Genomic DNA, 126,221 nt, shown 5'->3' on the forward strand with positions numbered 1-126,221 from the left:
TAAAAGATAAACAGATGTTTAGAAAAATAAGCAAAATCTACAGAAATATAGCATCCTATTATTTACACAGTAAGTCAATTGAATTATATATTTTTTTTTATTTGGGTCATAATGCAATTCAACATGCAGAAAGCCTCTGTGAATCACAAGCTACATTACAGGCAACTGTTAGTTACCAAATATATTTTACAGTGGACTTAAAATGTTCTGTTTGGATGCTACAGTAATTCAAGTGGCAATACCGTGCCTGATATGACAAGGTAATGAATGTTCTAAAACACTTTTAGGAATATCATCATGTAACTTATCAAAATAAATACATAAATGAATATGCTAAGAGTTCAGATGCAAAAACTTCTAACATTTTCTTGTAAACTGAGCTCTTTCTGCAGGCTCCTGTTTGTAGGTTCACTTTTACAGCAAAAATTTGTTATTTTCATTGCTTTTAAAATGAAATAACTTAAAGTGTCACGAAACACCAAACACATTTTTAGAGCTGTTGACAGTCATATGTGTGTCCCATGCTGCTAAAAACACTATTTGGACACATATATTTCACTAAAAAGTGAAAATTGGTTGTTTTTGCGTTATTTCGAACAAATTCGTACTTCCGGTTTGAAACGAATTTTTGAAGCTGCGTCACGTCCATGAGATTTTAGCATGCATTCCAGCGTGTAGACTGGACGCCTGTACCTGAGAGTGCCTAATTACGTCTCTGAGTGCCGCATTGATGCGTGAGTAAGACTCGGTTAAAACCAATCAGTGCGCTCTAATGTGCAACTTCATTAATATTCATTAATGTTACAGTGTTTAGACGGCAGAGACGCCACGTTGTGTTGCCAAAACAAGCGTGCAGTGTTGCTTTTATAATTTGCTGCAGTGAAGGTTTTGTTTTCATTTTCTCTCTATGAGAGCGCAGCTGGACTCACGTGTGGGTTACAGCGCACGCGACACGCGACAACAATAAGTGTCTAAGGAACATTGTTTACCCGAGAGCTTTTCTCATCTGGAAATGGTGAGGTCCCGATTTGATGCTTGTCTCCTCTTAATAAAGACACGGCTCTAGTTGGTATTGATTGTTCTGTCTCTATAGATTTGGTGGATGAGTAAACAGTTGTCTTTGTTTATTCAGATGGCAAAGTTAGTTCGTATCGAACTAACTATTACACCAAGTGTAAACATGTTAGCCTACCGTCCTGTAGGATTTTTGCTGCATTTTGTGACAGGAATAACACACACAGCTTTCTGACGCTACCTGCCGATTGCATCTAAGTTACCGAGAAATGCAGAGGTTTTTTCTCTCATTCACTCTGCGGTATCAAACATTGCTTGAAAAATACACGCTTAGAGCAGTTCCTCGAATCAAATATCTCGTTTGTCACGAGAGACATGAATGGATTTCTTGAATGAAAGAGCCAAACTGCAGTTAAAGTCCACCATTTAATAATTTGACAAATAATTTGATTACTGATGTCCATGTAAACATAGTCAGTGTTTCTTCCCTGGGTGTGTGTGTGTGCATGTGTGTGTGTGTAAGACACTCCCCCTTAAACAGAGCTGGACACGCCCACTTTCCTGACTTTTTCCAAAGTAGAGTTGAGAAAAAACCATGCTGGAACAAGGAAGGGGGGGGGGGGGGGGGCATGGCCCTTTAACATAAACATGAGAGGCTGAGAGAAAATGCTAATATCAGATCAGAATTTGATACTTTTGCATCTGAACTCTTCATGTAAAACAATATTAGAATGTCAGAATTTTTCTCATGGAACAAACTATAGTTTGAAGTAACTGAAATGGGTGTAATTGGGTACAAATATGCCATTTCACAGTTTAGCCAGCATTTGTTGTTCTGAACTGGTTCATTGCTTTTGTCTACAAGACAAAGATCATGTCACCATGACAACTTTAGACAACAGCTTGTGTTTACTTCAGCTGCAAAAGAGAGGACCTCGTATGAGGATTGTGAGTAGAGTTTTCTTCTGTATGTTTTACAAATTGTTTAAAATGTGCAGCACATGTTGCATATTCAATGTGTGTTTAGTTGTATAATATAGATGAGCTTGTCTGTTTATCCATGTAGATAAAGCTTTCAAGAATCTTTGCAAAAAATAGAAAACTGGTTCACTGAGATAGTAACTGTTTTAGTTCACTTTCATGACCTAAAAAAATTAATAACTAGCAAACTATTTATAGAATTTCACATGTAGGTGTCTATACACATTTAAAGGCAAATTCATCCAAAAAGTAAAACGACATCTTCATTTACTCTCCCTTATGTGGTTTTTAAACCTTTACAACTTTTTTTCTCTGATAAACACAAAAAAAAAAATAACTTAAAAATTTGTTGTTTGCCGGCATCCATTGACTTTATAAGATTGTGTATATTATGGAATTCAATGGGTGACCATGGTTTTTAAAAATATCTTCTTTTGTGTTCAAATAATGGCAGAATATATATTTTTTGGTGAACTACCCTTTTAAATGACACGGAATTAAACAATGTTGTAATTTTTTTTCAAGATTTTTTTTTTAAAGGTAGAATAGAAAATTGATTACATTGTCGTTGTTGTTTGTTTGTTCTTTAGGATACTGTATGATGATAGTAAGTACTATAAAATCAACTTGTCAGTGAAATATGTAGTATATATATTTGCCCATAAAAAAAAAAAAAAAAAAAAACATGTTTACTTTAACAATTACTCTACAACCAATAATGCTAAATGGAACTAAAATTGTTTTTTTTTTTTTGGCTCGTAATCATAAGGGAAACATGGTGCAATGTAGCAACCTAACAACCCTAAAAAAGCAACCATTACTGGTGCTATATACACTAATTTATCCATAATATCCATAATTTAGCAATTTTCCATACATCATGATTCATGTTTTTATCTTTTAAAAATTTGGCATTATGGGACCTTGATCTTTCTTCCAACAAATTTTAACCCTAAAAAGTTTTTAAAAAGTGACTTTTATTAACATTTTAATAGTTTAAAGTGATGTATTGTTGGGGTTTTGTGTTGTATATTACGATACAAAAATCTTAATAACCTTGTAATAAACTGCCAGTACATTTTCTGTTTACTTATTTTTCTATTTTTTATTTCTTACACATAATATTACCTCAAATTACTCAAATTTCAAAAAAGTCACTTTGTTTAACTATAAAGTTGAATGTTCAACACCAAATGTCGACAGATCAGAGATCAGGCTCCCATAATGCTATTCACAACCGTAAATAAACAGAAAACACTCGTGAATCACAAAATACAGGATTTTTTTTTTTTTTTTTTACAGTTGTTTCCTCAATGATTACAAGCCAAAAAACCCCTTAGCAGTACAAAATAGCACCTCAAATACCTGACGTAGTATGAAACAATATTATGCTCTTGTCTTGATTTGGATAGTGAACGATGGCAGGACGCAGATCTAGGAACAGTATTTCTGTGAAGATGTGCCCTCAGCAGAGAGCTCGACATGAGGCCTACAGCGAGCCGTCTAAAGAAGCGCAGAGATGGATGGCAGTGGCAAGACAGCGTGTGTGTGCACAACTAAATAATCAACAATCCCAGCAGGTCTGCAACTCCACCGCTGCTGCTGAGCGCCAAAATCAGCTCACAGCACAATTAAAGGCCTCTGAGGCCAGGAGTCGTATCCGACAACAGAGACTTCGCTATCAAGAGCTAAAGGCAGGGAACTTTTTTAAATGATACTTTATTTTAATATAGGGTGTAGACAAACTCTTTATTATGGAATCTTACACTGCATAATACAAACTTGAAATTAAAAGTAGTTGCAGCTTTTTATCTTAGTCTCATTTCTTAACACAATACAGTAGGTTGTTATCACATGACATCATTGATGACGTGCGAAACTCAGATGGGGGCAGGAAGTGATTTTTCTACATAGGAATATATATAAATATATGTGCAATATCACACTAGTAGCAGTGCGATATGGCTGTATATCGACACTGGTGGGAGGCGTGCCTTAGTGCCCCCACCAGTGCCGATATACAGCCATATCGCACTGCTACGAGTGTGATATTGCGTTTATACAACAGTTTGACGGCATAATTGTGTATATAAAAACTAAATCAAACATGGAGAGTTTCAAAAACCTTTTTTTATGTAGAACTACTTTCTTCCACATTGGATTCAAATCATAAGCTGACAGTTAAACAGTTGAGCATGCATCTTTTAAACTTTAGATCTGTAGTGTTTGCTTTTTGCTGGCTGTATGTGTGCGGAGTAATACACAAAGGGTAAAGAGGCTGTAGGAGTTCTGATATTGCAGAATATTGCACGGCTATCAGCCAATCAGATTTGAGAACCAGACAGAACTGTTGTATAAATGAGCAATATCACACGAGTAGCAGTGCGATAAGGCTGTATATCGGTACTGGTGGGAGGCGTGTGTTGGCACAAGGCCACAGGCAGAGTGCCTTAGTGCCCCCACCAGTGCCAATATACAGCCATATCGCACTGCTAAGAGTGAGATATTGCATTTATACAACAGTTTGACGGCATAAATGTGTATATAAAAACAAAATCAAACATGGAGAGTCTCAAAAACCCTTTTGTAAAAGGAACTACTTTCTTCCGCTTTTGATTCAAATCATAAGCTGACAGTTAAACAGTTGAGCTAGCATCTTTTAAACTTTAGATCTGTAGTGTCTGCTTTTTGCTGGCTGTATGTGTGCGGAGTAATACACAAAGGGTAAAGAGGCTGTAGGAGTTCTGATATTGCAGAATATCGCACGGCTATCAGCCAATCAGATTTGAGAACCAGACAGAACTGTTGTACAAATATATATATATATATATATATATATATATATATATATATATATATATATATATATATATATATATATATATATATATATGACTCTTCGACACAATTAATAGTAGTCAGTGTAAAGTGTTTATAGCAGTGTAAAATTATTGTCCTCCCAAAATAACTACAAATACAGCCAATAATAGCTGAACCCCTGGCAACAAAAGTGAGTACATCCCTAAGTGAAATGTCAAAATTGAGCACAATTATTAATTTTTCTTTCCCTCTGTCATGTAACTCATAAGTCTCGGGTATCCACAGATAGCAGGTGAGTTAAATTTGGTATAAAAGCTCTTCCACTCTCTCAACCAGGCCACTGAAAGTTCAACATTGCACCTCATGGCAAACAACTCTTAGAAAACCTAAAAAACAAATTGTTGTCATACATAAAGATGGCCTAGGCTCTAAACGATAGCCAACACTCTGAAACTGTGCTGCAGCACAGTGGCCCAGACCATTCAGTGCTTTAAGAGGACAGGTTCTTCCCAGAACAGGCCTTGCCATGGTCGGCCAAAGAAGCTGAGTGCACGTTCTCAGCATCACATCCAAAGATTGTCTTTGAAAAACAGACGGATGAGTGCTTCCAGCATTGCTGCAGAGATTGAAAATATGGGAGGTCAGCCTGTCAGTGCTCAGATCGTACGCCGCACACTGCATCAAATTAGTCTGCATGATTGTGGTCCTAGAAGGAAACCTCTTCTAAAGACGATGCAAGAAAGCTCGCAAACTATTTGCTGCAGACATGCAAACTAAGGACCAGGATTACTGGAACCATGTCCTGTGGTCTCAGACCAAGATAAACCCATTTGGTTTAGATGGTGTCAAGTATGTGTGGCAGCAACCAGGTGCGGAGAACAAAGACAAGTGTGTCTTGTCTACTATTAAACATGATGGTCGTAGTGCATTGGGGAGCTTTGGCATTGGGGAGCTACATTTCATTAAGGGAAACATGAATTCTAACATGTACTGTGACATACTGAAGCAGTTCTCTCAGGAAACTGGACTGCAGAGCAGTGTTCCAGTGTGATAATGACCCCAAACACACCTCCAGGATGACCTCTGGCTTGCTAAAGAGGCTGAGGGTAAAGGTGATGGACTGGCCAAGCATGTCTCCAGACATAAACCCCACAGAACACCTCTGGGGCATTCTGAAAAAGAAGGTGGAGGAGCATAAGGTGTCAAATTTTCACCACCACCATGATGTTGTGATGGAGGAGTGGAAGAGAATTTCAAGTAACTTTCAAGAAACGTTCAAGAAATTGGCTGAAAAACAGAAGAAAATTCAGCATGCAATGCACATTTTTTTTTAATACATCCATGTGTAAAAACCATTTTAAACCCGATCATTTGTTTAACAGCACCAATGAAGATTATATACAGGCCTGTGTATAAATATGTTCATGTGGTATATAAAAATTAGATGCTAGCACTACCACACTTAGGCCCAATCCCAGTACTACCCCTTAGCCCTTCCCCTTACCCCTACCCCTTGTTTTGCGCGTGCTCATGAAGGGGTAGTGGTGTCACAATTCTCTTTAGCTTGAAGGCGAAGGGCTAAAGGCAAGGGGTATACACCCCTTCAAACAAAGATTTGCCCCTTCAGGACCACACTCGAAACCAAGGGGTCCGTGCTGAAAAATCCAGCTTAAACCAGACCAGGCTGGTTTTAGAGGGGTTTTGGCCATTTCCAGGCTGGTTTCCAGCCATTTCCAGCCTGGTTTAAACTAAACATAGATGGTTTTGGCTGGTCAAGCTGGTTTTAGCTGTTCATCTCCCAGCCTGACCAAAGAATTTTTACTTTATTCAAGAAGGTCACAGCTAAAACTGTGAACTGTGTTTATTAATCTTTTTCTTTAAAAACTTAAAATGACCTTATCATTTGCAAGAGTGCTTGTTTGCTTGCACCCATTGACTCTGCAAATCTTATTTTGTTTTCCACAGAAAAAAGATACTCAAATAGGTTTTGACCAAAGTAATGATGACATAATTATTATTTTTTTAGGGGGTGAACTATCCCTTTAATATTTTTTATAGTACAGATTTTTATTTTAGAACATTTTCACTCAGTCAAAAAATAAAATATAAAACATTTCCTCAGAAAAAAAACTCCCTCGGCCAGCGTGAAGATGTTGATATAAATCTCACCCAATTCATTAGAAGAAGAATACACACAGTAGAGCATTTGCCTCCTTGAAGCTTTTCCTAAAAGTCTAATCTCTCCTTTTTCCCAATTTGTTTTTTTTTTCAGGAGAAGGAAATTAAGTTAATGATTTCGTGCCAGTCTAACGTGCAAAGAGCTGTTCGCCTCGAGCGTTTACTCTCTGTGAGAGAGCGAAAGATTAACCACACCGACTGCATGGACCAATTACAGGTTGATATTTATGCTTAAAACTTGTCAAAATTCAAAGATTTTTTTTTATGTCATGCTGCAACCCAGGATAAAATCCAAAAGTCAGAAAGAACCTGAAACGTTGTATAACTATTTCAGTTTTCCCACTGCTGTAATGTGATACATTGTACAGCGATACAATATTAGCATGATACTTGTGCTGCAATACAATATAACTACAACATAAAATATTCTGTGATATACTGCAATTTATTACCTTTGTCCAGCTTCACATGATGACTGAATTGTTTTTATGAATTTAAGTAGATAGAACATACAATATTTAAGTTACAAAAAACTAAAAAAACTTGAGATGTTTAGATTTAGCTCATTTTAAATATGTAGTTTGAACAATCAGCAACAATATTTTTGAGTGTAGTTTAATTTTAAAAATTACCTTTTTAATTTACAATTTCCTTTACAATTTTTACTTCAAATATTTGATAATACTGCTGAATAAAAGTCATTGTTTTGGACTCCAAGACATCCAAGACTTGCAGCAATTCCACCTAAATCATTTATCAAAATTCATCAAAAAGAAAGCTATGCAACCCAGGCTCATTCTGATAATGTACACATTGTATACATTTCTGGAAAGTGCCAAATTTGTCCTAGAAGCTACTTTTTTTTTTTTTTTTTTCCAGTTTTTGTTTTCCACCAGAGGTGGCTGAGTATGCTTTTTCAGATCAAAAATTTCTCTCACAAGTGCCATTTGCACCTGCTCTTCTCATGTGTGACTGATCGACTGACCTACCCTCCTCCTTCCCTAAACCCAACCAATAGTGTTTACAAAAGCACAGATTGACCCGCCCACCCACTTCCCCAAACCCTACTGACAGTTTTAAAAAGCAATCCGGAAAAAGAAAAGTCATTACTTAATTTTTTACCACATTTTCAGATTTTACCACATTCTCACCTTGCCGTTTACTGTTCATTTTATTTTTTGGCTTCTGTTTTTGTCTTACCCAATTTCTGAATCTGTACCAGACTCGAACCCTGTCGTCTACAGATCCTACAGTCCACAGATGTACATCGTTAGCGAGCTAACTAGACAAACTGGTAACAGCGGGAAAGCCGTCCAAACGAAGGTAAGCAGTCAGCTGAAACTAAACATAGAGTTTGTTTTAACGACAAATTGCAGCTATACGTACTTCTAGCTAAATAAAAATGAATGTCCAAAAATGTATATAGGGCAACGTTTTCAGAATAAGTCTGTGTTGGAGTTATACATATATGGACCGACATGAGGGTAAATGAAGACAGACGTTTTGTCTTGGGAGAAATTATGTATTTAGTTCAGCTGCTCAAGAAATGTTTATGCTGTAGTGTTTCTCTTTGGATAAAGTGTCTGTTACGTGAATAGATTTGATTGAAATTAATTTAGTTTTTAAGAACTTAGTTTTTAAGTTATACAAAAAAAAAAAAAACCTTCAGCATTTCCCATTGCTTACATATTTTTTTCTGAACTCTATTTTAGACCAGAAGAGTTGAAAAGATCCTGGATGATAAGGATCTGACCCTCAACTGCAGATGACTGAAGACAAAAAAAAAAAAATAAACTATACATTTTCTGATTGCTCTGAGAGTTAAAATGAAGATAACACTGTGCACATTGAGGCCTCATGTGTCAAATCTCTATTACTGGATTTGTAAGTTTATGTTTAAGTTAAAGTTAAGGTTTGTATTCAAAAATATTTTAAAATGGATGTTATATTATATATGGATATTATATCATTTGTCAATCTAGTGCTTCAACTAAATTGGTATTCAACCTAGGCTCATTCTGAAATGAGCATCTGAAAATGCACTGCTATATACATTTCTGGAGAGCGCCAAATACATCCCAGGTGCTACATTTTTTATTTTTTTTGCAATTCCACCAAAGGGCACTGTATAAGCTTTTTGAGATCTCAAATTTCTCTTGCAAGTGCCATTCAAGCCTGCTTTTCTCGTGTAGAGCTGTCCATATGGAGGTAAGCGGTCAGCTGGTATGTGTGAAAAGGAACAGATCATGCCACCCCATTGTGTTTGTTTTAAAGATGAAATGCAGCCATACTGTATGTACTTCTGGTGATCTACATAAATGTATATAGGGTTACGTTTTCAGAATGAGTCTAGCCTCTTTCATACAGTGATACTGGTAAATACAACCCAGGCTCATTTCGGAAACGTAGCCAAGCGGACGTTTCTGGAGACCGCGAAATACGTCCCAGGAGGCACGTATTTGTGCAGTTTTTGTTTAAGCGAATCCACGAGCGACGTTCGCACCTGCGCTGTTCTCGCGTAAAGCCGCCGGGGGCCACTGTCGAGTGAACGTCTGTCTGACTGACTAAATGACCGAATGATTGACTGGGTGACCGGCCAATCGGCCGACCCACCCACCTCCTTTTCCTTCCCAAAATCCAAGCAACGATTAACAAAAGCCATCTCGTAAAATAAAAGCCCTCGTCTGGTTTTGACCACGTTTTTGGATTTCACCACGTTCTCACCCTCTCATGAACTCATTCACTTTATTTTTTAGATTCTTTTTATGTCTTACCAGATTTCTGGAACCGCTTTTTCCCAGACACTAACCCGGTCATCGCGGCCAGCTACCCTCTGGCTCTTCACTCCGCCGACGTACACGACGAGCTAACCGGACAAACTGGTTGCGGCCGGAAAGCCCTCCACAAAGAGGTAAGCTGTCAGCCGGCGAGAGCGAAGAGGAGCAGCGTCACACCGCCCCGTAGCGTTCGCTAAAAAAAAACGAAATGCAGCCATACTTACCTCCGGCCACGTAAATCGCAGTCTCCAGAATTGTTCGCAGGGCTACGTTTTCAGAATAAGCTTGGGTTGGGTAAATAGACAGAAAATCCCCGGAATGACTTTACCAGTAAATTCAAAAAAGCACTGTTCACACAGACAAGGATGTTGTGGGAATTTACTGGAAAAAACCATTCAGACATCCATTCCAAAATACCGTTAAATTCTGACATCATTAACCAGAAATGACCTCTACATGGCTGCGCTTGTATCTGTAAACATATAAAGGCTCAGGCTTTTGTTAATGGTTTCACTTTTATTTAAAGCTTTAGCATTCATGCATCTGCTTTGTCCAAAACATCCAAAGGCAGAAGAGCTACCTGTTAAATGTTTACACAATTGACGATATTACAAATTCTGTGGATGGATAAGTACTGTGAACAACCTAGATAAAAACATCTGGGGGAACACTTTCGCAAGTCGAGATGTACATAAAATGTGTGTGCTAGCGCTCACCAGCAGCTTCACGTGCACACGCATCAAGCATCTGAAGCCGAACTTGAAAGTAATAAAAACAGCGGTTTATCATAAACATTTTACCGATAATTCACAGGCATTAAGAAGGATCTTAACATAGAATATTTATCTGTATAACGACGGGGTGACACTCACAACAGAAGGTAAGATCCAACATGCAGGTTTATTCAATGTCAGGCAAGCAGTGGTCATCAGGTGCAAACGGGTATGTATAGACCAGGCCCGGATTGGCTAATCGGGAGGATCGGAAGAATTCCCGGTGGGCCGGTCTGTTTTTTGGCCGCGAGGGCCGGTGTCCCTAGCTGCCTGCACTCTCAGCAGTCACACTTTTTTTCTTCTATTTATTTTTTTGTCCATAGCTTTACTCTTTTAATCATTATTTTACCGTAGTGCCGCTCTTTTTATTTATTTTCTCGCAGCCCCGTGAGAAAAATGCAGCCTGCAGGTTAACTAACGTTAATGATGATGATGTAATGCAACTATCGACCCCAAACAGCGGCACCTTAGTGAATATAAGAATTCGAATAAAATGAATAAAACACCTGCTCAATGAAAATCAAATGATTCACTATATTAATAAATCTGACATAACTTGATCAGAAATCTAAAAATAGGAGAAAAAGATTGAGCCATCAAAAATAGAAAGTAGTGCTGTGTCTTAAGGGTTGCAAGTCATTAGTTATTTTTTACTCTCACTGTAATAGCGCCAATGTGGTCCAGTGGTAAGCACATTGCATTTCAATGTCGCAGACCTGTGATCGAATCTCCTATGACAAATCTGTTTTTTTTTTTTTTTTTTCGATTTTATTGTTAAGACATAAATTACTGTTAGGGCTGTTGACCATTTGAATTTCTAAAGCAGCAGTTTTCTTGAAAAAGACAAGATAGTGCCATTAGTAACTGAATTGGAATCAGTCGTGAACTGAGGTGGGCCGGTCTGGCTTGAAACTCCAGGGCTGAAAATGAGTCCCACTCCAGCCCTGGTATAGACAGTCCAAAATCGTAGTCGATATAAACAGGCAACAGGTCAAAAGGCAGGCGCCTAAACTAGAGAACAAGGTTGACAAGGCTTAGGTCTAACACGGAGAAAACAAGACAGGGAAACGCGTTGTAATGTCACAAAGATGCAAACAAGACTCGGCAAACTGGAAGGGTGAAAGAGTGGCTTATGAATGGAGTGATATCAGTCTGTGACAAGGTTCAGCAGGTGATTGCAATCAGGATAGATGAATGAACAGGCGTGCGTGTTTGGGAGCAGTGCATGTATGAAAATGTAGTCCTGGGAAATGCGGAAATGTAGTTTTGAGAGTTCGTGTGAGAACCAGCGATCTCTGGAAAGCGATCGCTGGTTGTGTGACAATCTGACTAACATCTAGCAGCTAAATGTGTCTGGAAAAATATTCAAAGGCTTTTATTTTCATAAACGTAGATGTGAATGCATCTGAATGTTCTGATTGGCTGGACGTCTTTCATCAGTGTTTTCTAAACGCTGATGTAACACAATCTTTCTGGCAATTTTCCTTCTGCGTTCACACAGAGCAGCATTCCGGCACATTACCGATAATGTTACAACTTCTCTTCCTGAAAAAAATTGCGGGAACAAAATAACAAAAACTGCACCAATATATCTCAAATACACTCTGTATCCTGAATTCAATCTATTTTTAGACATTCTCGTTCACTTTTAAGCATTATCAGTTTAGAGGTCTAGAACTGATATACAAAATCCATTGTCCCGCAATTGCAATAACCCAAGAGCTAAACCTCTGATCTTATTATATCATATTATATCTCATAGTTTCTGCTATGTCTCCAAACTGGGTTTTCAAAGGAAAGGATGTCAAAGTGGAGACTGGATGTTCAGTAATCCCATCTCGGCAGATTATGATCGAGAGCAGAAACCATCTAGACAAAATGAAAGTTCGCGCACACACACACACACACACACACACACGCACGCACGCACGCACGCACGCACGCACGCACGCACGCACGCACGCACGCACGCACATGTACACGGAAAAAAGGCCAGAGTGATGGCAGAGAATAGATGTTATAGTAGCGAGCAGGGCAGCTTGCCATTTCAGTCAGTCACAGATTGTGGCAGCAAGAAGACTTTTGGTGTGTGAAGTATCTGTGAAGCATCAGGGGTGAGACTGATGATGGGGGATCAGACTGTGACCGGATAAGGAGTCTGGAAGGTTTGTGTTTAGTGGCAAATTAATAGGCCTCTGATCACTTTGAAGTTGAAATTATGATGTTATCATCAAAATGCTTTAACCTATTAAGTATCAACTTTTCTGAGCACATCCTTCCCCTTGAAAGATGCCATTTTTTGTCTGTATATGTAGTTAACAGTATTGATGTGAAAAAGTAGATGTAAAAATGGACTGGAATAATAATAATAATAATAATAATAATAATTATTATTATTATTATTATTATTATTATTATTATAAATATTATATAATAAATATAAAAAATAATAATGATAATAATAATAATATAAATTGTTGGAAGATTAAAGTAATATAAACTGTAACCAAGTTGTGTTCCAATTATTAAGCAAATTTCATTAAATTGTTTTTTAGGATTAGCAGCTGTACCTATTTCTGTAATATGGAAAAAAAAGAGTGTAACTTACATTTAACTACCCAGCTATAATAATCATTAACATAACTTACATTGGCGACACCTTCAATTAATTATTTAATTAATTTAATTACAGTGGCAGATTTAGTGTGTCAAAGGAACACTTCCCTTTTTTTTTTAATTAGGCTCATTTTACAACTCGGCACACCATTTTTGAGTCTATCTCCATGTCTGGCGGTAGCACTTTTATCTTAATTTAGCATAGCTTATTGAATCAAAATAGTAGCATCTAGCTTAAAATGAGTTTCAATAACCTTTCTATTTAAAGATTGGGTCCCACTTAATACTAGGTGGCCTTAACTACTATGTATACTTGCATCAAAAATAAATACTTACAGTGTTCATGGTGTATTGCAGAACACTTCTAGTGTTCTTGAGGTGGAATACGGGTAAACTAAGGGACAGGTTTGGTGGTATGGGTAGGTTTAAGGGTGAGTTAAGGTGTAAGAAATGGATCAACAGTGTAATTACAAATGTATTAACAGAAATTAATTACCGATGTAGTTACATGTAAAAACGTGTGTTTACTCAATAAGTACATAGTAACAAATAATTAATTGTAAGTGAAATTAAGTGTAAGTGCATATTAGTTATACTATATAAGTCCAACCAATATAAAATGGAAAAAAAGCTTAATGATTCTGTAGTTCCATCTTGTACTAAAATCATTGGAATAAATAGATTCTAGACCGATATGGGAACTATACTGTCATTCCAATCAAGGAATGTTGCTGCCGTACCATCGCTGCACCAGACACAAGAATATATACAGCACCTAAAAATATTGGGTAACTTTCATGTATTCAAGTTCAAATAGATACGGTTTAGGACAAGGGTGGGCAAACTTGGTCCTGGAGGGCCGGTGTTCTGCACAGTTTAGCTCCAACCCTAATCAAACACACCTGCTTATAGATTTATTGTGATCTTAAAGACACTGATTAGCATGTTCAGGTGTGTTTGACTAGTGTTGGAACAAAACTCTGCAGGGACACCGGCCCTCGAGGATCAAGTTTGCCCATCCCTGGTTTAGGATCTGACCCAAAGTAAGTATGTTCTGAATCCTCTCTCATAGTCTCCATGGTTGCAAGGCATGCTCCCTGTGAAAGCAGGTGGTTATTTTGACACACATGTTGTACATCCTTGGTATGGCAGCAAATTTCCCTGATTATTTCATCAGAAAGAGTATCGTTCCTAGTCATGTTAACCTAAAAAACAGCAACTTTGTCAATTTCCACTGGTTTTAATGACATTATTAAAAATGAACATTATTAAAAACTCTTTGGTAAATTTTGAGCAAGATGTTATTGGTCTTATCTGATTTAATGTTTTAACCTAAGCTAAATGTGCTTCTACTGAGATCAGCTGAATAGATTCAAAAATAGTAAAACTTAATTGTTTTACTCTAAAAAAGTTATAAAATTTGCCTATTTTCAAAATACAGTAAGTGGAGTGTTCCTTTACGCAATAGCAATGGACTTTGGTCTTTTTTCAGATCTAAAACAAGATGATTTAGTCATTTGGGACAAATCTTGAAAATCGTAAAAGATCCCTTGACTATAATCTGTGGTCTTTGAATGTTGGTTTTACATTGTCACTTTTGGTCAATTGATGGCTGTTGCGTTAAAAAATCCTCTAATGAAATTCTTTCAGTTTCAGACAACAATATGAAGCTGCAGGCCCCGAGACAGAACGGCATGCTCAGACCAGCACTTTCAGAGCTATCGTTAGGGTTAGGGTCACTTGTAGAGATATATAAAGTACTAGAGACCCAGACTAGACTAGACCCAGAGTAAAAGTACAAGTGCTCTATCAAAAAGTGACTTGAGAAGAAGTTGAAGTGCTCTTTAAGCACCATACTTAAGTGGAAGTACTAAAGTATTCAACATTTTTTGTACTTAAGTATTGCAAGTAGTTTATTACAAAATTTATTACTCAAGTGTAACTTGTAAAATACAAGTATTGTGTAATGTAGTTATTAAAGAAAGCAGTCAAAAGATCAAATCGTTTTGTTTATTTTAAATATCTATTTTGGGGCATGTGATTAAGCAGAAAAAAAGAAACATGGCTTATGATACTGTTTTTCTCTCAAGCTTGAACCACAGATCTGACAGATTATAACAGCTTTAATACACAACTTTCAAAGGTGTGTATCACAAAAAACACTCTGTAATCCACTCAAAACGCTATTGAAGCCCATTTTCAAATCGCAAATTACCGGTTGTAAACGCTGTAAATAGAAGTTCTAAATATTCTACCTGAAGACCCTGGTCACTATGGGCCCTCCATGCAGCAGCCAAGAAAAATGTCTATAATTATAACGAGTAGGGGTGTGAACCTACACTGGTCTAACGATTTGGTTCGGTTACGATTATCATGCCATCAATTCGGTTCAATTCGATATCTCAGTGCATTAACCAGGCCCGGATTATTTATTTGACCATAGCCTCACTCTTTTTATTCATTATTTTGTCTCAGAGCCATAGAGCAAAATGCAGCCTGCAGGGTAATGATGATATAACTATCATTCCGGCCACACAGCACAAGCACGTTATGTTACGACGTCGCCGATCCGTGTTCGATCCTCACCTGAGTAATTCTTTTTTATTTTTTTTATTTTATTGTTAAGACATATAAAACTGTAAGGTTGTTGAACATTTGAAGTTCTAAAGCAGCTGTTTTCTTGAAAAAGACGTGAAAGTGTAATTAAAAACTGAAATGGAAATAACCTTATTTTAATATACTCAGTTGTGAACTGAGGTGGGCCGGTCTAATGCTTGAAACTCCAGGGCTGAATAGGAATCCCACTTCGGCCCTGGCATTAACGATGCTTTCCATACATAATTAGATTTTTTCAACACAAGAATTTTTTATTAAAATCTTTAAATGTATTTATATTTATATATTATTTGTAATACAAGCTTGTTCTTTAATACAGCAGTAAAATATATGAACTATACCCTTAATTTGACCTGCTCAGAGAAAACACTCTTTCTCAATGCATCAAACAAAACTCTAACAAATGCACAGAAGACAGCATGAGCATTTATAGCAAATAAACTCATGTAAATAATATTGAGTGCTGACAGGTGAGGTCTTACATTCCTATGATTGGTTATTGTCTTCACCTGCGGTTGATGAACAGCCACGGTTACAGTCTGTATGCGCATAATACGTGGTTATCACAGGTTATCCAAAATAGATACAGTGGAGAAAACTTGCACCTCAGGTACGCTCTTGTCTGGATCCACAATTATTGCTTTAACAGGCAAGAGGAGAGGAAAAGACAAACAGACCAGCGAGTCAAATGTCCAAAGTGAGAGAGAGAGAGAGGCGGAGATGGAGTTTTACAGCATTTCTCCGTATTAGTCAAATAGCGGCTGGTGTGCTGTGCCGCCTTCATTGTAGTAAGAGTGTTATTTACTCGCCCCCGCCTCCTTCGCCATAGTATTCTACTGCGACATTGTGCATAGGAGATGAATGACGTTAGTTTGTAATAACCGGTTAAGATCTATTACTGAAGCGATATCAATCATTTTGACACCCCTAGTAACGAGCAACTATGACATAAAAAATCTATTAGAGTAAAAGTATTAAACTCATCGAAAATATGTACTGAAGTAAAAGTGGAAGTAGGAGAAAAGTCAATACTCCAGTAGAGTACAGATACAGACTTTTAGTACTTAAGTACAGTAGTGAAGTAGTTCTATGTTACTATACAACTCTGATCAATTGTGCTTTGTTGCTACTTGCTAGAAAATGCCAAGATGTCCTCGCTTCAGTCTGTAATCATGATGACGTACTGGACTAGGTCCAATATGTGGCGGACATTGTACCGCCCACTAAGGTACACCCATACTACTGTTATGGTTGGGTTTAGGGTAGGGGGAGGTGTAGACGATCATCCATTACGTAGTGTACCTGGTCCAGTATGTCATCAAGCTGCGGGCTGTAGCGAGGACTTTCTCGAAAGTGCTGGTTGGGCGTGCAGTTGGGTCTCTGAACCTGCTGCTTCACCCTACCCAACAGTAGGTGGCACTGTCTGAGAAAATGATAGGTCTGAATGTGCTGGTGTGAGAGTGTGGGTCTCCAGGCCTGCAGCTTTACCCTACTCGTTTGAGAAGATTTGAGATACTTTTCTGCAGTGTGACTTTTCTTATGACCACCGTCAAACCACAAACAGATATGAGCAACAAACCTGATGTTGTAATCAGCGCGACAACTTAAAACAAGCAAATCAGGTGAAGAGTACAACAGGAAGAGCAACTTATTGAGTAATGTAGACTAACCATATTCCGTTCACAACGATGTTCTGTACAGATTACCATTTAACGCTTATCTCTGAAAAAATACTTATGGGTCGTAGGCAAGCTCACTCTTTCAACCCCAAGCACAACAGATACCTTCCTACTATATGTTTCCAAGTAAATTCAGTAAGTTGGCTACGTCCACCTAATGCGCTGAAAATAGACAGTGCTAGGCAAGCGTAAAGTGCTAGTGTCGCCTCGTAGGGGAGACATTAAAAGCCACGACAATATGCTTTTGCATTTAATTTATGCATCACAAAGTATTACAGTCTTTATGAAGTGAATATTACATTATCACAAATTGTTAAATAAATTATCTTTTGTTAAATAAATGCTTTATAATGGGGATATTTAAATGTCAGTTGTGGGTGATGACCGCATGGCACAACTCTCCGCCAGAGAGAGCCTGAGAGACAGGCTGCAAATGCTGTTTGGATACTCTTTGTGCAGTGATGATGTTTATATTTATAAAAGGTCAGTCAAGTTAGCCTTAATTTGCATGAATTTAATGTTTTATTATTTTAAATTGTCATGCTGTAATAAAATAACCATGATATAAAAATTTACATTTAGTCATTTAGCAGATGCTTTTATCCAAAGCGACTTACAAATGAGGACAAGGAAGCAATTTACACAACTATAAGAGCAACAATGAATAAGTGCTGTAGGCAAGTTTAAGGTATGTAAAGTCTAAGAAGGAGAGCATTAGTAATGGAATTTTTTTATTTTTATTTTTTTTATTTTTTTGAGTACAGTTAGTGGTATATACAGAGAGGCGATTGCAAAGTAGGAAGTGAAGTGGAGACTAAATAGTTGAGTTTTTAGTCGTTTCTTGAAAACAGCGAGTGACTCTGCCGTTCTGATGCAGTTAGGGAGTTCATTCCACCAACTGGGCAGATTGAATGCGAGAGTTCGGGAAAGTGATTTCTTCCCTCTTTGGGATGGAACCACGAGGCGACGTTCATTCACAGAACGCAAGTTTCTGGAGGGCACATAAATCTGCAGAAGTGAAGGCAGGTAAGAAGGAGCAAAGCCAGAGGTCGCTTTGTAGGCAAACATAAGAGCTTTGAATTTGATGCGAGCAGCAACCGGCAGTCAGTGCAAATGGATGAGCAGCGGAGTGACATGTGCTCTTTCAGGTTCATTAAAGACCACTCGTGCTGCTGCGTTCTGTATTAAATTAAATGATTGTGAAGCTATTTCATTTCAAACTTTCATAAAAGAGTTATTAAATATATCATTAACTTTAAGTTAAACACAATAATGGTATATTCTGACATAAGATTTTAATAAGACTTTAATTAACACCGTTAATACCTATCATCTTCCGTACACATGCGAAGGCGGTACTTTTCCCATCTTTTCTCAAAAACTACTGTTTCAAAAGACATCAATCAAGATTTGGATTGTGCAATAAGTATTCTCCCAGAGAATGAACACACAAGCATGCTTATCTGGCTTTCAGTGACGGAGGAGTGGTCGTTTGAGTGCGTTGAATAGCAAAAAGTGCACGGAGCATGGTTAGTCTACGTTAGTTAAAATCCAGTGCTCTTGTCCATCCTTACTGCATTGGCTGAGGTGAATCCCTCAGGTCCTTCCGGGTTTGAAAAAAAGCATTTTTTATCTGCAAAATATAAAATGTAAATATGACATGGGGATCATGTTTGAAGAGTTTGACACGTTTGAAAAGCTATAATCATAAAGGATTAAATTACACGATGTAAGCTCAGTTTAAGATGCATTTCTTGTTGCATGATGTTGCCTTCAAGTGGCCAAGACTTCAAGTGGGTATTTTGGACATGCCCTTTGTATTGACCTTTCTGGATGCAGATGTGTGCATGGTCAGGTTGTTTCATTACAAAATGACATCGCCACCTATTGGCCTGGCATGCTCAATACAGCAGCTTAAATATTGTTGTTTGGGTCATTTTGATGTTTTTGTTTGTGTGTGATTTTTTTTTAAAAGCACAAATGAAAGAAACGTCCTTTTTAGTACATGGTTGCTATGTAATAGTTCCATTAGATCTTTTCAATTATAGGTTTTAACAGGATCAGCAAAAAAAAGTTGATTATAATAGAGCAGCAAATTTAGTCAAATTTCATAAAATCTCCACTAGAGAGCAGAGTTCACTAATGGTTTTGAGTATCATTTGGTAAAGCAACGTCGAAAAACCCACCCCGTATTGATAAAAGGTCCAGAATTTGTCAAATACATGAGCTCATTTGTCTTGTTTTGACTGCTATGGTGTCATTAATTGGGAAGGCATCAAAGAAGTCTTCCAATAAATGCAAATAATTATAGTCTACATCCAGTTGTGCAAAAAATAAAAAATAAATAAATAAAATAAAAATAAAAACAAACATAGAATCTGACGTAAGTAAAGCCATGTTTGACTACAAGTAACTTTTATTTTGAATTTTAAAGATTATTATTTTAAGAAAACAAAATAACTATAAAAAAGGTTTAAAGCACCTAAAGCAGCCAATATTATAATATACGAATTAGGCTATTTTTTTGTTATCCATGAATGTTCAAAATGTACTTTTTTAAATGCATTATTAACATTATTAATATTAATGTGTCATGTGCTGACCAGTTTGTTATTTGCAAAGGTTTGTGGTGATTTTCCTTTAAGCTATAGACATGTTATTTTGGGGTTTTATATTAAAACAAGGAAAACAATTCCTTAATTCTACTTTTTGCATAAACCTCATTTTATTTATTGGAAAGTTTTTTTTTTTATACACAAATGCAAATATATTCATTGTAAGCCTAATTTTTTTATTTTTTAAACGAGAACTAGATCTTATTTAAAAACCATCGTAGACTCTCACAACAAGAAAGCTATTAAAACTTATGAAACATGCTCTTTATTTAATATTCTGCAATAATTTGTTTTAGCTTTGTCATGTCCCGTCATTTATTTTTTTTGTTTCTTTCTTTCTCTCTCTCATTGTCTTTATTTTATTTTACCTATATTATGTTTGTTCTAAATTTGTTACATTTAACTTATTTCAAAAAAGTTATATTCCTATTGATTGTACTATACTTCTTTCAGTTTTGTATCTCTATTTGTTGTAATGTACTGTTGTTATTGCAATAAAAAAATAATAAATGAATAAAAGTTTGTTATTTGCCCAGTAAATGACAACAGACTACAGTGTTTTTTTATTTAAAACTTCAACAGACTCCTTTTTTTCCTAATGCTATATGATGTAATAAATGTATATTCTTGACCATCCGGCAAGCTAATCCAGCTAAAAAAATAGTGCTTAAAATGTCTCAAAAAGCTGTATTTAAACCTCATAAATAGAAAATGAGGTGAATATCTGCAAAAATGTCCACTTTTTGAGAAAAAAATAATAATAATAACCGCCCCTTTTACCAGGCAACGGGACTGAAGGTTGTAACTTTTTGGATTCTGGTTGACCTGTGAAGTGTCGAAACTTGGTCCTGGAGGACCGATGTCCTACATATTTTAGTTCCAACCCCAATTAAACACACCTGAACCAGCTAATCAAGCTGTTTCTAGGTATACTAGAAACTACCAGGCAGGTGTGTTGAGGCAAGCTGGAGCAAAACTATGCAGGACACCGGCCCTCCAAGACCGAGTTTGGACATCCTTGCTCTAGTGCATGGCAACCACAAATCAACTATGGCTTTGCTAAACCAACTATCATTATTTTTTTTGTAAAAGCAGTTATACAATTTGTTATCAGACATATGCCATAATAAGGACACGACCAATTCTTATAAGGGCTGCTATAAGGTCCCTGACAGATTCTTTGCTCTGCTGTTTCTCAACATCAGAGACAAGTAAACAAAGCCAGAATTCAGCCTAATTATTGCTTAAAGTATTATGTCAGCATTATAATTAGAAAGGAGGGAGGCAAGGTGAAAGATTGGTCAATTTCACATCTCCTAAGATTAAAATGGCGGTGAAGCCAAAGATGACAGGAAGCAGATAACACAATTAGCCGAGCTGCTACTTAAAGGTGGAGAAAGAAAATTGCCTGTAGCCTAACAACATAGATGATCATTAATTATGCCTAAAAGGAATTTAACAACCAAATGCTTTTTCAAAGACATTCTTATAGCTCCCACTAACTAAATGCTCAGCAAAATAAGTGCTTTTAGGAGGGATATGCATTTAATCATATGATAAATCAAACTGCGGGCTTCTTAATTGAGTGTGAGGGAGGGGGGTTGAGCCCTGCGATGAGGCAGAGAACTTTACTGACACCAAGTGGTGGAAACACAAGTGTCCCATCAAAATAACCCTCAGCCTTCCCCAAATGGTCGTTCTGCAGCTGCTTGAGGTTTATCATGCAGCAGAGATACTGTGCTTCTTATGGCTCACAGAACTCTGTCAACTAAATCATAGAGAACGTTGCATGAAAATTAATGCGGATGATTAAAAGTAATGCAACTTACATTTTAAGCAGAAATGGTTTGCATTACTATGATACTGAACATTTGTGTCTGCAAGAATCTTGCTGTTGAAGGATTTTTGTAGCTCGTTGTTCTTCTTAGTGCTTGGCTCCCCCTGCTGGATATTTACAAGATTTGTATGGAGACTTGATTGTGATCTATAAAAAACAATGATGTTTAGATTAACACAAATTGTTTATTATATAAACCATTATTTGTTATATTTGTGGTATGTATATACAGTTATTTAAAGGAAAAAATAGTAAAAGGCTGGATAAAACATATCTTAATATTAGGGATATTCAGATAAGATCAATTTAATGAAATAAAGAGAATTTATTTTCAATGGCTAGACAGCATGGAAGTCTTATAAGGCCTAGTTAGTCTTATTCCATGAGTGGCACCCCAAATGTTAATTAAGCCACAAAGGGGGCTCGTTATGCAGTGTTATCATATTATGTCAATCAACATATTGTGTGGCACTTACTTCAGCCGCCTGATTATAATATGATCAACTTTTAAAGTTCTCCTGGAAATGACAATTACCGAGGAAGTCCTTCGTCAATCGACTGAGTAGAACTGTCTAAATCAGCGCATGCGCAATTCATCCCCAGCCTGCCTCCGTGAGGGTGTCGATTCTCAAGCTGGAACATTGGAGGAAAAAAAAGATACTGTATTTTACACACTAAACAGGCAAAAAACAAACGGATGTGCTTCAGAAAACGAAACGGCTACCGCCCTCCTGATCATTTTAATGCCAAAATTGTAAGTATTGTCATCGTCGGCGTTTTTAACAGCTTAAACGTTGAGTTTGCCAGTGGATGGTTGGTTCTTTCCCGTTTTTTTTTCTCCCGGAGAATGGGTCGTCCTCCCTAATCCCAATCTTCTGTCTTTACATTTGTTTTTTGTGCAGTATAAAGGGCAAGAACTTACTTCTGCGGTTTAGCTGGAGCGAAGCTTTCTAGAAACTGAGAGGTTGAATGTCTTCGACTGCTTATTCGCAGTCGAAGAGGGAATACCGCTTATTTTCGCGTCTCTGTTACTGGCCGTTCCGCTTCACCAGGATGAGATAGATATGAGGTCGGAGAGCTAGACGGAGTTGTCTTCTGCTGTAAAAGGCATTTGTGAGCCCCATTCAGTAGTCGTGCTCCGGGAGAGATGTGTTTTTGGTGTACAGTTATTACAGGAAGACCGAGAGCGCCCGGTGTGAGTGAGTGTGTGTGTGTGTGTGTGTGTGTGTGTCACGGGCATTACGGGTTTAATTTACCTTTAAAAAAACATTTGCATAACACAGTCGATGATTTAAATCTCTCTCCGTAAAACGGTCTGAGCTGATACAATGTCGGTTTGGGGAATTTCGGTACATCTGAAAGCTAATGCACGGATTATAGCGTTGTATGAGGGGTATATTTTCAAATCAAACATCAAGGAAGTGGGGGAGGATAAGGCTCTGGTTAACTTGTGTTATTTTATATATATAAACCGCATATTTTTGTCGAGCAGTGAGAATAAAAACCCGCAAGCTTTTTCGTGCCGAAAGATGTTCTTTTCCCTTTCACTGGCTGTGTAGTAAAGCGCGTTCGCGATGCACGCGCGGGACCTTCGGGTGAATGAATTCTGTGTGCGCGTACTCGTCGCGTTGGGGGCGGGGCTCGTGGTGTCGCGTGGCGGCGCAGAGCTTTGAACGCGTTCGCGCGTGTCGCTGCGGAAACGGAGGGGAGACACTAGCGCGCGTGTAGCGCTGACGTCAGAGAGAGAATTCCCGAGGTTAAGAGATATTTATGTCCAGTCAATGATTATACGTGACCTTTTGCTTTCCCGACGAAGCCAAGGCTTGATTTCTGTGTACTGACCGCATCAAAGGCCCTGTGTGTTGCTTGACGGAATTAAATAATCATCACGGTGTCAGTATGTAGCCTTCTTAGTTTGTGATGACAACAACGAGGGCTATATTTAGCCAAAAGAATGACATGTTTTGAAATACCAAGTAAGCTTCCACGTGGGCATGCCAGTCAACTCTCAGCTGCTTTGATATCTGCAGCATCTCTCTGCTGTACCAGGAATCGGCTTTAGTGAGATAATACCTCATTTGGACCACAGAGTCACACACTTTTGAGTTCTTAAAGGTCATTGTGTTTGTATCGTCTTGTAATTATGCATTGGGCATGAATCAGATCAGATGTCTCCTGAAAATATGAAGTGACAGAGGGCCTGTACCAGCTTTTTTCTATTTTAAGAAACGCCTAACAAGTCAGGAAATAAAGAACTAGCAATTAACTAGAACTAGACCTAACATTTAAATCAGCAACTGAGACCTAGATGTTATTGTGATTATTGGACCCTCTTTCGTTTTGAAGAAAAAAAAGAGGTTTCATTAAGCTAATTAAGTGGGCTTAAATAATCAGTTGACTTTAAAGGGGTTGTTCACCCAGAATTGAAAATTCATTGATCATTTATCGCAAACCTTTTTGAGTTTTTGTCCTATGTTGAACACAGAAGAAAGTATTCTGAAAAACGCTGAAAAGATGTAACCATTCATTTCCATATTTACTATAGTAGTGAACGCGGTTTTCAAAATATCTTCCTTTGTGTTCAACAGAAAAAGAAACTCACAAAGGTTTCCACTAGAGTTAATGAATTAAATAGCGAGTGAATTTAAAATGTTCAGTTTCTGTTTTATTGAAAATGTTTTTTTTTTTTTTGCATTCAGAGTCTGTTTGTCTGTTTGTTAGAATCATTGTTTAATAAACAGATACAACTTATTATTTATTTAGATTTAAACATAGTATTTCCTGTAAACATTTTGCCATTATTAAGTAAATGTGAAAAAAAAAGTTTTGAGTGCACACTGTTATTATCACACTGACCCATTTTTTGATTAAATACATAGATTCAAACTTGCAAATGAAATAAACTACAGGACAAACACAAGTACAGTGCTCAGAATAATTGAGTACACCACATTTTAAAAATTATTATTTTTTTAGCAATTTCTAAGTGAATATAGGCAAGGTATTTTGGTGCTTTTAAACAAAAAAGATTTATTAAACAGATATATTTATTAGAACAATATTTTAGTCACCAAACATATTTAGAAATTGAAAGATAATACAATTAAATTTAAGCAAAATATTGCAAAAATAAATTACAACCTACAAAATTTTAACTAAATCTTTTCATTTGTTTTGCTTCTGTTGATTTTTCTTTTTAAAATTTGGGTGTATTAGTTTTTGGACCGTTATCGTAAGGTTTTTTGATAGATAAGCTTCAGATTTGGCTTCAGTACTGTCTAATCTAATGTATGCACAAATACAGTTGAAGTCAGACTTATTAGCCCCCCTGATTTATTAGACCGCTTGTTTATTTTTTCCCCAATTTCTGTTTAATGGAGAGAAGATTTTTCTGACACATTTCTAAACATAATAGTTTTAATAACTCATCTCTAATAACTGATTTATTTTATCTTTGCCATTATGACAGTAAATAATATTTTTACTAAATATTTTTCAAGACACTTCTATAGAGCTTAAAGTGACTTTTAAAGGCTTAACTAGGTTAATAAGGTTAAATAGGCAGGTTAGAGTAATTAGGCAAGTTATTGTATAACGATGGTTTGTTCTGTAGATTTTCGAGAAAAATGGAGCTTAAAGGGGCAAATAATGTTGTCCCTAAAATGGTGTTTAAAAAATTAAAAAAACTGCTTTTATTCTAGCCGAAATAAAACAAATAAGACTTTCTCCAGAAGAAAAAATATTATCAGACACACTGTGAAAATGGTCTTGCTCTGTTAAACATCATTTGGAAAATATTTTAAAAAGAAGAAAAAGATTTGAAGGGGGCTTATAAATATGACTTCAACTGTATAATAGCTTTCTATTAAAATATGAATTTAAAACACATATTTGTGAGGGGTGTACTTATATATGCCAAGCACTGTACATAAAAAGAAAACTATATATTTTGTTATATAGTTTGATTTGCATTTGTCTTAATGTATAAATTCTGGCAATTTATGTCTATCATAAGAGAAATCAACATAAATATTTTTCCAATTAAAAAACAAAAAAAAAAAAACATTAAATATGGTGTGGTGGGGAAATGGCAAAAAACGTTTTACAGATGTTTTTAACGTTCATATAACTTAATAAACAAATAGAGTTTTTAGACACCAACTTGTATTTAAAATTACCAAAACAAAATCATAAAGCAGTTATAATCTGTTGTTTTTAGCCTTGCTAAACTTTTATGTATTCTCTCTGGGTCAAAATGGATGTAATAGCTTTATAAGGGTTAAAAAAAATCATTATGAGAGGCGTTGGTTCATGAGTGAGACTACTCTAGTCATGGTTGTTTGGGTGTGTGTAGTTGTGTAAGAGAACATATATAAATATATAGTTTTACCTTAATTTCACATTGCACAGTATTTTCATCTTATACGTGTTTTTATCACATTCAAATCAGACTTCAAGCATAAAAATTAATGCAGGAAACTTTGTACTAAAGTAGAACTTTGTAAAATAAGCTATAAAATAAATAAATAAAAATAAATAAATAAATAAATAATAAATAAATAAATAAATAGATTATTTATAAAATAAGATAGTTTATTAAATAAATAAATTAATTAATTAATTCATTAATTAATAAATAGTTTATTCATAAAATAAGATAGCTTTGCAGTTTATAAACATGTAGTAAAGGCAACTAATCTAAAATATAGATTACACAAAATTGCACTTCTTTTTTTGATGTGGTAAAGCTTCCGTAATTTTTTATTTGCAAAAACAGGACGTCATGCTTTTTTTAATTTTATTTTTTTTGCGTTTGTTATTTACAGTATATATTTAATACTTAGTTTATCTTTTAATTTTGCACTAACTCATCAATTTTAAACAAACATCTGTCATTTTATCATAGTTTTCAGTAACTCAAGACAGAGATTAACAATAAAAAAGCATGCATATTTTTTATCAAAAAAAGAAGTTTCCATCAGTACGGTATGCAGAGATAGTTATCATAAACCACATCCTACTGCAAGAAAAAAAGACTCACTCATTTTGTCTGCAGTATAGGCATTATTAAACAGCAGCTCCTGAATGAACAAAACCAGAGAAAATAGAAAATCAATGTGACCAGTCACTGGGGCAGAATCCTGAATAAATGATTCCCTTATTCATGGCCTTCAGGGTTGTGCAGGGTTCATAAGGGGCTAGTCGTCCTCTCTGAAGCCCTAATTCAATCAGAACACCGCTTAGCTGCTTTAAAAAGAAAAGTCTTTCACCAGTGCATGTTGCAAATGCACCTTTTTACATTGTATAGTCAGTACGTTAAAGTTAAAGACTTTAAAAGTTTCATGATACACGATCTTCTGTGAGTTGCCTTTATTGTTACAGTTTGAACAGCTCAAGTCTAGAATGCTTTATTTGATTTATTTATCTATGTAAATATTTGTTGATGGTATTAGAGGATAGAGCATTTTAATTTTGGATGAAAACTGTGTCATGCACAATGTGCAGCAAGAATGATCATCAGCAATTTTTTGCTCAGAACAAAAAGATTGTACATTTCAATGTCTAAAAGCAAGTTACAGAATTCAGCCTATGCTGAATGGCTCCACTGAGACCTGAATGTGTTACAGTTTGCTCATTTTTCATTCAAATATGCTGTTGGCGGGGGGCATTGCAGTGGCGCAGTATATAGTGCTGTTGCCTCACAGCATGAAGGTCGCTGGTTCGAGCCTTGGCTGGGTCAGTTGGCATTTCTGTGTGGAGTTTGCATGTTCTCCCTGCGTTCGTGTGGGTTTCCTTCAGGTGCTCCAGTTTCCTCCACAGTACAATGACATGCGGTACTGGTGAATTGGGTAGGCTAAATTGCCCGTAGTGTATGAGTGTTAATGAGTGTGTATGAGTGTTTCCCAGAGATGGGTTGCAGCTGGAAGGGCATCCGCTGCATGAAACATTTGGTAAATATGTTGGCGGTTCATTTCGCTGTGGCGACCCCAGATTAATAAATGGACTAAACCGAAAAGAAAATGAATGAATGCTGTTGACGGGACTGCTCATTAAATAAAGTGACTGTGTGAATTAGGGCTGCACAATATATCGTTTCAGCATCAATATAGCAACATTTGTATGTATCCACAATAGTCAAATCACAAAGATATGCAATGTTGAGTTGACTTTGCAATGTAGTTTTTACATTTATATAATCAAAACCATAATGCATGTTCTGTTTGTTTCACTTTTGTCTTTGCGTTGTTGCATGTATATACACTGTAAAAAAATCTGTTATTTTACTTTTTTGTCCGGGAGCTTGGGTGCTGGAAAAAAATGTAAAAAAATGGCCGTTAAGTTACAAACATTTACCTTAAAATAATGGTTGTTTAACTACAGAAATTTCCTTAAATTTTACATTTACGGTACATTTCTGTAATTTACATCTGTTATTTTATCCCAGATGTCTGTAATTCAATAACAATTATTTTAAAAACAAATTTGCAGCACCCCAGCTGCCAGAAAAAAAACTTGAAATAACATATATATATATATATATATATATAAATATATATATTTTTACAGTGTTGTAGTTTATTACAGGTTATGCATGATTAATTTCCCTACAGAATCATCCAATCAATCAAGATTAATACATTTGGCACACTTTAGGGGCCAGTTCTCAATATTATCTATTGAGATTAATATGTATGTTATTGAAAATGCTTATTAATACTTACTGTATGAATTAATTAATTCGTTTATTTTCTTTTCGGCTTAATCCCTTTATTAAAATGGGATCGCCACAGCGGAATGAACCACCAACTTATCCAGCACGTTTTTACGCAGCGGATGCCCTTCCAGCCGCAACCCATCTCACACACACATTCATCCACACATGCACACTACAGACAATTTAGCTTACCCAATTCAGTTGTCCTGCATGCCTTTGGACTGTGGAGGAAACCCACACAAACGCAGGGAGAACATGCAAACTCCACACAGAAATGCTAACTGACCCAGCCGAGGTTTAAAGGTTCAGGACACCCCGGAGAACTTTTTTTTTATATTAACAGATGTGTGTGTTGAGCATCAGTTAAGACAATGTTAGCACCTTTAATTGTGGGTGAAACTGGATAATTTTGAGCTTTTGTCAGCTAATTTCAGCTTCCGGGTTTAAAATGATTTTTGGGGCGGGATCAAAATCAGCGACGTAGCACAGAACTGCAAGTGCAATGATGACGCGTCGGTTTCTCATTATTATTCATAGCGGAGTTTTCTTATCCTATGAGAAGAGCCAGCTGCTTAATTATTCATGAGACCTGCCAGACCTGCCAGTGTCAAGGCCGAGCTGAGAGACACGGAAACCACGGCACAGTATTTAGCCGTTCATGTAGGCTCATATGCGTTTGTTTCCATGATCCACGGGGTTTGTTGCATTTTCCCCCGCGATCTTGTCAGGGCCGATCATACAGCAAAGCTGTGTGTGTGCTGCTAGCTTTTTTGTAGGGAGAGCAGCACGAGAATTAGAGAATGGCGGACGCTGTCTTTTATCAGGAGTTCGTTCAGATTCTGACACATCGCCATGCTGCTGTGTTTGCCTAAATCCTCCAGATTACCAGCAGGGTTAATGGTTAAAATGAACAGGTCAGGAGACCTGCTGCACTGAGTCTGCTGGATACGGGGATTGAGGGAGAAGTCTTCATTTATAGTGTTTACATGAACACACATCTTTATAATGATATAAATTGTGGTTTTCTGTTTATGAAATTATGAATAACAAATGTAGCAGGGCATTAAATCACTGTTCATTTCTTTGCATTTTAACTTTGTAAACTATAAACTCATGCGTCTCCTCACGGTTTGTCTCATTTTGTGAGCTAACTGACAACAGCAGTTATTCGCTCACCTTCTCCCCTGCTGGCTACGCCCATTCCTGCCTGATGCTCGAGGAGCTCCGCCCATTAATCATGCATCTTTTGAAAAAATTCTGAAGTAGACTTAAACCGAAAGTGGGGGGTGTCATGGCCCTTTAAACCAGTCACCTTCTTGCTGTGAGGCGACAGCACTACCTACTGCGCCATTGCCTCGCCCCTATCTGAAGCATATATCCTGTATAATCTTATATTCATAATCCTACCCAATACCTAAACTACCTTAATAACTATTTATAAGGAGCAAATTAGAAGCTGATTGAAGCTAATTTCAAAATAGTTTGCTAAGAGCAAGAATTGAACCTTAAAATAAAGTGTGACCAACAAATCAAAGCATATAACCAAGTATATCACAATATATATTGCAGAAAAGCAAAACATCGCAATATCAGATTTTTCCAATATCTTGCAGCCCTAGTGTGAAGTGAACATATCTTTTCATTGCATCTGCTATATCAGCATCTTTGCAGCCGGTTATGGTTTCTAAATTCTCCTCATCATAACTGGTGAATATTGACCTCATTTTTATTTTTGTGATAAAGTATATAGTCACAGCAATGCTGCATGTTATTGTTTTATTTGAGAATCACATAAATAACCACAACAAACATTGATTTTACAATGACCATTTAAAAGGCTTTAAATAGGGTTTTTGCTATCCATATTAGAGTAACGCTATCTATATTAACTTACACTGTTTGTTCAGTCTACTTGTTCAAAATGAGTTAAAACAACACAATTCTTGAGTTGAACTTACTTGTTTTATGTTTAATCCACTTAAATTTGTAAAAACTTTTTTAATTTCTTCATGTTGTCCAAACACATATCAATAGACTGATTTTATGCGGCCGCCATTTTAAAAGCGAAATTGCGGCTGCATTGGGAAGAAACCCGGATGTATCATTGGGAGTTACATAGGAATGTTGCGTATTTGGCTGTATATCTTATCAGCAAATAGAAAGTGACACAAATTTATCATTTCACCGCCTTGCGAGTGACCCGAAGGTCCGTTCTGAACGAATGGTGAACATAAAAAGGGATATCAGAGCTCATTTTCAGCAAAGTTAAGGGAAATGGAACTAGTTGGCTAATGTTTACCAAACACACGTTTTAGATGCTATTTGTCAAACTCGAGTTAAAGAAATTATTCTTTCTCTGTATTTGACTTGTCACGATACTGAATCAAAAGAAAAAAAACATCAATTTCCCGCTAACACTTAAAGGGCACCTAGGTTACCCCTTTTTTCAGATTTAATATAAGTCTTTTGCGTCTCTAGAATGTTTATATAAAATTTCAGATCAAAATACCCATCAGATTTTTCATTATGGGGGCAACGCGGTGAAATTATCACAAATTGAGGAGCGGGGAAGGAAGGCGGGGTGGAGCTACAATGCGGGGAAGCCTTCACAAACTGAGGAGCGATCACAAACTTAGAAGCGATCACAAACTAAGGAGCGGGAAAGGGGGCGGGGTGGAGTGACAACGCAGGGAAGCCTTCACAAACTGAGGAGCGATCACAAACTGAAAGCGGCGAGAGCATCAAAGTAGCCAGAAGTCATTCATTTTCAATGAGAACCGGCGGCGAGGAACATCGCGGTGCGTCTTCTTCTGTGTGAGCGTCGAGGAGAGTTAAAATCAAGTCAACTTTATGATATGAGCTATAACCGGGCTTGACGTGGTTTGGCGGCAAGCAATCACAATGAAGTAGTCCACCGCTTGAGAGGAGTTCAGAGAACACAGACCGGTGAACTTTGGTTCTGACCACAGTTGTTCTCAAGAGTTTGATTATTGCGGTTGCCGGATTTTTCGCGACAACGTTGGGCCCCCTAATCACGCAGGGCTTCTGGTTAAAGTTAATGTTAGTGCTGGTCCTATACTTCCGGGTTTCTTCCCACTGCAGCCTCGCTTTGGTTCTTTAAAATGGCGGCTGATTGAATTAAGCGTATTGTGTGGAACCCAAGATTATTACAGCGTACTAAAGGGAGGGATGTACCGGTGAAGAAACTGCTTCTGTGATGGAATGTTCTGGTACGCAGTGCTCTGTAGCGTCGACCAAAAGGTAAAAGTTCAAAGAGGCAGTGTGCTGGGTGTGAGCTGTCCAGGGTGATTCTGGCAGCCCTTCTGCTCACTCTGACTAAGTACAATTTTTGTAGAGTCGGGAGAGATGTACCTGTGATTCGCTCAGCAGTCCAAAACTATTCGGCGTAGTCTTTGAAGGTCAGATTTGGTAGCTAAGCTAAACCAGAGAGTTATTGAAGTGCAGAGGACTGATTAGTTGGTTATAACACTCAGTAGAGTTGTCAAAAGTTGCGACTCTGGTACCAATCAGTACTGCAATTTTAAAACGTCAATTTACCGCTAACATCTGAGCACCGTTGGGCATGTTCTTAAACATCGCTGATGTGTTTTTGAGGAGATATATGGGTCAGCTGATAGACGTAGCTTTCAAACAGTCCAGTGTCCGTGTATCTGTGTTTGTGTTCACAGCAGTTTGTAACTTTTTCATTTAGTCACTATTAATTCTTATGCATTTATATGATGTCATTCATTTGGTGTCTCCCCAAGTAGTTCTTTTTGATATTTGGTGACAGTTCACTAGAAAGTGATGATATTGTTGTCCTCGACTCAATTTAAAGAAACAGGGCTCTATTTACAAATTCAATTCCATTAATGTTTATTTCTATAGCGCTTTTGCAATATAGATTGCGTCAAAACAGCTTAACGTAGAAGTTCTAGTAAAATGAAACTGTGTCAGTCCAGTTTTCAGAGTTGAAGTTCAGTTTAGATCAGTTCAGTGTGGTTTAATTTTCACTGTTAAAAGTCCAAACGCTGAAGAGCAAATCCATCAATGTGCAGTCCCAAACCAAGCAAGCCAGTAGCAAGGAACAAACTTCAAATGTTTTGCATGATATTCCAGCTTTGCAAGTTTAATTAGCTTCTTTGGATGGAAACATAGCTTTTGTAATTGCTTATATCCTTCCCCAGCTTCTCTGTAGGTTTTGAAACTGTGTGGCAAACAGGGGTTGCACATTATCAGTCACACCACCAGCCTCACTCCACTCCTACAGCTCTTGGCCACACCCCTTAGTTGTCAGTACATGCAATAGAGATGTTTTCCTGTGAGATTGGCTGGATTATTGACTGAAACTAATCTCTGGTTGATTGATGGAAGCCTCTCTAATTTCCTTTGCTGGCTGCATGCAAAAATAACACACAATGTGTCAAAATCTGTGATGCAAATTATAAAGATCCAACAGTTTAGTGGATTTGTCAGTGAATGTTCTGATGGGCTCTGTGTTGACCTTTGAGGGGGTGTGCTAAAGCGTTATAGGGTCAAATTTCACACAAATAATCACTATTGTGCTTTTGGTTTGTATTGGAAGACTGTCTTTGTAATATGTTTTTAATAAAAGTGCCAGTTAAATGATGAATTTATTAGCTTACAGTAAAAGTATTTTATTGGGATTATTGACAAGCATTACATGCAAAACTGTGATTAGCGATCAGTAAAGATATGGGTAAAAAACGGAAGGACTGGGTTGTTAACTTGTCAGAATGTTGATAAAGGGACTAATGCTGTCCAGGAACGAGCAAGAGGTTTTTTTTTTTTCATGATGCTGCTTGTTTTTCTTGATGAAACACAATACCGGGGACATTGCTCGGAAAACCAAGCCCTGACTTGAATGACTTTCATGTCAAAATAATTCAGAGAGGCATTGTGTTCGCAGCATATTCTGGAGTGGAATGCTGGGAAAGTGATGTCAGATAAGCCACTTGAACTATCTGGTGAACAAATAGTTTGAGCTTGACTTTTTAGGCGGCCTAAAAGTTCAAGCTGTTTTGCAGATTTTCAGTCAGTTTGATAGCGCTGAATAGTTTTATCGTTGTTTCAAAGATGTGCTCACATCGAGCAACTTTTGACTCAGAAGTTTGACATTAGTAAAAGAAAACATACGATTTATACAAAAAACATAATTGATTTTGTTTGTTGGGTGCTAAGATTATGAGCTTAAAAAGTATGTCTAATATCATATGGGGAGTCCAAGCTTGCATTCTGCCACCACGTGCAATACACATCTCAAAATCTAATAAAAAAATAAAAATCAAAAATCAAAGTATAGAACCAAATCCCCATCCTACCAAGGGCTCTATTTTGACGGTCCATGCGCATAACGCAAAACGCAGGGCGCAAACGCTTTCAGGGTGTGTCAGAACACATTTTTGCTAATTTAAGGACGAGAACATCTGCTGTGCGTCATGGCGCATGGTCTAAAAGGGTTGAGTTTATTTTCTTATTGAGTTATAGGTGTGTTTTGAGAATAAACCAATTAGAGTCATATCTCCCATTCCCTTTAAGAGCCAGCTGCGTCGCGCCATAAGCGCATTCGCTATTTACAGGACGTAAAGTAAGTCTAAGTGAAAAAAATGAGCATTTCACAAGCAAACAGTTAACAGTTTTTTTAACAGAAAACTGTTAAACAGAGCATCTACTGCGTGAGAATGAGAGATAATGGATCACTTTTATTTTCGCTCTTGGATAGGGAAACCTTTACGCACAGACATCAATTAGTCTATAAATAAATACTTTTGTTTGTTAAGCGCAAATATTAGTTTCAAAACTATTTCTAAATTCAGTTCTAATTTTCAGCTAACGAATAAATGAACAATAATAACAAAATGTGCTCAAAAACCTGAGTTATATCCTAAAACACATGCTGTGCCCCATATGGTCTAAATCTTGACAGGTGCACAAATCTAAGCTTGTTTTTAATAAAACAAATATAAATATGGATATAATAAATAATACTGCTAATAATAATAACATTATACAAAAGCAAATTGTTATGAATGAACTGAAAAAGCCTCCTGAGATGAACAAGACATAAAAGCAGTGATTTTTCATATTTATGTAGGCTAGAAAATAGTATGTTTTGTAATATTTTAATCCTTTATATTTATATCCTATATCTATTCTTATTATATCCTATATATATCCTTAATATTTAATTTTTTTCATATGTAAAGATATTTGCCTATTGCTCTCTTGTGCGTATTAAGCAGTGTGTAAGCGAGGCACAACTCTGCGCCGGAGTGTAGACCGGGTTTGTTTTGGTCTAATGAAAAATCAATTTTAGTTTCTCAAAATAGCAACGCGCCAGCAGTGCGCCTAAGAACGCCTTCCTTTTTAGACCAGAACACCTATGGGCGCACATCTGAGCGCAAATGCATTTGCTATTTAAACAGCGTAGCGCAGTGCCTCAAAGCGACTCTTGCGCCAAGCTGAAACTACCAAACAAGTATTGCGCCGCGCCTTGCGCCACACTGCGCCAGGTGTATAATAGGGCAATAAATGTCTTGTCGTTCAAGTTTTAGGAACAATAAATAATAACTTGTCTTCTAGTTGATTATTTGGCATAAACAAAGACCACTAGATTATGCTTATTTGATCAAAGTAAAATATAATCCATGGTTTCCGCTACATTCATTCCTCCGTGGCGAGGCACCACACCAAAATTTATCCCGCCACGGCTACATTACAGCTTCTTATTCAAAATATTCGATCGTTTTTTAAATAGCGGGTTAAAATCGCACCGAAAATGTATTAAAAGGTAAGTGAATTATAACAGCGCAAACTTTTCTGTGACCATAGTAGTGCTGTGCGTTCTGTTTAACCCTTCAAGGTGACGTGCTGACTGACAGACTGACAGGTGCGTGATGCGTGAGACCAGCAAACACGGCATAGCTTTGAGTTATGATGAACACAGTTTCCATAATTATACTTTATTTATAGATAAAGGTCTGTGGCTCTGCATATAATGACTTTACCTTGCAGGAGTATTTAGCCGTTTCACTTTACTTCAGGATGCATTAATGCCGCGGTCCGCTCCGCAAGTCTATCTGAGACATTCAGAAATATTTCCAGCAAATCTAATAAATGTTGGAGACATACTCGGTACATAAACGCACTAAATCACACTTCAGCCGCGTTTATGTGAGGGCGTGCTAAAAAATTTGCAATTGAGCAGTGTATACTTGATGGCGCGCAAGAAGTTTGCGCACGAACAGAGGAAATCGGCGCTCGAGTAGAGATTGACATGCTCGTAGGCTATTACATTAATGCGATCTCGACTAAATACTGCACCCACGACATTCGTCAATGAAATAACGCCACATGTAGTGGTAGATCTGTATAAAATGCCCAACAGTCTGCCACCATAAATGGAAATATCCTAAAGGAAACACTGTAATCATGCCTTAATTTAATTATTTAATTTTGACAGTAAGGTCTAACTTTGCTTAGGCAAAAGTCTTGTCACTTAGCAGAAATAAAGTACAGTATAGAATATAAAGTCATGGTGCAGTGGACAAAGAATTAATATTGTGTATGACTCACAATAAAGTCATCTGGAATGGCAAAGACTTTCAGGACTCCCAGAGTTCATCAAGATTCTTTGGATTCAGCTTCAATGCCTCCTCCTTCATCTCATCCCAGACATGCTCAATAATGTTCATGTCTGGTGACTGGGCTGGCCAATCCTGGAGCACCTTGACCTTCTTTGCTTTCAGGAACTTTGATATGGAGGCTGAAGTATGAGAAGGAGCGCTATCCTGCTGAAGAATTTGCCCTCTCCTGTGGTTTGTAATGTAATGGGCAGCACAAATGTCTTGATACCTCAGGCTGTTGATGTCATCCACTCTGCAGATCTCTCGCAGACCCCAATGCTGAATGTAACCCCAAACCAGGATTTTTTTCTTTACTAAACTTGACAGATTTTGTGAGAATCTTGGGTCCATACGGGTTCCAATAGATCTTCAGCAGTATTTGTGAGGATTGGGATGCAGTACAACAGATGATTCATCAGAAAAAGCTACATTCTGCCACTTTTCCAAATATTCAACTAGAAGTCAAGTTATTGTTTCTCTTAAATTGGCGATCGACGACAAGACTTTTGTCAGGAAGTCTAATTATGTATGCTTGTACTCATATCAAAATTTGGAAGAAACTATTTTTTGCTGCTTTTTTATTTTTTAAACACTATTAACATAAAATTGTCCTAAAATGTCAATATTTTCATCAGCATTTAGAAGAGCAAATAACAAAAGGCATCACAAAGCATATTATTTTCGTTCAAGTGCTGTAATGTTTCACTATTCACATTCGTAACGTTTATGTCCCTGCTGTTTGTAAGCTGTTAAAAACAGATCTTGTTTTTGGGGTCACGACCCAACGTGTTGAACAGAAGAATTCAAGTAAGTGTAAACAACTTGTTTGAGCAAAAGTTTATTGCGCCACTGTTGTTTTGTGGGACTTCATGTTTTGGTTTGATGGAAAAGGCTGGAGCGCAAGTCCCTAACAGATTAGCCTGGTGTCGCTGTAAGAAAAAACACATTTTAAAGAGGAAGCGTGAGTCACTCGTGTCATTCTAGAGCCATTTTGCTCCTTTGCTCTTTTCTTACACAAAATATACAAACAATTTTCAGACTTCATTACTTCATAACGGTACAATAAAGTGGTGCATACAAGTCTTGTGTAATCTTTCAAGCTTTTTGAAGTTATGATTTCTATGTAAGAAACAGACACTATTCACAACACTATTTAATTCTGTTTGCAAAAATGTAATGATATAATGATTGTTATGAATTAAAACGAATGTGCAGCTCACAGATTTAGTTGCAGTTGCTATCAGTTAACAGTTCACTCTAGAGCAGGGGTGCCCAAATTTTTCCTTATGAAGGGCCAAAAAACTTTGAGGCTAGTGGGCCGAAGGTAAATATAGTTGGGTAATTTTCTCTGTTATTTAATGTTTAGAAATGAGTAGAAAACATTGCTTTATATTAACTAATACAGGATTTTTTTTTACATTTAATAATTCACTCATTCATTCATTTTCTTGTCAGCTTAGTCCCTTTAATAATCTGGGGTCGCCACAGCGGAATGAACCGCCAACTTATCCAGCACGTTTTTATGCAGCAGATGCCCTTCCAGCCGCAACCCATCTCTGGGAAACATCCACCCACACACACACACACTCATACACTAGAGACAATTTAGCCTACCCAATTCACCTGCACTGCATGTCTTTGGACTGTAGGGGAAACCGGAGCACCCGGAGGAAACCCACGCGAACGCAGGGAGAACATGCAAACTCCACACAGAAACGCCAACTGAGCCTAGGTTCGAATCAGTGACCAAACGACCTTCTTGCTGTGAGGCGACAGCGCTACCTACTGTGCCACTTCGATGCCTTTATAATGCACTTGTTCGAGTAAAACAAAAACAATCAAATTTATAATTGCACTAGATTTTGCTTTGATTTGCTTCTGCATAGTCCTCTATCTGTCGAGTGACAGTATTTACATTTTTAAAAATCTGACTCATTTACTTTTTATTTGAAAATGTTCATTTCAGTTTGCTTTTATTGTAGCTCGGCAATAAAACAAACATAAAAGGTTACGTCAAATTAGAAATTACGATCTCTGTTTTAAAGGGGTTCGTCCCAACCTTCTCCATTATACTTACTTCTCCGCTCAGATGGGATGGTGGGCCAAATCAAAAGTTAAAATGGCCAACTTTGGCATGCGGGCTCTACTTTGGGCATCTCTGCTCTAGAGGAACATTCTTTTTCATTCATTCATTTGTTCATTTTCCTTCAGTTTAGTCTCCATGTTAGAGATTGCTACAGCCGAATGAACCACCAATTATTCCAGCTTATATTTTACGCAGCAGATGCAGTTCCAGCCACAACCCAGTACTGGGAAACATCCATACACACTTATTCACACACACTCTCATACACTACGAGTAATTTATTTGAGTTAATTCAACCCACGCCAACACAGGAAGAACATGCAAACTCCACACAGAAATGGCAACTGGCCGGGACTCGAACCAGCAAGCTTCTTGCTGTAAATCGACAGTGCTAACCACTGAGCCATCTATTTGATCTCTTCAGAAACCTTGAATTAGCTTCGTTTATAGCCGTTTTATGTTGTTTTTCAGAATTGCTTACTTATTACTACTTATTACTTATTTTTCATCATACATAATTGCAAGGAAAAGACCGACCAGCAAAATATCTTTTTTTTAATCTTTCACACTGTAAATCCCACAGTTGTCATTAATAAAGAAATTAAGTTGATATAACTTTACATTACGTAAAATATCAAGTTTTGGCATCAAAACCATCATTAGCTAACTAAGGTCACAAGTTTCATTGTTACAAACATAGTTTGTTGATTTGGTTTCCCATATCCATCGTTCAAATGAACATTTGCAAACTGCATCGCAAACTTGTACACTTGCAACTACACATCTAGAGCTGTAGTTAGAAGCATAGTTCCTGGTTGTGTTCAATTCCCCATTATCCACCCTATGGTCTATTCATTTAGAACGTTCTAACATTTAAAGTTGGGATGATAAAAAAAAAAAAAAAAATTTAAACTCATCTCTCTTAGGTGTAATTTGCTTTCAGAGTATTTTTACAGTTCAGTTTTAGCAATCTTCATATTGACAATTGCGCTCCTTTCGTAGTGCACTTTAAAAACATTCATGCCATTTTGAACACAGCCATGGCTCATGACGAAAGCTGTAGGTGACCTAATATTATTTTTGCCATGATGGCAGTAAATAATATTTTACTAGATATTTTTCAGGACACTTCTATACAGCCTAAAGTGACATTTAAAGGCTTAATTAGGTTAATTAGGATAACGAGGCAGGTTAGGGTAATTAGGCAAGTTAGACAAGTTAGGCAAGTTGTATAACGAATGTTTGTTCTGTAGACAGTCGAAAAAATTATAGCTTAAAGGGGCTCATAATTTTGTCCTTATAATGGTGTTTAAAAAAATTAAAAACTGCTTTTATTCTAGCCAAAATAAAACAAGTAAGACTTTCTCCAAAAGAAAAAATATTATCAGAGATACTGTGAACATTTCCTTGCTCTGTCAAACATAATTTGGAAAATATTTAAAAAAGAAAAAAAATTCAAGGAGGGCTAATAATTCTGACTTCAGCTTTTATATATATATATATATATATATATATATATATATATATATATATATATATATATATATATATATATATATATATATATATAATTTATAAATTGTATATTTATGTATTATATATATCTACGTTATATGACATGGGCCTGTTGGTTAAAACATTTCTGCAGTGGTTTAGTGGTTTGAATGTGTCAAATTGTAGACCTTAAAAAAAATTGATTAAATAATTTATTAAAAATTACCAACTTCATACTTTATAATAATAATTATCATTATTATTAAGCCCCTTTTTTATTTTTTAATAAATAGCCTACTGTAAATTAGGCCTACAGCCATTAACAATTTTTATATGATCTATATATAAGATCAGAATCATGTTAACTAAGTGATTTTATATAGAATATTCTAAATAATATTTGTAATGAAAAATAAATAGGTCCATATGTGTTGTTTACATATATTTCAATTATTATGGAAAACGAGTGTATGTTTTTACCAAAACTAATATTGGATTTTTCAAAGTGCATGTTTGTGTAATACATTAATTTGCAATATTAGAGTTTTTTTCTTAAGACTCTACCTCATTTAGTGTAGTTTTGGATGTTTTACTATATAAATAATGTGGTTCAAACGATGGATCTGCAACAGAGGAACTACGGTTTTGGTAAATACTCGTCAATACATTGTTCTTTTACCAAACAATGCATTGAACTATGATAGTTTGGCTGTGAGTTATGTCGTTGTTTGGTATACGCACCCCAGATCGGTCGATATATGTTATATGACACAACGTGGTCAATTTGCTTGTGATGCTAAATTTTGCAGAAGCAGCAGCAGGACAAAGGCACTACCTGAACCTATTTGTCAAAACAAAGAGAAAAGTTCTAACTTATTAGGCTTTACAGTGCACACTGGCAGTGAAAGAAGTTCATTAGGGTTAAGTTAGAAAAAAATTCTGGGCCAAACAGTTAAAACCTTATCTACTATATAGCAATTTGGTCAGTTCATTTTTATTTTTCAAAAGCAATTACGTAATATCATATTGTAATCAAAGAGAGACCTCTTCCAATTTAAAGCATTCATGTTTTTGTCTTTTTCTTGCGCGTGTCGTCCTCGCCAGTGTCCTCTTTTCTTCCCCGGTCTTCTGTTGACCGTTTCCTCTTTTCGTACAGCTCCCCTTCCTCCTCTCTCCTTCACAGAGTTAAAAGGGAAGTAGGAGATTTTGGCCGTAGCGGACTCAGCAGTGCCTTTAGTTCCCCACGTTGTTACAAACTGTCTTCGGGAGATCTAGTAGGTTAGCTGACGGTCCAGAGATATTTATCTACCCCACAAAACCTGCAGTCATGTAAGTATCTGATCTACAGCGATATTAAAAGGGAAATATCATTATATTCGTGCTCCTTATTAACAGAAGTGTTTCAAGCGCTGTTTTAAGCAGAGCGTTTTCAAGCTTGATCATGCAGTTGTTCATTGGGTCATGGACCGATTGACCTTTTTAGCTCACATCTGTGTGCATCTGAGGGGTGGCACCGGATCGTGGCAGCTGGCGGAACATCTGGTGCTGATTTTTATCTTAATATGTTGTTGTTTCTTAACAGATCTGTATTTAATGTGAGAGGACAGGATGCAAGTTTAGAGAAGTGATGCGTGTGATGTAGTAGAGCTCGATGTAGAGTTTTTAAACGTATTATTTTACTCAAAAAATAACATTTGCTGCTTGTTTAAAGTACTTATGAAATATGAGTTAAACCAACACAGATCTTAGGTTTATTTAATTAAACTCATTTGTTGTATTTTGTCCACCTAAATTTGTAAAAACTATTAAACCCCCAGTCAGATAACACTAATTTGTCATGATATCTGCACGATTTCCTTTCATTTTGAATCATTTCTTCTAACGTAATGTGGCATAGTTCATGACAACCGATACCATGCCAGCAACGCCTCATGACACCATCGTAAAAAGTCTGGCGTGTTTAATTTTTTTCTCGTTCTTTACTGTGCAATTGTAGCACATCATTTATATCAGTAGGTGCTTCCCTTAAGGCACCGGTCAGGTAATCAAAAAATAGGCTGCATATTTATTTATGGGTGGGTCAGGGGTAGATAAGATCAATCATTGGTTATGCAAACTTTAACTATCATTTCTAAAATATTAAGGTGTTTTAAGCAGTTTTATCTGACAGACTGGCACAAATATGCACACATCTCCATTCTCATAATAAGTTTCTGAGTTCTCTCAGCCTTTCAAAAGAATTTGTTCTTCTGAGGTAATCTGGGAACATGTTCAGTGCTGCGAATACATTGGAAAAGCATTTCCTGCTTATTTAAATTTGTAATTTATAGTGTAAACTATTTGATATAGGCTTCTCTAAAACTGTGAATATTTCACTTTAGTTTTATTTAGGCTGGATTATTATTTTATTTAACAAACCAACACAACCAGTTTGTGTTTTGATGCATATAGCGGACTTGTTTTGAAGCACTTCACCTCAAATGTTAATTGTTTTTCTTGTTTATGGATAACTGACTAACAAAAGATACATAATAAATTAGGATAAAACTTATGCCAAACGAAATTAGTTTCATTTTTTTTTTCCAAGAAAAATACACGAATTATATTTTTGTTTGTGCCCCTCCAATATTCAACTATACGGATGGATGCTTTGTTTAGCTCTGAGGAAAATAAGTATTTAGTGAATGCCTAACTGTGATTATATCACAAATCTCAGTTATGTATTTGCTAATTTTAAAATATGAGCATTTGATTTTTTCTCACTGCTGCTTATTTTCATTTTCTCTGTCTCACTCGTGGCAAGTTTAGGCAAGGGAGTGTTTAATAACAATCCATGGCAGGAAAATATACATTTATATTTTAAAGAAAATATGTTAACATTAAAAAGAAATTATAAGTTTGATCCTCTGTGATCTCCTAGAGACACTTACATGGGTCGTCTACATTGTTATCATTACCAAACACATGTTTGTGCTGTCCGGAAAAAAAACAGAAGCTGTTGCTGAATGAAAGTGAAGCTGTTGAAAAAATATTAGCCAAAAATGACATGATTACATACATTTTTATTATTTTTTTAAGTTCAATTTGTGGAATGGAGTTTGATTCTTGTGGTAAATTGTACAGGGAAGAAGCCAGTCAGTAGAGTTTACAGCTAAATATTTAGCAGTGTTTGCATGCCCTTATAGCGTTATTCATTAAAATAAATGTGAAATAACATTCATTACAAGTTGATTTAAAAAAGCACCTGAATTGTTTTACATTTTGTGATTTTTCTTCTTAGATAGATTCTCTATCTATTTTTCATTCATATATTAGCAAATATTTACTAATATTTAAAATGATATATATAAACACTATTTTCTATTCATGTATTAGCAAAATATTTTGCAGTGTGGGCGACGCAGTGACGCAGTAGGTAGTGCTGCCGCCTCACAGCAAGAAGGTCATTGGTTTGAACCTCGGCTGGGTCAGTTAGCGTTTCTGTATTGTTTGAATGTTCTCCCTTCATTAACAAAGGTTTCCTCCGGGTGCTCCGGTTTCCTCTGGGTGCTCCGGTTTCCCCCACAAGTCCAAAGACATGCGGTACAGGTGAACTGCGTAGGCTAAATTGTCCGTAGTGAATGAGTGTGAACGAGTATAGATTTTTCCCAGAGATGTGTTGCAGCTGGAAGGGCATCCGCTGTGTAAAACATATGCTGAATAAGTTAGTGGTTTATTCCACTGTGATGAGCCCAGATTAACAAAGGGACTAAGCCCAAAAGAGAATGAATGAATGAAGTTAGATCCTATTCATGTTGTATGGAATGCCCCTAAATAATGTAGTTATACGTTATCTGCAGGCATTCGTATTATTGAGATTGAAAACAAAAAACAAAAAAACATTTCATTAAGATAAGATATTTCGTTATAGCAACACTTGGGACTGCTTTGGGAAATAACGTTTGTCGTAGACATAAAGCGACGACTGCTCGTGAAGGAACGTGTAGTGTAGCACATTTGTTACCCACGACAAGTCAAGATTTTATCAAGAAAGAAAGAAATCGAATAATCTGACATCGTGACTTTCGTAACTGACTATAAAAATCGTGTGATCTGACCGGTGCTTAAGAGAGCTTAATTGATTTGTGTTGCGACAACATGAAGGATTTTTTAGTGTATGACTTAAGGGTTAAGCGGATTTGATCTCATGTCACTTGTTTGATATTTTGGGTTTATTGTGGGTCAGAGCGGGCACCGTGTTTGATTTGATGTGAACGGAGATTGAAATATGCTTTACCAGTGCTCTCCAGAAGTTCCAGTTGATGGAAAACTCTTGAAAACATTGGTTGTGAAAACAGACCCGACCTTTGACATTAAGATACAACCTTCTGAACAGAATGTACTTTATCCCTTGGGTTCCCACGGAGTTGGGAAAACCTGGAAATGCCAGGGAATTTCAAACATGTCATTTTCACGTCTGGAAATGTTAACTTACATTAGTTGGATTGTTTTAAAGATCAGGTTCGGTTTTGAGGAATGGATCTATTTCAGTGTCTTTTAAGTTCCTCATATAGTTGTCATTCCCTTAAAGAAATGAACAGATTCACTGTTGAGACAAGTTGTGTTAAGCTAAGTATGATGAGCTAAATGCTATTGTAAGCTAAGTACTTGTTTCACAATGAATATGAGGAAGCTGGATGACGTGACAATCACAACAAATGAGAACATATTTGATGCTTACTATGCAGTTATTATACACTACAGCTGAAAGTTTTGCAGACAGTAAGATTTTATTTTATTTTTTTTGAGAATTGAATAGATGTATTGAGCAAGTGTGCATTAATCAATGAATTGTGATGTTATTACACAATATTTATTTATTTATTTTAAGTATGTGTTGTTATTTTGAACATATTTTACTAATATAATTCCAATATGTTTCTGTCATGTATCTAGGTATATCTAGTGTCTAGATAACACTTTGATGATGAAATCATCTGTTAAGATGACAGTACCAGAAAATGTGTATGGTCACACAGGGCTCGAAATTAAACTTTTTTTCTTGGTAGGACTGGTGCTTCTAACTTAAAAAATGTAGGTGCACCAGACAAAATTTAGTCTCACCCACCAAAAATGATCAGCACCATTACTACACGTTTTATATTAACAGATTCTATTATATATTAACACTCTAAAACCAACTAACAAACACAAATCTGCATGCGCTCACCGGTCTTACAAACGCTGCTTGACATGAATGAGATGAACTGAATTAGCAATATTAACCATGCTGTTCTCATGGGTGGTGTCTGATATTGCACAGATGATATTGACATTCATTCATTAATTTTCTTGTCGGCTTAGTTCCTTTTATTAATCCGGAGTCGCCACAGCGGAATGAACCGCCAACTTATCCAGCACGTTTTTACGCAGCGGATGCCCTTCTCTGGGAAACTTACATATACACTCATTCACACACTCATACACTACTGACAGTCTTTGGACTGTGGGGGAAACCCACGCGAATGCAGGGCGTATATGCAAACTCCGCACAGAAACTCCAGCTGAGCCGAGGTTTGAACCAGCAAACTTCTTGCTGTGATGCAACAGCACTACCTACTGCGCCACTGCATCGCCCTGATATCAACATATAAATTATTAAAGTTTAATATATTTGTATGCGTCATCTTAATAGCAATAACGCACTTTTCATGAGCTGCAATATAGTTTTATCTCAGTGAATGCATTCTCTTTAGCGATAGTGAACGTGGTGTCAGTTGCATGACTGACAGCATTGTGACGATTAAATGAAGGATTAAATAACGTTAGAACATCTCATACTTAAAATGTGTAGATTCAGTGGAAAACACTGTTACCAGAAAACTCCGTCCCACCGGTTTTACGGTGAATGCTTTAGTCATTTGTATAGCGGACTTAAACCACTGGACGTCTTTTATCCACTCTTCAAAAAGTGTAAATGCTGTATTGACATTTAGCACATGATCACTGATCAGATGTGCCATTATTTGTAACTTTAGGTGGCTTCTAAAACTAAATCTGTCAGTGTTGTTTTCATTCTCTCGGATCCAGGCCTTTACATTTTCGCGGCTGCAGCTCCATGTCATCGGAACTGAGTGATTGACAGCTGATATTAACCAATCCATTCGCATTCTGTTCTAGCGCAGTGGGTTAATAAGAAGAGCTTGAAGACGGGGCAGGCATTGCAGGCTTTGTTTACTGCAGCAAGTTTACACGCAACTGTTTTAAACCATACCTGAGCGCTGCGTTTGGTGTTTTTAGGTGCAAATATGCTTAATGCGTGAATGCCTCCTAATTCTGCGCATGTGGTGAACATGTTGCTGTGAAAACTGGTCACACCACATCAATTTTATGCACTCGCACAAACGCTCCCAAATATATTTTGAGGTCGCAAAAATAAAATTTTGGGCGCATATGCGACCAAAACGGTTGCAATTTCGCACCCTAATGACTAAACTAACCAATTATATTAGATCTGTCCTGAACTAATGTAGACATCCTAATTTTTCATCTTATGTAAATATGTGCTTCATAATAAGAGTTTTTTTAACACAACATAAAAATATGCAAAAAATTATCATGATTACTGTAAAACTATACAGCAGCAGCCCTTTAGCCCAAATAAAAACAGCCTTGCATAGCATAAGAAACTTGTTTATAATATTTTCAACCCAAAACATTCCAAATTTTTGTCGAGTAGTGCAAATGTAAAGTTCAGACCAATGATATTAAATGCTAGGGGAATCTAAACTTGTTGCTTATTGTATCATATTTAGGCCTGTTATACAAATAGTTTTATTTTCTCTCTGATCTTTTTTCCATCTTATCAATTCATTATTTTTTTTTTGTTTGTGTTGTGACTGTGTGAAAGCAGAAATTAAACCATACTATTTTCAATGTTTAATGTTTCTTTAATGCAGCAAGAAGAAAGTAAATGACAAGACCTAGGGCACTGTTTTAACAATCTACTGTAGGCGCAGAGTCTAAAGCGCATGGCGCAAAAGCTTTAGGGGGGTCTGAATCCACTTTTCAAAACTGAATGCTTTACTAGCAAGAAAAGTGTTAAACAGCATCTGCAGTGTGAGGACAAAGAAGAGCATCCTCCATTTAGCCTCTTTACTTTACTTTTACTCTTTACTCCTTTACTTTTGTTGAGTAAGAAAACAATGGAAACTCACTTCACTGAAGACATCCATTAGCATACAGATTTAATCATGTTTTTGAAGCGCAAAGATTTGTTTCAAAACTATTTCTAAATTCAGTTCTTATTTCCAGCAAATAATAAATGAACAATATTAATGAAGTGTGGTCAAAAAACTGAGCTATATCCAAACACATGTCCTATTCCTATACCCCATAATGATGCATACGTGCCTAAAACCCGACAGGTGGACAAATGTTTTTATTAAAACAAATACAAATATACATATAATAAATAAAAAATAAATAAATAAATAAAAAATAAATAAATAAATAAATAAATAAATAAATTACACTGCTAATAATAATATTATACCAAAGCATACTGTCATGAATAAACTGAAAAAAGCCCTGTGAGAAGAAGGCATGGTAGTTGTCGTTTTTTATACTTATGTAGGAAATAATAATTTTAAAACATTTTATTCCTTTAATTTTTATCTTATGTAAAGATATTTGTGTATTGCTGTGCATCATGTGTGTATTAAGCAATGTGTATTTCAGTTCTTTAAAATAGCAACGTGCCAACAATGCACCTTAACACCCCATTCACACGGGGCTTCAGTGTCAACGCTTGACTGAAGTCGTGTCTGAAGTTGGGGTCAACGCGATCGTCATAGCAGCGTCAGCCAATGAAATTCAGTCTACAATAGGCCACTGTCTAGCTGGTGTATTTCCATACAGTGATCTGATTGGCTGACGCTTCTGTCGGCGCTTGAAAAGTTGAGCTAGTCCAAACTTCTGCAGTGAGAAACGCCTCTGAAGCGGCGCAGACAGATCCACATTGCAGTTCGGCAATGCCTGACGTCACCCATTCAAAGTTAATGCTTCCCGTTGAAGCCCTGTGTGAATGGGGCGTAACTAACCTCTATTTTAGACCAGCACTTGAGTTCACAAAGTGGCGCAAATGGATTTGCTATTTAAACAATGTGTTGCAAAAAGTGAAAATTAAGGTTGCACTGGTCTGAAAATAGCAACAAACACATCTTGCGCCTTATTGCGTTGGGTGTATCATAGGGTCCCTAAAGTACTAAAGATATCAAACTACACTCCAAAGTTAGAAAACTGTTGCCGATTTCAGGTATTCTTTGATCAAAAAACCTGCATGTCCATCTTATTATAGAGTATATTTGAACCTTTCACAACAAAAACTGCACATATGAACAAGATAGCTAATTTTTCAATGTGTTTCCTCTTTTATAGCTACACAGTTGTAATTTTAGTGTTATTTTCACATGTATAGTCTGAGTAGAGCTGCACAATTAATCGTTAAAAAATCGCAATCTCGATTCGACCCCCTATCTGATCTTAATCCAGCATTTCTACGATTCTGCCAATCATATTTTCAAGTGCAGGAGAGAAGAAAAGCCGGCTGCACGAGTCTTTTCATTGTTTTACACACATTGCTCAGTGACATTGACACCTTCAAATGATGTTGAATGAGTCACATACTGTATTTATAAGGTATAATTCACCTAAAAATGCAATTTTTGTCTTAATATAATGATGTTTTTGCGATCGGGAAATCACACGTGACGTATGAAGTATGAACAAGCACTTAGCAGTCAAAATGAAACCGAAAGTGTGCACTACATTCAAATGATCGTATCGCATTTTAGAGTTATGAATGTGACAAGCATTTGATATGTTTTTTTTTTCTTTTATAGCGAACCCACAGTTGTGCATGAAAATAAATGTTTACAATGTTAGTATAACTACTCTAGCCTATATATTGTTGAATATAATCTGATAATGGCAAATGTCTGATTTTACCAGTGAATAAATTTGTCTAATATGACAGATTGCAAGCATATATCTCAAACATATTAATTCAACATCAGAATTATTATAAGTAGAATAGAATTATTTATAGAAACCAGTAGACCTACACATAATATTATTATCGATGTTGTGCCATATGTTTGTTTTTACCATACCGTTATTTTACATCTACAGAATCGTGAGAAAATCGTGATCTTTATTTTAAGCAAAAAAAAAACGCGATTCTCATTTTAGCCAGAATCGTGCAGCTCTAAGTCTGAGTGACTCAGGTTATAGCTTGTGAATTGGATTTTGTAATGTGATCGCAAAAAGGGTGATATTTGGATTTATATGGCATTTTATTAACAAGAATAGTTAGCGTTGGTATTTAAGAGAAATATTTAAAATGCCGCATGAATACATTTACGTGGGACAAACGTACATTGTTTTAGTTAGCATGACTGTTAACAGTTAAACCATGATTTGTACTTACATATAACAGTCAGTGATGGACTGGCCATCCGTTCGGGGAGTTTTTAGCATTTTCACTTTTAAAAAAGGATGGATGACCGTGTAGAATAATCTGTATAAGGATTATGTTATTTGCTGATGGTTTTTATTTTAATCTCTCTAACTTAACAAAATTAAAAACAACTTAATGCACCATATTCTGCTCATGTAAGTAGATGATTAAACTTAACATGCTTGACTAAATTAGCCAAAGTCATACATTTAATTGTGAGCATTTGCTTGATGTGACTAATATAGTCTTTCTCTCTTTTTCTCCCTCACCGTTCCCTCTCCTTTTTTGTATGTCCATGTGTGTTGCCCTGTTTGTGTGTTTTTTGTGCTTTCCGGCCTGTGCTATATGTGTTTGTGTGTGAAGGAGAGGTCCGCGGCCTGCGGGGGGATGACATGCATGTGTCCAGGCAATTAACATCATTGAGGATTTTAAGACTAGTAGGCTGCCCTCCGCCAAGCCATGATGGACATTCTGGTAACTGGCCCTTTTTTCCTCATTGCTGTTTGTGTTTGGGGTGTCTTTGTGATGGTTTATATTTGTGTTAGAGGATTCAAGGGTCTTATGATGCGATTGGGTTTCGTCAAGTGATGTCCTGAGAGATACTGTTTAGCACTGTTTGGAGAATCCTGGACCAGATGGAATAACTTAAAAATAAAGGTTCCAAAAGAGTTTCTTTTTCATTGAAGCCATTGAAAGACTTTTAGTGATCTTCAGTTCTTAGCAAAGCTTTTTCTGCTTAGTGTGAATAGCCCTTTTACAGTCTACAGAAACTTTTTTCTCCCCTAAACATTCTGTTGTCCAATGTAAAAGTTCCAAATGTTTACATTTTTGCAGCAATGCCATAGAACCCAGTGTGTAATTCTTATGTTGTGTTCACACCAGATGCGGAACGCGCGGATAAATTGCACTTTTCATGCGTAAATAGCAGCGTGAATATTTGAGTTTACTCGCTTCATTTGCGCATAAAACCCTGCTTCATTTGTGCGTCAAATCCGCTTAATTTCGGCATCAAATTCACTTCAGAACAGATGCGGATTCGCGTGATGGGCATGGTTTCTGTCTGCCCGGTGACTAGCTTCATTACTAAATGGCTAACATTAATTTTTTTAAATAACATTGATTATGTGCTTTATGAAGGCTGAAAAAACAGCGTCAATACGTTTAGGGCCGTGTCTGAGTCCACTAGTTCCTTTTAGAGGTGCATCCAGCTCTGTGAGCTCATAAACTCCACCAGAAACTTAACCTGGATCATGGAGGCTTCTTCTAAACTACTTCTTTTGACATTTTTCAGTTTTCACAGAGATAACGTTAGTCCTGGTTTGAATCTGCCGCTATGCTGACACATAGGCATTTGTTGCTCTGCCTTCTTTTGAAAATAGCATTCGCATTTGAGTTTAAAGAGTCACCAAAATGTCACACTTAGATCAAAGCCTTAAAGGGGCAAATTTAAGGAGTTATACAAAATATTTGTGGGGTATTTTGAGCTGACATTTTACAAACACACACTATAGACATAAAAAACTGGGCATGATATGTCCCAGTTAAACACATTCAGGATTTCTTTCTTCAAAGATCAGATCAAAAAATGTGGAGCATCTGCAAATTCTGTTTGGCAACAGTGTGTGTGTATATATATATATATATATATATATATATATATATATATATATATATATATATATACAGTTGAAGTCAAAATTATTAGCCCCCCCTTGAATTATTAACCCCTGTTTATTTTTCCCCATTTTCTGTTTAACAGAGAGCAGATTTCTTCAACACATTTCCAAACATAATAGTTTTAATAACTCATTTCTTATAACTGGTTTATTTTATCTTTGCCATGATGACAGTAAATAATATTTTACTCGATATTTTTCAAGACACTTCTATACAGCTTAAAGTGACATTTAAAGGCTTAACTAGGTTAATTAGGTTAACTAGGCAGGTAAGGGTATTTAGGCAAGTTATTGTATAATGATGGTTTGTTCTGTAGACTATCGAGAAAAAAATAGCTTAAAAGGGCTAATAATTTTGACCTTAAAATGGTGTTTAAAAAATTAAAAACTGCGTTTATTTTAGCCAAAATAAAACAAATGAGACTTTCTCCAGAAGAAAAAATATTATCAGACATACTGTGAAAATGTTTTTGCTCTGTTAAACATCATTTGGGAAGTATTTAAAAAAGAAAAAAATTCAAATGAGGGCTAATAATTCTGACTTCAACTGTATATACACTTTAAGTCAGAATTTTTAGCCCCCTTTTGATTTTTTTTTATATTTATTTATTTATTTATTTATTCATTTATTCATTCATTCATTCATTTTCTTTTCGGTTTTGTCACTTTAATGATCAGGGGTCTCCACAGCATAATGAACAGCCGTGTAAATATATAAATAAAATTTATAAATTATATTTTTTAGAATCCCACTTAAATAAAAAAAAGTGTGCAGAAACACTTTGATTGACATTCTCTTATTTGTACTTGTCATGAAAAGCCTCTATTAGTGAGAATCTCTCCCTCATTAGCATAGACAGCCCTAAGTGAGAAGCAGAAGGTAATTTAAGAGAATAGGAGGATTATAAATTTCCACCCTCGTTTGAAAATAGCAAAGTCTCATTTGAATTTGAAGCGACAGTCACCAAAACGGCACATTTTAGATCGAAACCTTAAAGGGGCAGTTTTAAAGAGTTCTAAAAGAGTATTTATGTAGTATTTTGAGCTGGAACTTCACAAACACACTAGAGACTTGCTTTATATCTTGTAAAAGAGGTATACTAGGTCTACTTTAACAACATTTAAGATGTTTTACCTCAAAGATCAGATAAGAGAATGTGGAGCATATGCAGATTCGGTCTGGTCTTGGTTATACCAGTATATCAGCAGTTCTCCTGATGTTTATCGTTATTTGTGTGTTGTCTTCTTTTCTGTAATAGAGCTTGTTATGTTTGATTCTTGAGAAATGATGTATACTGGTCTTTCCTGGAGTTGGTTACAGCATGTGAACTGTCTACTGTCTTCAAGTCTCTTCTTTTTTTTTTCCTCAGCCTTGTTCTCTCGACTCTCCCTATTCCTCACATACAAACACACACTAATCCAAGACAGTCACCAATTTTAAATTAGCCCAAACTAAGCTAATTATAACTAAGATCCTAAAGACATCTTTTGACATTTTGATTTATTCTCTGTAGACAGCATCTGTCTTCGTTGTATTGTCAAGACGCTTATACTACACTTCTGAGATTTTCACACGCACACAAATTTCACCAAAGCTCACAAATGAGCGCGCATGGACAAAGAGCATAAGATGTTCATCAAGATGCGTTGACTGCTGGAAAGCCAGAAATAAAGAGAGCCGAGAGACAGAAAGAAGTCAGCAGAAGGAGGGAGTGATAAGTCACATGATTCATGGCCTGTTCACCATGGCATCTGGATAAAGTTAGCGGAAAGCTAGATTTAGATCTAAAAACAGACAAGCAGACAGACATCCATTCTGTATGTGTGTAAGAGAGTTTCCCTCTCATCTTTAATAGCGCAGAGCAGCTTACTCATATCTCCAGCTGTTGATTTAGGTGCACGTCTTTCCGCAATGCTCCTCCCAGTGCTATAGCCTAAAGTTTGACTCGTATATTTATATATGAAGCTGAACATTGGTGCACATTCTCTCTCGTTCTCCCTCCCCCTCTGCTGGGTTAAGTTTCTTGCCCTCGGGAGATCCCTGACTTTCTCACGCTTGATGCCAGGTTGGGGGAGCTCTGTGCGAGTGCTCTCAAGCCTGTTGGTTTTGTTACTCATTTTAGAAGTGGCTACATCTTTTGAAAAGGGATGGAGGTGGCATAGCCTAGCGGATCTGGGCTGCTTTCCAGAAAGCTGCAGGATCCAGTCTTACAAGGGTTGATTCATGGTCACCACGGCTGGAGTGTTGTAGTGATCACGCATGAACACTGCGGAAACATAGGCTTTGTTTGGACAAAAATGCTAATGTATTGTGATATTTGCATTGTTTAGTGATATATATATATATATATATATATTTAGATCAATCCATATTTAGACCAGCAATTTTTACATATTTTTTATTTAGTTTTAATCTTAAGGCTCGCATTTTCCGTCGACGTTTAACGCCTCGTGACTAAATAAACGGCGCTAATGTGATTGTGCAAACCAACGCGCAAAACGGCAGTAAAAAAAACGTAATTTTTTTCTTGTGTGGTGTTCGTATTTTTGTTACTAAGCCAGTGTTCATGGGTCTGGTGGACCTGTTAGAGTTTTGGCTTTCCAAATGAACACTATCAAATATGTTTATGTTAAATTACTTAATCCCAATTACAAGCCATATGAACAGCAAACTTGGTTAATTTTTCCCCTTTATCTTTGTTAGATCATATTGATGAATTAATGTGCTTCTCGTTTTTATATATATATACAGTTGAAGTCAGAATTATTAGCCCCGTTTTTATTTTTTTCTTCTTTTTTAAATATTTCCCAAATGAAGTTTGACAGAGCAAGGAAATTTTCACAGTGTGTCTGATAATATTTTTTCTTCTAGAAAAAGTCTTATTTGTTTTATTTTGGCTAGAATAAAAGCAGTTTTGAATTTTTTAAAAAGTATTTTTGGGACAAAATTATTAGCCCCTTTAAGCTAGTTTTTTTCCGAGAGTCTACAGAACAAACCATCGTTATACAATAACTTGGCTAATTACCCTAACCTGCCTAGTTCACCTTATTAACCTAGTTAAGCCTTTAAATGTCACTTTAAGCTGTATAGAAGTGTCTTAAAAATATCAAGTAAAATATTATTTACTGTCATCATGACAAAGATAAAATAAATCAGTTATTAGAAATAGGTTTTTAAAACTATTATGCTTAGAAATGTGCTGAAACAATCTGCCCTCCATTAAACAGAAATTGGGGAAAAAAATAAACAGCAGCGCTACTAATTCAGGGGGGCTAATAATTCTGACTTCAACTGTATATATATATATATATATATATATATATATATATATATATATATATATATATATATATATATATATATATATATGTTATGAAAGAAATAAAACCCACAGATTAGTTTTTTCGTATTTTTCCCACCATTGTCATTGACATCATCATCAGAAGCTCCTCTCTCTTTCACAATCAATTGCAAGGCCTTCGCAGCAGATAATCTTTTGGCCGTCTTGATCAGTTGTGATAAGAAGGCAGTCTTATATATAGTACTATGCCCCTAGTTCGCAGTTGGGACAGGGTCTGAGAAAATAAAGCTTGAAAATAAAACTCTTCCACCAGAAAAGAGGAAGACGGAGTGTAGGAACACTGGACCTACACTTTCAAGACTTTTATTAGACCTGGGTCTAGTGGACCCGAACACCTTGTATGTAATGTAAATGTGTGGGGGGAGGTTCATTATGCGGTCATTGTAAATTTGTTCGGATTTATGTTCTTCACAGAAAATAAGCCAAAGCCAATGAATTTCAGGTTAAAAAACATTATTCATTGTTTAATTTTTCTTTTGAAAAAAACTGAAAACGGGTCTCACAGACCTGAACACCATACAAGGGTTAAAGAAAGGCCTCATGCTCGTTTTTTTGTTTTGACGCACGGTGTCAAAAGCTTCTCCTCCAATCAGATTGCCACCTTTGTTTACGTGCACAGAGCTGCGAAAGTTACAGTAAATGACACTTGGAGGCGCTCACACGCAAAACTGTGAATGTGAGCGCACATTGAAGAAGATGCCCAGAGGCGTTATGAACATGGAGCTGCTTATTGCTATTGTGAACAATAATCATTTCTTCATCGCTAGAGCTGGAGCTGCTACTTGAACCATCTTATTCGAATCACCAGTAACTTTAACAACAAGCGTGTGAACTTCCTCTCTTCCTCTTCTTCTGTGTTATAAGTAAAGTGTCAGAAGCTTAAAGTTGTGTATCGCCACCTAACATTAAGGAGTGATTTTGCATACTCTTCTGCTTGACGCCAGTGAAAATCGCTTGGGTTTGAATCCGGAAAAACTTCTCGTAAAACGCTGACGTTAAACGCAAATGAAAAGCGTCCCGGTGTGTACGAGCCTTAAGTCTTCAAAAATTCCATTTAAGTTTTAGTCTAGTTTAAGTCAGCCAAATTTCATCCTCTAGATTTAGTTGACTAAAATATATTTGGTTTAACTTAAGTAAACTACTGGATACATAAATTCATACAAAACATTCCAATTTAAAATGAAATAAAACAGTCTCTTATAAAAAATCGACTGTAGCCTTTCCGTAGAAAACCAAAAAGAAGATCTGCATTGTTTATAGCTTGCATATGATGTTCTTTATTCTTAAAAGCAATTGTGCAACTCCAATATACTGAGGAGAAACAATTTGGCATGAATGCCATTGCAAATACTGTTTAACCTGAATAAATTACAAGAATCAACAGTTTATTTATAATAAGGAATATGTGACATAATCCACTTTTAATAACAGCATTTGAAAGAGCATAACTTCATTAAGCAAACCCTTTATTTTCATGTGATAAACTATCAGTCCGTCGACCAGCGCATCAATCAGTATATAGTGAAAAGTGGACAAGCTCAAAGCTCAATTTTAGACTGTTTACAACTGTGTTAAATGTTAATGTTAAATGTCCACTTGTGTTCTGACTGACTTATGGTGCTTTCAAACCTACACTTTTGTTTCGGTACCTGTCTCGTTTGCCCAGTTAGCGCGGTTCATTTGGCATATGTGAACAGGATAAACGGCTGAGTGAGGTGGTCTCGGCTCAGTTAAAACGCACCCTTGAGCGGTTCGATTGCAGTGAGAAAGCGATCCGATCTGAGCGCAGTTATATCACAGTGTTTTATGGATATGTAAAAGGAATACGGCTATATCAGAGGTCAGCAACCCAAAATGTGGAAAGAGCCATATTGGACGAAAAAAAACTAAAAACAAATATGTCTGGAGCCGCAAAAAATGTAAAGCCTTATATAAGCCTTATAATGAAGGAAACACATGCTGTATGTATCTATAGTAGCTATATTAGCCTACTATAAAAATGACTAAGTTGGCTACAAATACATAATGAGCCTTCATGATTAAATAGCCACTGAAATCAGGTGGTTGGTGTTTATTTTGTTGTCATTTAAACACTGCAGAACAGCCTCTGGTCTTTCAGTGGTATTAAATTGATCATTTCTTCTTGCGGCCCATCAGAGTTCACATACCTGCATAAAAGCGCATTGAATATCGGTCACATCACAGGCAATTGAGTATGCTGGCACTGAAATAATGTCCTTGGTTTGCTGATCGGTGATGTTACCTGCCATTTTAATAGCCCTTTCCTTCACTGTCTTAGCGGAGAGAGGTATATCTTTAATTTTTTGTATTATCTTGGTTTTGTTTTTGAAGTCTGCAAATAGGTGTTCTAATATGTTGATGAATGACTCCTTCATGTAGTCACCATCTGTGAACGGTTTTCCATGCTTTATTATCTCCCGGTTTGTTTACAACAGCCACCTGCCTGGCATCCCGCCCTGCTGATAGAAACCTGTGTCGCAGGCTATGACGCAAATCTTCGTTGACAGAAATGTTGAAATTAAATATTAATTCTACATACTTTTACAGCATTTGAAAACGTAAAAAATTGTTGTCTTCCTATAGAAATCATATTAAAACAAAAATATATCCTAACCTTCCCCATCTTTTTGAACATTTTTGAAAAAGCTCCAGGGAGCCACAAGGGTAGCGCTAAAGAGCTGCATGCGGCTCTAGAGCCGCGGGTTGCTGACCCCTGGGCTATATGAAGAGAGAATTATGAGTAGAGCGGGAAGTTTCGCGCGTCTCCGGATGCCCGCAAACGAGTGATGATCTCCCGGTAATCTCGGAGAAGATGATCTCCCGGTCCTCAAATAGGCATCGTCGCGCACCCTTCTCACCCCTCCCCACCGCGTCTCTCCTCAGACACGTCGCACGCGCGCACCCTGTCAATCACCACCAAACCACCACCTCTCCTGACAGCTGAGCGGACGCTGCAAAATAAACCCTGACACTCTGACCAATGTGAGGAGAGTTTACTCACACGTGACTTGTTTAAGCTCTTTTGGTCCGATTAGAAACTTTGCAGTGTGAAAGCGAAGAGCAAAGAGCAACAATGTAACATTTGTAATCTCTGTTTCGGAACAACTGAATCGATTCACAGGTGTGAAAGCACCCTAAAACCAAACCATGCAGCATTTAGTTGGTCGATGAACAGATTGAACAGAATATATATGAGAATAAATCATTTGTTCTTATGTAAAAAACCAAATCGCATGGATTCCAATAGAACTGACTAGATTTAGCCTGTTGAAACCTACAAACAGTGGTAAATGTGATCCAGCATAGCTTTCAATATGTTAAAAAGCACTTATTTACTGTTTACTTGAAGAAACATGAAATCGTGTGGAGCCCAGCATTTGTTTACATTGTATTATGTGTTATATATTATGTTTGTCTTTTGTAGTAAGATGTTGTTATAAATAATATAAACTCTAAAAAATGTTTTGTTGTTTGTCATTTAAAATGAGTTGAAACAACACAATTCTTCAGAATCAATCCACTTAAATTAGTCAAAACTAATCATTTAACTTAATTCCTTATGCTAATAAATAATAAATTGGCATTATCATAGTTACCAAATACTGAAACACTCCACATGTTGCCAAATTCAGCAGTAAAATGTAGTTAAGTAGTTATGTCATGATATATATGTTTAATAATTCCAGCCGCTATTTAACTTTTGTTAATGTTTTATTAATACAAGGCTAATCTGAACACTCGCCTAGATACATTGCAGTTTAATCTAGATAGTGATTATGGTAACTACAATGTGACACCTTTGGCTCTTATGTTATTTATTCATATGAAATCTGTGTATACTAGCAGCTAATCACTAAAAATACAGTTAAACATTTAAAAAATGATCTTAAATCAAGTTGAAGAATGGACTGATGTCACAGCATTTGTATTCGGATGGCGCATTTGCAGTGTGAGAACTTCTGCTGAGCCTCATGCCGTAACATCCAAACAAATGTGATACTTCAGTCATGTGACAGAGTGGAAGAGAAGCTACAAATACTGCTCTGTGTTACTTTCAAGGGCTGTTATGTGTGTTTGCAGTGATTTAAGAGCAAAGCGTTTCCAGTTCCTGGTGGGCCACTGCTTTGCTGTGGTTGCTCTTCAGCAAAACCACTTCCTTTTCTCATTGTTTCTTTGAGCTCCCTCTATTTTCTACTCTTACTTTCATAGACCACTAATCCTTTTTTTCTGTTTCCTTTGCTGTATTTTAAGCATCTTAAATCCTTGTCTTTGATTCGCCTGCTAAACATGAAGTGGTTTACTGCTGCTGAAATGAAATTTGGTCCTGGTCACATGTTGATCCTACTGTAAATATTGAGAGTTTGCTGTAGGCATGGGCGATAACTGGTTTCAAGGTTTACCGCGGTTTGGAAAAGTCAAGGTTTTAATACCGATAAAATGTTCTGTTATACCGTTCCCAAAGTATATGGAAGGATTTTTAATGTCTTTTTTATTTGTTGTAAAAAAAAAATATTTTCGAAGAGAGCAGAAATTATTTAACTTAATTATTTAGCCTGATATGTTTACTGTTCCAAAATATTATACATGTTTCTTAAAATAAAATAGTGTTCAATGGGAAAAAAAGTTAATTTTTTTTAGCCAGGCATTTAAAATAAACTTTTTAATCTGTAAGAAAAGACGCGGATAAACTATGATGAAAACACTTTTAACAAACAAATTCCAGTATTCGCATTTAAAAAAGTCTTAAGAGCATTTAAAAAGAGATCTTGTGATGATAAAAATGTGTGTGAATGGACAAACCAGCAGGCTGAGCACATTGTAAAAGATCTGAAATGTTGTTTTCTTCATTCTAAAACACCTTAACCTTCTCGGTATTAGTGTTATTATATTATTAATGACCTCCAGAACTGTTTAGGGTGTTTGTGCTCCGCCTCTCATACCTTCAAACACCACCTAGCATTCATTGCATGTCGGCATTATCTTCTGAGGGGCAAGTAATTCATTAAACATGTAAAGATTTGCGTAGCTTCTCATACGAACTGATTTGTGTAGCTTCTCCTATACAAACTTTTGTTCTCCTCTACTCATTGGATTGAAACAGTGCTTTATTCGCACGTTTATGCGATATTCCGATCTCTGGCCGATACAGTAATGTAATTGTCAAATTACATTAGGCATCGTATGATATGGTATTGGTACATTAGACATTGGTATGATAGGTACCTATGGCCGATACCGATCTTTGGCTGATACCGATCTCTGGCTGATACTGATCTCTGGCCGATACCGATCTGTGACCGATACCAATCTCTGGCCGATATCGATCTCTGGCCGATACCGATCTCTGGCCGATACCGATCTCTGGCTGATACCGATCTCTGGCCGATACCGATCTCTGGCTGATACCGATCTCTGGCCGATACCGATCTCTGGCTGATACCGATCTCTGGCCAATCGATTGGAGCTTTCCTTAGTGTTTTGTTTAATGTTTTGGCTAAATGTTACACCAACTGTAATAGTTAAGAAAATTAAGACATATGCATATTTAATATACAGTATTATGATTTACTAGACTGGTTAGATTTTAAACTAGACTAAAGCTACAATGTATGCTGAAGACCAAAATATGACTGAAGTTAAATGGTGTTTTAGTCAAAAGAGCAAGACTAATGTTGACTGCAAGTAAATGCTAAAGTAATTTTTTATGACATTTTTGCATAAAAAACATGTATATGTATATAAAAAATAAATATGACCTCAAGTTATGTAAAATGCATTTACATACTCCCTCCGAAACTTTTGTCTGTCATAAAAATTTCTATTTTATTTTTTCTTTCTTCATTTTTTACAATTGTAGAAAGCATGTTGACATACAAACCTATATATTTTTATGCAGTAATATTTATAGTTGTCAATAGAAAACTCAGTGAGACATCAAAACTTCAGTTAATGATGGTTAAAATCACACGATGATCATAGGATGGCATGTGAGCCGTCAGATTTCCCAACTCCAATCGGAGTTTCCCAGCAGGAAGTTTGAAACAGTGTCAGTCTTGTTCAACATTTGTGGATGTGGCCTATTTAGTTTTAGAGAACCTTTCCTAACCTAATAAAAATGATTTGTAAAATAAGTTGCCTGCTCAGACTTGTTGTAACTACAGTTGCAGTTGACTCCTGCTCTGTTGTCTCTTTGGGTCATGACCTTCTGATCCCCATAAGCTGCATTGAGAGGGTCTGTTTTAACTCACAGAGGAAGCTGGCACGTGATGCAGGCTGCTTCTGCTTTTTAATGCCAGCTCCTGAGGTGCCACATGTTAGCTCAGAAGTCACTCAAGTGTCATGTGTCAATGTTATTAGCAAACACTGGCACGACAGAAACCTCAGCTTCTCGTCATGTATTAGCTTGAGTAAACCGTGGCAAGTTCCTCAAACCTTTCATTTATACCATCAAATAAAATGGTTCTATTTGCAGTTCTGTTGAAAAAAATATTTATAAAAAAGTTTAAAAGTCTGAGGTGAGATTTTAAAATGAATTAAATGTAGTTTTTTATTATTATAGTAAAGAATTAAGAATTAAAATAATAATTTGATCAAAGTGAAGAAAAAGACAAATTGTCTTTCAAATAATGACTGTTCTTTTGAACATTTTATTCATCAAAGAAATCATAAAAATGTAGCACAGTTCCCACAAAACTATAAATCGACACAACTATTAACATCAAAAATACATATTTTTCACAATTTTTGCATATGATTTATGAAGAGACATGTAATGCTTAAGACACTAAAGAAATTGATGACTGCTAAATTAATTCTTAACAAAATCATATTGTAAAACAATTTAATATAATAGTAAAATAATAAATATTATATACATGGTGGTAAAATATGTAAATATTTGAAAACATTAAGTTATAATAATATCATTCATTCATTTTACTTTGGCTTAGTTACTTTATTTATTAGGGTAGCCACAGCGGAATGAACCACCAACTTATCCAGCATATGTTTTACACAGCGGATGCCCTTCCAGTTGCAATACAGTACTGGGAAACACCCATACACTCTCACATTTACACACACACTCATACACTATGGCCAATTTTGTTTAAAGAAATGCCAACTGATCCAGCCGGGCCTCGGACCAGGGGCCTTCTTGCTAACCACTGAGCCACCGTGTTGCCCCAATTATAATAATATTTCACTGTGAAATAAGTGACTGTGTTTTATATATATATATATATATATATATATATATATATATATATATATATATATATATATATATATATATATATATATATATATATAATGTATTAAAAACTTTTTATTTAAAATTTTTCAACATATTTTTTTCAGAACAACACCTTCCCCAACAATTTAACTCTTTAGAGATGAGGGAATACATAAAACATTTATGATATTATAAAAAATAATAATAATAATAAATAAAAATTAATAAAAATAAATAAATAAGCACATAAATAAAAAAATATCCCCTTTTTCAGGGGATCTATTTGTACATCGTTGCATTGTTACATTGTAGTTACAAAAAATACACATTTATAAAACTACTCATAAATTACAATTTCTGTGTATTAAAACATACTGTGTATTGTGTAAAATGAGACTTAAATGATTCTAATGTTTTAAAAGTGGCATGTTTATGTATAATCTTACTGAATTTCAATTATATTTCAATGTATTTCTGAATGAAAATGCCAGTTTTTTTTTCTTATTTCTCTCACAGTACTTGCTGAAACAACCAAATCTGCATCTTCAGGCTGCTCTACATTAAATAGGACGAACAAATAGCTGAAATAAGTCATTGGTCTATGTGTGTGTGCGTGCATGTTATCTGATGAAGAGGGCATGTGGGCCTGTATGCGGATGTTAGCATAAGTTAGTTGTGGTTTTGTGGACTCATTGTTTGTCTGGATATCTGGTTTGATCTGGTGAGGTGAGCATGTAGAAAGAGGAAGAAGCGGTGGCTGACTCAATAGATTTCAAGCTCCGTGTGCCACTTACAACATCTGAAGAGTTACAACACTTCCTCTCCTCTCTTGTCTCTTTATCTGACGGCTTCTTAAACTGTTAGCACGCTGTCACACTGTACATTGTTTCACACTGTAAATGTTTCAATCCTGGTTTGGTCGTTTGATTTATTTATTTTTTGTTTGTTTGTTTGTTTATTTGTTTGTTTATTCATACATTCATTTTCTTTTCGGCTTAGTCCCGTTACCAATCTGGGGTTGCCACAGAGGAATGAACCGCCAGCCTATCCAACACGTTTTTACGCAGCGAATGCCCTTCCAGCCACAACCCATCACTGGGAAACATCCACACACACTTATTCACACTCATACACTACGGACAATTTAGCCTACCCAATTCACCCACGCAAACGCAGGGAGAACATGCAAACTTTACACAGAAACGCCAACTGACAGCACTACCTACTGCGCCACTGCGTCGCCTTTATTTATTGTTTGTTTGTTTATATTATTTATTTATTTATAGTGTTGGCCTGGCACAAAATATTAGAATATCACGTCCTTATTGTTTCCACAAAGCTTAAAACATGATGTGGATTAGAGTAAGTTTAAGGGTGCTTTCACACCTGTTGATCGATAGTTTTTGTTCTGAACCAGGGATTAAAATTGATACATTGTTTATTTTCGCCCCTGGTGCGGTTCGCTTTCACACTGCAAAGTTTCTAATCGGACCAAAATAGTTCAAACAAATGACGTGCGAGTAAACTCTCCTCACATTGGTAGGAGTTCCACAGACTGTGCTCATCTGTCACATCATTATTTTAATTCATGTTGATAAACAATAAGACATTATAAGTAAAAACTGCACTTTGTTTTTGAAACCCACAGACATCGTCACCAAATAAAAATCAGAGGTAAGACTTTCTATACATAGCCTTATTTTACTTATCAAGTTTTGTAAAAATAATTTATTGAATCCATAAATCGATTAAAAATTTGTTGGCTAGAATTATGCAGTAAAGGGTTAAATTATAGAGAGGAAAAACTAGGGATGGGTATCGTTAAGGTTTTAATGGTATTACTGCTTTTATTAATACCACTTTAACGGTTCTCTTTTTTTTTTTTTTTCGTTTTTATGAAAAAGAAAAAGAAATTGAACAGAATTAACAACATTTTATTTTATTATTATGTTTTTTAATGTAAATTAAAACGAAACCAATAGTTGTTAAACAAATAAATCATTTTTTTTTCCTGTTAAAGAATGTAGAGAAAAATCAACATGTTTGCCTTTACTGGCAGAAGGATCTTTCTTGGTTTATTGTGCTCCCTGCAGTTGAAAATACCCTAAATTGAATTGCAAAATGCAGTTAAACAAGATAATTTTTTATAATTTTTCATTAACACATTCACATAAATGAGATAACGATGTTTCGGCAGTTAACTGTGTTTTTAATACAGTTTTGGAGCATATTGCAATGTAAAAATACGTTTTTTTTTTATTTCTTAATAAGCATAGTTTACTATTAGACTATTCATACACTGAAAAAAGTGTTGCATGCAGAATTGTTGCAAACAATTTATTTGTGTTGAATTTAAACAAACAAATTAAGTTTAATAATGTTCAACTTAATTTGTTTGTTTAAATTCAACACAAATAAATTGTTTAGAACCACTTAACGTAAAAAATTGAGTAAATCCAAGGAATCATCTTTGAATAATTTTTTTCAGTGTATGCTATATTTGTAAATACAGCTGATGTAAAAGCAATCATAATGTTTAAGATTTATTTAGGCTACTGCAGATAAAAAATACTGTTTTCATTGTAACCGAATGTTTATTTAACTGTTAACTATACTAATTTAGGTGATTGGCTGCTGGCATAACAATGTGGATAATGTTATGTTACCGTTGCTAGGGAGTCAAAAACTTTTCACTTGTCTTTTTGCAGTTAATTCACTTTTGAAAGATACTTTCACTTAGCCAGATTGCTTGCGTTTCCGCTTATACAAGAAAACAACTTGTTGCGTTGTTGCAACAGGCATTGTCGCTGTCCTCTTGGGAAATACAACCTGTTTGGTTCACTCCGCAAGCTTACAAGCTGTGCGTGTGTCTGTATCACCAACTATGTGTGTCCACTTAACACGAGCCTCCACTGAGTGCACGGACACAGTCAAGAACTGTGAAGGCTTTTATACTTGATGCACTCGCTGGAAACATGAGCATTACTTATGTGAGATTGCAAACTGTGCAGACGATTACCAAATATTGAAAATTAGGAAAGGTTGGTCAGTAAATTATGCTATTGCAAGTAATGTTTATTCATCAATAATTCTCCATTACCGATACCAGAACTGTTAACGTCAGAGCTTATCGATACTTCTGTACCTTTTATAATGTACAGTAGCACCAATACCCTTAAAGTACTGAGTTTCAGTACCCATTCCTAGGAATAACAGATGAACCGAGACTACAGTCAGATCATGAAGCAGATTAATGTTAATCTTTCTATCGAGGTGTCAGACAAACAAAAACAATAGGCCTAATACAAAATATTATAAGATGGAGAATTTATCAGATGGTAATTTCAGTTAAACGCATAAACAGCACTCTGTAATATTTCAGCATGCTTTCACTTTCATATTCGACCTGAAACACACATTTACTGGTAGGAATGATGGCATCCAGCCCTACTCATAATTCTCTCTATATATAGCCATATATATATCAGTTACATAGACATAATACACTGTAATATAACCTGATATGTTTGTTCATTAGATCGATTTGCTTTCTCACTTCAATCGATCCACTCCAGAGATCATTTCAGTTGAGCCGAGACTACCTCATTCAGGCGATCCCAATCTGTTTGATTTGGCGTGGAGCCGAGATGGATTCACACATGCCAAACAAACCGCGCTAACTGGGCAAACAAGACACATGTCTAGGTTTGAAAGCACCCTAATATTATATTGCAAAAATAGTATTTAGTGTTGGATGTAAGTAGTTATAGACAACTATAATTAAACTGCTTTTCCACTGAAAGATTAAAGTAGATTACTTTTCATTTTTAGTTAATGAATGTGTAGCCATGCATTTATACGGCTGCGCTCTTTCTCTGCAATAACACTTTTGAAACGCTAGCTGGCAGTGGGTTATGTTATGTTCCTCTATATCGAGTTAGTTTTTTCTGAACGCTATCCTAATCTACAGTAAAGTCTAGATAGGATACATGGCCGGCTGGAAGTGCGATAAGCACATCAATATAGCAGTATTATTTATGACACTGTATAACAACAATGAATAATTTTACAGTACTGTTGCGGTTGGGTTTAGGGTTAGGGCGGGGGTAGATGTTAAAAAATACAATTTATTGGGTTAATTAAATACACAATATTTTGGACTCCCGAGCTGGGTTTTTAACATTGGTTCATTTTCATATTTGTCATATGGTTTATATATGAAACATGTACAAGTTATAGCTTAAACGAAAGCTCTTGCCATTGCTCATACGGTACTAGCATTCTTGTTACTGAATTATATTCACATATCAAATAGTTGCCGAATGAATTGCGGTGTTCCCATGGTGCAGAAGTGAAAACATTACATTTATGATCAATAAGCAGCCCCAGATAGCACAGACAGCTGTCATCTCTTACCTTATGCTGTGCACTTCAGGGCCATTCTCCTCTGTTTTTGAGGTGATGTGCATAAGTAATCCTTTTATATGTCTGATGTGGTCAAAAAAAAAAGTGAATTATGTTTGATCAAACAAAAGAATAGTGAAATATGAAAACAATAATTGATCGCTGTGGCTTGTATAGCACCTCTCATCAGTTAGAATTCAATAACTTTTGCATAGATTACGGTAGAGACATTTTCCTTTTTTCCTATGATTACAGACATGTGCAGGAACCACCAAAATTAATTGCAGCACGCTATACCACACAGAACCTAAAAGGTACACTTTTAAATTTAAGTTTATAAACTCCTTTTTTAGGTGTTTATTATAACACAGACAACATATACAGGTATTTCAAACACTTTTAATAGTGTTTTATGAAAATTTAAAGGGTTTTCCTTAAAATTATTCCAACTTTTCGTATTTACACCTCTGCATGTAGACTTGGGAACCTTTTAAATTTGGGTTGGCAAAATCCAGGCGGAAATCCCAAAATAGCAGCAGAGTTTAACTGGTTAATAGATAACATAAATAATACTCGGTACAACTACTGTTTTTTCATTACTGTGACGGTTGGGTTTAGGCTTGACGTGGGGGTAGCTGTTAAACAATATAATTTATTGGGTAATTTAATAGATAACATAAATAATATACAATACAGCTACTGTTTTTACACTACTGTAATGGTTGGGTTTAGGGTTGGAGTGGGGGTAGATGTTAAAAAATTCAATAAATGGGAAATTAAATAAATAATATAAATCATTTTCGTTAACTTGCGGCCACAACCCTTGCTCATTCAGAGGCGGTAACTTGCGGACGTGCAACAACTTCATTCATAAGCTAAACGCAAAACATCTGGAGCTTCTTCACGGCACTCGACCTATCATCTATTGAAAGAATATTCTATACTGATCAGTGGACTCGACACGTGTAAACACTTTCTCCATCTGGCTCGCGGCTCTTAGTACCGCTCACACTCATCACAGCTACCAAGCCATCCAATCACAGAGCTTGCACTATGCGTAGGTACATTTTTAGAGAAATGCGTCTCTTAAAGCATCTGCATTAGCTACGGCGAGGGCTATGCAATCGTGCAAAAGCTACGTCGGACCATACGCGTGCACTTGACGCAGAGATATAAATCAGCCTTGAGAATTAATAATAATTATTAACAACAAATTTACTTACTTTAGTTGCTTAAAATACTGTGCAGAAATTCAACAGAGAAGCGAAGTAACTGTATAGAATATTCATTTATTTATTTATTTTTACAATTTTTGCAGAATAACTTGATTTTTCAACTAAAGATGATTTGATTTGTCAGACTAAATCTAAAAGGCCATCATGAAGAGTTTAATTTGTATTCTGTATGCTTTGAGAATTTGATGTAGTATTTAATTAAGTCATTCAACTACTTATTGGATGATTAAGTTTCTTAAATGTTTGCTTTTCTTTAAACCTGTTTGTTTTCAAACAGAAATAAAATAGAATGTGAGAAAAAAAGTAAAACTTGGGTCACAGGGTCCATAAGAAAGGTCATTTTTGTTACTCTTAACCCAAAACTGAACTTCAATGAAATTCAATTACTTGGACACAAAGTTTATATTACCCATTAAGTGAAGTTTATTCATAAACTAATTTTGAGAGGATCACGTGCTTATGATTTATATTTATTTTATCTTCGTTTGGAAGAAACCCCCCTTACTCCCCTATTCTCCTCCTTTACCACTGATCGGGTGGCACGGCGGCCCAGTGGTTAGCACTGTGAGCCCCACAGCAAGAAAACTGCCGGTCATGGTCCTGGATATTCCTGTATATTCTCCCCGTGTCCACGTGGGTTTTCCCCGGGTTCTCCAGTTTCCTCCCACCATCCAAAGATATACAACATGCATAACAATCAAGCACTTGTCTAACCCCTTTTCTCATGTGTTCCCTTAGCTACTGCAGCCGGGGAGTTCTGAGATCCAACAAGCTCAGGCTCCCCTCTCGCTCTGCCAACGGGAGGAAGTCCCTGGCTCGAGGATCCCTTGAGCTCAGGGCTCTCTCCCGGGACAGCATGCCAAACAAGCTTTTGATAGATCATCAGCTAAGTGTGAACTCTTAAATCTGGAGTAAAAGATAAAATCTGAACAGGACGAAAAAAAAAAAAAATGAATGTAGGAATTTCGGACGAAATCAAAATAATCTCAATGCCTCTGGATTATTTAATTAGTTAACTATTAGTTATTCCTATTTAATCACTTGTTTTTGGTCAAGTACAGTGTGCAAAGCCTTTTGGTGTGGATGCTGGTTTTCATAGCCGAGGGTCTTGATTTCCCGTGTGACTGCATGAAATGAGGCGAAATTTTACAGTGGGATCTCCTTACAAGGACATCAAACTACAGCAGAACTCCAGCAAATACGTACTGCAGCTCCTGGTATTAAAAATATCTGTTGGCCAAATAAACTATTTATGTGATAATACTACGTGGCTGCTTTTTTCACACAAGGTTGTTGGCTTGATAATCTAAAGAGAGACTCTTAACGCAACCCTTAGCTCACAAATCTTAATGCTGACAGATTGTGTGTGTGTGTTTGTGAACGTATGAAAACTTGTTCTCGTTGTTTCACTGTGAGAATGTGTCTCAGAGCCTGTTAGAACAAGATCAGAGTCCACGGTTGAACTTTTCTTCGGTGAATTTTGTTTTGTTGTTTTTTCTGTGTAACATTTAACTCTGTCTCTGATGAAGATTTCCTGGCTACTTTTTTTAAAAATCTGTGACCAATTGGATGTTTGCCACAGCTTCAAGTTTGGCCTCCGTGTCTCCACAGGGTGGTGTCGGGCACTGAGCCGCTCTGCTTCGCTCTTGCTCTGATTTATTTGCAGCTTTGGGTATTCATTCTGCCTGACGTGATTTTATGAACATTAGTCATTGCACAATTGCTGCACAGAAATACTACTAGTAAATGATAGCTGTTTGACCGGTTGCTTGAAAAGTAGTAGGTTTGAATTTTAAATTTAGAGGGTTTTGACTTGCTATTTTCTTTAGTTTTGGAAACCTGCATTTGTATTATTGGACCTTCTTGTTTAACCATTGTATGCTGTTGGGATGTTTTAGTCCACTCTGTGGTCATTTTGAGTCTTAATCTGACCACAACTTTCTCTGTGTTTCAGCAGATGGAATTATTATTGGTGAAAAATTGGATTTTGAAACGTTTGGGGAAGATGTTTTGTAATTAAAAAAAAAAATTCAACAATACACTAACATTTTCTACCCTTTCGTTATGTTGGGGACTGTTTTTGCGCATTGACTTCCATTATAATGACATTTTTTAATTGCAAAGCCATGCGACCATATAATCATGCTAGGGCTGGGCGATTAATCGAAAAGTCATCAAAATCGGCATTCAGAACCAATAATCGATCAAATTTTACCAGGTCAGTTTCTTCAGTTACATTCCTTATTGCATGTGGAGTCACGTGACCCTGCTCTGTTAAGGCTGAACGCCATTTACAGAGGAGCAAAAGTGCAGGACACTTTTGGATTCGGGTGTATGTTTAAACAGACAAATACACTGAATAATAAGTTAACATCTCCATCCTGCGAGTTTTATTTTAAACAGCTAATTTTCTCTTAAATGAGCACAAACAGTTTCTAAAGTAAATGAATGCTTTTATTAGATCTGTGCATTCTTACAGAGACACACAGAGACACTCAAAACGAGAGATTCATTTGCTGCTCACTTGTTTGATAACAGAGGTGTCACTTTAAATGGCCTGTACAGAAGCTGATCTGGGATCAGTTTATTGTATGGAGCGCATCTGTCAGTCAGCGCTTATACATGCATTCACTGGTTCAGAGGTTGTATATGAAAGGCGACGATCGATGCGCAGATTTATTGTAAAGAAAGTGGGATAGAATGGTAAAATATGGGAGAATTTCGGCAAAAACGGGAGGGTTTACATGAGTGAAGTTAACAGGAAGTGTTTGTGGAGAAACAGTTTTGCGCGAAAACGCAAAACTTTGTGAGGGAACGCAAAACTTTGTGAGAGAACTCAAAATCTTAAAAATGTCTATTTTCCTTCCACCTATTTTTTTCTTTCACCAATTTCTTTTCTCCTACCCATTATTTTTTTTTCACCCAGCCAATTTTTTTCTCCTCCACTATGTCCCTTCCGGGTCTCCGTAGAATACGCCCCCTTGTGGCCATCGCACAGAATTTTCAGTTCTGACGTGCACCATGGGAGAGAAGCTGTTCTCGCAGTGTCCGAAATAAAGGAGTGCAAAAGCAATTCTCTATGGTTAAATGAATGAATGAATACTAGAAACTCAGACCACTAAAAATATTGGAGGGAATGTGGAGACAACATAAAAAAATATATTTTTATTACTTTATTACTTACATTTATGTATATAATTTTTTTTTATATAGACTTTTTCTAATTAAAAAAAAAAAAAAAACTACCAAATAAACTCCTATTTCTCATCTCGCACACACTGACCTTGAACAACACTGGAATACATCACATCCGGTCGGCTGATCGCATACAGTCTAGTCACAGGAGTTTAAATATTTCAACGGGTCCGCAGCTCAATTCGGATCAGAATTTTCCACATACGGAGATTGGAAATGAATGACTTTCGGTCTGTTGCTTGTCGATTGTCGTGTGCAGTGGAAAGAAGGCTTAAGTCTTTAATTTCCTAGATCGATTTTGGTATTTTGTTCCACATGATTGCACTTGTATATAAAAACATATTTTTCCCCTCTAGACTTCTAAATTTATATAAACAAATATTAAAATCCCAACCCCTAGTACTGTATAAATGCTGTTGCCTCAACATTTGAAAATAGTTCACCAAATAACTAGGAACCACATTATTAAACATTTTACATACCATTTTACATACCCAGTTTTAAAAACCATACTCTATTACTAACAGGTAACATACCTAATTCTTTAAAAAAAAAACTCTTTATGCAAATGTGCTCTAGAATGAATTTTTTAATTATTTGTACTAATTTATTTTGTGCCTTTTGCAATTTTTTCCTTCATGTTCTGTGAGCAGCTACTATACCAAAATGAGGTAGCATAATCAAAATGGGGTTGATTTAAAGTTCCTGCCAATAATTTTAACGAATGAACATCCAACAGATCAGCTCGCCTCGCTAAGAACATAATTTTTCCACATATCTTCGTAAAAACCTTTCTTGCCATTACATCTCCCGATAATTTATTATCTATTAAACATCCCAAATAATTTACAACATCTTTTGACTCAATTTTCCAATTAATAATCCAACTATAAAACTATCATCTTTCTTTAATTTCCCTCTTGAAGCAAATAAAATAGCCTCTGTTTTACCTATGTGTAAAGAAAGTTTATTGTGTAAAAACCAGTTGTACAAATTTCCTAACTGGGAGCTCATGATTTCTTCCAGGGCCCTTTTGTCTTGATAAATTGCTAAAATTGCCATTAAACGTCCTATTAGGTAAAAGTCAAATTATAAACGCTGACATCGGTGAGGCAGAACATAAATGTCATTGTAACAATATTTATGAATTTATAAATAAATGTATTGCAACGGCAAAAGTTATTGTGGTCATCTCCAAGTATAGCACGATAAGTCGATATATTGATTATTGTGATGCCTAGTCAATGGGTCAAAAACAGCCTCGAACATAACGAAAGGGTTGTAAATTTAAGCAGTACATAGGGGTTAAGAACATTGGCTGACAGTCAATTCCTGCAAAGTAGTGATAGGGCATTTTGCACCGTCTGTTTTTTTTTTTTTTTTAACCTTTGACCTCTTTTGTACCGTCCACCAAATTCCCCCTCAAGGTGTGGCTGGATTGACTCACACCAACAGAGCACTAATAGTACCACTTCTATAAGTGAGATTCCAGTCGAAATATCAGAGGATGTGTTGTTCACTTGTTTCTTATGTAAACACATGTCTCTGCCTGTCGGTGGAATTGTGTCAGAATTTGCATATTTTAGAGCAGACTGCCGAACGTCATTCATTCATGCAGAATGCAGCACAGCGAGTGGCCGCGTTTTAAGCAGCCTTGGTTGCAAATGTCATACAATCCTTTTTTTTTTTTATGTGACAATTTTGAAATCAGTTTTTTTGGAATTCTACAGTGTTTGTTTTAAGTGATTTCGGCCCATTTGCATGATTATTTTTCCTGCAACCTGTCACTACAGTTAGCAAGCAACAACCATCAATTCAATCAAATACTGACAAATACTTTTTAAAATATTTCCCAAATGAAGTTTAACAGAGAAAGGATTTCATAGTATGTCTGATTTATTTATTTTTTTTCTGGAGAAAGTCTCATTTGTTTTATTTCGGCTAGAATAAAAGCACTTTTAATTTTTTTAAACACCATTTTTAAGGGCAAAATTATTAGCCCCTTCAAGCTATTTTGTTTCCCGATAGTCTACAGAACAAACCATCATTATACAATAACTTGCCTAATTATCCTAACCTGCCTAGTTAACCTAATTAACCTAATTAAGCCTTTAAATGTCCTTTAAACACAAAGTTTGATTGCAGGAGCAGATTATTAATTATTTGTTTCATGTCAGTATGGTTCTTTCAGAACATTTTTAAAATAATTAGCAAAATGATATTTAACATCTTGTTTAGCTCCAAATGTAAAACTTTTCAGCTTTTACCTAAACTAACCTGGTACAGCCATGTAAAAACAAGGTAAATCTTTCCACATCTTTCACATGATTTAATCTCATGCTTGTATTTGTTAACACTATTGATTACATTTATTAAGAGAGAGTTATAACGTATGAATTAGGAGAAATACATTTAATTACATATTACATATTTAAGTAAATTATATAATTCCCCTGTGAACAGCATATAATGCTACTGTTTCAATCATAGTGGTTTTCAGCCCTGTTTTTGTTTAAACATGTGGGTTTACCTTACACTGCAAAAAATGCTTTTCTTATTTAGATTTTTTTTTGTCGTGTTTCTTGTTCAAATATCTACAAATTCTTAAATCAAGGAGCATTTTCTAGACAAGCAAAACATATTGTCTTGTTTTAAGAAATAATACGCCACAATGAAGGGGTTTTTGTCTATAAATTAAGCAAAATAATCTGCCAATGGGGTAAGCAAAATAATCTTGGTTTTCGATTTGTGATAAGATTATTTTGCTCACCCCATTGACAGATTATTTTGCTTAATTTATAGAAAAACTCACTTCATTTTGGCATATCATTTCTTAAAACAAGGTAATATGTTTTGCTTGTCTAGAAAATGCTTCTTGATTTAAGAACTTTTAGATATTTGGACTAGAAACAAGACAAAAAATCGAAGTAAGAAAAGCCCTTTTTGCAGTGTATAGTGCCATCTTTGTTGACATTATTCTGCACTCTCAGAAATAAAGGTACACAAGCTGTCCCTGGCATGGTATCTTTTTAAAAGGTACACATTTGTACCTTGAAGGTCCATATTAATACCTTAAGGGTACATATTAGTACCTAAAAAAGTATAAAAGTGTTCCTTTTAAAATTTTTAGGTACTAATAAATACTTTTAAGGTACGAATATGGCCCCTTTAAGTCTAAATGTATACCTTTTGAAAAGGTACCACCCCAGTGACAGTTTGTCTACCTTTATTTCTGAGAGTGTATAAAAATGATTTATTTACTGGATTTGACATAAATTAAAAAATTACAAAATTGTTCCATGAATTTTACCTATTTCTCTGTAAAATTCAGTTTTTCATTCACTCGCAGCAAACCATGTGAGAAGTAACCTCTGACTAACAAACAGATGACTCTTATGAACTGGTTCTTCTTAATTAACCAGTCTAAATGATTAATCAAAACTCAACTTAGTACTTCTTCCAGAACCATTACTAAGGTAATAACCGACTCTCAAACAGACGACTCTTATGACCTAGTTCTTCTTAAATAACCAGTCTAAATGATTCATCAAAACTCAACTTTGTACTTCTTCCAGAACCATTACTAAGGTAATAACCGACTCTCAAACAGACGACTCTTATGAACTAGTTCTTCTTAATTAACCAGTCTAAATGATTCATCAAAACTCAACTTAGTACTTCTTCCAGAACCATTACTAAGGTAACAACCAACTCTCAAACAGACGACTCTTATGAACTGGTTCTTCTTAATTAACCAGTCTAAATGATTCATCAAAACTCAACTTAGTACTTCTTCCAGAACCATTACTAAGGTAACAACCAACTCTCAAACAGATAACTCTTATGAACTGGTTCTTCTTAAATAACCAGTCTAAATGATTCATCAAAACTCAACTTAGTACTTCTTCCAGAACCATTACTGAGATAACAACCGACTCTCTGTGTGCTATTTTGCAGTTAGCAGTAGGTAACTGAACTGTGAATTCATGACCGTTTCTTCATTCGACTACGGGTATTTAAAGCAAAGACTTTTCAATATTGTATTTAAAAATATTAAAAATCTATTGTATTTAGGGCTGTATTATTCATTGGACAAAACCTTGAAGGTCCATATTAATACCTTAAGGGTACATATTAGTACCTAAAAAGTATAAAAGTGTTCCTTTTTAAATTTTTAGGTAATAATTAATACTTTTGAGGTACGAATATAGACCCTTTGAGTCCAAATGTATACCTTTTGAAAAGGTACCCCTCTTGTGACAGCTTGTGTACCTTTAATTCTGAGAGTGTATAAAAAATGATTTATTTACTGAATTTGACATAAATAATAACAAAATTACTCCATGAATTTTATCCATTTCTGTATGTTCAGACAGCTGCATGAGACATAACTTTCATGTCTACTCTGAATTAGTCTACAGATTATAGCAGCTTAATTCAGCAAGATGTACCTGCACCAACGAGTTTAGGGTATTGCAGAAACATTGACAGTCATGTATTTCCAAAGAGCCTGGGTTGCAAAAAAACTGGTGTGTAGCAGTGTTTCATTCACCCAGCAGCAAACCATGTGAGAAGTAACCTCTGACTTACAAACAGACGACTCTTATGAACTGGTTCTTCTTAATTAACCAGTCTAAATGATTCATCAAAATTCAACTTAGTACTTCTTCCAGAACCATTACTGAGATAACAACCGACTCTCAAACAGATGACTCTTATGAACTGGTTCTTCTTAAATAACCAGTCTAAATGATTCATCAAAACTCAACTTAGTACTTCTTCCAGAACCATTACTGAGATAACAACCGACTCTCTGTGTGCTATTTTGAAGTTAGCAGTAGGTAACTGAACTGTGAATTCATGACCGTTTCTTCATTCGACTACTGGTATTTAAAGCAAAGACTTTTCAATATTGTATTCAAAAATATTAAAAATCTATTGTATTTAGGGCTGTATTATTCATTGGGCAAAACCTTGAAGGTCCATATTAATACCTTAAGGGTACATATTAGTGCCTAAAAAGTATAAAAGTGTTCCTTTTTAAATTTTTAGGTACTAATAAATACTTTTGAGGTAGGAATATGGACCCTTTAAGTCCAAATGTGTACCTTTTGAAAAGGTACCACCCCAGTGACAGCTTACCTTTATTTCTGAGAGTGTATAAAGAATGATTTATTTACTGAATTTGACATTAATAATAACAAAATTACTCCATGAATTTTACCCATTTCTGTATGTTCAGACAGCTGCATGAGACATAAATTTCATGTCTACTCTGAATTAGTCTACAGATTATAGCAGCTCTATTTCATCTGAAATATTCAGCAAGATGTACCTGCACCAACGAGTTTAGGGTATTGCAGAAACATTGACAGTCATGTATTTCCAAAGAGCCTGGGTTGCAAAAAATCTGGGGCCTCATGTACGAAGACTTGCGTGGAAATCTTACTAAAACATTGCGTACGCACAAAGCTGTAAATGTGCGTACGCAGAAAAAAATTCAGATGTATGAAACACTGCGTACGCCGAATCTCACGCATATTCTTTTGTACATCTGAATGAACGTGAAACTGAGCGCAACATGCACGAGCACAAAACCCCTCCCTGCCTCCTCCCCCGTATGAATATGCTAATGACTATGCTAATGTAAAAACCCAACGAAAAAGCAATGGCAAAAGCAAGCAAAAAGAGACACTTTGAACAGAATGTGAAATGGAGGTGCTGCTTTCGGAGGTAGACCGGAGAAAAGCGGTGTTATTTGCAAGTTTGTTCGGCGGAATTAACAACAAAAGAAAAAAAATAGAGTGGGAGAGTTTAGCTGATACGGTTAACACAGTTGGGTCTGAACATCGCACTGAGTGCATTTAAAAAAGAATTAGTGTGGTTTATATCTGTAAAATCTTGCAGTTCCCTTCGCAGTCTCAGTGGCGCACCTCATAAGAAGCATATGATCAAGTACTGACACGTTCGAGCATAACTCGGCTCGAATCCAGCGTCTGATGAATTCATTCTTCTTTTTTTTCCCCGCTACATATCAGATTTTGCCCACTATTTATCACGAGAAAGACAAGTAGGAATCATCAATAAGTTTGTGCATCATATTTTATTTGCACATTTATTGAATGGAAATGTTTCTGATTCACGCATGCAAATTTATCTTCACATAGTGTCTTTATAGCAATGTGCGTGCAGTAGATAGCTCAGATTACATTGGGAAAACAGGCGACCGCTGCAAATTGTGCTTTAATGTTTAGCTGGTCAACTGTATGGTATGGAAATCTTACATACCTACTATATGAACCCGTCTCATACAGACGCCATTGCAAGGATCAGACACTTTGTAGAGAAGAATTTAACACAACTGCCTCTAGGAGTCGCCAATGGAAATAAAACAGACACGCACAAAAAATGTGCGTACGCCTGCCAGAAACCTGCCGTGAACCTGCGCAAATTCCCACGTTCAGTTCATTGTTAGTAAATCCAAACGTGAGCGATTCTGAGCGTGAAACCTGGCGTACGCAAAGTTTTTGTGCGTACGCAGCGTTGATACATGAGGCCCCTGGTGTGTAGCAGTGTTTCATTCACCCAGCAGCAAACCATGTGAGAAGTAACCTCTGATTCTCAAACAGATAACTCTTATGAACTGGTTCTTCTTAAATAACCAGTCTAAATGATTCATCAAAACTCAACTTAGTACTTCTTCCAGAACCATTACTAAGATAACAACCGACTCTCTGTGTGCTATTTTGCAGTTAACAGTAGGTAACAGAACTGTGAATTCATGACCGTGTCTTTATTTGACTACAGGTATTTAAAGCAAAGACTTTTCAATATTGTATTCAAAAATATAAAACATCTATTGCATTTAGGGCTGTATTATTCATTGGACAAAACCCATGTTATGTAGTCTATGATCAAGCAGATAAACACGGCATGAAAAAGATGTGGACGACAGCTAAGATTTTAGTCATAATCTATGTTTTGGTACAACGAGGCAACGTTAGAACAGTTTGTTTTGGTATATTTTCTCACAACACATCCTGCAATGGTTATCAGTCAGAAGATGAAGAGTAGATTGTCCTTTGTGGCTGTTTGAAAGCATTTAGCCACATGAAAGTCTATGCTACATTCAAAAAAATATTTTTTTTGCTGCTTATTCAAACTACTAATTTAAAATGAGCTGAATCCACACGATTCTTGAGGGATTTTTTGAAACAACGTAACTGTTTTATGTTTAATAAAATTTGCAAAAACAGTTATGTTAATTTAATTGGTTTGTGTTGGGACAACATGAAGGAATTTTGTGGAACCCAGCATTTTGTTTACACTGTACACTCAAATAGGGATGCAACGATTATAGATTTCAGCTGTAGGCTATGATTATAGTCTGAGGAATAATCACAGTTTCATGGTTATCACAATTTTTATGCATCCATTCTTTTCGAAACAAATTAATATTAAAAACAAATAAGAGTCCATTTCTCTTTGGACTTAAAAGCATGTGAAAAAAGTTTGTGGCATTTAAACAGAAGTAATAATTTTACATGACAGAACAAAGAATAAATGAATGAATGAATGAATGAATGAATGAATGAATGAATGAATAAATAAATAAATAATTATTATTATTATAATCTGTTTGTTGAATTTAAGTTACATTGCACCTAGATGCCAACTAATTGTCATTAGATTATTAGTAGACTGTTAGGTTGGGGTTAGGGTAAGGGTTGGGGTTAGGGTTAGTCAGGGTTTCCGCAGAGTCTTAAAAAGTTTAAAAATGTCTTAAATCTCAAAATCCAAACTTTATGCCTTAAAAAGTCAATATCACTGAAATATTGTGTTGTTAGTCTTAAATCTTTTTTAAACAAGTCTTAATTTTCCTTTGTTCATGTATGGCAACCAAGTCTGTCCAAAACTCATACAATCATCAACAATCATCTCAATTTAACTCTATTTATGAGAATGGTTTAATTATTTTCCTTACAGTAACATTTGTTTAAACGTTCTACACTGCTGAGGACACGAACCTGGACAGATTGTTGTGCATATATTTAGTTTATTATAGTTTTTAAAACATTTGCTGATTTTTTTTTATTATTTAAAAGAAAGTTTATGTTGGAAAAAAAAGTGATACAAGTAGAGCTTGCTTTTTTTACACTTGTTTTTTAAGATTTAAAATATTTAAATAAGAAATAAAATCTAAAATATATATATATATATTTTGTTATTAATGTAATGTTGTATTATTAAATGTAATCAATTAGAATATTTTTTGTGTATGGACAAATAAAAATCCTTTCAACCTGGGCCATTTGAAAAATTCCTTAACCTTTAGCCCTTTATGGGTCTAAAATTTAATTCATAATAGTCTTAAAAATGACTTAAAAAGTCTTAAATTTAAGTCTGTAAAACCTGCAGAAACCCTGATTAGTGTAAGTTGACATGTACTTGCCAAGTCTCTTATTGTCAGTTAAATGTCTGTTAAAAAAGCATTATTAACAGACATTAAAGCAGTCTACTAATACTTAAATGCACCATCAAAATAAAGTGTGTAAAAAAAAAAAATAAATAAAAAAAAAAAAAAATAAATAAATAAATAAATAAAAATAAGAATAAATAAAAAAATAGTGTTTGTCTAATGTAAACCTAAGCTACATATTAGCTAAGTATTTCCCTTTTAAAGAGAACTAATTTAGTCTAAGTCTGCTGAACCTCTGTCTCAAAGGCACTTTTAATCAACTACATTACACAAATGTTGATATTTTCCTTTTGTATTGTTTTTCTCTTTACAATGTATGAAGATGATCGGTTATGTCATGTAACTTGTGGTGCGCTTGCGCTATTCTTTCAACTAGGAGCGTCTGGAAAGTGTCATGTGCCTTCTAGGCATGGGATGGTATAAGATTCTGACAGTATGATAACCTTGGATAAAAAAAAAAAAATCACGTTTTCTCTGTATTGTGTTTACTGCTCTAAAATATGCTCTTTTTAAATATCTGGGTAAAAAAAATAAAATTCTCCTTTGAACACACTATATCTTACTTTAAAGGGCACCTATGGTGAATCTACTTTTCAAGCTGTTTGGACAGACGTGTGTAGGTATAGTGTATAGACCGTCATTTTGGGGTGATATAAACACACACAGTCCCTTTTTTATTTTCAATTCAACAACATAAAAACGATGGACCAATTGGAGCTTTTTTTAGATCGACCACAACTTGACAAAGGACTGCGGTCTCCTCACCCACCAATATTGATAGACAGGCGCACATCACCATATCCTCAGTTTGTTGTTTCACGTCGGCCATTTTCAGCGCGAGAGTCAAAGCGATGTCACTAATGGAACACCCTCTATTTTTAGATGTAAGGCTCATTGGGCTCAACACAAGATCAGCATTCACCACATGATCGCTCTAAACGGAATTATGGTTTGTAACTTTGTTTGTTGGTAGGTTTGCAAACGTGTACTTTTCATTGCATCAACCTTAAACTTCAGCTGTTTGCATTTCTCACAGTAACATAAGCTCCCTGTGATCTTAACTAGGTGCAGCTGGAAAGTGCAAGCTTTCTGTCAGGGTGCATACAACGGCGCTTCCAGCCGGCGGCTGTCCGCGGTGCCCAGCCACGATTCGGGACACTTCATATTTCTGCCGCGCCACAGAGCGCCATCTGAATAGTTTTATTTTAAATACCATGCGAATGTGCTTGTCTGGTGTGCCGTGTCGCGACTCTGAGCGGCGCATCTGGTGCCTCAGTCAAGTTAATTCAGTGTGCGTGATTATTAGTCTCGGTGAACAAGCTCAGAACTTTAAACTAGCAGTTGGCTGTAACAGTTGGCTGTAAAACTATACAAAGACAAAGATGATTTTGTATTCTGTGCTTGTCTGTGTCTGAGTCGTACATGTACGGCTGAATGCTGGTCATCCCACTCATGTTGCTTTTCTCTGTCTGCCTGTCTGTTGCCAAACACAGAGCGGGGGAGCTCTTGGCTCCTCCCCCTTTTTATGTTGGGCAGGAAGTCAAGACTAAAGCTGCGTTCACACTTGACTTTTCTTCCCATAGACTTCTATTCATACGCACGCGAATACGTCAGACCTCAAATGCAGGGTCATGCGTTAAGTTTCGCAGGTCGATGCGGTGCAAAGTTCAAGCTTGGTGAACTCTGACCTGCGAATTCACATCACTTGACTGTGTGAGACCAATCGAGGATCAATACATGACATCTCTGCACAGGAATTTAAAACATGCAATCGCTCGCTTTTATAAATGTCTAATAATCTTGTTTAATCCCGCCCATTTTCGCAACGCCGTATGACAAAATATCGTATGTTCAAAATCTAATGTGACCGCAACTTAGTTTTCATGTGAAGCAACACAACTCTAAAACAGCGAGTTGTGTAGACGCCCCCAAATTAACACTTTTGAACACATTATAATAAATAGTTGTATTAAATCTTAAAATTTTAAATATTAAATTTAATATAAAAATTAAATCTTAAAAAATGGGTAAACTACGTGCCCTTTAAGAAACATTTGAATTATTTTGGAACGGTAAACATGTCAGGATAAAAAATTCAAATAAATCATTGGCTTCTGCTGTCTTCGTAGTTTCAAATCACGGCTGTCTTTATTAGTTTCAAAAACACAGATTTTTTCACAATTAAAATGGTATCTTTGGATATTTTTTTTCTGCTGGAGATACTGTTTCCCTAAAAAAAAATGGCTGTTTTAAAACCTTGACCTTTTCAAACCGCAGTATACCTTGAAAATGGTTATCATCCCATGCTTAGCGCCTCCATTGGATAGGACGAACTTGCTAGTTAAAATCAGCCTTTGATCCAGTGTGTGTGGGTATTGTGTACAAGCTCAAAACTTTAAACCAGCTCACAGTTGGCATAACTTTTGTTTCATTTAGAAACACAGTTCTGAGAAGCCTTTGGGATCAATGAACCGCAACAAATTAAAGCACGGTTAACAGTGAAACTGGTTGCAGCCCTACACTCAAAATGAGCTGAACCAACACAATTCTTCCGCTTTTTGGGGGGCAACTTAATTATTTTATGTTCAATCCACTTAAATTTGTAATTAAGTTAAAGTAATCAGTTTGTGTAGGAATAACATGAAGGTATTTTGTGGATTTGCACAAGCGCAATCCAAACAAATGTTTTTTGACCAAACATGGAAGTACTGTAGACCCCAATTAAACCTACTGTAATTTACTTGCGATCGGATTCATCTTCCCACAAAGTGTAAACATGTTCCTTATTTTCTGAAGCCTAGTTATGTGAGCTTTCTTATTTATCATTGTTAAGTCATGTGCACTTACTATACACACTTACTGAGTGTGTTTAGGAGCCTGTTTTCATTTGTCTACATTAAGCTGGAATTCCCTGCAGAGCCTGGTGTTATTTAAACAAGCGTCTCTCTCAGTCTCTGACTCGGTCCTCTAGCGCTGAGCTGTGTGTGATATTATAAGGGAATAATCACAGATTAATTCTCAAATGAGCTCTTAATTGCTTTAAGCCCCTGGGCATGAACAGCTGAGCTTTATTCAGGCCTACAGCAGCAGAACAACGCCACCCAAAGAGACATGTCCCAGCATGCCTCCATTCCGGCTCTCGCTCGCAGAGTTTCTCCTTCTGCCATGTGCTTCACGAGGGCCACCAATGACACTGGAGCTCCCAGGGCCCTGTATCACTTTTACACCATTTCCGGTCTCTAGCTTACTCTCATCTTTCTTTCTTTCTTTCTTTTTTTCTTTCTTTCTTTCTTTCTTTCTTTCTTTCTTTCTTTCTTTCTTTCTTTCTTTCTTTCTTTCTTTCTTTCTTTCTTTCTTTCTTTCTTTCTCTTTTTAGCTTAGTACTTTTATTAATCTGGGATCGCCACAGCAGATTAAACCACTAACTTATCCAGCAGGTTTTTACGCAGCGGATGCCCTTCCAGCTGCAACTTATCTCTGAAAAACATCCACACACTCAATCACACACTCTTATTCTACGGACTATTTAACCTACCCAATTCACTTGTACCGCATGTCTTGTGGGGAAAACCGGAGCACCCGGAGGAAACCCAAGCGAACGCAGGGAGAACATGCAAACTCCACACAAAAATGCCAACTGACCCAGCAGAGGCCAGCGACCTTCTTGCTGTGAGGCGACAGCACTACCTACTGCGCCACTGCGTCAACTTGTTTTCAGTTGTAGAAATTGATCTGCTCCAGGTTTAAGCACAAAATGCTGGATTATTTACAGTTTTTCTCAGTCGCTTTGGTGCATTTCTCACAAAAGGCCTAACAATAAGGGCTGCCCGGTGGCCCGGGACCAGCGTGAAAGACACTCGGGACAGTAGACAGGATTGTTACTGGCCCCTATCGGCCAGTAACGTAGAGCACATTTTTTATTATTTTTTTTTGTAACCTGGTAACAACCAGTACAGCGAAAAGATGGCAACATGGTGGCAAAATTAAACAATGAAGCTAAAAGAAAACCTCTGTTTCTAAAGTCTTAGAAGCAGACAATTACATGGGAACAAAAAAAAGAAACTGAAAAAAAAAAACAGTTGTCAGTTTGGCAACCATTTTTATAAAAATTATTTAGAATTGCATTAAAATACCAGCACATTTTTCATACCGCTATTTCATTTGCATAAAATCTTGAATTTTGTTCATTATACATTTATTAACATATTTAAAATGTTTAAATTCTAGATTCACAGGCATAATTTTGCCATTATTTAGAATATGTGGCTAAGAAATAGCTATTAACTTTTTAGTTTTTTTCTTTTTTTGGTGGGGCCAGTGAAAATTTTGGCAAGCCAAGTAAAAATCTCAACCAATGGCCCGATCGGACCCGTATAAAAAATCCTTAGCGTTGAACCCTGCACTACACTATTTACATTTGCACAACAGTTAATGCATTTCTCAAAGCAATTAGTCATTTGTGCACATCCTAGTAGCAGTTTCTCATTCTTTTCAACAAATTGTGAATGCTTTTGGACAAGCATCAATTGCTTTCATACAACTCTCTGCTATTCATAACATTATCATTTGCTTCTGTCATGTCAGTCAAAATGAAGTAAACTTGTAAATGCTGAATAGTCATTCTATATAAAACTAATAGTCCTCATTTCATTACATGAGTCATTACATACAAAAATTTTGAACTAGTTGTCAAAATCTGTCAAACAAATTTTATTAAACAAATTTAAATCTTTATTTTACTGAAAATGTCTTTAAATTTTAACAATTTGATGAATTATTTACAGACCAGAGTATGTTGTAGGCTCAGTTCCAATATGAACTGCAATAGTGTTTACAGTTGTGCACAGCTCTACCTACACTGCAAAAAATGCTTTTCTTGCTTAGATTTTTTGTCTTGTTTATAGTCTAAATATCTAAAATTTCTTATATCAAGAAGCATTTTCTAGACAAGCTAACCATATTGTCTTGTTTTGAGAAATAATATGCCAATATTAAGTGAATTTTTCCTTAAAACAAGCAAAATAATCTGCCAATGGGGTAAGCAAATTAGTCTTGTTTTTTCTTTTGACGTAAGATTATTTTGCTTACCCTATTGGCAGATTATTTTGCTTGTTTTAAGGAAAAGTTCACTTAATATTGTCATATTATTTCTCAAAACAAGGCAATATGGTTTGCTTGTCTAGAAAATTATTCTTGATTTAGGAATTTTTAGATATTTGGACTAGAAACAAGACAATAATCTAAGCAAGAAACGCATTTTTGCAGTGTAAAGGGAGTTTATGTTTGTTGTAAATAAGGGTGTGTTTATTATTTTGCACAATGCTGTGAGTAAATTAGGATTGCAAAGAGCAAATGCAGTAAAATTGTGAAACATACATATTTAGTGTCTTGTACTCAGATAACAGTGATGTCTCACTTTACTGTAGTTTTCAAATGGCTGTGCAAATAGTATTTAGTGCTGTCTTGAGCATTTTCAGGAAGTGTCACCAAAATCTTACTTTTTTTTGCATTGAAAAAATGTAGAGTAAACTGTCATAATGAAAACATGACTAAGCCATTTGACTATCTTGTTCATAAACAATGGTGTCAGGACTTTTCATTTTGACGATACTGACAGTTTGATTGACATGAATACTTGCTTTTGAGGAATGAACTATCCATTTTGAGCATGTGACGCGCTTTTGCAGGTTGTCGGCTAGGTTTTGCAGTTTGCACTAATTGTTTTGAAAAATGCATTAACTGTTGTGCAAATGTAAATAGTGTAGTGAGAAATGCACCAAAGCGACTGAGAAAAACTGTAAACCCAGATTGGGTAAAATATGGACTGGATTTGGTCTTATATGTTTAAAAAAAAAAAAAAAAAAAAAAAGTAAAAAAACAACAACATTTGTTTTAGTTGGTATTACACCCATTATTGGGTTAAAAATGACCTAGCATTTATTAGAGTGTAATTCTGTATTGTATTACTTATTTTTTTATTAAAAAAACTTTGAAAAATGGTAATTTTTCCGCCTAGATTTCAACATTTTATGAAGAAAATGTAAGATGTAAAATGTTGGTGTGTGAAAAACACATCATATGGATGCCAAGGTGTTACTGTGCAGTTCTTAGGGTTGCTAAGGTATTCTGCAGTTACTACAATGTAATACCTAACAGTCAACGTTATTAAATGAAATGAGTGTAGTTAACTTAAAATTTACTAAAAGTTAATTCTACTGATTTGAAAAGAGTTTGAATTCAGTGTTGAAGGTAATTTGCTAATTTCCTCATTACTTCAACTTAAATGAAGTTCACAATACACAATGCTTTTGCGCCCTGCGTTTTAGACTTTGCACCTAGTTAAAATAGAGCCCATTATATTTGAGACTTGCTTTGTTTACCAAATAAGTGAATCTAATTGGATTTGCATTGTAAACATTAAATAAAAGTTAAACTTAAATTTTTTTATTATATACTGTATATTAAATTTTTAGTTGTGATAGTTCTTAAAATCATCAAGGAATCACTTTGAATTGTGTATCAAGAGAAAGCGACATAAGTTCTTATCATACATCAGCTCTCTTGTTCTTGTGCATTGCTCCCTCTCACTGTGGGTCAAATGGAGCAGTATTTAGGGTTGCCAATACTTGACCAAATCCCTCCTAACTGGATTGGAGGGAGGGTTAATATTAGAAAAGACTGAGCTTCCATTATGCCATAACTCCACACCAACACACATTTTTGTCTGAATATTTAAACAAACCATACAGTAAACCCATAAATACTCTTATGTTTATATTCTGTGGTGTTTAAGACGGTACATCCAAGTTAATCCATCGAGATAATGTGCGAGACTTTGACTCTAGTGAGCAAAAAAAAAAAAGGAAGAACAAAAGAAAGACGCAGACTAAACAAAAACAGAAGTGTTTACGGGACCTCGTTTGAGACTGTCATTGTGCAATGCTAAAAAAGCAAACAGGAGAGGCGTTTAATTCAGACAGAATCTCCGGAGGGAAATACAACACCACGCGCTGCGAGAAAAAAAAAGGGACGGGGGAGGATTTATCCCTCGTTTGCTTCGACAATATTTGTGAAGTGTGGAGTGTGTTGTCAAAATTTCTGGCCACCGCTGACCCCGGCGCAGAAAATAGCTCTCCAGCAAAAGAAAAAGAGAGTTGGAGAGGGGAAGATGAATGGGGAGGGGGGGCTGCCAAAAGCTAAAAATACCTCACGCGGCTGCAGCCATCTTTACGGCAGAGAGAATTTCACGCGCGAGGGGGAACGAGGAGAGAAGTTGTGAAAACTTTGTGGAAAATCAAATGAAAGTCGGGAAAGGAAAACAGCGAGGGAGTAGGTGTTGAGGGGACGTCTCCTCCTGCCTCCTTTACAGCCCGTTAAAGACAGAGAGAGAAGAAACAAAACAAGATAGAGTGTAGCTGCCTGGTTGCTAAAAACAATTCTGACACACCTGATTAACACTCTAAATGTGCAATATTGTGTTTCTCACGGGAGTACTCGATACAATAGGGATTAATTATGTTTTTTTTTTAAATTTTCTTTTACTGCTTTTACATTTTAGTATATATATATATACTAAAGCCTCGGCTCATTTGGCATTGCTGTGTGGAGTTTGCATGTTCTTTCTGCGTTCGCATGGGTTACATGCGGTACAGGTGAATTGGGTAGCCTAAATTTTCCGTAGTATACGAGTGTGTGTGAATTTGTGTGCGGATGTTTCCTAGAGATGGGTTGCGGCTGGAAGGGCATCCGCTACGTAAAAACTTGCTAGATAAGTTGCCGGTTCATTTTGATGTGGCGACCACGGATTAATAAAGGGACTAAGCCGACAAGAAAATGAATGAATTAATATATATATATATATATATATATATATATATATATATATATATATATATATATATATATATATATATATATATATTATTTTTTATATTTAAATAATATCTTACTAGATATTTTCAAGATACTTCTATACAGCTTAAAGTGACATTTAAAGGCTTAACAAGTTTAATTGGGTTATCTAGGCAGGTTTGGGTAATTAGGCAAGTTATTGTATAATGATAGTTTGGTAGACTATCGAAAAAGATATAGCTTAAAGGGCTGCTTAGAAGCTGCTTTTATACTAGCTGAAATAAAACAAATAAGACTTTCTCCTAAAGAGAAAAAAAAAAAAATATATATATATATATATATATATATACATTAACAAAAATACAGCTTTCATGATACCGTTGTGGTATGTGGTGCCTAGCTTCAGCGTTTTAGCTTTCATATTTATTTATTTATTTTAAGATAAAATAAAATTCAAGATATCTTTCAAAAAATGTTGTTATTGATATTTTTGTAAATTACTTTAATGTGACATTTAAACAACTTTAAAGCTTGCATGCACATCCACTTCCGCCCAACCACCATTTAATAAATAGAATCAAATAACAAGTCTTGTCCTACATAGTTTTTGTGTGTGTGTTTTCAGACTCTTGCTACTTCCATTAAATGAACACAGCCTGAATTTCAATATTTGGAATAATCACTTCCCTTTCTGTCATTGTTACGACTTTAAAGTTTGGCTCTGGGGTTTAAAAGAGGTAACATCTGATATAATAAAATTTTGTGGTGAGTTGGTGGCAAAATAGCAAAACGACAACCAAAATACTGCAAAAATAATCGGATTTATTCACAAAAGTGAAAAGAAGTCAAACAGCAAAAATATTATTTACAAGATCTTAAAAAAGAAAATAAATCAATTAATGTATATTATAGATGGGAGAAACGAGAATTAAGTGGCACCAAATAAATGAAACAATGTAACAAAACCCCAAATCTAGCTGAAATTACCCTCTAAACTATCTAATGCAAAATAAACAAACAAAACATCTTTAGCGTTTTCACACTATAACTAAAACTACTCTTCTAACCAAAAATACAGAGAAAACTTACAGCAGGTAGCGCTCACTTCTAAACTAGTTTGTTTAGACAGTGGAGTTATCTGCGAGATGTGAGTCACATGACATCTAAACTTCTCGAATCCCAGGGCAGGGCAGGGCTGACAACAGACAACAGGGAATTGTCACATACACACATACAAGACGGTAACAGCGACCAAAATAAAGAACAAGACCAAAATCAAAACTCTTAAGTTCACATCAGCATTATAGCACAAACTTTAAATTGAAGGCTATATTGACACCTACTGGTGTGGATGAAGCATTTGGTTGTATGTTCAACAGTCTTTTATGTAGCTAAAAATGACAGTCTCTTTTAAAAATGTTAATGTCATAGCACATGGGAGCACTTTTGCAGTGCTGCTTTTTGTCTGTTGAAAGTGAGAGGCATCGTGGTTATAACACTGTATATCTGCAGTAACTCAGTGTAGTAACTAATATGACAGCCATAACAATTTGTCTGCTGCTATGCTTGTTGTAGTTACAGTTGATGGCAGTTATCCCACCCCTCCTTCACCCCTCCTGATAAGATGACTTTAATGAGTGCTGCTTTTTAAGTAAAATTTTTTTTTTTTAACTCTTAGCAGCTAAATAAAAACAAAATACTGAGCATAATGAAAAGTATTGTGTCATTACGACTGAAAGAGTTGGTTAAGTGGAACCAAACCAAATGTTTTAACTTACTAGATGGCATTTAGAAAAACCTAATTTGCAGATGTGTAAAGCCTGGGACATACCAAACTGACATCAAAGAACTAGCAGCAACGAAAATATTATCTGGCACAAAATGCTGAGCGTGAACACACCAAACAGACAACAGCTGACTGAAACAAGAATGTACACTACCCGACAAAAGTCTTGTCGCCTATTCAAGTTTTAGAATTAACAAATAATAACTGGATTTCTAGTTGATCATTAGGTATCAACATTGGCTTATATTAAAGGCAGAAGTCTCACGATTATGCTTATTTTACCAAAATAAAATATGATTATGGCTTGATTTATAATAATTTAATTAGGACTGTATAGTGTGTCTTTGCTTAGACTAAGTCTTGTCACAACAGAAATAATATACAGTATAGAACCGTATTTCTCAAACTGTGGTACATGTACCACTAGTGGTACGCAGGGTTCCTTCTAGAGGTACGCGGAGTATTTGCTGAATAATTAAAGTAAAAAACTGAACACACTTTTAACCCTTTGATGCATAAGATAACACCAATGTGATCAGTAAATTGATTTTAATAGGCAAAACCTTTTATTTTATTTTTAATTTTCTAATGTTTGTTATGTATTGTATCAATTGAAGCTTATCTCCTCCCCATATTTGTAACGGTTGTTGCGGGCGTATCCCATATTTTTATATCCCAAAGTTGACAGGTATAGTTTAATGACTTGCTTTTTTAACACACCTAAGCTTACTCTAACGCACAGTAAGCAGATCTAATTTCTAATTTGTAATATCCAAATCATATATCTAAAATACAAGTTAATGTTTAGGTTTTAAAGATATACAAATAAGTCATATACATGCAACATATATTTCAAAATGTATCAAAAAGTTTCATATATGTGAATATGATGACATACAGTATAGCCTATATTTATAAAGTCCGAGGAGCATTTCTTGGTTGTGATGAATAGGCTACTATACGTTAATACTTTACCTTTAAGTACAGCATTTTTTCTTTTCAACAGTGCCATTAGTTAACTTTTAAAAGCAAATTTTAATTTAAACATGACTTATTTTTACCTGTAGGCACAGTGCAGTGTTAATGTTCTACCTATTTAAAATGTTTAAAGTGGCTGACAATAATAAATATTCATAATAATAGGAATTAATCTGCCATGTTTTTGAACTGTGCAGAGCTGTAGCTGTTTAATTAGGCCTGCCACGCAACTGTATTTCAATACTGGTCATTATGGTGGTACTTGGAGAAACATCTTTTTCTGAGGTGGTACTTGGTGAAAAATGTTTGAGAACCACTGGTATATAAAGGCATCATAATAAAGTCATCTGGAATGGCAACGAAAATGTTTTTTCAGGACACCCAGAGTTCATCCAGATTCTTTGGATTCATCTTCGATGCCTCCTCCCTCATCTTACCCCAGACATGCTCAATAATGTTCATGTTTGGTGACTGAGCTGGCCAATGCTGGAGCACCTTGACCTTCTTTGCTTTCAGAAACTTTGATGTGGAGGCTAAAGTATAAGGAGTGCTATACTGCTGAAGAATTTGCCCTCTCCTATTGTTTGTAGAGTAATGGGGAGTACAAATGTCTTGATACCTCAGGCTGTTGACGTTGCCATCCACTCTGCAGATCTCTCACACACCCCATACTGAATGTAACCCCAAACCATTATGTTTCCTTGCCCAAACTTGACCGATTCTTGGGTCTGAGAATCTTGGGTCCATGCGGTTGATTGAGATGCAGTTCAACAGATGATCTGAGAAATCTACCTTCTGCCACTTTTCCAAATGATCAACTAGAAGTCAAGTTATTATTTGTTGCTCTTACAACTGGTATTGACATCGAGACTTTTGTCATGTAGTGTATATTCTGCATCTGAACGAGAGATCTTTCCAGACCCGCGTGTGGCAGTATCTTGTCATTTAAAGGGAAACCGGAACCAGTGCTGCACACATACAAACCGTAAACATTCATGTGCCGTTTTCAAAGATTCATTCATGCAATTATGCATTATAATCTGATAATCCATACAGTTTGCAAGTGTTTAACAAATTTGATGAAATGACAGCCGGCTTCTCTGTTTTCCCGCTTGACTTGTGCTGTTTGCTTTGTCACCAAACTAGCCTGACAAGCGCTCTTTGATGGCCCAACGCTGCTCAACTGCCAACTGTTGACTTGATGTATACTCTCATAATGAGAAAGTTCCATCTGAATATGGCAGCCAACATGAGGAGACGTCTGGCCTCAAAACTTCCAATTTCTTCCAGACTGTGCTGCCATTTTGGGTGTGAAGCACTACTTCCCCATCACCCTTACGCTTGCTTCCTCTTGCTGCTTCAACTTGCGTTTCCTCATTACAGCCATCAGCTTTTCCTCACTCTCACACTGGAGCTCATTCTCTTCTAGAAGTACTCAAGGGTTTGTTCTTGGTTTTTGCCAGAGGCTTTGGAAGTGTCTGAGGCGGCGTATGGAAGTTTGGATCATTGGAATTCTTCTGGTATCCGACCGTGTACTCTGAAGTTGAAATTAAACAACACAAAAGACTTTTGTTTTAATGCAGTATGGTTCCCTTTCCCTTCCTCTACACATGTACTGTATGTTTGTGTGTCTTTTGTGATGGCATTAGAGATGTTCGGTATGCAGTGGGACAGGGCCTCTCTATTTAGGACAGCTGGCCCAAATGTAATTGGAAAAGAATTATGGCTTAGGCCTTTTAGCGAATTAAATATAACCTCCGAATTGAGAAGGTCATATGGGGGAGGAGAGGAGAGTTTAAACACACCACCCCACTCTCTGTTCCACTTTAAAGGAATGTTCCGGGTTCAATACTGGTTCACACTGTTGATTACCACTAAAAATCAGTGACTCGTTGCCCAGTTTGTGAAAATAGAGGAATCGCATGTAATGTGAATTCAAAAGAAAATATTTATTACATTCATGAAGTAGCTACCCTCTAAAAGCTATTGCTTTACACTTTTTTAGGTGTATTACCGTAGGGCAAGCCCTATTGCATGTCCTGAGTGAGGTACATGATAGTGATGGGATGATAACTGTTTTCAAGGTATACCGCGTTTTGGAAATGTCAGGGTTTTAAAACCGCCAACATTTTTTTGTAATACCGTTCCTAAGGTATGTAGGTTTTTTTTTTTTTTTTTTTTTACTTTTTTTTGTTGTTTTTTAGGACAACACTATCTTCAGCAGAAAAAAGTCTCCAAAGATGTTTTAAATTGTAAAGAAATCTGAGTTTCTGAAACTAATGAAGACAGCAGAAGTGAATAATGTATTTGAATTATTTAGCCTGACATGTTTACTGATCCAATATTAAATGTTACTCAAAATAATAATATATTGTGATATATTGAGCAGTGATCACAATAACGTGAAACCATGATATTTTTACCCAAGGTCATCATACCATCAGAATCTTATACCGGCCCATGCCTGGTACATGATGCTCCAGGGAGTAAAATCTGAGAAAGAGAAAATAAGATTGAGGAATAAGAGTCATACAACCTTCCTTTGGCTTAATTATATCTTGTCTTGACAAGAGACCAAAATAAAGAAGCTTTATTTTTATGATTTGTGTTAATGTCATTGTGTCTGATCGCATGCCTAAAATAGTAGGCTACCTAATAAGATATATAGATATAAATAAAATTTTAAAAAGTTGAATATTGGTTCTGAATATTGGAAAGGTTGCAATATTTTGTTTTTCGAAATGAATAGTATTTCACCAGATGGCTTGAATAGCTCTATTTGGAAAGAAATCATTCATTTAGATTGATTGGGGTCATTTTTTTAGGGGAGTGAATCACGCATTAAAAAAATGAACACATTGCAAGCAAATATAAATACAATAGAGCAAAGATAAAAGTGAAATAAACAATAATTCTCAGAAAGTCATACAGTATTCAGGTACAGAGATTGAATGTTAAATATAATGTTGAATGCAAAATAACACTGCATAGTCTTCATTATATTAATAATTCACTTAAAATATTTTTTATTAAAGGTACATTTTTTTGCTTAAATGCATGACCCCTGATAAAGCAAGGTCTAAGCCAAATAAAAGGGATTGAGTGAGTATATAGTTGATTGAACAGCTTGCAGCTAGCTCTCTGCAACTCTTGGTCACCCACTGAAGCTAAGCAGGGCAGTGTCTGTTCAGTACCTGAATGGTAGACCACATGGGAAAGCCAGGTTGCTGCCGGAAGCAATAGTATGAAGCTGCAGGCTCGGAGACCCAACCGCACGCTCAGACCTGCTTGCTCAGACGGCTAGACCTGCACTTCCAGACCTTCACAGTGCCACCTGCTGTTTAAAAGATCGACTAACCTGATTTCAGCTGCTTCTAAATTGTAATTTAAACTATTTTTCTACTTTAAAATATTAGGCTATGATTGAATAGATTATTATATGAAATATTAAACGTACTAGATTTTTGATTTAATGCAATAATACTGTTGTATTTTTATTAATTGTAATTGTAAATATATATTGTTCAGTTGCTTCAATATTTTCAGACATTTGTTGTTGTTTTTTTATCATTAAGGATTTATCACTGTTTCGTATTGAGTTGAGGGAATGAATATTATCTTCATATACAATAAATTTCTTCACATACAATTATAGTACTCTAAGTAATTTTCTCACAACAAACTTTATTTTTGTGTACTTTTTCATAAGGTCCTACAAGTCAAGTTGTAAACAATGCATGGAAAAATGGTGAAAAATAATAATTGGAGTAATAATTATTTTTTACGTAGAAAATAACATCAAATAAAATAAATGCTTTACATTCTTATTGGGAAGATTTTTCATTTCTAGAGCAAAAAAACTGGAATATCTTCAGTCTTTGGTACACTGTATTAGTGTTGGCAGAGACCCACTTTTAATTAAAAAAATTAGTTTTGATTTCACCTAATAGAGCTCATATTGTAAATTCTATGCAAATTTAATTAATATTTTGATTTCCAAAAAACGTGTTTGTAATCATTACAGAACTTATAAATAATTGGTAAACTGTTATTGTATTACTGTTATTGTCTTTGGTAGTACTTTCAGATAGATAATACAGTAATATGTACAGTAGACCTATACAGCACTAAAATATGTTACAAATAATAATTGTGCTATATATTATAGGCTGCATTTTATTTGAACTTTTTTACTTTAAAGTTTTTTTTTATTTTGCCAGAAAACATTACTAGAAAATTGTCCCAGAATGGTACAATAACAGATAAAATAAGAGCAAGCTGTAAATATCATAAAATAATGCTCTTTTGACACAAATTTTGATCAAATCAATCACTGAAATAATTCTTTGTTAGTGTAATATTTTACACCACATTGATTTATGCCATAAAACTTGATAATTTTCAGGAATCGCTTCAATAATCAATAACCTTACTGGCGTTTCTGATGTTGCTACTTGCTAGAAAGTGCTGGTCTGAGTGTGCAGTTGGGTCTTCGTACCTGCCGCTTCACCCAACCCAACAGCAGGGGGCACTGTCTGGTCTGGAAGTGCAGGTCTGTGCGCGCAGGTCTTTGCGTGCAGTTGGGTCTCCGGGCCTGCAGCTTCCCCTTACTCGCCGGAAGTGGTGTTAGTGAGTCCTGCAAGGGGTGCTCAACCTGCATTCTGTGTTGTCCTAACGACCCAGTATAGTGAAGTGGACATTAAACTGACTCTCTGACGTCATTAAAAATCCCAGGATGTCCTTAGAAAAAGAGTAGGGGTGTAACCCTGGTATTTGCCTATTTTTTTATTTGCAGATTTGCCTCTGTCCATCATGCTCATATCATAATTGGCTTCATCAGTCTCTCTCCTGTCCACCAATCCAGTTTAACTCCGGTATCCTGGCCAGGTTTGCCTCTGTACACCATGGCCATATAATAAATGGTTTCATCACTCTGTCTCCTCTTCACCAATCAGGTTTAACCCCAGTATCCTGGCCGGATTTGCCTTTGTCCATTATGGCCATATCATTATTGGCTTCATCACTCTCTCTTCTCTGTGCGGTGTGCGGTCTGGCGCAATATGGCTGTCGCCATGCCATCCAGATGGATGTTGCACACTGCTGGCGGATGAGCAGATTCCTGCCCAAAATGTGTAAATCGCTATATAAATGTAAGAATGTATTATTAATTTTAATATTAATTATTAAATAGATTTTGCAACACCTAAATATCTACAATATTAACTTCAAGCTTCCAATACAAGTGACTGATTCCTGAGGACATTTACAAGAAACAAAGGCATCATCCATATTAACTTTAAAGTACTGAACCACAGGTGATTTGATTTGGTGAAATTGATATATAATCTTATATGAAGTCTCTTTCAATCAATCTTTTGATTCGCTTTAAAAGGAAATACTTGCGATGAATCATCCAAATTTGACTCCACTTAAACCGTAAAATGACATTTATGCCAGTGAATGCTGTGGAGCTCAATCTGGTGTAATTTGTTGGATATTTTCATGACTTCCAGTAAAACTAAATCTCTTATGTGTTGCGTTTTAATCCATAGTTTGACCTTGTTAGTGGACAGATTCAACAAATGAGAGGAAAAGGTGTGCTTTAGGAGTTCATAGGGCTAAAAACATCCCTATATATACATTTCGGGGTTATTCTTAGGTTGATGTTTTCGGTTACCAAGTGCACTTGTGGTGACAGAATTGAACTACACCCATATCATGTGATGTATCACAATGGCCTTTCGCTCATCTTCTGTTCTCTGTGTCTCTTTACCCTGCTTCAACTCATTACCAGCCTTTGCTAAGGCATTTGCTAATCTGATTGGTGGCTCATTTATGTCCTCCTGACTTTATTCTATGCTGCTTTATGTGACAGCTTGAGTCTTGGCCCCTTCTAAAGGTGGATCGCGAGTTGAAAAGCTAATATTTGTGTATTTGTCAGAGGATTATGAGCATGCGGGGTTGTTTAGATGGACCGATTATGACCTTACAACCATGTGCATGTTCATTTCCAAACTCAAGTCACCAGATGTAGAGGATTTCCTGTGTGTATATGTGTGTGTGAGTACAAGGGGTTGGGTATTTACTCTAATGTGTGTCAGTACACAGGACCTGTCCCGGCAGACCGCGAGTCTCCGATGACGCGGAGCGAGACGTCCCCCAGCCGCGCCCAGCACCCCTCCCCCACACAGAAACCCAACACCTGCTGCTTCTGCTGGTGCTGCTGCTGTAGCTGCTCATGGTACGACTCGCTCACCTGTGTCTGTCTCCACATGGTACATGCATTCCACTCACCACTGCTGCGAATGTTACATTCCACATTCATTCCTTCACTGAGATTATATTCACCTCCATATCGAGTGCAATAGTCAGTGATGATGTATTTCTGTAGGTGTAGCGACACCATGATTCCCACAAAAAAAAAAAAACTTCTATTGGTTTTTGGATTATTTAAAGGCAGAGTTCATCCAAAAACGAACATTCTGTCATAATTTACTGCCCCTTCACATGGTTCAAACCAATCGCAAAAGAAGATATTTTGAAGAAAGTTGGAATACTCTAACCATTGCCCTCCTTTGGTTAAATGTTTTTAGCTTTCATCAAAATGTCTTCTTTGGTGTCCAACAGAAAAACGGAACTCATAAAGGTTTATAAACACTTGAGGGTGAGTAAATAGTAGGGCTGCACGATATTGGAAAAATCTGACCTTGCGATATTTTGTTTTGTTCCTCATATTTATATTTTGATATGAATATATTTTGACCAGATGATTCCAATGTCTCTATTTGGAAATATTTAATTAATTTTGATTTGACTTTGACCTGATTAAGTATTTTTCTATGCAGTGCATCTGCAAAAAAGACAATTAAAAATGTAAAAAGAAATACATGTGCTTTATTCATAAACTAATTTTGAGAGGATCACATGCTTATGATCAACACGGCTGGCTCTTTATTAGCTCCGTAATCTCCCCTATTAGATGATTACGGAAGCATTATAAATAATCTGAGTTTTTCACTCCAGTTATCTTCGTCTTGAAGCTCCACCCCTACATCCTCCCCCTTTTCTGACAAGGCGACACGGTGACCCAGTGGCGAGCACTGTTGCCTCACAGCAAGAATACCCCTGGTCCAACCTATCGGGCCGGTTAGTGTTTCTGTGAGGAAATTGCATGTTCTCCCCTTGTTCGCGTGGGTTTCCCCTGGGTTCCCCGGTTTCCTCCCACCATCCTCAAACCATAGCCAATCGACTAAAACAAATTATCACCTAATACAACCTCAGTTTACATTTCTCACGGCAACAAGCAGGGGAGTTCTCGAGACCTACCTGAGCATGAACTCCCCTCTCGCCCTTCTAATGGGAGGGAGCCCCGGGCTCGAGAATATTATGAGCTCAGGGCTCTCTCCCGGGACAGCATGCCAAATATGATTTGATTATCAGCTAAGTGTGAACTCTTGAAACAGATCAGGGGCCGATCACAACAACCGCTCCTTTTTTGAATGGTTTACTAACGGCCGTGAGCATGTGCGCGCTGCTATTCGTGCCCTGCATGCCTTGCATTTTAACCGTCTGCTGCGCCTTGCATTTTTACCCTTGCGCTCGCAGTTGAAAAAAGTGTCAACTCTGAGTGGAAAAAGCATGTTATATCTGTCGCGTCTTTTTCATTCTCCAAGTAAATGAAAGCAGAGGCGGGGTTTTCGTTGAAATGTCTGTATTGTTTGTTGTCAAGACAACTATGAAGACTTCTGGTAGCTGCTTTTAGTTATGCAGCAGTCACACTAGAGTTTGTGCGTGCAAAATTCTGTTGTACGGCGCTGCAAAAAGGAGCGGGATTAAACTACATGATTAGACATTAAAAAAGGGAGCGATTGCTCCATGTTTAAAATGTTTGTCCAGAGAGGTCATATTTTGATCCTAGATTGGTCTCACGCAGTCAAGTGATGCGATTTCGCAGGTCAGAGTTCACCAAGCTTTAACTTTCCAATAAAGCGAACTGCGAAACTTGTTGCATGAGCTTGCGTTGACGCATTCGTGTGTGTATGAATGGAACTCTATGGGGAGTAAAGTGCAGAGTGGCCTCAGTTTTATCTGGTGCTGCATGAATCAAAAATCTTGAATATCACAATATTATTAAATTCGAAAATTTTATTAATATCAAAAGCAACACTCGCGCACATTGCACAGCTGATTCAGTCTTTGCCTAGCGCCATTAAAAATCACACCATGCTTTTTTTTTTTTTTGTCAGCAATAAAGGCAGTGATGTGCGTCTCATTTTGATAGCATGTGATTGGCCTAAATAGGAGCTTAGGAGCTGAACACAACGATCACGCCAAAAACGAGAGGCGCACCACCTTTTTGGTTGAGAGGAACAAAAACAAGTGCTGTGCGCTTTTTATGTCGCTAGGCAATGGCTGAATCAGCTGCGTAATGTGTGCGATTGCTGTTGATATTGGTATAATTTTTATATTTAATAATATTGTGATATTCAAGATTTGTGAAGTCATATAGCTCTGGGTAACTTAAAACAGAGACCAACAGTCTTACCTCTATCTTTAAAAGTGTCTGTACTTGTCTTGACAACACAAACACTGCAGTCGCCTTAATGGAAACCCCGCCTCTGCTTTCATTTGATTGGTAAATGAAAGAGACATGACTGACGTTACAAGCTTTTTCCACTCAGAGTTTTTTTCGACTGTGAGAGCACAGCGTGCAATTGCAAAAACACGAGGTGCAGCAGGCGGTTAAAACGCAAGGTGCGCAGGGCACATAAGCAGCGCGCAAAATGCTTGCAGCCGTTAGTAAATCATTCGAAGAAGGCGCCTCTCAGCGCAAAAAGCATGTTCGGTGTGATCAGTCCCTAACAGCATTCAAATACAGAAGTTGAACCATCGAACGAAAAATAACTTGCTCATTATTGCATAAATAAATACTTAACGATATGTTTTAATTCTTAATCTTTTAATCATCATAAATAATCTAATTCAACGTGACTATTGTGGATACACACATTGTGCTATCAATGCTCAAACCATCCATTGTTGAGCCCTAGTAAATATTGTGTGCATTTTCATTTTTGGGGTGAACTGTCGCTTAAAATGAAATAAGACATGTGAACAATAAACGTTTATAATGTTTAATATCTCAGGCAACCTCTGTAGTCCTGTTTATGCTCTTACTAGTGTAACTGAAGCCAGCTAGCCAGAGATTTGTGAGTAAACCTAACTTCGATTGCCTAAAGAGTTACACTAGCAACTAAAGCTAAAACTGGGGTGTTTAGTCCTGCTCCGAGATAGATATAGCAATTTAATGTCAGACGAGTCCACATTTTTTCTTGCAAAACAGTATCTGTGTTGACAACGGTTAATGTTACATAGTCTTCAATCAACACTTTAGTGAAACATTCACTCAACATCAATCGGAAAGCAAAACATTATATTCAAACATATAAAGCAAGACAAAAATCTTCTACATATTTACAGTGCATCAGCTTTTTTTCTCCATGATTACCTGAGCAACAAAAGAGTGTTTAAGCTTGAATTTGTTAAATCTTGGAACCCTATACCTCCAGTTTGAGGTTCACAATTAAAACTCAATATGCAAAACATGGTTGAGATAAGAATTATATTAGCTAATCTCATCAAGTTGTTATGAAAGACTGTCATTTAACTTTTCTAGTGGACCAGCGTCCTGTAGACTTTAGCTTTAATCTGGCCCAACACATTTACTTGGAAAGTTGTAGGCAGTCTCAAGCTGGTTAAGATGTATTTCATTGGGGTAAATGAGCTAAATGCAGTATAGTGTCCTTATTAGAACATGTTTGGACATCCCTGCTTTAATGTCCTTGGTAGCATCCTGTAGGAATACGCCATCACTGGAGCGCTCTGTTATAGATATTGTTTCATTCCCATCCTGCTGTATTGCTGTATTCCTGCTCTTGTTTTGTTGATTAGAAAACAACATCATAGGCTCATTCTGAAAACGTCCCCCTGTATACATTTCTGGAGATCTTTAAAATGAACACTACTGGGCAGTATGACTCTGTTCCTCTTCGCACATACCAGCTGACCGGTTACCTCCATATAGACGGCTTTATGGTTACCAGTTACCAGTGGTTCTCTACGTACATTGACAGACTTGAGACGCAGAGAGGAGTTGACCACGAGGGGAGGGTTCGAGTCCGGCAATTTCAGAAAGAGGGTAAAACAAAAACAGAAGCCAAAAAATAAAATAAACAAGTAAATAACAGGGTGAGAATGTGGTCAAATCTGAAAACGAGAGCGTTTCAATCTGGCGAGGGCTTTTTCTGCCGTTTTTTTTTTTTTAACACTGTTGATTGGGTTGGAAAAGTGGGTGGGCGGGTCAATCTGTGTTTTTGAAAACACTATTGGTTGGATTTAGGGGAGGAAGAGGGTGGGTCAGTTGATCAGTCAGCCAGTCAGTCAACATCGGTCTCCGGTGGATTTATGTGAGAAGGGCAAGCACGAATGGCACTCGTGAGAGAAATTTGAGATCTCAAATAGCGTACACAGCGACATCTGGTGGATTAGCGAAAACAAAACTACAAAAAATGTACCTCCTAGGACGTATTTGGCGCTCTTCAGAAATGTATATAGTCAAAATGTACGTAAAAATATATATGTACATAATCAGAATGAGCCTGGGTTGCTAGCAAATGTACTTATTTTTGTGAAAGAGTCATATTACAAGAAATCAAATGCGCAGTTGATTGAATCGTATTACTCAAGCAAAGAGGTTTATTTAGAAGGCTGGCAAAAGTTAAATAATTATAAAATCAAACATTCTTGATTATGTTGCGTTTACCCTTAAAGCTTTCTCATCGCACCTATTTGTGGTAATAGCAAGCTAATAATTAAAGCTTGTTTATTTCAAACACAATTGTGGTCTAAAATAACTTGTTCTTGAGTAAAAAAATAGGTAAATAAAGTATATTTATGGATCAAAGACATTTTGATTTTGAAATCAATTGGTGTAAAAAAAGTAAAGTTTCAATTTCATTTGATACATTAGAGCAGGGGTGTCCAAACTCGGTCCTGGAGGGTCGGTGTCCTGCAGATTTTAGCTCCAACTTGCCTCAACACACCTGCAAGGACGTTTCTAGAAAGTCTAGTAAGAGCTTGATTAGCTAGCCCAGGTGTGTCTGATTGGAGTTGGAACTAAACTTTGCAGGACTCCGGCCCTACAGGACCGAGTTTGGACACCCCTACATTTGAGTGTGTCCTTCCTAAACAAAAATAAATAACATATAACATATATTAAAATCAAACAAAGTCATTCAGTGTAACAATTATTCATGCAGCAAAAAAGTTGTCCAGAATATTTAGAGCAGTAGTCACCAAACTTGTTCCTTGGGTGCCGGTTGCCTGCAGATTTTAGCTCTAACCCTAATCAAACACAGCTGAACAAGCTAATTAAGGACTTACTAGGTATACTTGAAACATCCAGGCAGGTGTCTTGAGGCAAGTTGGAGCTAAACCCTGCAGGGACACCGGCCCTCCAGGACCGAGATTGGTGACCCCTGATGTAGAGCTACAATCATTTGAAGATATTAGAATACTGTACTTACATTATATTTATTATGCTAATTAACTGTCATTTTAAACATATCCTTTAGATTTTAGACAACTAGATTTTACTCAGTTGTCTATTAAAAGTTTTTAAATCATTTAGCATGCTCACTTATTCGTTCATTTTCCTTAAGCTTAGTCTTGCATATGATTTTTACACAGTGGATGCCCCTCCAGTTGCAACCCAATACTAGGAAACACCTATGCACACCCATTCACACACACTCATACACTACCAATTTAGTTTATTTAATTTATTAATACTGCATGTTTTTGGACTGTGGGGAAAACCGGAGCATCCGGTGAAAACCCATGTGAACACGGGGAGAACATACTCCGAACAGCGACCTTCATGCTGTGAGGCGACAGTGCTAACCACAGAGCCACCGTGCCACCTTGATCACTTACTCTTTTACATATTTTATATCCAAGTGAGTATAAGTTTGCTTTTAGGATAATAAAACATTATTTCACCATTATTTTAACTTTTTGTTTTCTACGCAAACGTTAAAGCAGACTTTTACTGTGCATTCAACATGTTTTATGTGTATATATAATAATTACATCTCATCTTTGACCCAGAATTATGATGCCTTTAATTCTCTTTAAAATCATCATGAACTCATTAAAATACCCATTTGCCGGTTTACTTTCCTAATACAGATTCTTGTTTTTCTTTTGTTTGTTTATATTTGCGCAAGATTCATCAGTGCACATTATCCTAAAGAAATAAAACGTCTGTTTTTGTAATCTTTCATCAAACTCTAATAACTTTTCCTTACTGTTGGTAGGGGGAAAATCACATTAACCAATAAAATCATAGCCTACTTCTTACAATACAATCAAATCCCTGTGGATAAAGTAAATCCCGCTTTATTTCCGGCTGAATATTCAGTTTCACTCAGAAATATGCCACATTAAGTTACTGTGTATGTGTTATGAAGCTCTCCCACCTACCGTGATATCAAGATCCCTATTTTTAGCACGGTGTATATGATATGTATTTGAATGCAGGTGAAAACATGCTTTTATAATCACACACACACATTTTAATTGCTGTGTTTGTGCTCCTCTGGATGAGTGAAATTCAAGCGTATAGTGAGTCAGGAGAGTACAGTGGTTAAGATTGCTCTCGTTTCAGCAGAATCCCCAAAGGGAAATGGGAGCCGTATTCACACCCACACGTCTTTCATGCACACGCTCATTTACACTCGTTCTTCGAGCACACCTGCTGCACAAAGGCATTTACTCTGACCGCTAAGGTCCAAACCCTGATGACCTTCTAATGACAGAGCTTCATTAGAGCTGATTCTGTAAAATCAGTGGGATCCAAACAACTCTGTATAAACAATTAATCATTTCTCGAAAAATTAAGTGTCTTAAAGTTCAGGCAGTCAAAAAAAAAAACAAAAAAAAAAACTCTTAAATAAGCATTTGAATGTTTTGGAAATAATAACTGGGACATTTGATATGAGTGCTATGATTGGTCAGATCGCCTGTCAATCAAATTCCCGGCGAAAGATCAAAATTAAAAATTGTTATGAACTGGTTTCTTGTAGCGATTCTGACCACACAGCGTGACCAGAGTAGCTGATTCCTTAATGAATGACTCCTATGAACCAGTTGTTTCTAGTGATTCAAAACAATACCTCATGACTGGTGCAGTTCAGCCAATTACTAAATAAATAAATTCAATGAATCAGTTGGATTACACTAGTCACGCTGAATGGCTTGATTGACTCAGAACTAAATAGTATAATCTGTAAAGCTAAGACAATTGATAGATGAATGACTATTATGAACAGAAGCATATTTTAGTTCAATTTCAGGGTGTCTCAAAATAGCACAGAGTACACTTAGATGGTATTAAGTTTATCTTAACATATACTAAATACTATCTTTTAGTACATTAAGTAAAAAATTTGTGTGCGAAAATAGAGCACTTTTAGTACATTACTGAAAAGTTTACTAAGTATTCTTACAATAAGTGCATTTTAGTGCACCTTTTTTACCTGGGTATACATCACTAACAGGGTAGTCGAACTCATTCTAAAATAAATGACTGCAGTAAATTGATTTCTTATAGTGATTCCGAGCCATATATTGCCACCAGTATGGGCCACTGATTGCAGAATAAATGACTGCTACAAATCAATTATTTTTAGTTATCTAAAGCTACAGTGGGACCAGTATTGCTGAATACTGATGTGACTCTTATTAAGATTATACTACTTCCCTAATAACTCCTATAAACTGGCTCTTTCTAGTAATTTGAAACTATACATAAAGTCCCAGGAGCATTTCCCAAAAGCATTGTTAATGGAAACAAATGCTGAACAAATTACTTTTTTTAGAGATTCTGTGTAACTAGTGTACTTCAATCAATTCCCAAACTAGTACCTCTTTTAAGCTAGCTCAAAGCCATAAGGTATGACTTGAAAATACTTATAAGTTCACAATCACATTAGAAACTCCCATTAAGTTTGCTGAGGCATGAAAAAGTAGTCCCTGAGCAATAACAAATGCTAAGGCCTCACATGAATTGACCTTAAATGTATGTACTTGTGTGTGAGTGCGTTGTGTGTCTTGGGTGTGTTGTTTTGTTCAGGCACTGCTGTTATTTCTCAATGCCGTTTTACCACCTTCTAGTCTCACTGTTAGGAGTGAAGATGACAAGCGCGGGCGGAGGAAAGCCCAGGAGACAAAGCTGGAGCCCTTTCCATGGGAAACATGGTGAGAGCACCCACAACAACCACACATCAATCAAATCAGCATTAATTATTACACTGAAAAAATTGGATCAAAGAAATTGCTTCAACTTGGTACACCTAAACGAACTTAATTCATTTAAAAACAGTAACAAATTAAGTTTATTTATTTACTTTTTTATTTAAGTATCCACTTTGTAAGCCAATATGTTTATAGGGACTTGAATATACCTAATTGTTATATCTCTCTGTCTCTCGCAGTCCCAAACCGACGATGGAGGAGATTAAACAGTGGGCGCAGTCTTTCGATAAGCTGATGAAAAACCCAGGGGGGCGGAACAAGTTTCGTGAGTTCCTGCGGACGGAGTACAGCGAGGAGAACATGCTTTTCTGGCTGGCCTGTGAGGACCTGAAGAATGAGATCAACAAAAGTGCCATCGAGGAGAAGGCGCGTTTGATCTATGAAGACTACATCTCTATCCTCTCGCCCAAAGAGGTACATTTACACACATCTAATTCAACACACACAAAAAGGCATTGTTGGTTTAGTGAATGAGTGCTTTATAATACTTTAAATTTCCTTTTACTCCTTTTCAGTACTCCTTTTAAGGCTCTTTGAATACATTCCACCACATAAGCTCTTGCGCTTTGATAGCAATCCAATCATATGTGATGGAGGTGGTTGAGAGTGGAACAGCTCAAGAGATTTTAGATCTGACATTTTATTCTACCGGTTGGATTATGCTACCGACACTGTATTTGAATGGCTTTGAAGTTTGGTTAGGTTGGGGCGGTATTACAGCCTCATATCACACCAGTCCAGATCCAAATTTACGCTGGTAGCACAATTTGATAGGTAGCATATTTTGTCATCAAAATGTGCTGTGCACTTTTTTTAATGGGTGGAAGGAAAATCTGAAAGAGAAACACAAATGACAGAACACAGGTTACAACTCTACTGTGATCCATGTGTGCTTGGATTGGGAAAATGCATCTTAATAATAATAATAATAATAATAATAATAATAATAATAATAATAGGGGTGACAGTGTGGCTCAGTGGTTAGCACTGTTGCCGCACAGTAAGAAGGTCGCTGGTTCAAATCCTAGATTTGATTTTTTGTGTGGAGTTTGCATGTTCTCCCATTGTTCATGTGGGTTTTCTTCGGGTGCTCCGGTTTCCTCCACAGTCCAAAGACATGCTCTATAGGTGAGTTGGGTAAGCTAAATTGGTTAAAATAGTGGATGTGTGTGAATGAGTGTTTTATTTATAGAAAAAAAATTACAAAGCACAGTGTTTGGGGTTCTATGTTCGTCTGAGATAATTATTCTTACCAAATTGTGTATATTCCATACGTGGTGCACTCGCGGGATTCATTCAACTGGGTGCGCACCTCCATTGGAAACAACGGACTTGCACAAACTCTAGAAAAGGCCTGATATGCAAACGGCCCCTAAAAGGGTGTATTATTTGTAATCTCCAGCTGTTGATCTTCCTGCACAGCCATGGTGGATTCACCTAATTTGTTGACAGATTGGTTCCTTGGCAGTTTGTGGTTTGTTCACTAGGCCAGTGGTTCCCAACCTTTTTCTCTGGGCCCCCCCCCCATGAACAAATACAAACATTGGAGCCCCCCCACCATATAAATACACACGCACGCACACACATATGTGCCGTATATATATATATATATATATATATATATATATATATATATATATATATATATATATATATATATATATATATTCTTGGCTTTTCTTCGCCTCTGAAGAATCATTGCATTGACGTTTCTCTGCCATTTTTGTTTTGATTTTGCCTTTACGAGAAGTTGGACAAGCACATTGCGCAAGTGAGCAAAATGTAAAAAATAATTTAAAGTTATTTATTTTAATTATTTTTACTATTATGTTGGAATTTTAAGCATGTGTGTTGATTTTTTATTTTTTTTTGGTACTTAAAAATACATATATAATAGTAGGGCTGATTTTGGGAAAAATCATAATCACAATTACTTTGGTCATAATTGTAATCACAATTATTCAAAACGATTATCAGTTAAAGTCAAAATTATTAGCGCTGCTGAGAATTTTTTTTTTTATAAATATTTCCCAAATTATGTTTAACAGAACAAGGAATTTAACAGTATTTTCTCTAATATTTTTTTTTCTTCTAGGCTTATTTGTTTTATTTTAGCTAGAATAAAAGCAGGTTTAAATATTTTAAAACCTATTTTAAGGTCAATATTATTAGCTCCCTTAAGCAATATATATTTTTGATTGTCTGCAGAAGAAACTACTGTTATACAATGACTTGCCTTATTACCCTAATTAAGCCTTTGAATTGCACTTTAATTTGAATGGTTGTATTTTGAAAAAATATCTAGTAAAATATTATGTGCGGTCATCATAGCAAAGATAAAAGTAATTAGTAATCAGTAATTAGACATGAGATATCAAAACTATTATGTTCAGAAATAAGTTTAAAAAAAAACTTCTTTCCATTAAACAGAAATTGGGCAGGAAAAGGGTTGCTAATATTCAGGAGGGCTAATAATTCTGACTTCAAGTGTATACACAGTTATTTTCCACCCTGCAAAGGTAAGAGAAATAAATACAATAGAATAAAAATATAAAACAAACTGTGCTTTAAGCATCTCCACTGTAAGAAAAACACTTTAGCTACAAAAATCCTTCAGTCAAGAGCAGAGAAAAATTTTCTCCTTGTTTGATTAATCATAAAAACAGGCGGCAGCAGGAATATTTTGCGCTTTCTCTTTAATGGTTTCTCTTTCACGTCTTTTAAACCTCAACTCGTTTGTTTATTACACAAATGAGGGTTAATATAAATAATCACTAAACACCGCGTTTTGACACCTATTTGACCATTAAAGCGCTCACGTTAAGATGACTTTAGATGTCTGCGCTCCTCTGCTCGTCTCAGTGTGCGAATGCTGACCGGCCGCATGCTTCTGACTGCGTGTGCGTGTAGCACACACACACATAGGCACACGGTCTTTCGCAACACGTGTACAACTGGAAAGGGGGCGGTATATGATGCATATAATCGTTTATCTTGATTAATGCTTTTTTATAATTGTTTGAAATCGAAATCGCATTTTGGATTAATTGTACAGCCCTATATAACAGTGGAGCATTTTTATGCCTTTTTCTACCTCAACACTTATCCTCTCCCGCGCCCCCCTTGTGAACTCTGGCGCCCCCCTTAGGGGGGCGCGGACCCCAGGTTGGGAACCACTGCACTAGGCCACTTTCCAACTTCTATAGAAACTAGAAAAATCTCCAACTTCTTTGGTCACTAGAAACTTTCCAAAGATGTCTGTTTCTTACTCATTTTGCTGCTTGTGGGTTAAATTTGGGCGCTCAAGTGACCGAGATGAACCGAGAGAATATGGTCATTTTTCAAAATAAAAGATTTTTCAAAATAAAGGATCGTTTAGACTCAATAAATAAAAAAAAAAAAAGGAAAAACTCTCTCGTAGAACAGATGCCATGGTGATATAAATGTGCCATCAGGCCAGGTTGTAAAGGGTAAATGTAAATGTGAAAAGTAAACGTGTGAAATTGGCAACACCTCCAATGTGCAGATTCAGAGAAAGGATTCATAAAAGCATTTGAATTCCAGTATTTTTTATTCTTTTTTTTCCGTAAAAGGGTTTATCTTGGTTTGGTTTATAGTTAAAATGTTCATCTTAATGAGAAGAGATTTGAAGGATTGAAGATTTGTCTAATGTGAAATGCATTATTTTAAAAACTGTAATTAAATAGTTCTTTTGTACAATTTACAGTGAAAATAAGTATTGAACACGTCACAATTTTTCTCAGAAAACAGTTTAAAAGTAATGTTACCAGATGTTGGTAACAACCAAAGATATCCATATACAGTGATCCCTCACTATAACGCAGTTCAATTTTCGTGGCTTCGCAGATTTTTTTCGTGCATGCTTTTTTTCTACAGCGCATTGTTCTCTGCTTCCGGACTGGCTGTAGATCACTCTGTGCCATGTCACCTGTATGGCACAGAATGCATTCAGCTTACCAAATTTGCAGAAATCTAGCAGTGTGACTCTTAAGTGCTGTACTGTATGTTTGTAAGTTTCCTCCCCACAATGTCGAAGAAACATTCAGCATGGTTAAAGGCACCTGCGGTAGAACCCAAAAGGCAGAGGAAGATGCTAACCATCGCACAAAAAAAGTTGAACTTCTGGACATGCCAAAGAAACGTAGACGTTAAGCGGCTGTAGGGTGCCATTATGGAATAAATAAATGAAGATCAAATGTTTTTGATCTTTGGGTTTGTTCTATAAAACTTTGAGAGTTTAAACAAGAGAGAAACGTGTGGAAATCTTAATGCCTGTCTGAGAAAATTATATAAAGTGTGTAGTGAGGGTTTTTTACAGCCTTAAAACATCTATAATGATTGTAAAAAATAAAGCTGACTACAGTACTTTGCAGATTTCACTTATTGCAGGTTATTTTTAGAACGTAACCCCCACAAATAATGAGGGACCACTTTATGCAAAGAAAACAAATCGAATTAGTTTCAAAATTAAGCTACGCATAATAAAATAAACAAACTCAGGAAAACAAGTATTAAACACATGAAGAAAAGGAGGTGTAGAAAGACAATGAAAGCCCAGACAGCAGCTGAAATCTCTCATTGGTTCTTCAGCAACCCTCTGGCCTTCCCCAGTGTAAATGAATATTAACCGCTTCAGTCCAACATCAACATTAGCAGGATGAGGAAGATGAAATCAAAGTGGACATTTCAGCAGGACACCCATTCAAAACACAGCTAATGAAACTCTCAAATGCTTTCAGGGAAAGAAAATAAAGCTGTAGAATGGCCCAGCCAATCACCTGGCTTGAATCCAATAGAAAATATTAATTAAAGCTCAGATTTGATAGAAGAGATCCACAGAATCATCAAGATTTTTACACTTTGTTGAAGCCTGTGAAAAACTCATGTAACTTCATTCTCCATATGAGAGACGTTTTTACAGATATGGCTATTGAGAACGCTCGTGTGATTTAAAGAGAAATCACAGACTTCCGCAGTAAAGTGTGTCAGAGCACAACATGATCTAAAACAAGAAACACATGGCCAGCAGGGAGCAGTTATGTAACATGATGAGCATACTGAACTGATACAGTATGCTGAGCACGTGAGCTACCTGTAAACGGTGTGAAAACGGCATTATTAAGGCAGCTGTGTGTGTTATCAAGTTTAACTGTTTAAAATGCCAATTTTGGAGTGTCTATCTAGGCTAAGTGCAAAAAGCGCACCTCGTTGGAATAAGCTAGTCGAGTGCTTCTTGCCATCGCCGTTTGATCAACAGAGACAAGAAAACAAAAGAGCACTGCCAACAGCAGAGTAAGTGGCGTAGCTTGTAAAGCGCATGACAACATGTTTTGAGGCGATCAATCATGAACTCGGTTCGAATCCACCGCCTGATAAACATGTTTTTCTTTTCGCCCACAACATATCAGATTGGAAATAAATTCATTTTTAATAGAAATGAAATATTTTTTGTTTAAAATTAAAATAAAGTATATAAAACATTTAAAATAAGATGTAAAGTGACTCATGGGTATTTAATAAGGATAATAAAAATAATAAATATTCTATAAACAGTTATTTTTCACCTGGTGTTAAATGTTAGCGACATCTTAATATAATTAATGTTAGTCCCCTGCTTCACCCATATTCTTTGACCTCATGGCTCTGCTTAAAGAACATAAAAAAAAAAAATAAAAAAAATCAAACTCAAAGCGGTTTGGCAGGGAACATTCCTAATGATATATGATGTACTAAATTTGTACTTTTAAAATTAGTCTTGTTTTTTTTTTAATTGTAATTTTTTGTAAATATTTAATATTTAATAACACGTACTGTATAACAACCACCTGTAAGTCAATGGAAAAGCAGTTGTTCCTTGCACTACCTGGTGACTATTCCGTAAAGCACAGAAATGTTTTTTTTTTTTTATATAATGAAAAGATGGCTTTTACAACTGCAGTATCACGCGTGACTGCAGTTGACAAATTGCAGTATTGCGAGTGGAGAAACGCGCATTCTCAGTAGCCATATCTTTAAGCTGCCATCACCAAAAAAGCCTTTTGTAAAAAGTAATAAATACATTTCAGCTGATTTTTCCACTTTCTCCTTGTGTCATTTCATTGCTATTTCTCATTTTACAGACTTTTTGTTTGGTTTTATTTTTGTTTGTATTGTTTGACTTGACGAGTTCAGCATTATTTCCCTCGTTGCATGTATTAATTAATGAAAATAAATCTATTCCCTCTATTCTGTTATTATTGTTTATTGTAGTTATTTTGACTGAAAACCAAGGAAAACCAGACCTAACACCAGATTGTTTTTTTCTGGCATTGTATAAAATATAAAAGGTTACCGTGCAGCTGATGAGTTACACTGCTTTACACAGTACATTCGCCAGCGCCAATTTTAACACTCATTTAGTGCTCGACGAAGGTTAATTTTATCCTCTCTAATCAAGCACCGAATATAGGCTAATATCCATAAAAGTCCACTGGTAAGTGCAGTGGAAAATAATCGGTGGCTGTTCTTTATCACCTCTGTCTTGTCTCTTCTTTCTGGAATGCAGATTTCAGGCTTTCTGATTGGCTATGATCAGACCAATGAAAAGCAACTACAGCCTAATCTTTTTTTTTTTTTTTTTTAAACCCACGCTTATATAGATGCCTGGCTTGAGCTTCACACCACCAAATGTAATAAAAAGTAAGAGCTCAAGTGCGATAACGAAATGAGGCATGAAGGAATTCTGCCAAATGATTGAAGCTTAATGATTTATAGAGCTCATTTCATGAGATACATGAACTCTAGCACCATATGTGGCTGTCGATCCTGCTTTCTGTTACGAGCTGTTTATGTTTGGTCTCTTCTTGGTGTGAGACAGCAGGGTGGACGTGTACACACTATCATTGCATTCTCGCTGTGCATGTGCTGTTGGTATGCGGTTTAATTCATTGTGTTGACGTGTTGGATTCGCCTTTCGGCTTTTTCATCGCCGGAGCCAGAACTCACACCTTCTAACTCTGCTACTTTTTATTATTTTTTTTTAAGAGGCGGCTGAGGAAAATAGACTTTGTAGAAATAAATGAAGGAGCAAAGGTTGAGCAAAGGAAGCTATAAATTGATCCCTGCTGGACTCACTACTGTAAAAGAGGTTTATATAAATAGGCTGTGAGCGAGTGAGTTGGATGGATGAGGTTTGTGTTGCCCTGAGCTGCTAGTTGCAGAATGTGTCTGTACTGTTGAGTGTCTGTTATGACAGTCAAAGGAATCATTCAATAGAGTCATGGAGGAAAATACAGTAGAGTGATCAGAGTCATAGTTGTAGCCAGATTTAATGGCTCGTTTCCACTGACTGGTACAGTATGGTATGTTTTTTTACGGATCACCTTTATCAGGCTTGCGTTTCCACCATCAAGGGTACCCTTTTGCTGGGCGTTGAGTATGACAAAGTTTCAGTTGACGTAATTTTCCCTCGAGAAAATGTCTACAGTTAAGCTGCACAGGTCGTTCACAAATCATATGAGAAGCACTTCTCACAACACAGATGCTTTATACACTTAAATACTTGTGTATAAATGTTTATTACTAACTTTTCAATGAACAGGATTTGAGTACAACTGCAGATCAATGAGTGCAAAATAGCCTACTGTAACGTCTGCAATTATATAAAATAAATAAATAAATGCATCATATATGAGCACATACAGCCCCTTACAGTCTCCGATATGTTATCAACTACAGAAGAACTACACACAGCAGACATTTAGTCCTTGTTTAGGTTCAAAAACAACACAAAATATAGCCCACAGTCTTTGCAAACCTCTCATCTGTGTCTGTAATATTCAGCAGCACATGTAGCCTCTGTTAGAGAGTCATTCCATCATTCTGAGTTCATATTAGTCCAAAAGGTGATGATAATAGTTAAACATGGCAGTTTGTTCACGTTTGCTGAAAAATAATGTGCTCCTTTTTTCCAGCTTCTCCTTTTTTTTTTTTTTGCGTGTCACTCTCGCGTTTGTCAGTGTCTGACAGGATCGGGTTTCAAAAGCACATCAATAATCAAGCACACGTTATTATCATGAGCTCAAGAAGTTCGTTATTTCAGATATAGATGCTCGGTGAGCGCAAGCAAGAAAGCGAAACTGCTCGCGCTTCAGACTGGCTCGTAAAAAAACGAGCACAGGGTAAATCTGCTCTTCTTTTTGGCTTTGTGGCTGTTCATCAAGACGACGATAAGGTTTGTCTGAGCCCGGGTCAAGCATGGCTCGTTATTATATTTATATATAACTACGCTGTAAAAGATCTCTCGGCTGTGTATTTTAAACATGTCGGCTCTTTTGTTTTTATTCTGGCTTGTTGCGCAAGCGAATGACGCATCTCTGTAAACCAATAGCGTTCAGCTGCACGTCTAGCTCCGCCTTTTGGTACCCTTTCTGGTGTTTGGTACCTTTTCAAAAGGGTGCCGAAAAAGTGGTACAGTACGGTTCAGTTCGGTACGTCTTTTTACTGTGGAAATGGCCATAAAAGCGTAACTAGCGGAACTGTACCGTACCACTCAATGGAAATGGGCCATAAGGTAAACTGGTTTATCTGTAGTTTAGATGTTTGTTGGACTTCTGAGGTACATTGCTATTAATGCTGCTTTTGAAAGGTGATTATACGCAAACAGTTTGGATATATTTAATCTGCAGTTTAGTAAATGGAGTAATACTGTGATATATTTACAACTTAAAATAACTTGTTTTCAAAATTATCTTATTTATTCCTGTGATAGCAAAACTTTTCAGGATTATTTTCAGCATCAATACTCCAATGTCACAAGATCATTTAGAAATCATTCGAATGTTGTGACGTTAATGCCTTTGAGACATATGTCAATATACATTTGAAAAGGAGATGTCTTGTGTAATATATTTGCGGAATACAGGCGAAACATTTGTTAGTTATTTTGCTTTTGAAGTTCAAGTGGAAAGAATTTTTGCACATGAATTTTTGTTTTGTTTGTCATTTCCTTTATTTTGCATGGACAAGAGGTGCCCAAACTCGGTCCTGGAAAGCCACTGTCCCGCAGAGTTTAGTTCCAGCACTGATTAGACACACCTGAACCAGCCAATCAAGCTCTTTCTAGGTATACTAGAAACTACCTGGCAGGTGTGTTAAAGCAAGTTGAAGCTAACTTCTGCAGGACTTTGACCATCCAGGAACGAGTTTTGGACTGTAATTAGTTGAATGTGTCTGTAAAGTCTGCATCGCTGTCAAATTATTGACATATTCCTGTCAATGTACGAGGTGCATTCTTTAATGTGGGGAAAAAGTGGTTTAGTTTCTGATTAACCATATTTTAGCTTATTTTAGCTTATTTTACCAAATTCAAACCAGTCCTTCTCAACTCAGGGTTAAAAGCCCCTTTCAAAATTCCAACATGTTGTTTAATTCAGACTTTAAAAAGTAATTAACCCAAATTCTAAGTACTACAAGTCAAAAGTTTGCAATCTTTTTTTTATTTTTTTTAAAGAAATTTATTCTCTTCATGAAGCCAGCATTTATTAAATGTAAAAAAATATATAAAAATGTTAAATATTTATTAGAACTTTAAATAACTGCTTACTTATTTTATGTTGTTTCAATAGGACTGTGTTAGACTTTAGTAATGAAGCTGAAATTTATCTTTAAATTCACTGGAATAAATTCTTAGATTAAATTATTAATTTCTTTTGAATTGTTATTTTAGAGTGCAATAACATTTCACAAGTTTTTCACAAGCAGCCTTGGTGAGCAGAATAAGCTCATTGTAAACATTACAATATATACAGTTGAAAACAGAATTATTACCCCCCTGAATTATTAGCGCCGTTTATTTTTTCCCCCTATTTCAGTTTAACGGAGAGAAGATTTTTTCAACACATTTCTAAACATCATTGTTTTAATAACTCATCTCTAAAAACTGATTTGTTTGATCTTTACCATAATGACAGTAAATAATATTTTTCTAGACATTTTCAAGATATTCTATACAGCTTAAAATGACATTTAAAGACTTAACTAGGTTAATTATGTAAACTAGGCATGCTAGGGTAATTAGGCGAGTAATTGTATAACAATGGTTTGTACTGTAGACTATTGAAAAAAATATATAGCTTAAAGGGGCTAATAATTTTGACCTTAAAATGGCTCTTTAAAAATTAAAAACTGGTTTTATTCTAGCCAAAATAAGACAAAAAAAAAAACTTTCTCCAGACGAAAAAATATTATCAGACCGTGTGTGTGTGTGTGTGTGTGTTTGTGTGTATGTATATATATATATATATATATATATATATATATATATATATATATATATATATATATATATATATATACTGCAGAGTTGCAAAGAACAAAGTCCACTCTAGAGTTAGTTATTTTCTATATCAGCACATACAGGCACATTTCAAGTATTTTACATTAATTTTCGTTATACTGGAATGATTTACATTACCTATATTAGTCATTCATATTGAATCTGTTATTAACTTACTGTAAAATACTTAAATGTGATAGGGAACATTTGATTCTTAACTGTTGTTTCAACTTTTTGATAAACATTTAAAACAACTAACACAGTTGACATTTTCCACTATTATATGCTTTAGCTCAAGATGCTAACCTCAAACCAGATACCACATGGCATGTCGAAAACAAAATTGTATTTTTTTTAATCATTTATTTTTTTAAAGTTCACTGAAATATCACAATAACAGAGTTAACAAATAATGAATCTACTATGGATGCATCTTAAACATGTACAAATTGATGAAAGAAAAAGTTGACATGCCTCGGTGCCTACCAGACAAAATGACATCAGTTTAGGCAAGTCCCATGCTTCTTTCTGTGCTTTAAAGATGATGGTTATGCCTTTTAATATCAGAGGTAACAGACTTGACCAGAATGTAGGGACAGACAATAAATGCCTTTTTTAGATATAGATGTTTTTAGACATAGATGTTTCATGCAAATTATTTACATAATTAAACAAAAAGTTATATTGTATTATTAAAAGTGATGTAATAATTAGGTATTTAATAACATGATCTTAATAATTGTGCACACAGAAAACTTTACAGAATATCAGAAGTTTAATCCAGGCCCGGATTGGCTAATCGGGAGGACCGGGAGCATTCCCGGTGGGCCGGTCCGTTTTTTGGCCGCGAGGGCCGGTGTCCCTAGTTCCAGAATCAGTTGCTCTCAGCAGTCACACTTTTTAAAAATAATTTATTTATTTACTTGACCACAGCCTTTTTATTCATTATTTTACCACAGCTCTGCTCTTTTTATCTATTTTCTCGTAGCCTAGTGAGCAGGATGCAGGTTAATGATGATATAACTAGATAAGTCACCATTTTACGTATAGCTGTTGCGGTACAGTGGTTAGTACGTTAGATTATGACGCGGCCAACTTGGGTTCGGTCCTTGTCTGAGTAACAATTTTTTATTTTTTTTTTCATTTTTATTGTTAAGACATAATACTGTAAGGGTTGTTGAACATTTGAAGTTCTAAAAGTGCTGTTTTCTCAAAAAAAGACGTGATAGTGTAATTAGAAACTGAATTGGAAATAACCTTATTTTAATATAGTCAGTGGTGAATTGAGGTGGGCCGGTCTGAGGCTTGAAACTCCAGGGCTGAAAAAGAGTCCCACTCCGGCCCTGGTTTAATCCAACAAGTGTTTGAAGGCCTGAATAATAGAGACAATCTGTAAAGACTCCTCCTCTTTCTAAAAGAGAGGAGGGAATGCGGCAGCTCATTTGCATTTAAAGAGACATATATATATATTTTTTGCTTCCATCCAAAAAGGCCCATATATGGCATGGTATAAAAAGTTATACTTATAAGCATATTTTGGGAACACCTGACATTATAATAAATCTAGGGCATGAAAAGAGAATGCATTTTAATAATCTCCTATTCAACGTTCACCATATTCTCTCTCTGTCTCCATGTTGTAGGTGAGTCTGGACTCTCGCGTGAGGGAAGTGATCAACAGGAGGATGCAGGATCCCACCCCTCACATATTTGAGGACGCACAGCTGCAGATCTACACCCTCATGCACAGAGACTCCTACCCACGATTCCTCAACTCCTCCGTCTACAGATCACTGGTGCAGGGGGGCTCGCGCTCCTCGTCTGAGTCATAGACCCTCCCGACCTCTTTCTCTCGCTCTCTTTCCACACATTTCTCTCCATTGCACAACCACTCAAGGAGAAAGTGCTCCTTTTTTGTGTCGTCACGGATTATAATCAGTCTTTTCTTTGCTTAGTTCATTTTTGAGGGAATCCCTCAATTCTTCTGAACCTACACAGACTGAAACTGGAAGACACAGGGTTGTAATGCAGTTTTCATTTCATTTCCCCCCCCCCCCCCCCCCGCATCATTCCACGCATATGTGCCAGCAGCATCAACTACTGATTTTCACAGCCATCCTTTTTTTATTTTTCACGCAAACATGCTTTCTTTTCTTCTGGTATCTCAAGTTGAAGAGAACTGAGAGGGCCTCTGCAATAACATACACTGGTGTGGCCGGACCAATCAACTCTTCTCTCCTCAGCCCTCTGTGCTCTGATTGGCTCGTTTAGAGAGGACTGGCTGCATTGTAAATGAGAGGGATAGCACTTTTTCCGACTAGTTACACACAATAATGCATTTACCTGCATTCCTTTAGCACTCAGGTGTCAAACTCAGCTCCTGGAGAGCCACAGCTCTGCACAGTTTAGTTCCCAGTCTGTTTAAACAGACCTGATCAAACTAATTGAGTCCCTCAGGCTTGTTTGAATCCTACAGGTAAAGGCTGATTTAAGCTGCGGTCACAGCTTTTCTCCCCATAGAGTTCCATTCATACGCATGCAAATGCGTCAGACCGAAAACGCAAGCCCGTGCAACAAGTTTCACAGTTCGCTGTGGTAAAAAGTTCAAGCTTGGTGAACTCTGACCTGTGAAATCATATTAAGTGACTGCTTAGACCAATCGAAGATCAAAACATGACCTCTCTGGACAGAAATTTATTATACGGACCAATCACCTGCTTTCTAATCATCTTGTTTAATTCCGCCCCTTTTCACAGCGGCGTACTACAGAATTTCACATGCTCAAACTCTAGCATGACCACAGCATTATACTTTTGTGTCGAGTGAACAGCGTGACCCATGGCGCCTTGCACGTAGTCGTGCATTAATACTTCTGCTCGCTGTTTGTGTTGCTCTGCAGTAACACTTCCGAAACGTTAGCTGGCAGTAGGTTATGTTATGTTTCTTTGTGTCGAGTTTCTTCACCGGTGGTTTTTTTTTTTCTTAGAGCAACAAGTAGCTTAAATTATAATCAGAAGATAAACAAAAGCTATGCCATCGTCCATCGCCGATAGGAAGGGCCAGACGGAATCTGCAGATGTATTTTGCTATTTCTGCAGAGAATTTTGGTAAAAGTCTGCGGATTTCTGCAGAATTATTTTGGGAGTATCAGGAATAAAACCTTAATGTATGAAATAAAAATTTATATTTCTTAAACTTTTATTTAATGTTTAAAATGCAAATCCAATTAGATTCACTTTATTTGGTAAAGTAAGTTTGTCGTATGATATATAGTAAAAGACAGAAAACATGACTTTACAAACTGCATTGTACATAAATCAGATGAACGTTTTCACATTAGTCAATAATATTACTGAAATTAAGGGGGAAAAAAAGTGAATAAATATAGATTTACACACATTTACTTTTGTAAATGAACAGAATTAATGATGGGCTAAAAATCTGCGGAATTCTGCGCACGCAGATTCTGGGTGGGCCTACTGATGGCTGATAGAAAACCCGATGCTGAGCCAGCATTGCAAATCCTCCGCCCCGCCCCAGTAGCTAACGCGCTTGCGAAAAACACACTCACGCTCAGTTTACACTAATACGTCTTAGTTTCAAAATGGCATTTTAGAACGAAAATGATCCACATCCACACTGCTTTTTACCTAGCATTTCTGAACCGCCCTCCGTCTGCTGACCACACCCACACAAACACAGAGACACAGCCACACACACTGTCATGCGCTCATCTGAGCTCCAGAGAGCAGTGCCCGTCAAACAGTTTATCAAGGATGTAAAGCTGGATGTAAAGAGTCCTGCAGAAAAAGTGATTGACAGTGGGTAATTTGTGTGTAACATATCTTTATTTATTTATGATTTGGTTATGGGTAACACAAAGACCATGCAGGTCATGTAGTTGAATCGGTAGACTACAAATAATTAATTTATTATGAATTCATTGATTATTCAGAAATAATTAATATACCTCCGATAATTAATATACGACGATGCCATCGTCCATCGCAATGTTTCACATTAGACATTGTACGATGCCAAATTGGTTGACATCACCCAACCCTAATCTGGAGCTCTTTCATGCAACTCGACACTTGTAAACAATCACTTCATCGGGCTTGCAGCTCTCAGTGTAGCGGAGGCCAGCTATTCAAGTGTTGTGCAGGGTAAAAGTCACTGTATCGATCCCAGCTCGGAGCAGGTTGGGTGGTGTAGGAAGGGCGGGGTTACAATAAAACAGCCACAGAAAGGCCTCTGAAAACTCATTTGGATTTTGGCCTTGGATTGAAAAGTGAAAGTTAACTTTGAAAGTTGAATTGAAAGTTACTTCAGTTTGTTTTGCAAATCGCTGTCAGCGTGAACACTTTGCAACCAATGCAATGCAACAGGCTTAAACACTCCTTTTATATGTATTACATTTGTGACATTGCAATGCAACACGATTCGGTTCACACCGATATCACGATACAATGCGATAATTCAGCACTAACTTATTAGATCAAGTTTATGAGATGATGTAAGAAGGGATGCTGTGCCATTGAATGAGTTTGATTATTTATTAACCAAGTAAAGTTTTTTTACAAACTGGCTTTTCTCTCAGAGAAAGAGTGTCAGTTTACAGTAGAGGGCCATTTTAGAACATATAGCACATATTATTTAAGTATTTTCAAGATAAACAGAATGTATAAGTGCAATATATATTATAAATGTATATATTTGCACTCTTTCAACATAAAGGTTTACCATTGCACAACAAGAATTGTGATTTAACTTTTCAACTATAAAAACAAGTTTTACAAAGATATATTGTGCCACTGAATATTCAAAACTTAAGGTCGTGATCTAGCAGTGTTATGTTGTTTTGAAACATCACCGTCACTGTAAACAACAGGGTAATAAAAATATAATTAAATACAAATTAACAGGAGGTGATTAAAACCTTCGTTCTCCGTGACACTAGGCTGAACATCTTTGCAGATGAACAATGCAATAGCATTCATTATTGGCGTAGAGCGAGCAGAACTGTTGCGCATGGAGAAAACTTTCAATGCTTTTCTCACCACTTTTGGAGCTGGTAGCTACAGTTGAAGCAGAGCAGGAAGCCGGGGATGCAGGAACACTGGAAGATGCTTTTACAACAACACCGAGGCGCCGCTTCAAGTGAGATATCAGATTAGTCGTACTGCCCGTGTATTTTACAGATGCGCGGCACATTTTGCAAATTGCATCTGTCCTGTCAAGTCGTCCATCCTTTTTGCAGAATCCATAATGTTGCCATACTTTAGATTTAAAACTCAGTGAGGAATAAAATGTTTGTTTTGCTTCTCGCGCTTTCTGAGGGCGCACCACTAGCTTCATCCGCACATTTGATACACTGAGTTGTAGTGTAAGTGTACACATCCGCAAGTCCGTTGCTAAGGCATACTTTATGTAGGTCGATTAAATTATGCGCCAAAAACAGATTGACAACACTTGTTAATAAATAAAAAATACATTCTATATTAAAAATATAAGTTGTACTTTGGAAAAATCGATGCATCTCGCAAAAATCGATGCATCTCGATTTGCTTCCAAAATTTAACTCATCCTCTGCTGCTCTACCGATGCACTCGCATCGTGCACGCGCATGACCACGTATCGATACATATCGGTTAATCTACCCATCCCTAATTGACACTGTATACATGTCACATAATAATATAGGAATGCAGTTATATTGAAATTCTGTCCAAATCTAATAAGTTGCCTAATATATATATATATATATATCATGGATGATATTAAAACATGATAAACATTTATAAAGTCAGTATTTTAATGTGCAATTAAATTTAGGCATCACAAATGTAAATAATCATTTACAGAACCAGCAGGGGTTACATTGGCGCCATGACCCGAATGGGAGTGAGGTTTAGGCCTCCGGGTTAACCTCACTCCTCTGACCTCTAAAAGGCGCTCTAGCAACAGACGCTAGAGGCCATGGTCTTTAGCTTCCTTGTTAGAGCGACTGACTTTCATGCAGATGGTCGCCGGTCCGATCCCAGTTTGGAGCAGGTTGGGTGCTGTAGGACTGGCAGGGTTACAATGGTGCCGTGACCCAGCCGGTAGTGAGGTTTAACGGGGGTGAGTGTAGCAGAGGCCAGCTCGTGAAATACTGTGCAGGTTAAACTCGCTACTCCTTGTTAGAGTAACCGACTCCCATGCGTAAAGTTGCCTGTTCGATTCCAGGGTGGTGTAGGACCGGCGTGGTTACGTCAGCACCACTCACACTCGTCATCAAAACCAAGCCGACCAATCAGAGAGCTTGTGCTATGCGTCTTGCAATGTGTAGTTACATTTTTGGAGAGGTGCACGTCAGCATTAGCGTCAGCCACGGCGAGGGCTATGTGACCTGCGCTAGAGCATATGTGTGCGATTGACGTAGATGTATAAATCAGCCTTGTGTGTGTTGAAGCAGGATAGGAACTAAACCGTGCAGAGCTGCGGCCCTCCAAGAACTGAGTTTGACAACCCTGGTTTAGCAGATGCTTTGACCCAAAGCAACTGATGTGAATGAATGAATGCAGATCAGTTTCCACAATATTTCCTAGTACTCCTAATCTCATATTGGTTGTAGTTTAAAAAACAAAACAAAGCATTACGATAGAGTGGGTTTCCGGTTTCTGCATGTGGGCCTGCGGAGTTTAATTACCCGGGATCAACAACATAGGAGAAAGAGAGAGAGAGAGAGAGAGAGAGAGAGAGAGAGAGAGAGGATAACCACTAGTTTTAGAGATTTTAAATAAACATTAAACAGAGAGAGAGAGAGATGAGAGAATGCCATGGTCTTACTTAGACTGGTCACTCACATTTTAAAGCGAGTATTTTTTAATGTTATTTATTTTTGAAACTGTGATCTGTTTTCCTTGTACATACATTAAAGAAATTCTGGATCATACGCGACATACACCGAGCAAGCTGTTAGTCCCGAGTGCTCAATTGCGCTGTATTTCTCTCTGGCCTCACTGTGTTCGTGTGTGTGAATGTTTATGAGGTTGTTTGGTCTAGAAAAATTGCAAGTTTCTCTGGCGCCTCCTGTAGGCAGTTTCAGGTACTGCAGTTTTGCAAGCTGTTTCCCCCCCTTCAGTTCTGCAAGCTGCTTCACAGTGTTTCTGCCTTTTTATACTTGTCATTAAGGCAAAAGCACGTGGTTTTAGTCTATATTAAATCAAATGTGTAGATCAGTGCATGCTATTCCACAGACAATAGTTTGTAAACATAAAACCTTAAGTCGTCTCTTAAACAACTTTCTAAAGTTGCCTAAATTATGATGACCAACATAACAAATGCTCCATTTAACTTTTTAACTTTCAGTGTTTGAGTCCATTTTTTCACGATTTAAAGAGGATATCTCTTATTTTAAGCTTTATTTAACAGTATAAATGAAAAGTTGCACAGGTTTTATAGTATTGTACAGGAAACTTTAAAAAAAGAAGCCATGAGCTGCTGTAAAATCTTCTTAAACTTCTCTTGTTGACACGTGGTGGTCCAGCACACCTCATTTAGTCACATTTAATGCATTTTTATGCACTTGTGTTATTGTTTGTTTGTTTTAACAGATGCCTTCAACAGCCTTTAAGAAAGTATGATTACGGGAGAGCAACCGGATGGACGGACATTAACACTGTGAACTCCGTTACCGACTTGTGCGTCACTAAATGTTTCAAAATGTGAATCTGAAACCAACCGTTAGTGTGCGAGTGGGTCCACAATAATACAGGAATTTTGTTACAGTTGGTGTTTTTATACCTGCACTGATACGAAACCCCCATAAGCAGTGCGTCTCAACCATGTTCTTTGAGGACCGCCAGCTTTGCACATTTTCCTATGGCTCCTTAACCAAACAAAGCTGATTCAGATCATCAGCTCATTAAAAAAGACCTGTAATGGGTGTGATAGACAAAGGAGACATCCAAAACATGCAGTGTTGGTGGTCCTCCAGGGATGTGGTTAAGAAACACTGCCCTAAAGACTTAGTTTGAGCGGAAAAATAGTCTCATTTCACATTGAAATGAGGTAAATCCTCCACATCCGCCGGGTACTTCTTGGTACTTATAGGATTTGGTTGATTGTAAATAAATATATACTTACAGCAAATAAATGTATGATAAATTAACGACTCTAATAGTCATATTTTAGAGTCACATGTCGATTTACAGGAACTTCATCTACTTTAGTACCAAAAAAAAAAAAGACTGATGCCTTTATTTTTTATTTTACCATCAGTTGTGCATGAAGATGTACATTTTGGAACATGTGAGTTAAATATGTGTGTATATGGTTATAAATGTACATGAACATATGTATTTAGTATTGCTCTTACTGTCCGACATGATGTGACCAGTCTAACTTAAGCCAGATGGAGTGTGTGCGTGTGTGATAAAAGCAAACTTTCCTAAGACGATGGGAGAGATGTCAACGTCGTTGCGGCCTTTGACATCGAAAACTCAATTACACAGGGATACGCAGTTACATACAGTCCCGCTCTTTAAAGCATGAGGAAAACTTGCTGGTGGACCTCTCAACATTTCACATGCACTTTGCGTTCACACTGAAAGCGGTTTAGAGATCAGTATATTGGTTTCTCAATTGAGTATTTGCTGTTCAATGCTGTTTAGATGCAGTTTCAGCAATCTGATCATAAGTGGACAACATTAAATATAGGTGTGGACTAGTCTATCGGGATTGAGCTTGTCCACTTTTGACCAATTTCAGTATTCAGTTGGATTGAAAACAGCCACAGAAAGGTCTCTGAAAACACATTTAGATTTTGGCCTTGGATTGAAAAGTGAAAGTTAACTTTGAAAGTTGGATTGAAAGGTTACTTCAGTTTGTTTTGCAAATCGCTGTCAGTGTGAACACTCTGCAACCAATGCAATGCAACAGGTTTAAACACTCCTGTTATATTTATTGAAACGTAATACTGTAAGGCTGAAGCGATATTGAAATTCTACTCAAATCTAATAGGTTGTCTGTTATTATTATTTTTTTTTATGGATTAGTGATGGGAAGTTTGGATCATTTTACTGACTCGGACCTGTGAGTCTTGTTCAGCAAGGTAAACGAATCTTTTTGAGCCATTTCGTTCAATTTGCCAAAATATTATTAAAATGGTACGAGTTGCTCTTCAACTCGTATACAACTAGCCCAAACATTGATCACACTACAAACAAGTCAAAACTAGAATGCTATTGTTTACCTGGTTTTTGGTCTATGATTATGTCAGCTTACCTCTTCTGACAAGTCTTCAAATTTGAGGGGTTCGTTCACGTCACAAAGACAGTCCCAAATAAGTCTGAGCCGGAAACACTCATGATTTGTTCACATTTCGAGTCTTCTGGGTTTTGAGTTGTTTGTTCATCACGTGACAGCGTGTAAAGAGAGATGATTCAAACCCAAGGACTCGAAAACTGAATGGATCAAATCTTTTCGGGCTCCAAATGCGTGTGATTGGCTTATGTATTTCACATGACGAAAGAACTACTCAAACTGAGGACTTGAGAGATAAACGGATCGAATCTTTTTTTCGGCTCTGACTGCATGTGATTGGCTTCTGTCTTTCACGTGATGAACGAATGACTCAAACCCGATAGAGGACTCGAAAAATGAACTAATCTTCTCCTCCCCCTGCACAAATGTGCACATGCGTGAATGAAAGAATCACTCCCTGAGAAGACTCATCGTTCTCGATTCGTTCATAATGAATGAATCGTTCAAGACTGACCCATCACTAGATGATATTAAAACATGATGAACATTTATAAAGTCAGTATTTAATGCTACAATTAAACTTGGGTATCACAAATGTGGATATTCATTTACAGAATTGTTTTCATTTCGTGCTAAAGATTACATTGTACAAAAGCCAACGAGGAAATGTAACTATTTTTATGCTTTATCAGTTGGGTGATTCATTCGTATGAATTAATGCAAGTTCAGTCATACCAAAATGGACAATTTTTAAATGGAGATGAGGCGCTAAACCCCACCCCTAAACCCACCGCCATTGGGAGATGAACAGATCATAATAAAATGTAAAAAAGAGATCGCACAAATTCAGCCGAATTAGACAGGAAATCAAATAGTTTTAATTGGTGTGAGGTAATGTTGAATTAGCCGGGTTTACATCTTAATGTAAAGTGAATCTTTTCAAGGTTCGCAGAAATTAAGTCATTAAAAAATTCCAGTTGGCGACGTGGTGGCAAAGTGTTTAGCGCTGTCACCCCATAGCAAGAAGGTCACTGGTTCAAGCGGAAGGGTATCCGCTGCTTAAAACATATGCTGGATAAGCTGGATAATAACATATGCTGCGTGTTAACGAACAGTGTGCAAACTCTTTTACAGTGGCTGACTGTAGTATTGGTAACCTAGTAACCAACAATACACAAGGCAAGCTTAATGGAGACAGCTGAATGGTCAGCTGGGTCTAACGTTTGTGACAGAGTTCATTCAGCGAATTTATTTGGAAAAAAATAGCGTTAAAAAATAGCGTTGTAGTGTTAAAAATGTTTCAAAAAAGTTTTTGCAATTAAATAAAAAAATTATAAAAATGTGGCATTTTCATCTCTCATTTCTTATGCTTAATTTTCAAAAAGCTCCATAACACTAGATGATGGAAAGCCAGCTTGTGAGAATACATATATTTGTATTTGTTAACAATCACATTATGCTATCACTCACCACTCAATATAGGAATTTAAAATTACTTTTTTCCCACAAATGTAATTAAGGAATAAATTTTTCGTCTTTCCAAAATATTGAGTGAAAATGTAAAAAAAATAAAATAAAAATAATAAATGTGAATCAGCAATACAATTAAAAGTCCCAAAGAAATCTAAACTAACCATAAAACTTTGTGGTGAACAATACATCTGTGCATGTCATTAAGAAAAACAAAATGTGTTTTTAATCTTTAATTGAAATCTGAAAATGCACTTCTTTTTTTTTTCTTTTTTTTTTTTATCCGTTAAATTGTCAGATTATGTACAGTTGAACCCAGAAGTTTACATACACTCAAAAAAAATAGAAACAACCATTAAAAAAATTGACATAGTAAATCATACTAAACGTTTACTATTTTAGGTCAGCTTAGCTTTTAAACTGTATGACTTTGGTCAAATGTTTAGGGTATCCTTCCACAAGCTTCTAACAATAGTTTGAAGGAATTTTGGCTCATTCCTCCTGACAGAACTGCTGTAAATGAGTCAGATTTGTTGGCTCACACAAGCTTTTTAAACTCTGCCCACAAATTTTCTACAGGATTGAGGCCAGGGCTTTGTGATGGCCACTCCAAAACATTCCCTCTGTTGTCCTTAAAACACATTTTAACCAATTTGGCAGTATGCTTAGGGTATGTTTGGCTTGTTGATTTTCCCATGTTGTCACACAAGGAAGCAGTGTGTTTGAGGTTTTACTCGCATACTATTCTACAGCTGTGTCTTCAATTAATTCAAATGTTGTCATTTAGCCAATCAGAAACTTCCAAAACCTTGACACCATCATCTGAGCTTTTTTAGAAGCATAATAATCTTATTGTATGTAAACTAGACTTTCAAGAAAAGTTATAACAATTTCTCCAAAAATATCTCTCTCATTATTCTGCTATTAAGCATAACAGAAACAAATTTGATAATCCTAACTCACCTAAAAGAGAAAAAGTTTAGTCACATTAACATCTGACTTTTTTTTTAAATGGTTATGTGCCTTTTTATAAAGTGTATGTAAATTTCTGGTTTCAACTGTATATCTTCGGAATTGGCCGTGGCTAACATATTTAACCACGCTCCTCCAGCTGTAAGCTTTGACAACAAACAGAAATGTTGAGGAAGGTGTGTCTGTTCATTTGTAATAACTCTCCCCAAATCTTTTCCCCATCTTTTTGAACGAAATGCCTACTTTATCAC

The 126,221-nt window shown here is 36.3% G+C and overlaps 1 protein-coding gene and 2 long non-coding RNA genes across 13 annotated transcripts; 2 read left to right on the forward strand and 1 right to left on the reverse strand.

Annotated features, from left to right (window-relative positions):
• The first annotated feature begins 1,926 nt into the window (after window positions 1-1,926).
• LOC100329490 (uncharacterized) lies at window positions 1,927-9,856 on the forward strand. The gene is made up of 5 exons (NR_170158.1): window positions 1,927-1,962; window positions 3,408-3,689; window positions 7,088-7,210; window positions 8,216-8,316; window positions 8,706-9,856. It is a non-coding gene; the product is annotated as an uncharacterized lncRNA (long non-coding RNA).
• An 8,316-nt stretch (window positions 9,857-18,172) lies between these two features.
• Window positions 18,173-23,088, reverse strand: LOC137489087 (uncharacterized). Of its 3 annotated transcripts, none has more exons than XR_011008414.2 (4): window positions 22,829-23,088; window positions 22,442-22,539; window positions 21,899-22,053; window positions 18,173-19,087 (listed from the first exon to the last, which is right to left on the reverse strand). It is a non-coding gene; the product is annotated as an uncharacterized lncRNA (long non-coding RNA). The 3 variants fall into 3 exon arrangements; XR_011008413.2 differs by having other exon boundaries at window positions 22,383-22,539; XR_012398994.1 differs by lacking the exons at window positions 18,173-19,087; window positions 22,829-23,088 and adding an exon at window positions 20,206-20,933 and having other exon boundaries at window positions 21,084-22,053; window positions 22,442-22,537.
• Window positions 22,508-121,231, forward strand: rgs19 (regulator of G protein signaling 19). Of its 9 annotated transcripts, none has more exons than XM_005161942.5 (6): window positions 22,508-22,660; window positions 49,710-49,820; window positions 95,669-95,808; window positions 103,815-103,886; window positions 104,123-104,357; window positions 115,923-121,231. In XM_005161942.5, exons 2-6 carry the CDS (start codon window positions 49,806-49,808, stop codon window positions 116,109-116,111), a joined length of 651 nt encoding a protein of 216 aa, XP_005161999.1. In that variant the 5' UTR covers window positions 22,508-22,660; window positions 49,710-49,805; the 3' UTR covers window positions 116,112-121,231. The 9 variants fall into 9 exon arrangements, with proteins under 9 accessions (XP_005161999.1, XP_009294931.1, XP_073794024.1 ...); XM_009296656.4 differs by having other exon boundaries at window positions 103,803-103,886; window positions 115,923-117,642; XM_073937924.1 differs by lacking the exon at window positions 22,508-22,660 and adding an exon at window positions 41,039-41,176.
• The last annotated feature ends 4,990 nt before the right edge of the window (window positions 121,232-126,221 follow it).

The sequence above is a fragment of the Danio rerio genome, chromosome 23 (assembly GCF_049306965.1).
Source record: "Danio rerio strain Tuebingen ecotype United States chromosome 23, GRCz12tu, whole genome shotgun sequence".
NCBI classification, from domain to species: domain Eukaryota; kingdom Metazoa; phylum Chordata; class Actinopteri; order Cypriniformes; family Danionidae; genus Danio; species Danio rerio.

What these genes read in the sequence shown, in the direction of transcription:
- rgs19 (XM_021469715.3), top strand. Translation starts at nt 22,604, where the DNA reads ATGTGCTTCAGAAAACGAAACGGCTACCGCCCTCCTGATCATTTTAAT. An exon ending in TGCTGCTGTAGCTGCTCATG is followed by an intron (nt 95,809 to 103,802) that starts GTACGACTCGCT and finishes ACCACCTTCTAG; the next exon opens with TCTCACTGTTAGGAGTGAAG. An exon ending in CCCTTTCCATGGGAAACATG is followed by an intron (nt 103,887 to 104,122) that starts GTGAGAGCACCC and finishes TGTCTCTCGCAG; the next exon opens with TCCCAAACCGACGATGGAGG.